Below are 137,729 nucleotides of genomic sequence, written 5' to 3' on the forward strand. Positions count from 1 at the left end.
GGGGGGATGTGCTGTATCCTAGTGAGCATGGGTTGACCTGCATGGAGTTGTATCTGCCAGGGGAACACAGGTCAGGCGCTGGGTAGGAATCTTTAGCCCGTGCCCTCCTGCAATAGCAGAAGAAACCCCTTGGGGGTCTAGCTAGGCACCACTCAGTGCCATCTACCAGCTGCTTTTTGGGAGGCAGGTCCTTGCGCTTCCCGTGGTGTGAAGTTGGGGTGACTGTTGAAATCCTGCACTCGTTCATTTGCAGCTGTGGCTAAGAGCAGACTCCCAGCCACGGCACTTGTCTCTGCAAACAGGCCCCGGGCCTCGCTGCAGTTGGTTGGCGATTTCCCCAGCGGCTGTTCTCTGGAGTCATGGCAGCCCGAGGAAGGGAAATCCCCGCGTGGGTCAGGCTGGAGCCTGTCTGAGGAGTCACTGACGGCTGGTGTCTCGGACTCAGGCACCCAACCCCAGGGAAAAGGGAATCTGGGGAAGGTGGCTGCATTCCTACTAGGCTGAGGGGGAAGAGGTGATTTAAATCAACCAACTCAACCCTGCTGGGGGCAAAACTAACCGTCTGGCCCTGACTTCAATCAGAGATGCTTTGCTGTAGCCCAGCTGCAGGTCTCAAAGCGCCTTAGGAAGGCAGCTGCTCCCATTTCACAGTCAGGCACTGAGTCACAGTGATTCACTTAGTCATGACTGTCTAGACCCCAGCCATCCTCTGTGCTCAAGCCACTTCTTCCCAGCAGGAAGTAGGATGAAGCTAGAACCAGGCAGCTGATATCTGCTGCGAGCTCTTTACAGTTCTAGGTAGAAAAAGCTTCAACCTGTGCTGTAGGGCACTCCCAGTACCAAGCCTTCGCGGCCTGATCTCCACAGCCGAAGCTGCGTTCAAGGCGCTGGGCCTTCCACCACTTCCCTAAGGGGGCTGCTCCAGTCTGGGGGGCCCCCGCAGGTGGATGTAACCAGCTCCCAGTCCAGGCCAGCAGCTGCTGGGACTGCGATTCCTGTCCCATGGCCAGCCCCCACCAACACTCCCAGCTGAGAAACCTTTCAATGGTGTTTTTGTTTTCTTGTCTCTCTTGTGACCAGGCGACCGGCTCCCTCCGCTCCCTCCCGGCCTTTCTTCGGATGAGCCACCTCTTCCGCGAACCATCGCTGCCTCCCACAATCACTTAACCCATTTGAACCTGCTCCTGGGGATTCTGCCGCCTTTATATCTAGACAACAGTCCAGCTCCGGCCAGACGAGAGAACCTAGCGCCATCTCTGTTCCCCCTAAAGCGCCAAGAGGGGCTGCGGCCTGGCTGTTGTGCTGGGAACAAAGCCTGGTGAACGCTACAGTCTGTGCAAGAGATGTAACACCACTGTCAGCCTGCCCCCCAGCAGAATACCCTGTTCCTCTGGAAATCAGAGTCGGGGAAAGGTGGGGAGACGATCCTCTCCTTGAAAACCAAAGATCTCATGGAGTTGGACTGGGCTTGCTCAGGATGAACTCAGGTGCTATTTTTTTCTTCCCTCAGTCATTGCAAATGCTTTGTGATCGAACTGAAGAACTCTGCCAGGCTCCCCTAGCTTGGAAGTGGCCCCAGCTAACAGTGACTTGCCGCAGTTTTTAAGTGGCAGAGTTTCCCTACCACCCTCACCCCAACTTCAGGACACAACGTTGCGTTTATGAAAAGGGCATTTTGTCCCATTATTTCTTCACCTCCTGCGGGCCCTTGGCTGCCCCAACCTGCTCACTACTCCAGATGGGCAGTGTCCTATAGATACAAACTGCTGAGGATTTTCCTCCTCCTTCCCTTCTGTCTTGAGTAAACCTGCCCAGCCAGTCGCTCCCCCATGCCGGGTTCGACAGGGTAGAAACATCAGCCCCAAGCAGTTGTTTACCAGCTGACTTTTATTGAACATCTTGGTTCTGCATTTATTTATAAGCTATAGTTCTCACCCAGCCGTTCCCTGAAAGCAACACTATCTGGAGGACATTTTTAAGCCTATTCTTCCTACATGCCTGTTAATGCTGGGAAGTTGGTGATCTGGTTCTCTGGGTCCACATTGTCACTGAAAGCACCATTTCCTCCCTCCCTGTGAACAGAAACTGGGCAGGAAGCAGCAGAGACAGACAGCTGAACAGTGGGAAACAGGATTCCTAGTCGCACACCCACATGCAGCTCCCTGCGGATTAGTCTAGCACTGGAGCAGGGCTAAAGGAAGGCAGCATTCACCCAGTTCAGTCCTTTCCACTGCATTTAGGTGATTGGGCTTCGGAACCTCCCTGCCCCTCAGCTCTTTCATCTCAGGAAATTCCAACCTCGCCCCAGCTGCAGAACCTTTCAGCCTGGTGGCTATTAAATACCTCAGCAATGGCCCGGTGGGACTCCGGGCCAACGAGGTTGTTGGTTAAACACAGCCAGGGAGCTAGTCTTGTAGACCTTCAGTCAGTGGATGCCAAAGTGTAGAACATGCCCCTGCGGGAGGCCTGATGGAGGAGCTGCAGGAGGGGGCACGGCCCAGCCTTTCATTTCTTCTCCAGTCTGCACTGCCATTTAAAAACCAGCCTCCGCTGCTCTGGTGACAAAGCAAAGCTTCAAGGCATTTGCCTGGGGGTGCAGAGTCTAAACCAAGAGCCCAGAGGTTCAGCGGAGGTGGGCCCTGTGGCCCGTGATGTCAACGGTCCCTGCCCAAAGCTTTGGAACAAAGGAGAGGACGGATCTTCTTAGGAAGAGCTACTCTGAGCCCAGGACTGGGATAGGACCTGCAATAACTCCTGGCAGCAGGGCACCATTGCTTTCATTTTCCTGGAGCAGGGGCCTCAGCATTCACGAGCAGGAGCAAATACTGCCTTAATCCAGCCGTTTAACACGGCCTCCCAGGCAGGCAGCGCTTCCGAAGTGCTCTGGGCAAGGCAGTGGACAGATTGGTGCCATTAGGTGGTTATGAAGTTATCCTCACGCCCATCCTTTGGGGCAGAAGCAACCCCAGACCTTCAGTGAACATCAGAGCAAGGGGCCAGCCCCTCACCCACCCTTTACTCAGTTCTGTTTGTCACACTGGGCCAGCAGTGTGAACTCAATCCACACCCTCCCATGAGTTACAGGACACACCTCTGCTGGCTCAAGGGCGGTAGCAGACTCAAACTACCTGGTGCAGCCACGAGTTCCAGAATCACCCTGCAGTACGGGGTCACTGCTCTGCCTTGCTCTACCCTGCTGTTGGTACCTGCATGGAGCCATCCATCTCCCCTCCAGCCCACTGCCTATCCGACTGGGCACAGCCTTAAGGATGAGGCCAGGCCAGTTGCTCCATGGTGCCCTCTGTACACGATGTGTGAAAAGAGGACAGCATGACCCCCTCTGTATAATAATTCTTCCCCCTCCCCCAATAAAAAATCCTGGATCACAGGACCAGTGTTTCATGAATGTCATTAACAAAGACTGGACTAGGTGCATGGCCCTGTACAGTGCTTGGGGTGCTACCAGAAATCACCAGTGGAGCAGCATAGCCTCATTCCTACACGCTGCCCCCTGGGGAAGGCAGGCTGGTCCCCTGCCTTGCTTTCACTCACCCTGGAGCTGGTCCCAGGGGGAGCAGCTCCCAGCTGTGATGTTGTTCAGAAAAGTGACTAAACAGACCAGCAGGGCATTGCAGAGCCTGGCCCAGATTGGCCAAGAGCAGTGATGTCTAAGCCCCCATCGCTGTTCGGTCTGTAACACAATAAGTGTCGCAGCCTGTCAATTGCAACATTTCAGGGGCATGTTCTAGACTGTGCTGGTCAGAACCCTCTGGATCGTAGTGGAAACTGGAGAAGGAAATGGGGGACAGGAGGGACGTGGAGTCCCTGGCATCTGCTGTGTAGAGAAAGAGGGAGGAGGGATTATGAATGGTGGGGGGGGAATGGGTGCCTGGTGTGTCAGATGGGGAAATACAGCTCCTACAATGTGATGTAGTGAATGGACCAGGGCAGAGCCCTGCCCCATTGCAGAGCAGGCACAGCCCCGGCCAGGGCTGAAGAGGTGGGAGGCTGTAGGGGGCCCCCAACCTAGGGAAGGGAAGGGAAGGGGTTTAAGGGCCAGCTCTGATCCCTGAGTTAGCAGTGTCCCCTCCCCTTCCTCACTGGGCAGCCTTAACCACTGTTGCCAGGCCTGCGGCAGCCAGGGGAGCAAACCCTCCCTGGCACAGGAGTAAATCGCACAGATGCAACCAGAGTTGGTCTCTGCCTCATCCATTCATGGTTTTGCTCCCAGCTGCTGCTGACCACACAGCGGAGGCGTGAGCTGGGGTCTGAGAGCTGCTCTTCCTATGCTGCAGAGACCCCCCCTTCAGGGGGCCCGCCCCACAGCTGACCCTCCTGCCACCACCCCAGGAAGGGCTGGGCTCAGGGACTTAAGCTTTAATGCTCAGATCTCACCCTTTCTAGAACAACTTTGGATTCACCTTGAGACAGACCCACCTCTGAGTGTTCTGTAGGTCTAAGTGCTGCGTTTGCAGAATGACTGAGCAATCACCGCTAAGAGGGACGGGTGCTCAGTGTCTATGAAAACCAGCCCCTTGAGCCTGGGAATTAGTCAGAAGAAAGCTGATCCTTGTGGCACCTTTGCTACAGGCTATTTGGTTTTGACGGGCAGCAGGGCATACCATGTCCTTGCCACGGCTGCAGAGGGTGGGAAGGTAGAAGCCAAGCTGACAAATGCACAGGCCCTTTCACTCACCGTTACCAGCTCTTTCTTCAGCAGAACTTGCTCATGCGTGCATTCGCCATCAGGCCCCACCTAGCGGCTGCTTTTGTACCATATGTGCCCAAGGAGCCATGGCAGGCCCAATCAGAGGCTGTTTCTGCTCCCCCTGGGGCAGGACAAAGCCCAGAGAAAGCAGCCGAATGCTGGCCTGGGACAGCAGAAAGCGAGCTGGTCGGCAGGGCCGGGGACACAGGCTGCTACAGGGAGCAGCAGGAGCAGCAAAGGGGCTCTCACCAATTTGCCATTTGTGTCTAACGAAGCAAGGAGTCAAAACTTAAGAGAGCTCTCCACACAAAGCGTGCTCCAGCCCTCCCCGGTTATTACGGCAGACTTGTGACCTGCTATCAGGAATAAACCGGAGAACTGCTGTCTTAGCACCTCGAGAACAAGTCTTCTGCTCTCCCCAGCCTAAAGGTTCTGCTGGAGGAGAGTCAGGTCCCTGCTACATAATAAGCAGGAATTCAGATTATTTCCGTCTCCGGGACAGTGCACAGAAAGTTACAAACCCGCTCATCCAGTGAGAGTCAGACGGTTCTGACCTTGGGGAATGCAGTGATCTCTAAGAGGCCCCGAATTCTCAGTCCTGCTAGAACACGTGGTGCTGTAGCACTCAGCTCCCGCTGAGATGCGCACTTCCCTGCCCAGTAACAATTCAGCCACTGAAGGCAGGTTTCCCGTGGAAAGATGGATCATGTACACTGCATGGTTCTACGTGCACTTTAGGCTACAGATGATGGGAGTTTGGTTGTCTCAGATGTTAGAACTCACCCTACAATAAGCAGCAGCAGGGGAAGGAGCACAGGCCCAATACAGAGTCACAATGACACATTGTAAACAACTTCATTTAATGTCCTTTCCTTCTTAACGTCAAGAATAAATACTAGATTCCTTTGTAAAAGGCTCAGCAATATGTATTTGCTAGAGAGAATGGCTCCACCGCCCTTTGGTAATTTAAAAAAAAACCATCAAAATCAGCGCCCCACCTACATACATGTCATTTGTTCCTGACTAGCCAGGCTGCGGCTCCACTAGGCAGCAAACAATCCCAGCGCAAGAGTTGGCTCAGAGCTTCACTGGGTTGTCACAATACCGGCAGGGGAAGTCAGAGGAAAAGGGTCCCAAGCGTCAAGTTTAATCAGTCTCAGTTTCGCTGCTCAAAGCTGGAGTCAGCCCTGGTCAAAGTGCAGAGATGGGGCACAAAAGACACAGAACAGAAGTCGTTAGCCCGTGGCAGGTTCCAGGCTGCCATTCATATGCTTCTCTCCAGAGTCTTGGTGAGATCAGCCACTTGTGCTGTGTGCAGCAAGTTAAAAAAAATACCAAGCCAGGTCTGTGTCTACAGGAGACTCTGGAAACACCCACCGCCCAGGCCCCCTAGACATAATGGTGCACGGAGTGGATCAGAACGCCTGCCTGTGACGGGGCAAAGCAGGCCCTGTCATAGAGTCTCTCCAGAGCTGTCTTTAAGGCACCTTGGCTGGCACACAACAGGTGGTGATGGGGAGATCAGGGCTATTTTCCCAGCCAGGGTGAGGGTGGCACTTTGGCACATACCGTGGTAAAGCAACACCACTGGCCTTATCAGGTGGTAGCAGCCCCTCCTCAGTCAGTCTTGAGGAGAGGGGTCGGATCAGCTGCCTGGGGAACCTGGCTGTCCTAGGCAGATCCCACTAACATGTCCTTTCCCGGCAGGGCCTGCTCTCCCCAGCCCTCTCACCCCTACCCCTTTGCTACGGCAGAGAATGGGGCTATTGGCAGCGATGGCTGGCAGTGCAGATCCTTGCCCACAGACCAGCAAATACAGTGAATCCTTAATGACCCTGCATCTCTGGCTCTCAACCACAAAGCGCTCCAGAGTCCATCAGCCCGGAACTACCCACTGATATGGACTCTCGCAAACCCCCCCAGTGCCCTCAGGAGTCACTATCTACAGCTTGTCCTGTTGACTGGAAGCAATTCCCCACACTCCTGCTGCTGCCTCGAGCACCCCCCTCCCCCCAAAAAAGTCTGATCTGAGTCCAGAACTGAAGAGACACCAGCTCAGCCCAGGAAAGGGGCAGCAGGGTATTGGCAGAACTGGGGTCTAAAGCAATGGCAACTCCTGCTCAGCTCCAATCCCGAGGACCAAGCCCATCTCCCTCCTACGCGCAGCAGGAGGCACACACCTTCCCCACTGCCAAGGTGCCCAGTCACTGCCACGGTCTGATCCATCGTCCTGCTGTTCAAGGGGCCAGTGAAGCTAAGATCTCAAACCAGAGGCAAAACGGGACAGTGAGAAAAGGCACCAGAGGCAGGGAAATCGCACAAGGGGAAGAATCCACTGAGCAGAACTGGGTTTTTCTTCCATGATCTGAAGGAAACTGGCCTGTGATCTGATCCAGGAGACCTGAAGCAAGAGGTGCTAATTGGGACAGGGCAGCAAAGGAAGTGACTGTCAAGAACAGTGGCTTCCATTGCTATCCGGAGCAAAGGGGATGCCATGGAAACGGGGGCAAATTACACACAGAGCACTAAGCAAAACCAAGCCACACGGCTGGACCCAAAGCCAAGGCTCTCCCGCCACAGCCGCACTGCAGCAGTAAACAGCGACGAGGTTGCTCTTCCTCCAGGGGTCCGTATGGAGGCCAACTGGAGCCAATTCACTGCGGCACAGGGGGACATGGGGGGACATTCCCCATCTTCTCTACTACAAGACAGCGGAAACAAGGCACTGAAGAGGCAGCAGGACACAGCCAGGCCGTGGCCGAGGCCCAAGCAGGCCAAGAGCTGCTGTTAAGGCACAAAGCAGGTTTCTCCTTTGACACAAATGCACAACAGAGGAGAGAAGCAGAACAAGGAGAAAGTTGGTTGCAGGCCAGGGGATCCTGCCCACCTGCAATTGGCGATGGTCAGAACCAGAGGCTGCTAGGTCAGACCTTGTTTTACTGATGGGACTTGGTACCGAGACCACCTGCTGGTCCTCCCAGCTGCCATCCCCCATGCCCTGCTTTGCTCTGTTCCTTCCTCCTATCCTCAGGGATGTGTATTTTGGCACAGGCTGGTGGCTGTAGAACCCCCTTCCCCCCAGCCAAGGGGTTCAAGTCCACAGAGAAGCAATTTTAACCCATACAGCCCATCCCATCGGTCAAACCTCTGTGATCCACCCCCGACCCGCCCCATGCCCTCTGGCTCCAGTGCCCCTAATGGGAACTCTGGTACAAAGCAGGCCCATTTAATCCCGCTAAAGGATGCCCAGAAGAGAAGCTGCAGCGATTTGAAAGAACGATACACAGTTGATCTATCAGACGCTGGGGTGTTTGGCTTTGAATTCACCAGCCCCAGGACCAGTCCAGCTCTGTACCTGCCCCCCGCAGGAGAGACGGAGTCCGTTTCTCTCCCTTTCCCGCTACGTTCGGACCTGCCTCTTGTCTTCGAAGAGGCTCTTCAGCATGTAGACCTGGAGGAAGGCCACCACCACCAGCACCCCCAGGTTAACAGCTGACCAGAAGTTGACACGGCTCATGTTGCTCTCCTGCAGGTTGCGGTCTCTGGCTTCGAAGGCTCGCAGCAGTGTCTGCATCTGGATGCTGCGCTCCAAACGGTTCTTCATGGTCTCAATGGATTCCTGGAAGACAGAAAGGGGACCAGGTGGGGAGGGGGATATCACCTACTGCGCATGGGTGTGGGAAGTGCTGATGATGCTGGAGTGCAGCTAACAAATACCTCCCCAAGAGGTCAGTTCGCTGGGGCCCAAGGCCTGTAAGAATTCCGACTCCGAGCCACTGGACACCCCACCACCTCAGATCACAGGGACAGATCAGCTATCTCCTGAGATGGTCTTCACAGATTTCAAGGCCAGAAGGGATCAGGAAGATACAGCCTGCCTTCCAGCACCACACGAGACACAGACATCACCCAGTGGTTCCAACCATCAAAGCCCTACTAGCAAAAGGCTCTGCACTGCATTCCCCAATGCCCCCCACCTATCACCCACCTTAATATCTTCTATCTTCATATCCAGCATCTCCTCCGGTTCCACCACCTCAGCCCAGTTATCCCCATCCTCGTCCTCCTGGGGGCTGTCGAAGATGAGCTCGAAGAAAACCAGCTTCTCCGAGATAGTGCTGAAGGAGTTGTCAAAGCAGAGTTTGTAGTCGCCTGCTTCTGTGGGCTCAATGCTGGGGAAAGAGGTAAAAACCGTGAAGATGAGCCAGTCCCGTGCTCACTGCTCAAGGGGCCAAGGCAAACAAGCAGTCCCTGGGGCATGTAGCTCAGATGGAAAACAAGTACAACTGCACAGTTATGCCACCAAGGGCAGTGAAACCACGGCGGCTGAGGGAGAATGGGGGACTCTGGACTGGGGGAAATAATGAGGTCCACAGAACCCCTGGGAAATGGGATCACAGAGAACACCTGGCACAGGGAGGAGGATTGGGGACATAGGAAACCCAAAGAACCCCTAGCTGGGGGAGACCCTGAAAGAGAGGGGGACAGGAGGACAGCATGCAGGGAGCATGAGGAGGACAATGGGGAAAAGCGAGGAGCCCCTGGTGTGTGCAATGAACTCAGCTTACACGGGCTAAGAGCCGTGTGACCCCCCATGACCGGGCTGGCAGAGGAGTCTGGAGGTGCCTGGGGGTTGTAAGAGCCAGAGCCAGCAACACTCACGTGTGCACCCCGTCCGATTTTCGGTACTCGTTGATCAGCAGCACGCCCGAGGGGCTCTCCAGGGAAAAGTCGATGTCCAGGCCCGCACCACCAATAACCTGTAGGGCACAATCGCAGAAGTGAGTGACAGGGTCACGCTGCCCCGCAGTGAACAGGCCCCAGCACAGCCTAGGGCCCACTTGGGGCTCAGTTCTGGCGACCGGCTCATCCCCACCACGGTGGCGATCCCCCACCCAAGACCCAGCCTGGTCCTCTGCTTCTTCACCTCCCCCTACCCCGGCCCCCTGCGGCCCCAGACCCCAATCCACTGACACAGCCCTAGCCCAGCCCTGCCCCACCCCCTCACCAGGCCTGTTCCCCCCTAATAACACTGAGACTCCCTGGTCCTAGCTCCCTTCCTCTTACCCCCCAACCGCACCCCACCCCCCCAATACCCCCTGCCCTCCTCCCCATTGACATACCCCCATTCTCCTCCCCCCAGTCCACCATCAACCCCCAACAGCCCAAAACATCCCCCCCAGCCCAGCATCCCCCCTCCCCCGCCCACATCCCCTCCCCTTTTCCCTGCCCTCCCAGCCAACCGCCCCGCCCCAGCATCCCCCTCCCCAGCCCCCTATCGACCCCCCTTCCCACTCCCAGGCCCCCCAGCATCCCCCCTCCCCCGCCCACATCCCCCTCCCCTTTTCCCTGCCCTCCCCATCCCCCAGCCAACCCCCCAACAGCCCAAAACATCCCCCCCAGCCCAGCATCCCCCCTCCCCCGCCCACATCCCCCTCCCCTTTTCCCTGCCCTCCTCAGCCAACCGCCCCGCCCCAGCATCCCCCTTCCCACCCCCAGGCCCCCCAGCATCCCCCCTCCCCAGCCCCGCCCCCTCAAGAGCCCACATGACCCCCCCAGCCCGCCCCGCCCCGCCCCGCCCCGCCCCCCCGCACCTGGTACTCGGCCTCCATGGAGCCGCCGCCCGGCGCGCCCTGGTAGAAGCACTCGCGCCGCCCGGCCGGCAGCAGGAACGTGAACTCGGCGTCCGGGGGCGGGGCCGGGGCCGGGGGCGGGGCCAGCGCGGCGCGCGAGCCGCCCCAGGGCGCCAGCAGCAGCAGCAGCCGCCACAGCGCGCGCCAGGCGGCCACCATCATCCGGGGACCTGCGCGGAGGGGGCGGAGCCCCGCCCCGAGCGCGCTGATTGGCCGCCCCGGCCGCGCGTGACGTTCGGGGGGCGGGGAGGGCCCCCGCCGGCGGCGGACTGGGGCGGAGGTGGCTGCGCTAAAAGCCTGATCCGGGGGCAAACGGGCGCCGCAGCTCCCACGCGGCAGAAGCCTGCCCCTGGCCAAGGGCCCCGCGGCTGACCCTAAGGAAAGAGCTGAGCGAACAGGCGCAGGCGGCTCTGTCAGGCAGTTGTGTAGTCACCTAAAGGCGGTCAAGCCGGCCTTCGGGGGTCTTTGTGGCTCGGAGGAGCGATTGGCCCAGCCCTGTCTCACGTTCTTCAGTATCGGATTAGCTCATTGGTCCAGCCAGCCTGAACACCATGCAGTATCAGAACAGGCCATTGGTCCAGCCCAGCATCCCAGCCCATTGGTCCATCTGGTTTGGGCTGCCCCACGGCTCCTGCAGTGGCCAGTCTCTGATGATGCTGCAGAGGGAGCCACAGTCCCACAATGCACCTGGCCAAGTGGTCAATGCTCAGGGGCAGGGCAGCAGGGCGGGTGCCCAGGCTGGGCTGGGAGTGCGCTGGGGCCATGGCGGCTGGCCATTGCCTGCCCCTGTGCGGGTGGGGCACACCCAGGGAGCAGAGCTTCCCCCATCACGCCCCCCTCGGAGCATGGGCTCAGCCAGGAAGGGCGGCTTGGCTTGCGGGTTAAGACACTGGGCTGGGACCCAGGAGATTTTGGTTTCAATGCTCCGCTCTGCCACAGACTCCCTTGTGTGAATCACTTCATCAGAGAATGAGCCGTCCCTGCCTCACAGGGCTGCTGGGAAGATGAATATGTTCATGGGGTTCAGAAGCCATAAGGAGTGGGGCCGGATAAGGACCTTGCTAGGCACGGGGAGGAAGTGGTAGTTTTCTATCAGCCCTGCTGCCCTCTCACTGTGCGACGGAATTGGAAGGAGGCGGATGGGACAGAGTCCATCTTGCTGCTGCAATGAACAAGAAGCAGCTGCCGGTATCCCAGGGATGCAGATGAACTTTCAGTCACAATAATGTGGCTTCGTGGGAGTGTGGCAGTGAGAGATTGTCCACAGAATAAGGCTGGTTGGAAACCACGAATGAACTGCCACAGGCACAAGCAAGGCTGATGTCTGCTTAGTAGGGGGCTGGGATGGACACGTGCTCCACACACCGCTTGTGTGTACACATGCTGTCTGCCCATGCACAGACAGCACTCATGCAAACAACACTTGAACACATAAATTTACATGGGATGGCCAACATACCAGGGATTGAACGGAACTTTGTGAGTTTCTGCAATTTAAACTAAAGAGCAAAGCTCTCGGGCTGAGAACTCTAAGAGACACACCCCCCTGGGTTGGGTGCAGAGGGAGAATTCATAACACACATGCACGCACAAGACCACGTGCAGGTACAGATACATGTGCATCATTGCACCTCTGATATTCAGCGACTGCATTTCTACCTGTGCTTCTTCGTTCTTCTTGTCTCCACTACTAACTTTCAACTGGGGCATCTTCCCTTTCAGCTAGTCATGAGGTTATTCATCATTTCCTGTCAAAATGTTGTGCAAGCAGTGCTGTGTCCCACTTCAGTAATGGGGGAAGTGATTCCCATATAACTTGTAAAGTACAGTCAAACCTCGCAATAACGCGCCCCGCCATAACGCGAAATTGCATATAATGCGATCACAGGTTGGCTCCCCTTTAAGGTATAATACAGTATGGTACTGTACCAATGGTCCCCAACACCATGGCAGGGGAGAGAAGCTGCAGCCCCGCACCTGCCGGGGACAGAGAACTCCTGGGCTGCGGGCGCCAGTGCTCTCTGTCCCCGGCAGGCGCAGGGACGCGGCTTCTCTCTGGCTTCAAGAGGAGCTGTGGCTCCCCGCCTGCTGGGGACAGAGAGAATCGGCGTCCGCAGCCCCAGAGTTCTCTATCCCCGGCAGGCGGGGAGCTGCAGCTCCTCTCCCCTGCTGGGCACTAGATGCGCTAGGCAGTGCACATCAATGCACCGCGTTGGGGACCACTGACAAACCCCGCTATACCGCGACCCTGCATTTAGTGCGATTGAAGTTTTTGGACCCCAAACATCGCATTATAGCGGAGTTTCACTGTATTTGGAGATTTAGAGAAATATAAACGGTTCTTAGCTGCAGTCCATTGATGTACGGTAAGATCCCAGGAAACCGTCACAAGATTTAGGGCCTGAGATAGATCTTAGTCAACTCTTGCTGTAAATCTGGAGTAACTCCATTGAATTTACACTTATACAATTGAGATCACTGGCCTTGGCTCTCAGTAACTCTGTTGAAGTCAGTGGAATCACACCACTGTCAGATTAGTGTGAGAAGAGAATTGTGCCCAGAACCTGGCATGTAATTTACACCATGGATGAGGTCAATGTTGGTCTCAGCCCTTTGACTTTAATGTGAGGCTTTAAATTTGCCATAGGAAAAGGAAGAAAAGCCCTTTTACGTTCAGGGACATTCTGTAATTTCCTTCCGAGATGGTGAAATTCCATCTTGGGCAAAACTTCCTTCTCCTTTTCGCGTGCTTCTGACTAGGAACCTTCCATGCATGTTGGGCTCCTACTGTCTAGTCACCAAAGATCCAGGACGCTCAGCGGAAAGATGAGCCTGAGGATTCTTTTTCTCTTAGCTGGTATGTTTTCTTCCCCTCTGTTCAAACTGTATTTGAAGCTTTCCCTCTGAGTGTTCCTCCAGGACGAGGGACCTGAAGAAGCTCATGCTGTATCACATATCTGAGGCCAGTTATAGATGGGAGGTGAGGGGAGTAAGTGACCATAGAAATTGCACAATGATTTGGCAACTGTAGGGCATGGGGGCTGGGCTTTATCTCCAGAAGGGATTTCAGCAGGAAAATGGAGGGAGCGGTCAATGCAGCAGAGTTACGTTGACACCCATTTGAGCCTTTGGGTCAAATTTGCCCCTGGCATAAACTTTGGAGGACTCAAGCCCCAGCCCAAATGTCTACACTGCGACTGTTGCCCCTGCAGGCCAGCACCAGCGAGCCCGAACTAGCTGGCCCAGCACCACAGGGGTTTTACTGCAGTGTGGCCGTGCCCTCTGAGGCCTCTTTCAGAGAGCTGTGGGTCAACTCTTGGGTGTTTCCTGAAGCTCGTGCTGCTGTGCTTCCCTGTGTCCCCAGGGGCAGGCAGGGCAGAAGCTGGCATTGCACAGTCCATGCTGTCCCCAGTGGGCAGGGCAGGAGCCTGTCCTGTGGTGTGCAGGAAGCTGCCAGTCTATGGGCACCTTGTGTCATCACTTCACTCCATCTTCCCCTGGCTATTCCAGGCTCGTTGGCAGGTCCCAGCCTAACTCCCGCCCCACTTCTTTACCTGGACATGTCTTCCGAGCCCCCTGCCCGAGGAGACTCCACCCAGCTCGTCTGCATCGCGCCGAGAGCCTACGTGGACAGCGAGTTCTGGTTGCTGAAGACGGATCTGGTTCAGCCCGTACAGACACTGTTTGCCTCGGAGGCCCAGCATCGCGTCACCTTCATCCTGTGGAACGTCACCGGGAAGGACGCCGGGCAGTACCGGTGCCGGTACCGCAGCTACAATGGGAGTGCCAGGCAGATGTCAGAGTTCAGCAATGTGGTGGAGGTCGCAGTGTCAGGTAAAGGGCTTTTAGATCCGAGGGAAACTGGCTGAGCTGAGGCGAGAGCGGGGAAGTGTGGGCAAGTGTAGTGCAGTTCCCCCCAACTCCCCTACCCACCGAGCTCTGCTGGTGCCCCTCTGTCCTGAGCCGCGGGCCCCAGCTAGCCCAGCCCTGGGCTCTCGACCTCCCGCAGCTCTGTTGATGCCTCTCATCCCTCCAGTGCTCTTCCAATCCTACTCTGCTGGGGCAAAAGGTAGGTGCACCAAGCCAGCTAGTCCAACTCAAAGCTGCTGGCCGAGGCTGAGCTGAAGAGTTTGTGTGGCAGGTGCCTTCCTGGTGGTGAGAGCAGGGAGATGCATGGTGAAAGGTACCAAGGGTGGCTTGGGTGTCAGACTTCTAGGCTCTGATCCTGGTTCTGGGAGATATTTTGGTTTAGGTAGTGCATGAGGCTGAGACAGGACTCCTGAGTTTCCTTCCCAGTACTGGGTGGGAGTGGGGCCTCGTGGGTCGAACAGGAGGGCTGTGTGTCAGGACCCCTGGGTCCCATCCTGGCTGGAGGAGAGAGTGGGGTCTAGTCTTCAGAGCAGGGTGTGGGTTGCCAGGACTCCTGGGGCCTGATCTTGACTCTGCAAACCAGTGTGAATAAAGCAACTTTTCAAACTGTCTCTTCCTTTCTTTTCCATTGAAAATCTGTCAACATTCCCTTCCCCAGCAACTCCGAGTGCCCCTCCCGCAGCTTCCACGGCTGCTCCACAAGGTAAGGATAAGGACAGAGGGAGGCAGGGAATCTGCCAGGGCTTGGGAAACAAGACTAGTGTCCCAAGTGGGGGTTGTGGGGAGACCCACGGGGAAGGCCATGGCTATGACGGAGAATGGGGGGTGCTCACCCTGTTCCAAAGCTGCCCAGTTGCGGATACAGTCTGGTGCTGGGAGTGGGGAGGGTTGTGTGGGGTCCCTTTGGTATCTGAATAGGGCCAGGTAATGCCAGCTGTTTCTCTGCATTGTCCAGGTTCTCCGTGGCTGCTCCCTGTGACCCTCAGCATGGCTGGAGCTTTGCTTCTGACCGTGAGCCTAGTAGTAGCAGTCGTGGCAGTCAGGCGAGGTACGAGGAATGCAGAAACTGGGTCCTGGGCTGCCTGTGATCAGCTGTAGAGGCCGCCTGTAGCTCGGCTGGTGTGGCAAGGTGTAGTTATACCGCGGGGGACTGGGACTCAGGACTCCTCCTGGGTCCTGATCCTGGCTCTGCCACTGGGTGTGTCCTGGCCAAGTTATTGATGACAGTAATTTTCCAAAGGGTCCACGAGACAACTAGATCCCCACTAGCCTGATACACAGAATTACTGAGAACCCACCACTCCCATTCATCTCAACTGGAGACATGGGAGCTGAGCAGCTCTCTCTCCTCTCTCTCTCTCTCTCACTCCCCATCCACCCCCTCTATCTATCAATCTATCCATCCCCATCCACACACCCCCTCTATCTATCTATCTATCCATCCCCATCCACCCCCTCTATCTATCTATCCATCCCCATCCACACCCCCATCTATCTATCTATCTATCTATCTATCTATCTATCTATCTATCTATCCCCATCCACCACCACCCCTCTCTCTCTATCTACCCCCATCAACCCCCTCTATCTATCTATCTATCCATCCCCATCCACACAGCTCATCCATCTATCTATCTAATCTATCTATCTATCTATCTATCTATCTATCTATCCCCATACACCCTGTGACGTTGCACTCCATATGATTTTATGAAAATATATAATGTAACTGGCATATGCTTCATGCGAAAGGTCTCTTGTAAAGTATCATTACAAAGATACAGACTAACAGGGCTGCTACTCTGAAACATTACAAAGCTTATAATCAACTGTGTGTGATCATCCTATTTGTATGTATGTATCATTCTTGTATCTGAAACTAGAAATATGAAATATAACTCTCAGGTCCTATTGTGATTATGCAAAGTGGGGGCCATTAATGGTGGTTTGGAAGCTTGATGGCTCCCATTAATCAGGACAATTGACTGTGGATAGGTCTGTTTTCTTGCAAGCCTTCCTGTGAGTCAGGCCCAGCTTGGGGTCTCCCAGGACATGTGACCATGTCACCTGGTACTGGAATCCATCTTAAACCTGGGGCTTTTCCATGTAGGAGGAAGGGTGGGGCCCAGAGACACAAAAGATTCCCACCTTGTGCCAAAGCTATAAAAGGGGGTGGAACAGAACAAAGGGGGCTGCAGTCATGAGGAATCCCCTAGCTACCACCTGAGCTGGAACAAGGCCTGGACCAGGGGAAAGGATCGGGCCCAGACTAGGAACGTGTCTAGTTTGTGAAAGAAGCTTCTTGGAACATCTCTGAGGGTGAGATTTCCCTGTATTCAGTGTTCTACCGTATTAGGCTTAGACTTGGGTGTTTTGTTTTATTTTGCTTGGTAATTTTATACTTATACTTTTATACTTTATACTTTTTATACTTAATAAAATCACTTTTTGCTTATTAATTGACCCAGAGTAAGTAATTAATTCCTAGGGGAGCAAACAGCTGTGCACATCTCTCTATCAGTGTAATAGAGGGTGAACAGTTTATGAGTTTACCCTGTATACAGAGTAAAACGGATTTATTTGGGATTGGGAGCTGGGTGTCTGGGTGCTGGAGACAGGAGCACTTGCTGAGCTGTTTTCAGTTAAGTCAGCAGTTTTGGGGGGACGTGGTTCAGACCTGGATCTGGGTTGCAGCAGGCTGGCATGTCTGGCTCAACAAGGCAGGGTACTGGAGTCCCAACCTGGCAGGGAAAACGGGCTCAGAGGTAGAGTCAGTACATCAGGTGGCAGTCCCAAGGGGTTTTCTGTGACCCAACCCGTCACACACCTATCTATCTATCTATCTATCTATCTATCTAATCTTACCCCTAGCATTGCTTTTATGACACCATAACATCTGTTTTCTTTTTACCAGTTAACGCCAGAAGACAACAGCTGAAAAGGTGAGAGACGCTCAGGAAATCTAATGTAACTTGGTGACAGTGGCTCATGTGGCCTAAGGAGAAACTCTCCACACTTTCAAAAATCATTAAGGAGCATAATTCTCATTGGCTTTCAATGGGATTTAGGTGCCAAAGTGCCCAGATCCCTTTTGAAAATTTGATTTGGGGTCCTAAGTCACTTGGAAGGTTTTGAAAATGTCTCCTGAGGCTGGGAGAGGCTGGAGCAGGGCAAAGCATCCTCATTAGTTATGGATCTCACTATGTCTGTTTTGCAGGGATCGGGAATCGTGCTGGACAGAAACGAACTTTCCCACAACAGGTCTGTGTTAGAGTCAAATACCAAGTGCTTGTGAGGTCAGGGCGACCCGAGACAGCCTTGACAGCTGCCAGAAGGAGGCTGCGGGTGACGTGTGTATGGAGGTGGAAGGCCCGGGAGCCAGGACTCCTGGATTCCGCTCAAGGCTCTGCGAAGCTTGTGGTCTGCTGGTTCAGTCACTGGGGCCTGGCAGCATAGGCTGCTGGGTTCACTGACTTGCAGATGAAGTAAGTCAATCTCTCCAAGCCTCAGCAGCATTTTCTGGCAGTTCCTGTCCTGTCCTGGTGGGGGGCATTGCTGTGCACTGGGAAATAGTTGCCATGCTCCACCCCAGAGGCAGTTGACATTGGCAGTCGGCAAAGTGATCCCTTTGGGGAGAGAGGGGCTGCAGGTCTGGGAGACCTGGCCCCAGTAACCTCACTCCTCTCTCCTTTTGCAGACATATCGTTCGATAACTGCCTGTTCACCGTCTCGGAGGTAAGTCATCGCCCGAGGGCTTTGCGGAGAGGGCGTGAGCTGCCATGGCTGTTCTCAAGCTGGGTGCGGCTGCTGGGCCCATGGGCAAGTATTTCCCAGGCCAGCAGCTGCCAGACAGCCCCCTAGTCAGGGGCTGAGCTTGCATTGCAGTGGTATGATGCAGCCGTGTCACCCGGAGGGTGTAGTTTGCAAAGGGTTAATGGTTGCTCCCTCATTTCCCCCCCCAAGTTGAGCCCCCCCATAGATCCTTACTTTATCCTCTCTCCCTGTCTCGCCCCCCACCTTGCATTTGGCAAGAAAATGGACCTGGAAGCCACAGGCAGCCAAGATGCCTGCATCTCCCCAGGCTCCAGGAAAAGACTCAGCTCTGCTTCCGCTCTGGGAACCAACAGCTTCAGCACATTCAAGTCCTTGCAGTGACGGCCCGGCTGGAGGCTGGCCCCAGATGCTCCAGCTAGCGACCCCCTGGTCCCAGCCCCGGCCCTTTCCTTAGTCTTCCTTGGGCTTGGAGTCACCCCCAGAACGAGGCGTCTGCCAGAGGGGCCATTACCGGGGTGCGATTATACATCTTCATTGGGAGGAGAATGAGCTTCAGTTAAGCCTTGTGCCCTCTAGGACCACGTGACATAGACACCATGAAAAGATGCCCAGAATCTAGTCTACCTCTCGCATCGTGAGCAGCGTCACCGGCTCAGCCCTGGCAGCTGAATCGATCCCTGGGGCAGATGCTGGAAGCAGGAAGATCCCAGCTGGGGTTGCATATCTTTGGGGCAGGATTTGTGTGGCTGGCAGTGGATTCTTCTCCTGTAGCCAGAATGACATTCACACCAGCCAGGCAACCCTTTCTACCCCTCCACAATCCCCTTCCTCAAGCAGTGCTTCCCCAGGATGACCCGAGATGGGGGGAGAGCCAAAGACTCCATAAAGTCCACTGCCACGAAGGCTGTCGTCAGACTGCTGTACACGGAAGGTGCTCCTGGCTTGCGGTGCCAGGCAGCAGCTCTAAACCTGAGCTGGACAGAGGAAGCACATAGGGATGGATAGATAGAGGGCTGTATCTGGGGATGGACATATGGGGACGGGTGAGGGTGGGGATGGCTGGCTGGATGTGAGGCTGTGTCTGGGGATGGACAGCGGGATTTGCACGCCAAACACATCTCATCTGGGCTCAGCGAGAGCCGGCGCGTGGGAGCCCCGAAGGATCTGCTTCCCACCTGACCCCCCACTCGAACCCTCTCGCCCTCTGCCCGTGCCGGTCCCTGAGGGGCTGTGCACAATGTGCAGACGTTTGCTGCTTCTTTCTGTAGGAAGCGTGAGGCCCGGTGATTAGACCAGGGAGCCAGGGCTCCGGAGGTCTGGCCCCCGCTTGCGATGTGCCCTTGGGAACGGCCCGTCCCCGCGCCGTGCCTCGGTGTCGCTGTGCCGGAGGGGTGACCGTGCCCCCGTTACAGTCTGTCCAGCTGCCGGGCCTGCGGCGCCTGTTCCGGCTCAATAAAGACCCACAGGTGTCCTCGGCGCTGCCCCGGCTGGTCAAGCGGGGGGGGGGACGGGGGAGTCCTGCCCCACGTGTCCGGCCATGGCAGCCGGGGCCCTCCCGCCGGTGGGGGGGCTGTGGGCGGGGCTTGCCGCCAGGGGGCGGGCAGATAGGGTGGGGGCCGAGGGGGGGCGGGGCCGGTAGGGGGCGCTGGGAGCGGGGGCGGGGCAGGCAGGGGGGTGCTGCGGGCGGGGCCTGACCGGCGCTGTGCGCGGGGTGCTGCGTTCGGGGGCGGGGCCGGGCGGGGGCGGCAGGGGGCGCTGCGAGCGGGGGCGGGGCAGGACCGGCACTGTGGGCGGGGCCGGCAGGTGGCGCTGTGGGCGGGGGCGGGGCCGGCAGGGGGCGCTGGGGGCGGGGCCGGCGCGGCGCTGCGGGCGGGGCCGGCAGGGGGCGCTGCCGGCGGGGGCGGGGCCGGGGCCGGCAGGGGGCGCTGTGGGCGGGGCCGGCAGGGGGCGCTGCGAGCAGGGGCGGGGCCGACAGGGGGCGCTGCGAGCGGAGGCGGGGCCGGCAGGGGGCGCTGCGAGCGGAGGCGGGGCCGGCAGGGGGCGCTGTGGGCGGGGCCGGCAGGGGGTGCTGCGGGCGGGGGCGGGGCCGGCAGGGGGCGCTGCGGGCGGGGGCGGGGCCGGACCGGCACTGTGGGCGGGGCCGGCAGGGGGCGCTGCCAGCGGGGGCGGGGCCGGCGCGGCGCTGGGGGCGGGGCCGGCAGGGGGCGCTGCGGGCGGGGGCGGGGCCGGCAGGGGGCGCTGCGGGCGGGGCCGGCGCGGCGCTGGGGGCGGGGCCGGCAGGGGGCGCTGCGGGCGGGGGCGGGGCCGGCAGGGGGCGCTGCCAGCGGGGGCGGGGCCGGCGCGGCGCTGTGGGCGGGGGCGGCAGGGGGCGCTGCGGGCAGGGGCGGGGCCGGCGCGGCGCTGGGGGCGGGCCCGGCAGGGGGCGCTGGGGGCGGGGCCGGCGCGGCGCTGGGGGCGGGCCCGGCAGGGGGCGCTGTGGGCGAGGCCGGCAGGGGGCGCTGCGGGCGGGGGCGGGGCCGGCAGGGGGCGCTGTGGGCGGGGCCGGGGCCGGCGCGGCGCTGGGGGCGGGGCCGGCAGGGGGCGCTGCCAGCGGGGGCGGGGCCGGCAGGGGGCGCTGTGGGCGAGGCCGGCAGGGGGCGCTGCGGGCGGGGGCGGGGCCGGCAGGGGGCGCTGTGGGCGGGGCCCGGCGGGGAGGCGGTGGCGGAGCCAAGATGGCCGCGGCGGTGTCCGTGTTCCCCGGCGTGCGGCTCCTCACCATCGGGGACGCCAACGGGGAGATCCAGCGGCACCAGGAGCAGCAGGCGCTGCGGCTCGAGGCGCGCACGGGGCCCGACAGCGCCGGCCTGGCGCTCTACAGCCGTGAGTGGGGGGGGAGCCGGGGGGTGTCTGGGGGTGGGGCGGGGGGAATGGGGTGTCTGGGGGTTGGGGTACGAGTCTGGGGGTGGGGCAGGGGGAATGGGGTGTCTGGGGGTTGGGGTACGAGTCTGGGGGTGGGGCGGGGGGAATGGGGTGTCTGGGGGTTGGGGTACAAGTCTGGGGGTGGGGCAGGGGGAATGGGGTGTCTGGGGGTGGGGCAGGGGGAATGGGGTGTCTGGGGGTTGGGGTACAAGTCTGGGGGTGGGGCAGGGGGAATGGGGTGTCTGGGGGTTGGGGTACAAGTCTGGGGGTGGGGCAGGGGGAATGGGGTGTCTGGGGGTGGAGCAGGGGGAATGGGGTGTCTGGGGGTTGGGGTACAAGTCTGGGGGTGGGGCGGGGGGAATGGGGTGTCTGGGGGTTGGGGTACAAGTCTGGGGGGGCAGGGGGAATGGGGTGTCTGGGGGTTGGGGTACAAGTCTGGGGGTGGGGTAGGGAGAATGGGGTGTCTGGGGGTGGGGCGGGGAGAATGGGGTGTCTGGGGGTTGGGGTTCGAGTCTGGGGGTGGGGCGGGGGGAATGGGGTGTCTGGGGGGTGGGGTTCGAGTCTGGGGGTGGGGCGGGGGGAATGGGGTGTCTGGGGGGTGGGGTACAAGTCGGGGTGGGGTGGGGAGAATGGGGTGTCTGGGGGTGGGGCAGGGGGAATGGGGTGTCTGGGGGTTGGGGTACGAGTCTGGGGGTGGAGCAGGGGGAATGGGGTGTCTGGGGGTTGGGGTACGAGTCTGGGGGTGGGGCAGGGGGAAGGGCAGTGGCCAGGGCTCGAGGGAGGCTGGGAACGGGACACACCTTGGGGTCAGGAGGCGCCTGGGGCATGGAAGAGGCCTGGCCCGTGTTAAGGGGCTTGCGGCCCCCATAGCCCTTCGGCTCCTGAGCTGGTTGCCTCTCCCCCTCCAGCAGTGGGGCCGCAGCAGCGCCCTGGTGGCTCAGGGGCCTGCAGGGGCCGTGAGTCTCTTCTTGTAGCCGTGCTCATGTTCTCCATGTGTCAGCCTCGTTCTGTCACCTGGGTCTTTGCTCTCCCTTGGGCGGGCGGGCGCCCTCCCTGGGGTTCACGGAGGCTCTTGATTGCTGTGCCAAGCTCGATAATCGTCTCCAAAGTGTGGGCGAGGTCAGATTCCCTGGCAGGAGGCAGCTTGATGTCACTGAGTGTTTGCCCGGGGGAGGCCCTTACCCTGTGGCTGGGCTTGAATTGCATATTTCAGTTCGGATCCTGCACTGTTTAGTCTCATCTTCCTTGTTTTTGTTTGGGGAGCGGAGGAATTGGATGCGGCGGGTGCAGGGTGCAAAGTCTCTGGGACAGGTCGGTGCAGGGGCACGTGTCTGGAAGCTGGGCAGGAGCAGGAACTGCTAGGTGGCGCTCGGGCGAGGCCCTGTTCCCTTTTTATGGGTGCCCATCTCCAGGTTGTTTCCACTGGGCAGGAAAAGCCTCTGCCAGACCTTGGGCTGGATGCTCCAGGCCACATCCCTGTGCCATGCTGCATTTCCTAGAGAAGTCACCCCTCTGGCTACATGGCGTTCCGGATGGCTGGCTAGCAGACCCTTCCCCTTCGGTGGAGTGGCCATCAAGGAAACTCTTGCTTGCCATTTGCAGGGGGTAGTTTGATTTTGTGGAAGGCCGTTAGTCTCTGCTCTCCCTCTGGAGCTGCTGTGCCAAGGGAAGGGGCACTGAGTTCTGTGTTACCGCCGTGTGGCCTGGCATGGTTGGAGCCGCAGTTGAATTTCTTTCACCCCCAAAGCAGCGTTGCTGGGGTTAAAAGCAGGTGCTCCAGGGCTGTTCCTGGATGAAGTTAGCTGCCCACCTTGAGGGTGGTCTGGCCGGGAGTGTCGCCTTGCTCTGCTGAAGATGAAGCACTGCATATCCCTCCCTGGTCCCATCTTCTCTCATCTCCGCTGAGAGCTGTGGAGACCACCACGGCCAGGCTGCCTCTGGGAGAGGAGCTGTCGGGGGCAGGGGGAACGCTGGCTGGGGGCCATGCTGCTGGGCCAGCTCTTCCTTCTGGGGTGTTTCGTTCGCTTTCCTTCTAGAAATCTTCCGAGTGCTCTGATAGCTACCGCTGCCTGTTGTGGGTAGGAGTGCACAGACTGGTTGTAGCTGGGGTTACCCGGGCCCAGCACTGCTCTGTTTCCCACCCTCAGCATCCCTCACCCGGGCATTCCCAGCCCCCAAATTAGGGGTTGGTTTATGTGGCACAAAGCAGATCCAGCACCTGTAGTATAAGAACCTTCCTTCCTGAGCTCGGGGGCTGGAGTGAGGTCCCACACGCTTTAATCTTTATAGCAGGGTTAGTTTATACAGCAAGACCAGATTTATCAGCTGTGCAGATTACGTTAATTAAATACTAATGTGAACTTTCAGTGAAAACTTTCCGTGTGCGCTGCTTGCTGCCCCAGCCCTGGGAGGGCTGGCTAGTGACAGAAGTAATGGGGGCTAATGACTAGGCCAGTGCCATGGTGTTCAGACATTGGTTCTGTTCATGACGCTGATCTTGGGCAAATCACTTCACCTTTGAGTGTCTCTTGCCTGCTTCCCTCTCAGTCCCTGTCCTGAAGAGCTTAGAGACAGCCACTCTCTTGTGACTGGCACGCGGGGACCTAGATCTCACTTGAAGCCTCAACATGCTACTGTAATATAAATAAGTGAAACAGACGAGGTTATTTTCATTGTGTGCCTGAGACCCATGTAACATCCTCTTTATGCGTTCTCTGTTTTGACGCTCACGTGGGGCTAGAAGGAAACTTGCTTTTGAATGTATTTTTTTAAAATCTGATGTTATCCCTTTGTCAATACAGCTCTGAAACAGCTTTTTAGTCAACAGTACGGCACGAATGCTGAGAGCGGAGTTTTCATCAGATTTCAAGATGTTTTATTGACTTTCCGCATTTGATCCCCTTTGGCCCGTGGAATGTTTTTATGGAGTAAATCTGCCATAGTTCAGTTGATTTCCCCATTATTGATTTCCACTTCTCCAGCTGTCCAGCTCTCTGAGTTTGGAGACAAAGCATAGGTAAGCTATTCAGGGAGCTGACCGACATGCTCTCCTTAGGCTACAGGGTAGCCGTGCACAAAGAACTACTCGTGAGCGTTCTTGGGGATGCTGTGAATGCTAGTGTCTGAAGCACCGTCCCGGAGAAAATTCCGTACTGGGGAGAGGCTTTTCACATTTTCAGCAATGTGGCGTTCTTTACCCCGACATCTGGGATGAATCCAATGCAGCTGTTTGGCCTGGACGAGTAGCGAATATGGGGAAAGCAGGTGGCGGTGGAAAGAGACGAGGTAATGGAAAATGCAAATTTGTCCTAATGCTTCATTTAAGTGCAGCGTACATGGCGGAGAGGTGGCCAAGTCCTCCTGTGTGGGGCTTCTTGCTTCTTTCTTAGAAGTCTAACATCCTGCCCCACAGATCGGTGCCAGCTGATCTTGAAGCATTCATGAGTGCATGGGTCTGTGCAATTGTCGACCTCATACTGAGCCTTTGTTTTACAGTTTCTTAAACCAGGAACATTCCTGCCTCAGATTACTGGGGGGGCTTCCTTTCTGTCTGTGATTTGCTAATGCAGCCGCTGCTCTGAGCAGCTGGAAACCTGTCCCAGTGCTTTAGAACAGGAGTGACCTGGCCTTAGCCTCCCCCCATGCGCCGCAAGGAATGTTGCAGTGTTACACCCCAGAAAAGATCGAGGTGGAAGTTGATCCCCTTCCTTTGGTCTGAAATAGCATGAATTTGGTGCTTGTCCAGGCACCCTACAAAAACCCTCTGAGAGACGGCTCTGTGTCCTATAACGATGGAGGGGTGGCAAGAGTTTCTGTGGGTGTCTACCTGGTTGAGTGCCTGTGGAAATGATTTATACGGTGTTACTGGGATTTTCTTGTGCTGATGGTGTGTGTGTTTAGGGCATGTGGGGCCTTGGAAAAGCCTCTTTTTAATATGATTAAAAATCAATAGCTCGGTGTTTGTGAGGGCACATAGAAATTCCTGTGGGTTAGTTTTTCAAAGCAGAGCCTTTTCTTTTTCCTTAGGGTTCATGCAACAATCTGTCGTTTCCCAAAGACACGCTTTTTATGCTCTGCATTCTGTGCGATAGCAAACTGCTCTCGGACAGCAAAGGCGCATAGAAGTGAAGGCTGTTTTAAAACAAGGATTCCCAAGTGCGCACAGGTCTCCAGATAGCACTAGACTTAATTTCTCTTTCCCTTTGTTACTTTAAAGGGACAGCATCAAGTTAAAATTAATCTGTTCAGTGAACAAATTTCCTTTTCTATTACTAACATCTGAAAATGATCAAGACTAATAGTTTTGGGAGTTTTTTAAAGATTCTGATTTAAATGTCTCCATTCAAACTGTTTGCTTTGTTTCACTCAGATTGGACAGTGAAATAAGTTAGTCAATTTCAGCTCTCATTTGTAATCAGTTTCATGTGCAGGTTATGGGGTTGCAAATGGAGATGCTTTAATTCAAACAATCTTTTTTTAAAATCCTAAAAATATTAGTAAAATAACCTCTAAACATTTGGCCTAACCTGTCACATTGTTACCCCTTACACTGACACATGGACGGTTGGTTTTGCTATCTTATCTTAGGAACACAAGAATCTCCGGTCTGGATCAGACCTGAGATCAATCTAGCCCAATATTCTGTCTCTGACGGTGACCAAGGACAGCAAAAAACCCTACAGACAGATATAGGATGATCTGCTTCTCTGAAGGTCTCATCCGAATCCCTAGTAGTCAGAGATTTAAGACCTGAGGCGTGAGGTTTTATATCCCTTCAAAAACTTCTTGTATAATTGCATTCATGTTTATTGCAGTCGTGCCCAGGGACAGCCAAGAACGGGGCCGCGTTATTTCAGGCACTGTAGAAACACGATAGTAAACAGTGTTTGCTATTTTAACTCTGGCTATTCTTGTTATCCAGAGTTATCTTGTTAACTCAGTCTTGCTGAGTTCTGGCCTCAGCAGCATCATGTGGCAGTGAGTTCCACAGGCTACAAAGTATTTCCTTTCATTTGTTTCCTTTTAATGTTATTGACACAATCCCTTGCTCTGTTGTGGTGAAGCGGGGAGAACAGACCTTCCCAATGTCAGTACCATTGTTTATTCTGTACACTTCTATCGTGTCCCCTTTTTTTAAAGTAAACAATCCCTGGCTTTTCAGTCTCTCTTCATCTCACATGCTGACGCTCTCCTGCAACACCTTGACTGTCTGAAGACCTGGCAGTCCAAGCCAGGTGAAAGATTCTCTGCGCCAGTTTTCTCCTAGTAGCATGAGTGTCTCAAACATACTCTGTGTGTGTGTGTGTGTAAGTAAGTAAGTAACCTGGCTCGTGTCAGTTTGAAAGGCTGGTGAATGCAAAGCAGATGCCCAGGGCATCTGTAATCAGAAAACTAAATACAAGGGGAAAAGTCCCTTTAAACCTATGAATATTTGTGTCCTTTTCTAGCATGCTGTAGGTGGCTACCTACATGGGAATACGTGGCAAGCAGGCCTGAGCGCATGGAGTGATCTGTGTGTTTTAGGGTGTCGCTCATTTTTGCTTACTACCAACCAGGTGTCGCATGGCCTGCGACATCACAGCTGGTTGCATGGTCTGGGCCTGTCGTTCAGCACAGGGAGTCCTTGCCGAGTGAGGGTTGCCGGATCTGACCTGTAATCGGCTGCCAATGTATTTTCGTGCCCACAGCATGCCTGGTGCTTTGTGAGGCACAGAAAGGGGCATGGGCCCAGCCCCAAGCAGTTTGACTGCCTAGCTGAGGTGCTTATGCGGCCCTTGTCACTGGAGTCTGGCCTGGATAGAGAACTGGACTGGGTTTGGGGAGACCTTGCTCTACCACTGGCCTTTTGGGGGACCTTGGGCAAGTCCGGGCCTTGCTCCATGCCTCAGTTTCCCTGTCTGTAAAATGGGGGGTGGTGATCCTGGCCAAAGCGCTTTATGACCCATGGCTGACAAGTGCCACATGGGAGCTTCCCTCGCAACCCTCTTGTGAGGCAGGGCGGTGCCCAGAGAGACAGGGACTTGCCCAAGATCACTCAGGGCGTCTGTGTCAGGGCAGAGAATTGAACCTGGGTCTCCAGGCCCCAGGCTGCTGTCCTGAGCCTTGCCCCATCCTTCCTTTTCCCTCTCACAGCGTGAGCTGCGATCGCCATAGGAAAGCTCTGTTCAGAGGGGAACTGCAGGCAGCACCTGCTCCCACTGAAGATGCTCCCTGCCAGCATGGAGGAGAGCGACGTGAACCCTTTGTCAGTGGCATGGTTCATTCTGAGGCCCTGGCCCCGGGAATGCTAGGACGGAGCTGGGCTGAGTGACAATGGCATGGTTCTAACTGCAGCGTATGTGTGGCCAGTCTGCTCTGCCGAGCCCCCTTTGGTGCACCCTCGCTGCTGCTTTTGACAGCTCCCTTATGGGAAATGTTTCCCACCTCAGACCTTCTCTTGGTCAGTTTGCGCACTCCAGCATTTGTGGGGAACGCCCTCTTCTTGGTGTAAAGGAAGATCCCAGAGAAGGGATGTGTGTGTGTTTTGACTTCAGGCTTTTCTCCACGCTAGGTGCATGGATCTAACCTAATGTTGGCTACAGAAGGAGCATCTCTCAGGGTCTGTAATGTCCTAGCTTTGTTTGTGGTCCGAAGAACCGCAAGACACTCGGACTAGGAACCTTGGTTCTTTCCTCTTTGCTGTTGCCTGGGGGATGTGCCGTGGAAATGGACACTTCCTGAAAGCCAAAGAGAAAGTGGGTCCAGTGGCTGAGGCTCAGGAGTTTAGGACTCAGGAAATGCTGCTCTCTGATGCTATTTCTAGCCTGGGAAGTGTCTGTCACCTTCTCTGCCTTAGTTTCCCCATCATACCTTACAGTGAGACTAGGAGAGCTCAGTTGATTTAGCTTAACAAAGAGAAGGTGGAGGGGTGACTTGATCTCAGTCTGTAAGTGCCTACGTGGGGAACAAGGGTTTGACAATGGGCCCTTCAGTCTAGCAGAGGGAGGTCTAACGGGATCCATCTAGTCAAATTCAGATGGGAAATAAGGGGTCAATTTTTACTGAGAGAGTAATTAACCACTGGAGCAATTTCCCAAGGGCAGGGGTGGATTCTCCATCACTGGCCATGTTTAAATCCTGATTGGAGGGTTTTCGGAAAGCTCTGCTCTAGGAGTTCGTTTGGGGCAGTTCTCTGGCCTGGGTTACGCAGGGGGTTGGACTCACTAGATGATCCCTTCTGGCCTGGGGATCTCAGAATCCGGTTTGTCCAAGAGACGATTGAGTCGCTCGACAGACGTGTAGCACGGTCCTTGCCCAGGCCGATCTGACTCCAGAGGCTGAGAGAGGGGAAGTGTCGTCGTCCTTGTTCTTGCAGATCGGGAGCGGGGCCCGGCTATGTTGACTTCCCGGTTCTGCCCCTTCTTTTCAGACAAGAGTCTCCAGGGATTCAATCCTTTAAAGGGACAGAGACAGTGCATGGAGGCACCAATGTGAGGCTGCTTTGTAACTGAAATGGTTGATCTGATCTGACCCTTTAACGTAATCCTCTGCCTGTGATGAGCGGGTCGGTGATGATCTTAATGCACAGGAGTTTCCATCTCTCTCTCTCTCTCTCTCTCCTGGTATTTGAGCTTTCACAATTATTGTCCCCGCTGAGCAGTTTGAATGGGCTAAGTTAGATCTTACGAAGAGTCTCGAGTGTTAACAGAGATCAGGATCTTTTAAAAAATACCTTTTATTTAAGCTGACAGCGCCCATTCAAATCAGACAGAGCCATGGAGAGAGCCCGGGCGGGAACAGCCCTGGGTTGGTTGGAGGCTGGGTCAGGTACAGCAGGTCTTTTTCCGCCTCAGACCTCCATGGCTTAGTGATGAGAGCAGGCTTTGTCAGCTCTACCCTCAGCGAGGCTGGGGAGAGAACCTGGCGCTGTTCAGAGGCCAGCTAAGCCTCAGGGATTCTGTCCGCAATGCTGTTCAGAGACTTCCTTTCTCCGAGGAGTGTTCTGTGGGAGTTGGGGTGTTCCTGGCCTCCTGCTGGCGTGCGTTACTAGCCTGTTCTGTATCTGTCTCAGCTACACAGTTGTCTTCTGGATTTGTCCCGTAAAGCACTGGGAGTTAGATGGAAAAGCAACAGCCTGGAGGAGGTTTACATTTATGATTTCCTCCCAGAGACTTGCGTTGTTACCCAGGGTCACTCGGAGAGTTATGTCTTCTCCGCTTTCAAACTTTGCATCAGCAAGAGAACGATGCATGAGTGTAACCCACTCCAGGTATGGGGCAAGCGGCTTCTCCTAGCCAGAGGGCCTTCGGCGCGCTGACGCGATGCTCACTCTGCCTTGATGCTTCATTCAGTGGCTCGGGGCTTCCCCGGGGTTTGCCGGCCCCCCGTGGCTAGCATTGCTGTGATTGCAGTCGGGGACCTGAACGGGTGTGGACCTGGCGTACGGTGCTTCTCTGTTGACTAGGGTGGCTTGGGCGACCCTAAGGTGGGGAGGGATAGCTCAGTGGTTGGAGCACTGGCCTACTAAACCCGGGATAGTGAGTTCAGTCCTTGAGGGGGACATTTAGGGAACTGGGGTAAAAATCTGTCTGGGGATTGGTCCCTTCCAACTCTGATATCCTGTGGTTAAAGATAACCTCTCTGACATGGGACCTCTGTCTTCCTTGGGTCTAGGGGGTCTTTTTGACCAGGTTTCAGAGCCTCTGTTGGGAGGGACCTGAGGCCAGGCCCGAAGAGACTTGGCAAAGCGCTTTCTGCCCGGGTTGGTTCTGGCTCTGCTGATGGTGTCAGATGTTGGAACAGGGCAGAGTAGGGATCACTCGTTACACAGTTGCTGCTCTGTCACCGTCCACCCTGCCCAGCGCCACGTCTGTAACAGACAAGAGTCCCCTTTGGCTGCTAGAAATGGCGTTTCTCGGGCCAGCCGGGGGGTGGGGGGGTCCTGTGCTGCCGCACTGGGGAGGAGTGTGAGCCCCAGCCGCCCGCTCGCTGGGCCGGCGTGTGTTAACCAACTCCGATGTGGACCCATGTGGGAGCTCTGCTGAGGGAAGTGCCAGGAGAGCCCACGGGGCACGTGGCGGGGGTGTAAAATCGTGGTGCTCCATCTGTCTCTTGGCGAATGTGTTAAAACAAACAGACAAAATTCCTTTGGGCCTGAAAATTCTCTTGGGCCAAACTGTCCTGCAGCTGGTTTTTGCTCCATTTTCTGAGGGAGCCTTGTCTAGTCGGTAAAGCACCGGCACCTCGAAATCCGGGTGCTGTTCCATTGCTGTCTCGCTTTGTGCCTCAGTTTCCCCATCCGCAAAACTCCCCCTTGAAACAGGGTTGTAAGGGGTGGTTACTGGCTGTTTGTAACGTGCTTCAAGATCTGCACAGATTCGATTGGGGGGCGCAGGAGTGTGGGTGCTGGGCCAGCTGATGATGGACACCCAGACACTGGTTCCAGTGACAGCCTTGCTGTCAGTATCCACTGGCTCCCCCCAGGTGAGTCGAGGAGAGTCCATGCCGGCTGGGGCCGTCCTTGGCTAACTCCTCCCTCCCATCAGCAGGGGAGTTCCTGTGATATTCTCCTGCCGCCCCAGAGCACGAGGTCTCGCTCACCTAGCTAAGGCGATGTGGCTGGAGATCGGATCAGCTCCTCAGCAGTCTGGAGCTGTTAGGCCAGGGGTTCTCAAACTGGGGGTCGGGACCCCTCGGGGTCGTTAGGTGGTTGTGGAGGGGGCGGGGTCGCAAGTTGTCAGCCTCCAGCCCAAGCTCTGCTTTGCCTCCAGCATTGATAATGGTGTTATACATTCAAATCACTTTTATATTTAAGGGGGGTCGCACCCAGGCTTGCTGCGTGAAGGGGTCACCAGTACAAACGGCAGAGAACCCCTGGGATCTGCCCTTCCACACCCTGGCTCTTAGTCCCAGTTGGCTGCCTGAGTCGGATCAGGCCAGGAGACCCTCGCCGCCTGGTTTAATTACAGCTCGAGTGTGAATGGCCTCCTGCGTTGTGGGGTTTCGGCAATGCTGCTGTCGTGCTACGTTACTCCAGGAAAGGGGGATTTAGCCTTTGCAGAGAGCTTTTCCTCTTCAAACTGTGCTGCAGGTGCTGCCTGCTTCATCCCCCAAGTGAGGAGGATCCGGATCATTATCCTCTTCAGACAGCAGGGAAACTGAGGCACAGGTGCAGTCTCTTACCCAGAGTCAGTGGCCGATCTGGGACAGCCTAGCTCCCGGGGCTGTGACTGATGGCTCGGCCACGTATCCTCCTTCCTTCCTTGGCCTAAAGGCCCTTCCTAATTCAGCCCTTCCTTCCTCATCTGCTCAGCCAGCCTCGCCAGTGTCTCCACCCCCCCTTGCTCCCCAAGTGGTGAGCTCTGTTGAACTGAACCTCAGTGAGCTGAGCCCAGCTTTGAATCCCTCTTTGCGTGTGTGGCTGTTGCGATCTCAGATCATTTCTCCTTCCTCCCATCAGTGAAAGTGTGAAGTGGTTCTGAAAAATGACTTCCAGGCCCAGCCCCTGTAGAGGAAATGTCTCATGGTCCAGTACGTTGCGGGCCCGCTGTTCTGACCCAGCCTGTCCAGGCTTTGAGGCCCGGCTCCCGAGTCTGCAGTGCCTCCCCAGCCCTGGTTAGGGGAGCTCCCTACAGAGGGTTGCCTGCAGTTAAACAGTCAAAGGAGGAATAAACTCCTCTGTCCAGGGGCTGGCTTTGTGTAAAGGCAGGAGGAGGGACAGGGCCCCCCAGCACATAAATAGGGACCCTCGCTAGGGTCGCCACTCTGTAAATTATTCGCCAGCCTTTCTGTTCTTTCAGCCTGCCAGGAAGCCCAGGGCACATCTGCCGTCCCTTTTATTGCTCACAAAGAAGCCAGGGGCCCTGCTTGACAGGCTGATTAACATGGATGTGAGAAATTTGCATTTAATAGCTTTCAAAAGCAGCACCTTGAGCAGCAGAGCGCTCCTCTGTGGCTGGGATTGTGCTGCTTTCAGGAAACCCGCATGCTTTGGGGTCCTTCCCCTCGCGTTCCTAGCACAAGTCAGTCCCCAGACGATGTCCTAGGTGGCTGCTTCTGCCTTCAGGAGGCAAATCTGTTCGGAAGCCATTGTTCTAATTCTCTGTAAGTGTGGATGTGTTTGGCTGCCGAGCCCGTGGCCTGGTCTCTGACCTCACGCCGTGGCCTGGTCTCTGACCTCACGCCGTGGCCTGGTCTCTGACCTCACGTAGCCCTTGCCTGAATTAGCAGCCGCTGATTTCTGCAACACAGGTTCTTTGCTCCTTCCTCATCTTGTGACTGAGATCCCTTCCTAGCAAGCAGGGGATCTCTGCCACTGGGACACCCAGATTGTCGGCCCAACTTTCTCCTTCTCTCCCAGCTGTGTCTCTGCTCCCTTTGACACCCCCAGTAAGGTGCCAGAGGCACAGGATACAACTGGAGCATTCCAGGAGTGACCGTTGTGTTGCCCCTTCGACAGTGTGCAACATCCTGAGTTTAAAACGAGAAGCTGGGTCTAAACGCCAGAAACATGATTTAATCTCTGCCACGTAAAGCTCCGCTCCTCTGAGCCACCGCTAGCTCCTCCGCCTGCTCTGCAGTAAAGACGTGGGGCTACTCGTGGTTCATTTCCAGCAGGAACTTTCTACCTGGGGTTTTTGCTTAACTTGCAGTGCTTCCCTGCTCCCCAAATTAAGGAAACTCCGTGAAAAGTGGGAGGGGCTTGTAGGAGGCCCCGGGGATGCAACGTGGGGTCCCTCAGCGCGCCTCTGGCCTGCCCTAGGTGGACAGATGAGGGGAATTGGTGTCCCCCAGGCCGGTTCGACCAGTAGCTCCTCTGTTGAGATGGCCAGTTGCTATCCGACTTGTGCCCCCTCCCTGCCGAAGTCAGAGCAATAGCGTACTCCTTAGGATTGAGCTGGATTGTGCTCCGCACAGATCAGAGGGGGGCTTCAGGCAGCAAAGGAGCCCCCCCCACACACCTGGGGAGAAGAAATCCACAGCTCTGAGTCCTAATGAACTTCCCCTTCTCCCTGCCTTTGTGGCACCGCCCCAGGGTTGGCGCATCCAGGGTGGGGAGACAGGAGAGGCTGACTGGCTGCTGCTCCAGGGCCAGAGCACGTGGCCTGGTCACCCCCTCTGCTGGTTTTGCTTTCAGGGTAAGATGTAAGCAGCTGCTGTCAGTTCCTGATCTGACGCCCTCACGCTGATTTTGCCAGTGCCGGGGAAGGGCTGTTTGCACAGAACTGTCCTTGTCCCCACTGTTCACTTCCCTCCCAACCCCCCTCGCCCCTAGGCAAATCTCAGGCTGCAGGCTTGGGGTGGAAAAGGTTTATTTTGGCTGGGGGCAGCAGTTCTGGCTCGGAGTCATGGGCCCATGAATGAGCGGCTCAGAGCCCAGCTGCTGGGCAAATGGATGGCTAGGAATCCACGTTTGCATGGGGCTCGAAGGCAGCGCATCTGAGGTTAAATGAGGTGGAAGATGCTTTTGCTGCTGTCTCCCCCCCCCCCAGCGGTAAGGAAAGGGGGTCGCGCAAGCAAAGAGCAGAGTCAAGGTTGGGGGAGGGGAGGGGTGGGTTGGTGTTGGAGAGAGACTCTGCATCTGGGGATCGGAAATCTCCTCTTGGCTCATCCCTAGTGTGGGTAATGGGCCCCTGGCTCGTTTCTTTCCTTCCCAGCCCCTGCAAGCCGGGAGACTGGGTTGAAAGCTGTCGGGCTGTGTTGGTTTCCCTGTTCTGCGAGTACACTTACAGCGGAGTGTCCCGCAGATGCAGGGCTCTGCGGCCGTTTCCCGGACGGTCTGGTGCAGCGACTCCCTCGGGGAGCGGGTGAGGGTTGAAGAGAGAAAGCCACGTCACGGCCTGCCATCCGCTTGGCGGGACACATTTATCTCCAGGTTTTCTGTTACTGGGCACCATCCCTGTAGATCACACCTTGGGGGAGACGCGAACGGCTGAGACGATGGGTTTTCTAGTGTGTTCGTATTTCAACCCGAACAAAAGCTGCGTTTTCTTGCCTTCAGAGTAAAACGAGTTTGTGAAAGGCACAAAGATGTTTCCAATAAAATGAAGCAGCATTTTCCATTAGCCCTTAAAGGCCCCACCCGAGATCGGGGCTGTACATACAAATAGTGACCAACGGTCCTGCCCCAAAGCGTTCACGCCCTAAATAGAGAAATGGTGGGAGGGGAAACTGAGGCACAGAGCGACTGGGACTTGCCCATGGTCACCTAGCAGGTCAGTTCCAGAGCTGGGAATAAAACCCAGGGAGTCTCAGACTAGTGCTCTATCTGCTAGGCCGTGCTGCCTCTCCATTTGACAAGTAAGCAGCTTCAAATGGACAGCTCCTCTAACGTGTGCTGGGCCAGCCACTGGTGTTCTCCTGGACGTGTGGGGAGGGACTGAGAAGCCATGAGGTCGCTGGGGAGCTCAGGAGAGACAGCCTCTTTGTTCTTCTTGCACAGCACCTTGCCGCTTGGCTCCTGGTCCGTGCCTGCAACAGCAATCGGAAAGGGGCCTGTGGAGATCGAGTCCGGGAGTCCTGATTTCTCCCAGCACAGACTCCGATTGCCCCTGCTAGGGAATGCAGGTCTGGAGCCCCCGAGCCAGCCTGCCGAGCGTGCTGCCAGCGCAGAGCAGGCAGGAGCTGCCTCTGAACGTGGTCAGGCGAAAGCTTCCTGACCTGCGGCTTCGCCTTCGCTGGCAGGGAAAACCCCCTTTGAGTAACGCCTGGGCTGGAGCTCGCAGTTGGGGTTTTTGGCTTGGCGGTGATAGGAGTGAGAATACATTTAATTACAGCATCGCGTGAGAGCCTCTTTGATTCTGGGAGTACGATGGGTGAGAGAACGCAGCATGTGTAGGGAATAATTATACACTCGGCCCTTTCTAGCTTCAAAGCAGCTGGCAACCAGTCCTCTCCGGGCAGCAAGGGCAGCATTAGCCCCGTTCCATCGACCGGGAAACAGGCACGGTGGAGAGGAAGGGTGGTGCAGTGGTTAGAGCACAGCTTGTGACTCGAGGGACCTGGATTCAAGTCATTGTCTTCTGACCTTGGCAAGTCATTTTAGCTCCTCTGTGCCACAGGCCCCATCTGTATGGGGATGGGGGGATCTCGGCTCTCAGAGGGATGTGGGGAGGATAAAGTCATTGGAGACTGAGGCTCAGATGCTCTGATAAAGAGAGCCACGTACGTAACTTAGATGGGATTTGCCCGAAACTCCCCACCAAACCAGCAGCAGGGGTGGGACCCCAGGGCTCTCCATTCTGCACTCGGCCCACGCCTTGGATTTCTGCAGAGCTGGGAGCTTGAAGCCCGTTTCTCCGGAGGAGATCGGCCTATTGCAGCAGAGAGGCTGGGTGGAAATGAAGCCTTTCCACTTTCCACATGACTAAAGGCAGGTGGGGTCGTCTTAATGCCTCTTGATGGATTTCTGGCAGCAGCTAAAGGCTCTCCTGAGTTCGGCTCTGCCCACTAGACAACGCTCCCTCCCCATGGCACGTGGACAGAGCTGAGCGAATGAGCAGAAATGTCTCCTCATGGAAGCTAGCAGGGGTGGCCTGGCTGAGATCTGACCTCGTGGTCCAGTGGCTGTGGAACTCAGAGAGCCCTGGGTTCGAATCCCTGATGCGCCAGACTTCCTGTGTGAGCCAGTCTTCATCTGCAGCCCAGGGAAAACAGCCCCGCCCTGCTCCCAGGGGGGCTCTGAGAGTGAATACACTGGAGATTGTGAGGGGCTAGGGGCTTGGGGCTCCAGTGCTGGAGGCCAGGTGAGTACCAGAGAGAGACACCCCTGGCAGCTTCCGTGTTGCTGGGCCGGAGATGGGACCATCAGCGGCAAGCTGTCAAGGCCTCCAAAGGAGAGTCACTGATTTTTGGGGTCAGCCACCATTGAGCTAGGACATGAGCCAGAGGGGGCCTGTGAGGGAGCAGCTGCTGCTCTGAGGCCCCAGGGAAAACGGGCGCGCTGGTTTTATTAGTGACTTTGGCTTTTTAATGATTTTCCCTCATTGTCTAGAATCTTTTCCCCCTTTCATGGCGACAGCTTGAGTCTTTATTTCCAGAGGGAGGGAAATGTCATAAAACCCTTTGCATTTGGCTGAGTGTGTGGTTGGTTCTTTTTTTTTTTTCTCCCCCATGTGAGTCTGCCGAGATAAAAGCTCTGATTTATATTTTTATACAGGTTCTGTAGCATTAAGCCAGCTAGCGAGAGGAGGGCACGAACTGCGCAGTGCTCAGAGCTTTGCCCTGGCCTCCGGCACCTGGCAGCCAGAATTCTGGATTAAACAGAAAATGCAGGAAGTGGAGATCCAGGCTGGGAGGTTTCACTGTGGGTCCTTCACACCTTTGGCAGCTCCAGGGAGCAGAATTGTGCTCTTTTTGTGCGTTGCGGTGTGGTCTGGTGGGTGTGGTGTCCAGTGGTTAGAGTGGTGGTCAGGACTCCTGGGTTCTTTTCTCTGCTCTGAGGGGAAAGTGGCCCAAGGTCCATCTAGTCCAGTGTATTGTCCCTAACGGCAGCCAGTACCGGCTTCTCTGGGCAGAGTGGTGAGAGCCCTGCAGTGGGTGGATTTGAGATAGTCAGGATAAGTCTGCTCCTGGTCTCTCGTAGCCAGAGATTGGCTAGAGCCTTGAAGCTCAAGGGCTCCTGGTTAAAGCAGTGGTCTGACAGACAGTGCGCCTGGGTTCCCTTCAGGAAGTGGGGTGTAGTGGTTAGAGGAGAAAGGATTGGAAGTCAGGATTCTTGGCTCTGGTCTTGGCTCTCGGAGGAGAACAGGGTCTAGTGGTTAGAGGAGAAGTCTGGGAGTCCACATTTGTGGCATGTTACCAATTTGGCCACCAAGTGAGCTCTTGGGCAAGTCACTAAATCTCTGCCCTGGGGGAACGCGAGGTTTAATTTGTTGTCTGCGTAGTGTTTTGAGGTCATGTGACGAAAGGCTCTGTAGATAGACACAGTGCATTGTCTTCTCTGGGAGCTCAGGGAGGGATCTGGTCTGTGATTCATGCTGGCTTCCCAAGGGTGGCTAACAACTTCTGGATGCTCAGCCTGAGGCTCCTCGGAGAGGGCTTGACTTTTCAGAAAGCTCTGAGCACCCCCTTCTGAAAACCAAGCCCCTGCTAGGTCCTCCAAACCCCCCGGCTTTTGAAAAGCATGATCCGGGGCTCGTCGGATGCATTTGGTTTGTGGGTTAATGTGCATCCTGCATTGCTTCTGAGTGCGTCCAGTTACCAGTCCATGCTGTTAGTGATGAGCTGCTGTCCACGCTAGGCCTGTCCGTGAGACGGCGGGGCCTGATGCCAGGCAGCCCAACGGGGACTCACGTTCAGCATGTGCGATCAGAAGCCCCTGACCTCCAGCTGACCCAGGGTCGAACCCGGGCCAATGAGGCCTGGAAGATGCTCAGCCTGATGGCCGGTTGATAACCTGTCTGAGATGAGTTGCCGGCTCCAGATCCCCAAACCTAGCGGCGTAGTTGTCTCCCCCTTGCTGGCAGGCAGCCCAGGGTCGATGGGCCATGGAGTTAAAGTGGCTGGGGCAGGTGGGGGTTGTGCTGGGATCCTGAGGTGCTGAAGTCAGTCCCTGCTGCCAGTGTCCATGTCCGGCGCCGTCCCTTGGGCCGATGCCGAGTCACTTACAGGCAAACGAAGCAGGAGGATAAACTTCTCTAGAGAGGCTGCAGCCTTTGCACATCCTGCCTCAGGCAAGAAGGATCCTCACCGTTGGCCCCTGCATTTCTCTGCCTTGGGTCCTTATCTGGCCCCTGTCACTGCAGGGTTTGCACACCTCCCAGAGACGGGGAGGGGAGTGCAGCTGTCCCCATCAGGCACAGAGAGCCTTGAACCCAGAGACCCAGACTAGTTCTCCAACCGCTGCCCCGTCCTTCCTCTTCCTGCTCCTCCCCAGCACAGTCTGCAGCATGATCCCCGCTCGGCTTGGGGTGCTGCAGATCCCCATGCTTTGTCTGTTGTCCCTTGCAGCATGGCCAAAGGAAGGCGTTTTGGGGAAGGAAGTGCCTGCAGCTGAGAGCGTCCGTCTGTTGAAGACGGCGTTGGTGTCTCCGTGCCCAGCAGCAGAAAGCGTCTGCCTTTTGCTGTGTAGCAATCTCCGGGGCCAGAGCTGCCAGGTTCCGTGACGGGGGGAGGCGTGGGGGTCGCTTGCCTGATTTCCATGAAGGAGGCTTCTCTCCAGCTCCTTTGCTCTTGCTGCCGCAGATCTCGCTCTGCTGGTAACGGGACAGCTTGGAGGATGGGAATAGGGGATGATGGAGCTTTTAATAGACTCCAAGGCCAGAAGGAACCCTTGTGATCTAGGCTGACCTCCTGTGTCACAGGCCAGAGACCTGCCCGCAGTAATTCCCAGAGCAGAGCTGTTAGAAGCACATCCTGCCTTGATTTAAAAATGGTCAGGGATGGAGAATCCACCAGGACCCCAGGGAAATTGTCCCAGTGGTTAATTACTCCACCCATTAGGCGCTGACAGTCTGAATTTTGTCTAGCTTCAGGTTCCAGCCATGGGAGCGGGTGCCACCTTTCTCTGTTCCCCATGTGATCCAGTCCCCAATGAACCTTCTCTTTGTTCAGCAAAGTAGATGGAGCTCCTGAGTCTTTCGCTCTCCAGCAGTTTTTCGAATCCTTTTGTTATTCTTGGGGCTCTCTGACCCCTGTCTGATTTAGCGGCCGCCTTCTTGGACTGCGGGCCCAGGACTCCCACAGTGATTTGCACCAGTGCCAAATACAGGGGTAAAATAACCTCTCTGCTCCTATGCGAGATTCCCGTCTGTGCATCCCAGGCTGCCGTTAGCCCTTTCAGGCACAGCGTTGCAGTTCGGCACTCGTGTTCAGCTGAGTATCCCCCAGGGCCCCCCACAGATCTCAGGTTCCCGTCCGGTCCAGCTCGGGGGAGATGGAAGTCGTTCCCCGCTCTGTGGAGAGGGGCTGTGTGACATGGGCTGGCCCAGATCCTAGTGGGGTAAGTGGCCCGGAGGCCCATGCTCATGGTTGTAGCTGGATTTTTGGTCCACAGGACTTCCTGCTGCTCAGAGAGCTGGCCCCAGTGCTGCAGAGAAATGGACTACAACTCCCACCATGCACTGAGGCAGACCAGCTTCATGCAGGCAGGTTTGAAATGCCAGGACTGTGGAGCCCGCTGGCCAGCTCCTGCCTGGCGTCCGAGTCTGGAAATTTTTGGGGGTGGGGAGAGCAGGTCGAGCCTCGGCCGGGAGCCAAGCGGTGCAGCTAAGCCCCAGCCAGCGCCCTCCCCAGCTGCGCTATCTGCACAGGCAGGCTGCTTTGCGGGCCGCAGATGGGGGGATTTGCAGAGGGCTTCTCATCCCTGGTTCTGCGTGTGCTGATAACATGTGAGGCCCCCATGGCTAAGTCTCCTGGGAGCTAACGATCCCTCCTCCCTTCCCCCTCCAGCGGCGTCCATTAATCCCACTGTAATAGGCTGAACCCCCTTGAGGCTCTGAGCAGCAGAAAGGGCCTGGGAGGGGCTCTCCTTTGGCGGTGCCAGTGAACAGCAACGACCATGAGGAGCCGGTGGAACCAGCCTAGCCAGACGCCGTGCACAGAATGAGGCGTCCCTGCAAACCGAGCCTGCAAACTCCTCTGTCCGCTGCAGATAGGGCACTGCGTGCGTGGCAGCTGCCTGGCGGCTTGGGCCAGGGTCCCCTCTCCAGCTTGCCCAGGATTCTCCTCGGCAGGTGTTGGGGGGCCACTCGCTGCTGCTGCTGCTCTTCTGGGGGGTGTTGCCCGATGTGAACACTTGCCTTCAAGGGAGCCTTTTTTGTTTGGGCCAAAGGCCATTTTAAGGGGGCTCTTCACCTGCAGATGGGTTATGGGTGCCAAAATCTGGGGCTGTTCCTCCTTAAGAGACCACGCTAGCCAGTGAGAGTAGAACAGTTCGTGAATTGGTGTTTGTCCAAGGGACAGGATGAGGGGGAGGCAGGTTAAAAAACCCCTTTAGAGATCCAAGTTGGCCCCCAAGTGAACTGAGTTTGGGGGCTTCAGCCTCTTTACTGCGGGACCTGGGCCCAACTCACTGGATAAACTCAACCAGATGTCTCCACTCGGGAGGGAATTGGGGCAAGATTGATGCTGCAGGTGATGCTTCAGATGGAGATTGAGGGACATCTGGGAGCCCAGGGCTGGGCTAGCAGGGGGCTGTGGGTCAGGACTGAGGGGCATCGGGCAGGGCTGGGCTAGCAGGGGCCTGCGGGTCAGGACTGGGGGGCATCGGGCAGGGCTGGGCTAGCAGGGGGCTGCGGGTCAGGACTGAGGGGCATCGGGCAGGGCTGGGCTAGCAGGGGGCTGCGGGTCAGGACTGAGGGGCATCGGGCAGGGCTGGGCTAGCAGGGGGCTGCGGGTCAGGACTGAGGGGCGTCGGGCAGGGCTGGGCTAGCAGGGGGCTGCGGGTCAGGACTGAGGGGCGTCGGGCAGGGCTGGGCTAGCAGGGGGCTGCGGGTCAGGACTGAGGGGCGTCGGGCAGGGCTGGGCTAGCAGGGGGCTGCGGGTCAGGACTGAGGGGCGTCGGGCAGGGCTGGGCTAGCAGGGGGCTGCGGGTCAGGACTGAGGGGCGTCGGGCAGGGCTGGGCTAGCAGGGGGCTGCGGGTCAGGACTGAGGGGCGTCGGGCAGGGCTGGGCTAGCAGGGGGCTGCGGGTCAGGACTGAGGGGCGTCGGGCAGGGCTGGGCTAGCAGGGGGCTGCGGGTCAGGACTGAGGGGCGTCGGGCAGGGCTGGGCTAGCAGGGGGCTGCGGGTCAGGACTGAGGGGCACCGACCGGGCTGGGTGGTGGAGCCCAGGGCTGGAGCAATAGGGAGACCTGCAGGTCAGGCCTGAGGGCCGTCGGGAGAGCTGGAAGGATGCTTGCATGGCCCCTGCTGCACGTGACGCCATTGTCTTGTTGCTGGCGGTCCTGTCTATCCCATTGCTGCAGCGTAGCCTTCAGTGTCCATCGCGCTCCTTCGCCGGGTCCATCCTGCTCCCCAGAACTGGTCCCTCCTGGAGCCGGCAGGACGGTGTCCTGGGAGGGGGGGCGTGGCTGTGATCCAGGCTGCACGGCAGCATTGCAGCCGGTTCCCCGTACAGAGCGCACAGGCCGCCTGAGAAAGCTTCATCAGCAAGCGAGGAGACCAGCCCGACCTGTCGGCATTGCTGGTCTCCTCAGAGCGCCCGCCCACGCAGTCAGGAGTGCGGATCCAACCTCTCCTGTTGGAATCTGCTTGAGTCAGCTGGGCACAGCCCAGCCCGCCCTGCCCTCTCACAGCCACGCCCGTTCCCCAGCAGGAAATGCTTCCCAAGGCAGACGGGGAGCGTGGGAGAGAGCCAAAGGGATCCAGCTAGATCCCTCACAGCCACGGGATGGGCTCTCCCCGCTCACGGAGGATACGCTGTGACATTAGAGCAGGGGTGGCCAACCTGAGCCCGAGAAGGAGCCAGAATTTACCCATGTACATTGCCAAAGAGCCACAGGACTAGTCAGCAGCCCCCCATCAGCTCTCCCCTCCCCCAGCGCCTCCCGCCCACCGGCAGCCCTGCCAATCAGTGCCTCCCAATCAGCTGTTTCGTGGGGTGCAGGAGGTTGGGGGGGAGGGGAAGGAGTGAGGGCAGGGCAGTCTCAGGGTCAGGGGTGGGAAGGGGTGGAGTGGGGGCAGGGCAGGCTCAGGGGAGGGGGCAGGAAGGGGTGGAGTGGGGGCAGGGCCTGGCGCAGAGCCAGGGGTTGAGCAGTGAGCCCCCCCCGACCCACTGGAAAGTTTGGCGCCTGTAGCTCCAGCCCCAGAGTCGGTGCCTGAACGAGGAACCACATATTAACCTCTGCAGAGCCGCGTGTGGCTCCGGAGCCACCCCTGGATTAGAGCATCCATCGCAGCAGGACGCAGGGTGTGCCCCCAAGCCTGCATTTCTCAATTAAGACTTAGTCTGCTGGCGCCCAGACAGGAGCATGGCCCTATTGCGGGGGTGTGTGTGTGTATACACCACCTGCCCTGGGACACGTGCAGTAGACAGGAAGCCAGTGCTCTCTGTCCCCCCATCCAGCTGCTGCTGGCTGGCTGGCATCTCCGTAGGCATTACAACAGGGGCGGCTGATGGCCTTATGTCTCAGTCCGGGGAGGACGGATTGTGGGTAAGGGACAGCCGGGAAGAGGGCACAGGGGGGTGCGCGAGCTGTCCAATTGGCATCGAGGCTGGCCCTGAGCGCGGCAGAGGTCAGCAGAGCCCTTCGAGAGTGGTTGGCAGAGGCTGAACGGCCGAGTCGGCGGGGAAAAGAGAACCAAGTGGCTGCGGGGTTCCGGCCTCCCCCGTAGCCTTGGCACTGATCTGAGAGCAGCGCTGGGGCAGGGCCCGAGACCAGCCGAGGAGGAGAGGGTGGAAGCGGGTGGGAGTGGAGGGCTGAGGAAGGCGGTGGAGCATGGGACGGCAGTGAGAGCTCCGTGGAGGAGGAGGAGAACGTGGAGCTGGCTGGAAGTGGCAGAGGAAGCAGACTCCTTCCCCCCACCCCCCAGCATGCTTCTCTGGGGATGAGTCTAGGCGGGCGAGGAGTGCGGCTCCTTTTCATCTCCGTTACTGCTCAGCACTTCGCTAGCACCAAAAACGTGACTCTTCAGATGCATGCCCTGCCCTGCCCATCCCAAACCCACTGAGCCCTTGCCTGCTGATCCCCACTCCTCTCTGATCCCTGCGTGTGGAGGAGTTCGGTCTCGCGACAGCCCCTTTACTGCTATGCCAAAGAAACTGCTATTTCTGAAGCCAGAGCGAGTGAGATCAGAGCTATCTGCCTCTGGGAGGGTGGGACCCAGAGTTTTGGGATGGTCTGTGCGTTGGCTTCTCACTCTAATGCTTCTCAAGACCCCGGTCGCTAAATCTGCATTGGAGCACAAGTGGGGAATTAAAGCAAGGCGGGAATTGGAACGATGGGATTTGAAAGTCTGAGATCTCTGGGAACCCATCCCTACCCCCACCCCACCCCGGTTGGGAGAGCTGGTCCCAGGTCTACCAGGCCTTGTGCCATCCTGTGTGTGCAGCGGGTGATGCCTGGCCCTGCTTGCTGCTGAACTGCGGCCATCTCTGAGGTTGAAAGGTGGCACGTGACCCGTCGTGGGACGCTAACGCCTCGTGTCTCTTCTCTCCCCAGATGAAGACGTGTGCGTGTTTAAGTGTTCGGTGTCCAGGGAGACGGAGTGCAGCCGTGTCGGCAAACAGTCCTTCATCATCACGCTGGGGTGTAATAGTGTCCTTATGCAGTTCGCAACGCCGACCGGTATGTCCCCTTGTCCTTCCTGCTGGCTAGTGGGCTGGGGGCTGCGACGCTCCGGCTATCCCATCCGTCACTCTTCCAGGGCAGGCTTGTTCCCACAAGGTTCACCAGACTCCTGGCTCTGGGCCCTTCTCTTTGGCCATCGGTAATCGAGATCCCGCCCCCGGGACTTGGCCAATGCTGGAGCACTCACCGCAAGGACAAATCCAGTCCCTGTGGTGCTAGGCTAGCGGGGGGATGGGGTGGGGTTCGCTTCCCCCTTCTCAATAGTGTCCCGCTGCCCTGTGAGTACCCCCATTACCAGACCTGGCTGCTTAGCCTCAGTCCCTGCAAGGAACTGCCCCTCCTTATACAACAGCGACCCCAGCTGGCTGCCATGTGGAACAGCACGGAATAGAAATTGGGCTGAGCCCCTCTTGGTCTAGGGGGGAAGGGGTGAGTCCTAGCTGCTGCTCTGTAGCCTAGACCCTGTTCCTAACTCCTGTGCTCGGATCCCTTCCTTAGTGAATCGCGTCCTTCCCCCTCCGCTGGGTTTCACTGGCCTCAGGTCCACCAGCAGAGCTCCATGTACCCCACTGGGGTCCCTGTTAACCCCTTGGGTGCTGATCTCTTCTCCTGTCCGCCCCCCAATCTCAGCCAGCCCCTGTGCTGCTGCTTTACAGGAACCTTCCCCGGAAATGGCTGGACTGTCGAGTCCTGGCCCCTCCCTACAGGCCGTGTGTGCCAGCCATGCCTGCTCCCCTCCCCTGGATTCACGTTCCTTTCAATCCCTGCTCAGGAATGAGCCAGCCAGGTGCTCTGCAGATGCGCCTCTCTCTTGAGCGGCAGCGCCCCCTGCTGTTGCAGTCCTGGCATGTGCACCCGGCTCTGAGTCCTGATCCCAGCTCTTCCAGCCCTGAGCTGCTGCCACTCCTCGCCTCTTAGCGACGCTCGTGCCCCTTCTGCGAGCTGCCCTCTCCTCTCCTCTCCTGCCTGCCCACGGCAGAGTCTCACTGGGATCGGTGTGTTCAGCGGCTTGGGCCCAGTCTGCCCAAGAGGCCCTGGGTGCAGCTGCTGACCGAGCCCCGCGTCTCGCACCTCGTCAGATTCTTGGAAACATTCATCATCCTGGGCCATCAGCTGCGTCTCCACCTCCTGCTAACCTAACCTAACCTTGCCCTGACCGTCTGTCCCTGGCGTCTGTCCAAGGCCTCCTAGACTCCCAGTTTTGGGGCATAAAACACAACTGTGCTTTCCTCCTTTCCCAGCTGCCATCGATCCCAGAGAGATCCGATAACTATGGGTATCGAGTCTCTGGGTAAAGAGAAACGGGGTAAAAAAAAGCTGTGACATCATGGTAGTGGCACTACTAAGGCCACCAATCAGGAAGAAGCAGGGAATGAGGCATATCTAGAACAAATACCAGAAATATCCAACACCCAGGACCTGGGAGTAACGGGACTTGACTGTCCCGGACACCTGTTGGAAGAGTAATACGGCGAAACAAAACCTTTCCCCTAAGTTCTTGGGATGTTGGGGACAACTCTGTTTCAGAAAGTGTAGGCAGTAACTCAAGTCAGCCAGTTCAGGCCTGATTCTGACCAGCTGGGAGAAATCGGTAGCAAATGCGAAAGTGGAAGGCAGTAGGGGTGAAAGTGATCACGCAATGACGGTTTCGTGAGACGGAGTGAGGACGAGGGATTTCAAAGACTTTAACAAACTCCGAGAACTGGTAGGTGAGGTCCCCGGGGAAGAAAATTGAAGGGAAAAGTTGCCCAGGAGAGTTGGCTGTTTCTCAAGGAGATGGTGTTAAAGGCGCAGCTGCAGCGCATTCCGAAGCGAAGGCAAGATGGGAGGAATTGGTGGAGCCATATTGGCCTCTTGCTAGAGCTGTTTGGAATTCCCCAGGAAGTGGAAACGAGGCCGACTTGCTAAGGAGGCGAACAAACAAATCGCATAAGCACTAGGGGCAACATGCGAGGCTCTGACGCACCACGAGTTACTCCTGGCAAGGCAGAGAGGTTCTTTAAATCCCTCAGGAGCAAGAGACAGACACGGGAGAGCAGGGCCTGTACTGAGCAGGGCCGGAGAGCTGATAACTGATGACTTCAAGAAGGCTGAGGTGTTTAATGCCTGTTTCGCTTCAGACTTCACCCAAAAGGTTAACGGCGACCAGCACAATTAATATTAACAAGGAGGAGGGAATGCAGGCCACAATAGGGAAGGAACAGGTTAAGGACTTCGATCAGTTAGCTGTATGCATGGCCGGGCCTGAGCAGATTCATCCGAGGTACCTAAGAAGCTGGCTGAAGGAATCCTGGAACTGGTAGCAATTATCTTTGAGACTCCTGGGGGGTGGGTGAAGTTCCAGAGGGCTGGAGAAGTGCAAATATCGTACAAAGGGACCCGGGAACTATAGACCAGTCGGCCTGATGCCGAGAGCTGGAAAGATACTAGACCAAATGATGAAACAATCAGTCTGCCGGCACCTGGAGGCTGGCGGGGTTAGAAGGAATAGCCAGCATGGCTTTGTCAAGGACAAATCCTGCCAACCCACCCTCATTTGCTCCTTCGACAGGGCTCCTGGCCTGGGCAGGGGAGCGGTAGGCATGATAGATCTTGCTGTTAGTCAGGTTTTTGACATTATCCCATGTGATGTTCTCAGAAGCAAGCTTGGGGAATGTGGGCTAGATGGAATAACTGTCAAGTGGGTGCACAACTGGCTGAAAGAGGGTACTCTGAGTACGCTGCCAAACTGGGCGGGGGTCTCTTTGGGGTCAGTCCTGGGTCTGGTACCAGTCGTTTTCATTAATGACTTGGATCGTGAAGTGGAGGGTGGGCTTATAAAATGTGCAGGTGACACCAAGCTGGGGGGCGGGGTAGGGGGGTGGAAGCACTTTGGAGGCAGGATTAGAATTCAAAACAACCTCGACAAATTAGCGAATTCATCTGAAATCAACAGGATGAAATTCAATCAAGTACTATACTTTGGAAGGAAAAATCCAATGCCCAAGTACAATGGGGAATCATTGGCCAGGTGGTAATATGGCTGAAAAGGGGCTGGGGTTACAGGGGATCACCAACTGAATGAGTGACGTAGTTACCAAAAAGGCTAATATTCTGGCATGTATTAACAGCAGGATTGGAGGTCAGCCCTGAGACATCGGTATCCCACTCTAGTGGTGGAGTCCTGTGTCCACTTACGGGCACTGCACATTGGAATAGAGGTGGACAAACTGGCGAGTCCACATGAGAGAACGTGACTTAAGAATGGCCAGACTGGGTCAGACCAAGGGTCCATCCAGCCCACTGTCCTGTCTGCCGACAGTGGCCAATGCCAGGTGCCCCAGAGTGAATGACCAGAACAGGGAATCACCAAGTGACCCATCCTCTGTGCTAAGCAATCAACATGATCAAAGGTGTAGAAAACCTGAGTTATGAGGAAAGGTTACAAACATCTGAGCACCTTTAGTCTGGAGAAAAGACTGCGGGGGGCAGGGGAGACAGGGAAACGGTCTTCAAATATATCCTAGAGAAGACGCGGGTCAGTTGTTCTCCATGGCCACTGGAGGTAGCAGAAGAAATCAGCCGAGTTTGTAGTTTGGTTTGACACTAGGGAAAACTTTCTAATGTGAAGGACAGTTGAGCTCTAGTACAGCATCCAAGAGCGGCTGGGGAATCCCCGTTGCTGGCGGGTTTCAAGGACAGGTCGGACAAACCCCTGTCCGGGCTGGTCTAGGTTGACTTGGTGCGGCCTCAGCGCTGGGGGCTGGGCTAGGTGACCGCTCAAGGTCTCTCCCAGCCCCACATTTCTGTGATTCTGCCCTGCCCATGGCTGTTCCTTCTCCTTCCTTGCCCCTGCCCCTGTGGTCTCCTTTTCTCCCTAGCGCTCGCTGGCTCCTGTGACCCCAGCCTCAGGGCAGCCCTTAGTGCATCTCAGATGCTTTCCCGCTCATGGTTCTCTGCAGCCAGATTTCCCCTTTGTTCCACTGACCCTCCCCTCCCATTCAGCTTTCATTTCTTGCCTCTTTCCCCCCATGAGGACCCACTGGGGCTGTCCTCAGCCCTGTTGGCCAGAGGGGGGCACTGTTCTTCAGGTGAGGCACTTCCCCCCCGATTGGGTCTCTGCCAGCGATGACCCCTCTAAAGCCCCAGTGCTTGGTTCTGCTTTCAGATTTCTGTTCCTTTTATAATATCCTGAAAACCTGCCGGGGTCACAACATAGAGCGGTCCGTGTTCAGCGAGCGGACGGAGGAGTCTTCCGCAGTGCAGTACTTCCAGGTAGGAGGCCCGCTGCTGCCTCGTCTCCTAGGAGCTGCAGCCGTCCCTGCCCGGGGAGGCCCCCGGCCCGCAGGAAGGACTGTGCGGTGCCCTCAGCAGGCCATGCTCCGGGGCAGCGGGGAAAGGAGGGCAGCTTTGAATTGGCCCAGGATCCTCTCTTGCAAAGTTCCCGGATTCATTAATGACGAATGGGAGGGAGGGTGCAGCAACCCAGCGCCTCCGCCCCATTCGGACAGTAACCGGCGTGGTGGGGAGCTCCATGGCCCCGCTGCCTGCGGGATAGAGCCCCCTAGAGTGATGCTTGAATGTTGGCCTCAGTATTGACCGTGACGGTTGTGTGCCCGGCGCTACTTTCTGCAGTGCCCTGGGTTTTCCTTGGAGATCTTCTATCCCAGGACCAACTGGCACGGCCCCCGCGAGGAAAGCTGACCAGTGCCCTGCCCCTCTCCTGAGCAGTCACCCAGCTGCTCTGGCAGTGTGCCGGCTTTTGGGGTGTGGGGGGTAATTCATCTCCCTGGCGAAATTCCATCCTCCCCCTGGGTGAGACCCACCTCCCTTTCTGGGGCGTAAACGAACTCTCACGTCTCCTTTAGTTCTACGGCTACCTGTCCCAGCAACAGAACATGATGCAGGACTACGTCCGGACGGGCACGTACCAGCGGGCCATCCTGCAGAACCACAGCGACTTCAAAGACAAGGTGAGGAGGAGGAGAAATCCTGCTACTCTCTGTCAGACTCCAGAGGAGGGTGTGGCTGGCACAACATTGGGATCTGCTCCCTTAGGCAATTCTCCCTCCGGACTACAGGGCAGTTTCCCCCGCCTAGGGTGTAGGTCAGGGGTCTATTTGGTGAAGCATGGGTTAGTCTTCACCCAGCCTCTGAGATGCTGTTGCCTCCCCTGCTAGGATCCCTGTTTGGGATCAAGCCAGCGGCATGTGTTCGACCGTGAGCTACTTGCCAGCACGTAGAGAGGGAACGAGTGCGACGGGCTGGCCATGTCGGGCTGCTGAGCTGGGTTTTCTTCTGTCTTGGCCAGGCCCGAAGCATCATTAGGTCCAGTCTGACCTCCTTTGTAACAGAGAATTGCTCCCCATTCTCCTGCACTGAGTGCAGTCCCTGGGGTCTGATTAAAGCATCACGTTCCGAAAGGCTCCTGGTTAGCAGATCTCGAGAGGGGGAAAGTCCCTGTTCGCTGGCAGTTTATTCCCCTGGTTAATCGCCCCTCGCTGGTAAAAGTGGGGCCTCGTTTCCGATGGGACCGTCTGGCTTTAACTCTCAGCCCTTGGTTCTTGTTCTGCTTTTCTCCGCTATGTTAACAAGCCCTCACGCACTCTGCGGCTTCACCCCGGGAAGGTCGCAGACACTGCAAGAAGGGACCCGATTAATCTTCGATGAGTCAAAAAGATTGAGCTGCTTCAGTCTCTCACTCAAAGGTGTTTTTCTAGCCTCTGAATCATGTTTGTGGCTCTTTTCTGCACCCTCCGCAAGGTTTCAAGCTCCTTTTTAAAATGTGGCCCCAGAACTGGCTGCAGTGTGGGCTCCCAGTGGTGCCTAGAGGTGACATCTCCTCCCTGCTCCCCTGTTTTCTATACCAGGGGTCACACCAGGCCTTTTCGCTGTACGGGACACTGGCAGCTCCCTTTGGCTGGCTTGTTCGCCATGACCCCTACGTCCTTTCAGAGTGGCAGCGTTGTAGGGCTGGCCGCCAGGCCTTGTTTCTAGAAGGATAACTTGGCATTTGCCTATGTTGAAACTTGTGTTTGAATGGGCTCAGCCTGCCGAGCGATCCAGATTGCGCTGCAGGTCTGTTCTATTTATCAACCAAACTTGTCATCTCATCAAAATCTGCAGTCAGGTTTGTGTGATGTGACCTATTTTTCTGGGTTGACTGGCATTAATTAGATTCCTCTCCTTTCATTTTTTGAATCTCTTATCAGCTTTTTTACCATTTGCCTGGGATTGACATCTAGCTGGCTTATGGTTAGCTAGGTCATCCTGCTTGTCCTTTTTGAATATGGCCACAAAGTCAGCACTTTTCCAACCTTCGGGAATTTCCTTAATATTCCAGGATTTATTAAAAATTAAGAGATTGGGCCAGAGATCTCCTTGGCCAACTATTTTAAGACTCTTGGGTGCAAGTTATCCGGGCCTGCTAATTTAAGTGTTTCTACCTAGTGAATGTTGTTCAACATCTTCCTTCTTCACGAGTGGACTAGAAAGTCTGAGTAATCATCCTGCTTTGTTCCAAACACAGGACAGAAATGATTATCAGATGCTTCACCTTTTCTGCATCATTCATAATTTGCCCATCTCCATCTGGCGATGGGCCTGTACCATTGGTCGGGGGAGGGTTGGTTCTATGGTGAGTGTAGCAGGAACCAAAGTCATCAGATGTGGATCTGGTCCCAGAGAAGGTGAAAGCATTTCTCATGACACTGCATCTTCCATCCAAGGGTCCTGAGGCTTCCTGGCAGTAACTCCGCCCTTAGGAGTCTGTTATAGAGGAAAGTGAGGCATGGAAATGGGAAACGACTTTCCACGAGGCTGCAGTGGAGTCAGGACTCGAACCCAGGAGCCCTGACTCCCCGTCCACTAGAGGGGACCCTAGTGCTGGGCAGTGGCTGGGATAGCGAGAGGAGGAAGGAAGGGCAAAGGCAGTAAAAATGCAGCCCAGGTTCTCCGTGGCTGCTTTTTGGGGGGTCCTAGTGGTGCTTTAACTTCCAGGTGCCCTGGGAGGGGTGGGAAAATCTGAGGATTGCATCTGCTGGGACAGTTGTCTTCTGAAACAAGAACCTCCCAGGCCCGTGGGTGCTGTGGTGATGGCTACCCAGAGTGCTGGCTCCGTTCAGACTCCTGGCCCCTCCCGGCTGGCTGGATACCGAGCCGCGGGCCACGCTCTGGAGGGCGAGGGAGGGAAGACAGGCGGCTTCGCAGGGTGGGCAATGGGATGAATTATGACAGGGCTTCAGGAGCCTCCTGCCTCTGGAGTGAACTCCCATGGGAGCTCCATTGCCGAGTCAGCTGCGCTAGGAAAGGTTCTGCTGGGAGCTGTGTCTCTGGCCGCAGGGCTAGCGGGGCCTGCTCTCTGGCGAGGCACTGATCGCCTGCTCGTGCCAAAAGGCGGCTGCACCCAGAACGTCCTAAAACAGTCGGAGGAAGGCAGCGGCTGCCCCAGCCTGTGTGGTCTGATGCCTTCCCACCCTGCGGGGGAAGGGCCGGTACCGGAGAGCCCCGTTCTGGTACCGGCAGTGTCGGGCTGAGCCATGCAGATGTTGTTCCCGCCAAGGGCTGTGCCAGGGATCGTGGTGCAGCATCGCTGGGTATGGGAGGGATTTCAAACGCTGGCGCGGCAGGAGCCTGGTTCTCTCCAGCTATGGCCTCAGCCAGGCCTTGGGGGCGTCCGTCCGCCCCCGCCCTCCTGATGAGAGAGGTGGTGTCCCTTCTGGAGGGGGAGTTCAGTGCCTGACCCAGACAGGCCTTTGTCTCGGCTGAGTCTCCCCTTACTGTGACGGGGGCATGGAGCTAGAGTGGGCCCCTGCCCTTCTCACAACCAAGAGCCATCAGAGGGCAGAGACTCCTGGGCCAAATCTCAGCCAGCGACCTGGAAGTGGCCCGCAGGGGGTGCTGCCCCCCCCGCATGGGGTAGTGCTGAAAGTATCATGTATTTTCCGGGCAGGCAGAAGCTTGTGAGTGGCGACAACGCCGAGCCCAGTGGGATCCTGATCTGTGCCGAGGGCGTCTAGACGCTACCACCGAACACCTACTGAATAATACAGCAGCGGCTCCCTTGGCTCGGCTTTTGGCTTGCTTCCTTGGTGCCGGGAGGCGCTGTGCTCCTAGCAGCCGCTCCTCTAATGGACCCACATGATCTGGGCACCAGACTGCCTGCCTGACGGGTGTTGGCATTGATAGCCATACCCACTTCATGCCAACTCGGCCTATGCAGGTGTCCCTCCCAATTCACACGGAGACAGAGTGGCCAAGTGGACAGGGCTGCGAGTGGGACTCTGGAGACCTGGAATCTGTTCCTAGCTCTGCCACTGACCAGCTGAGTGACCTTGGGCAAGTCTTCCACGCTCTGTGCCTCAGTTTCCCCTCCCAGCTTTTGGCTATTTAACTTGAGCTCTTGGGCATGGACCGTCTCTCACACGGTCTGTGTAGTGCCTGGCACGAAGGGGCGCCCGGTCTCGGTCGGGATCTCTAGGTGCTACTGTAATACACGTAATTAATAATTGAGATTAAGACTCACCAATTAGGCCACCCTGTCAGCCTGGGACCAGATGGAGCCAGCTGGCTTCGTATGTGAATATTGTTCCTGGGGGGTCTAATTAGGACTTGCACAGCCGGGGAGCTGTGTGGAACTAGTGTCTGTGCTTGTGTGGATTTCATCTCCTGAGATTTGCAAGGCAGCTGTTGGTATCAAAAGCCATTTCTCTCTCTTTACCCTTCTTACCGTGACCTCAGCCAGGCGATGGTTTGGTGGAAGGGCTGGTCTGCAGTGCACTGTCCAGGTAACACACCTGTGTTGGACTCGCTGGTCCCTGGGGGTGGCAGATGCTCCTCCTGCATCGTTCCTGGATTGCTCGGCCCTTTTGCTGGGAAGATTTGCCTCCGAGGAAAGGGAAGCTCGGCAGTTCTGGCTAGTAGCAGCTGTTGCAGAGTCCCTCCCGTCCTCTGTGGGTGCAACCCGAGTGGTGCCGGGCTCGATAGACTCCAGGGCTTGGCTTTCCTCACTAGCCTCAACAGGGCCCAGGAGGCGCTAGGCCTGAGTTAGAGCCAGTGCTTTCGCCTTCCACAGCCCCTGCCACCTTCAAACCACCCGCTGAGACTTCACTAAGCCGTACCACCGATGGGGCCCGTTTTACAGAGGGAGAAAGCGTGGTGGGATTGAGGTGCCTTGTCAGGTCGCAGCTAGTGGCATATCTGGGAATAGAGCCCGCCCTGTCCTAACCTGCTAGATCCCACTCCTGGGGATAGAACCCAGGAGTCCTGACTCCCAACACCCCCATCCTAACCCACTAGATCCCACTTCCCTCCCAGTGCCAGGGATAGAACCCAGGAGTCCTGACTCCCAGCTTTCTGTGCTCTTCCCGCTAGTCCTCACTCCCCTCCCAGAGCTTGGAACAGAACCCAGGAGTCCTGGCTCCCAGTCCCTTTTTCTACCCTCTCAGCTGTGCTTGCTTTCAACTCAGTATTTGTCCACTGCTTTCAGCTGCTCTGGGAGAGCTCAGGGTTGCTGCTGTGTGATCCAATAGGGTTAATTGAGAGTAAACATTTTTCCTTTTTATTGGGTGGGATTCTCTCTGGAGCTTGGAGGAGGTGACAGCAGTGACTCTGCCAAGGCAGGGGACCCCGTTCTGTAAATCCCCTGACAGATCAGTATCTGGGTGAATCCTTTATTTAGTTATTTATTTTTATGGGGCAAAGTTAGATGCTTGGAGCAATTTTTTCCGCCCTCCTGGCAAGCAGAGCTGTGCCTCCAAACCCACGCGACGGGCAGGCCGAGCTCTGAAAGCAGCATCTTTCTGCCAGGAACAGCTGTCTTGAAAGTCTGCCTTTGTGGATAAGCTTTTTAATTTCAGTAGCTTCTTATCAGAAGCCGGCACAAAGATCTGCACGCGCGTAAGAGCGACTGATGCAGACTGGCGGCTCTATCTTCCGCCCCTGTGTTGCTAATTAAATGATATGCGCTTTGTGCCTTGCGAAACTCCTGCAGCCTCGGTTCTCTTGTATTTGTGAGTTAATGTCTGTAAAAGAAACCCAGTTAAAATTCATCTGATCGGGGCTGAGGCCGTACGAACCCCGAGACCGCCCTGAATGATGGACAATCGCAGACTCTTAGGAGATGCTGAAATGCAGCTCCCTCTGGGGTGGAGCTTAGCAGCCAGTGCATCATCCAGGGGAGAATTGGCCCAAAGACATGGGGACCAGACCTCAACCCTTGTAAAAAGGGCTGTGGGCTCGTTTTGGTCCCTGCTGGTGAGAGCTGGGTTTGAGGTCTCGGGCGGGAGACCTGCCTGGACCACAGGTGGTGGGATCTGTGGAGAGTTCAGAGGTTTCAAAGCGAGGGGGAGGGAGTATCTTAGCTCTGCTTTCTCCAGCCCAAGCAAATATTTGGGAGTGCTCCTTTCCGAGGGGCGGCTCGTTTTTAATCCTCCCATCTCGGTGGAGGGCTTGAAACGGGAGTTCTTCCATCCTGAGCTGCAGTTTCAGCCTGGTCTCTGGCACGTGCAAGCCACCGGGCGAGCGAGGCAGGCCCTTCCCCACGGCACGCGCGTAGGAACCGAAGGGGTTGAACGAGCACGCTGGGTTAAGTGGTAGATTGAGAGCTGGGGGCAGTTAGCAGCAGCTGCTTCTGCTCGCTCACTCTCTCCCTCCTCTCTCCCCAGATCGTCCTAGACGTTGGCTGTGGCTCTGGCATCCTCTCGTTCTTCGCCGCTCAGGCTGGGGCAAGAAAAATCTATGCAGTGGAAGCCAGCACGATGGCCCAGCACGCGGAGGTCAGTACTGCTCTCATGCCAGCTGCCTGCGGGCAAACGCTCTCCTCCTTGCAGGGCCGGCTCCTATGCAAAAGTGTTTTGGGGTGTTCTCCTCAGCCAAGTCCCAGTGCAGCAGGGCGCTGGGTGTGGGAAGATCAGCCTCCAGGTCAAAGAATCACATGGTTGAGGGTGCTGAGCTGCAGCCTTCTGGGGCAGGCTTTGCCAAGCCAGCCCAGGCATTACCTGGTGTGAAATCCCGTCAAGCCTCCAAGCTTCCTTGTGAGGCTCTTAGAACTGGTGCATCTCTCAGCCCTGGGGAGATGAGGACGCCATTTCAGAGCGGTGGCTGAGCCAGCAAACGGGATGCCAACAGAGCGCTGAGGAAAAGCTGCCGTGGATCGACGCGTCCCGAGGACGTGCCCCTGGAGCCCAGCATTGCTGTCAGTCCAGTGAGTTCAGCGTCCCTGTGCTAACTTAAGGAAGCCAGACTGGCATCAGCCCAGGCATCTAGGGAGGCGCTGCTTAGAGCGGCGAAGGCTTTGTTTGATGGTATCTAACCGATGTGCAAATGCAGCAGGTTTCTCTCTGTGCTGCGTCGCCCACGACAAACAGACCTGTGACACAATGCTGCTTTGATACTTGGACTTCAGCAGGAGCTGAGGCCCAGCAGGAAGCTGTGGGGTGACATGGAGGCACTCTCGCTTGCTTCATAATACAGCCATTCTCATCTAGAGAGAGCCCCCCCGCCTCCAGCTGGGTCCTATCCTCTCTTTATAGATGAGGAAACTGAGGCACGGGGAGGGGATGTGATTTGTCCAAGGGCGCCCGCTGCGTTGGTGGCAGAACCAGAAATAGGACGCAGGCACCCTGCACTCTAACTATGAGACGTGCAGGACTCAAGCTAGATTTTTTGCAGGAAATAAGGAGAGAAGCTGAAATAGTCTGAAAAGCGAAGTTTGGAGCTGGTTGATGAAACTGGGCCAGCACCAAGCTCAATTTGTTTATCCAGAGTGTGATTGTCAGGACTTGGACAGTTCACGAGAGTGGAATTCCCAGATTTGGCAGGGTCTGGGGAAGATGGAGTGAGATCAGAGCATCCCTAAGGCCTCTGGGTTTCTGGCTGTCTCGTCTGGGCCCTGGCTGCTGAACCTGACGAATTTAAAAAAGAAAGGGGGTGGGGGCCGGGCACAGAGGAAAATTGACCACGTTGTTTGCAGGCAGAACTGGTGCTAGCAGGGTCCAGTGCAGAGAGGCAGCTGGGACTCACCCCTTCCCCCCCAGGCCAAGGGGTTGTCTTGAAAGGATCCTGGGTGGCTCACCAGGTGTTCTAGCATGTCACATCGGAGAGCTGGGATTACTTGCGCGTCAGGCTGGCAAGGTCTGTGGGGAGGGGAGCTGAGAGCCAGGGTCCAAAGACCATCAGCCCAGAAGTTTCTTATTTCGTAGCCTCTTTCCAGTTCCATGCACTCCTGTCTGTTGCAGTATATTTGCAGCTTAGCCCATCGCGGATCTGCTGATGGGCCTCTGCGTGTCCTGCAGCTTCTCTATTTCAGTTCCCTGCTGCCAGGGAAAGCTGCTTCCCCATCCCACGGGAAGGCACGTGCAGCTTCCCCAGTAAGTCTTGACCGAAGGTCACTGGGAGAGATGCCGGCCAAGTGAGGGTTGGATCTAGCTGCATGGTGATAAATTGCCCCATTCCTCCCTGAAATGTTCTCCCCCAGTCAGTGACCAGACGCCTCCATCCATTTTGTATTGTTCCCTCTCCCAGTAAGGATCACAACCCAAATTTCCAGCATGTACACTCTGAGCTTTGACTGGTGTGCTCTCGACTCAGTGTCTGACCTGGGGCAGGTCACGTCGTCCTCTCCTGCCTTGGTTTACCCATCTGTGTGATGCGGGAGTCGGGAGGCGTTGCCAGTTCACCAGGTGGTTGGAAGATGCCAAGTGCTGGATAGGAGGAGAAAAGGGGGGTGAAAGCACTCTGAATCTGTGGGCTGAAACATAACGCTGTCTTCAGAAGATCCCCTGCTCTTCAAGGCTCTGAGCCAGATTCATCCCTGGTGTCACTGACATCACTGCAGTTGCACCAGGAAGGACTTTGGCCCAGTCTCGCTCAGCTGGATGAAACTGACTGACTTTGCCCTCCTTTGAAGCTGTCTCGCAGTCATTCAGTTACACTAGATCATTTTTGCCCTGATGTTCCTGGGCTGGCGTCAGCAGCAGACGCCCGCAGATTATTCTGGATCATGGGTCTGGCTTAGACCCAGGAAGTGGGGGCCACCTCTCTTTGCCTTTTTCTGACTCATCCTTCTCCTCACCCAGGTTTTAGTAAAAAGCAACAACCTCACGGACCGGATCATCGTCATCCCCGGCAAGGTGGAGGAAATCTCGCTTCCTGAACAGGTGGACATAATTATCTCGGAGCCAATGGGGTACATGCTCTTCAACGAACGCATGCTGGAAAGCTACCTGCATGCCAAGAAGTACTTAAAGCCCAGTGGTAAGTGATGAGCGCTGACCAAATGCCCTGTTCCGCGATGTTCCTTTCTCCGCAGACGTGGGGTGGCGTGTATTCAGGGGCAGGTGAAATCCAACCCCTTGTCAACCAGTGTCTCCATGTTTAAAGGCAAGCTGGTTCAATGTGGGTAGGGGGGATGGTAGGGCAGATAACCAGCTCTGGGATTTCCATTGCTGGGGGAATATCGGCTGTGGAGCCCAAGCGACCAGGGTCCGTGGGGCAGAGCGTTACAAACGAATCGGGCTGGCGAGGGCACGGGAGTTGGGTTTTGTTGGCTGTCTGGCTTTCTCGCTATGGTCCACGTTCGGAAAGGCTGCCCGCTAGTGGGAGCTGCGTGTGCAAGCTCCGGCATCCTACGCTGGGACAGAGACTGGCCGTGGCCTCGCGGGGGTGAGGGATTCATGCGTCACGCTTAGCGTGTTTAGTGCTGGGGGGTGGTTCTCTGGTCTGTTTTGTCCTGGCTCCAGCACGTCGAGTGATACGGTTTATGTACCCCGACGGCGTGAGGAGAGCCACTCAGTGAGCTGCAAACCACACACAGCCCTCAGCGGCCCAGGGTCTCCAAATACAGCCTGCAGGGCCCCTGGATGTGTAGTGGGCCCCTCCAGCAGGGAACCCTGGCTCGCTGCCTGGTGGGGTGGGGCGGAGCGCGGAGCAAAGGCCCCTGCATGGCAGGGCGTTGGGCTCCACCTGCCCGTAGGCTGGGGAACAACCGGGCATTCCAGGCGGGTGCATGGGTCGTGGTTTGACCCCTCCAGGCCAGGAACTGCTCTGCGCCTCCAAGGGGCCTGAGCTGCACCATTGGGCATTTAAGCAGCAAATCAAGCAGTCGGCTGCCTTCCTGGGCCTCAGGGTTGGTGCAAAGAGGGGCCCAATTTCATCTCGTGACCACCAGGCCCCTCCTGACCCCTCAAAACAAAGTTCTCTTCAGCATCTGCAGCCTAGAGGCTGCTGCAAAAATGTGACCACAGCAGAGTGGCTGCAAGAGCTTCCGGGCTGGAGGCTGACTCGCGGCGCCTTCTCCTGGCATGGGAGGGAAGCAACGGGGCTGCCTGCTGTGAAAATGGGAAGACCTGGGCTTGTCTGTGGGCAAGTGCTCCTCACATGGCGTGGTGGGGGCGCAGGGCAATAGAGGGAGAGAAGCTGCTGCTCTTGCCGCTGGAAATGGCTCTCCTACCTCAGGCCTGGTGACGGCCACGCTGCCGAAGCATCATGGGGATAGCTGGGTCCCCTCTGATGTGTTTGCAGCACTGTCTCTTTAAATAAATAAATAAATAAAAAATCCTTTTTTAATATTCCCCCCAAACGGATCGCTTGCCAAAGCCTGTGTGTGCCGCGTGGCCAGGCTCCCAAGCGGAGAGGTGATTTGTAATGCAACGAATCTCGAAATGTAATTAAATTGTGTTCCAGGCAATTTCCCAGAGGAGCAGACACGACTCATCGGCCCTAATGTATTCCGCCCTCCCGAACAGGCCTGACCCCGTCTGTCCCTTCGGCCCTATTTTAGTCACTGCCTTCATCCAAAAGAAACGCTCCTAGAAAAATCAGTAGCCTAGGGTGCATGTAGCTGCCTTCGTAACCGGGGGTGGGCTGGGGGAGGGTGGGACCAGATGACTTTTTAACTTCCTGGAGAAAAGGATCTGGAACAGTCTGTCGCTTCTGGTGGCGAGATAGCAGCATGTGTGTATGTTCTCGTTAGAGGTGTTGGTATTTAATTAAGCTTGGCAAATTAAACTGTTCCAATATGTTGCACAGAGGTGGGAGGTGGACTTTTAGCGTCTCTATTCCCAGACTGTCTTGAAAACCCTGATTTTTAATTTCTCTGCCATCTGTCTGCAAGGAGCAGCCAGCTCTGTACTGACCTCACGCTGCTCAGGTGAGCCTCCGTAACACGGGCCTGGAACCGATTTGTAAGAGATCAGATCTTACCACACGCCCGCTTGAGGCCTGATCCTACAAACTCCTCTTAGCTTCAGACTGAGCGTGGCCACAGGCTTGGGCTCTGGCTCCGGACACAGAATCTCCCTGACTTTGTTCAGAATGATGATTTGTGGGTTTTGTGTTTCAAACACATCATATCCCCTAACCCACCAGGACTTCAGCAATGCTTGGCGACTTGCGAGCAGGGAGCGCTGCCATTTATAAAGAAGAGGGAGGGAGGGAGACATTATGCAGGTGAAGAGCTGTTTTAGGCTGAAATTTAAATGGAAAATCATCCCCCAGCCTGGAAGGGAGACCAAAGGGGGGGAGGGGGTCTTTGGCGTTTAACATGCAGGCAAACTAGAAACATCAACCACTTCGCTATTTCTGTTCTCACCTGAGTCATCTGCCAACAGGCCGTTCTTGGTCGCTGCTTGTGTTCGCGGCAGCAGGGCCTGACCTCCACGCTGATTATCCCCGGAGCACAAGCCTTCAGAATCCCCTGGGAGCTTTTCTGGATATAAATTAGTAGGGAAATGGACGTGGTGAGCGAACGGGGACTTTTAGTCCCTCCACTGAGTTGCTGTGGCCGAGCCACAGATTAAAGGTAGAAATTGGAATCTGACCATGATGGTGCTGCCAGCGACTTTCAGCCTGGGGTCCCTGCAGCGCGAGAGCTGCCGGCCCCGCGGGCTCACCAGCTCCTTTGGAGCCACTTACCAGAGCCGCTGTGAGCACAGCTACAGTTTGGAAATGTTGCAACGTCTCCAAAGCGCAGACTTTCAGCCACTGGCCAGGATTGGGGCCCCCTGTGCCAGGTGCTGCACAGCTCAGCAGGAGGGGAGGCACCGAAAGGGGCAGGAGTTGAAGCTGGGCATAGGAGCCAGGTCTCCTGAGCTCCAGTCTGGTGCCCTGCCCTGTGTCACGCCGGCTCTCCTGGCTACCAGTGCGTCTTTAGTGGGGGTTGGTGGCAAGGTGTGGGGTTTTGTAAGTCCAACTAATCATAGTTCCCACTGTCCACGGGCGCCTGCTTTCGGCCTGCCACTCCCGCCGATGCTGAGGAGATGGTGGGGTCTGTCTGCGCTGCAGGTTGCCACCCACCGCTGGCCCATGCCAGTTGACTCTGCTCGTGGGGCTGTTTCATTGCGGTGTGGATGGGTCCTAGCGCAGGGGCAGCCACAGGATTTGCACTGCAGTGTAGATGCACCCAGAGAGACTCCTCCCTATACCCCCCCTCCGAGCTGCACCCAGCCCCTCTCCCTCCCAGGGCTGGGCATCAGCCAGGAGAAAATGAACCAGCTGTTTGCCGGGAGGGAGGAAACATGACCGGCCCAGCCGTCGTTTTCTCAAGCGGGGCTCGGATCGCTGGCCTGGAGCTGCACTGAGTGAAGAGGTTTAAAGTGGTGCGTAAAGCGAACGGAAGGCTTGGCCAGCCGGAGGGGGAGGAAAGAGTCTAGTCCTGCCTGTGCCACGCTGGGGTGGAGGCAGTGCTTCTCTCTGGCACAGTGGCCCCCATCAGCCCAGGGATAAGCAGGGTCACCAGCTCTCGGGATTTTGAGCCCTAGTCGGGGGATATTTGGGGGATTTTCCTCAAGCCGCGGCTCCTGGAGCCATGTGGGTCGGAGACTCTCGTCTCTAAAGTCAGTTTTGTAACCCTGGAGACTGGAGAAAAGCCTGGAAACGTGAACCTCCCACCCAGCTGTTCTCACACCCATTGGCAATTGAGTTCTCTGGGCGCTCAGGGCTGGCAGATCCGCCAGGGTCCTGGGCCAGCTACGGATCCAACCCAGTTAGCTAATTACGTGTCCGACATGGCCTTAGACACTCCAGCCTTTAATCTTGGAACTTCAACCGCTAAAACCACCGAGCTGTGCTCCGATCCCAAACTCTGTCGCCTGTCCTGGAGAACCACGTGAGGGACGTTCTGGCATTAGCAGGGCTTCAGAGAACGTTACAGGGCATGATCTGGACAAACTGGAGAAATGGTCTGAGGTAAACAGGATGAAGTTCAATAAAGATAAATGCGAAGTGCTCCACTTAGGAAGGAACAATCAGTTTCACACATACAGAATGGGAAGAGACTGTCTAGGAAGGAGCATGGCAGAAAGAGATCTAGAGGTCATAGTAGACCACAAGCTTAATATGAGTCAACAGTGTGATACTGTTGCAAAAAAAGCAAACGTGATTCTGGGATGCATTAACAGGTGTGTTGTAAACAAGACACGAGAAGTCATTCTTCCGCTTTACTCTGCGCTGGTCAGGCCTCAACTGGAGTATTGTGTCCAGTTCTGGGCACCGCATTTCAAGAAAGATGTGGAGAAATTGGAAAGGGTCCAGAGAAGAGCAACAAGAATGATTAAAGGTCTTGAGAACATGACCTATGAAGGAAGGCTGAAGGAATTGGGTTTGTTTAGTTTGGAAAAGAGAAGACTGAGAGGGGACATGATAGCAGTTTTCAGGTATCTAAAAGGGTGTCATCAGGAGGAGGGAGAAAACTTGTTCACCTTAGCCTCCAGTGATAGAACAAGAAGCAATGGGCTTAAACTGCAGCAAGGGAGATTTAGGTTGGACATTAGGAAAAAGTTCCTAACTGTCAGGGTGGTTAAACACTGGAATAGATTGCCTAGGGAAGTTGTGGAATCTCCATCTCTGGAGATATTTAAGAGTAGGTTAGATAAATGTCTATCAGGGAGTGTCTAGACAGTATTTGGTCCTGCCATGAGGGCAGGGGACTGGACTCGATGACCTCTCGAGGTCCCTTCCAGTCCTAGAGTCTATGGGTCTATGATTAGGGGCCTGTGAAGCTCTCCTGTGGGGAGCGATTGCAAAGAGCAATGATTGACCTTAGAGAGGGGACACACATCTCTGGCGAATGGGGGAGAGAATGGGGGGTCGGGGGCTTCTCCTCATCTCATCAACCAGGGACTCAGTGAAGCTGAAAACAGGCAAATTCAAAACCAGTCCAAGGTGATCCTGTTCCACATATCGTGTCCTTACACTGTGGAACTCCCTGCCACTGGATGGCTTTGGGGCCAAGGACTCAGATGGATTCTAAGAGGCTTTGGCCTTTTCTACAGCTCCCCACAAGAGCCTGAGCAGTTGTTAATGGTAGAGTTCTGGAGCTGTAAAGCCATCTGCTTTGGGGTGCAAGTGAGTCAAACTGTTAGAGATCAGGAGCCCTTTGGGGGGCAGATTGTTCCATGTCTGCTACCGCAGGGCTCTTGGACCTTCCTCTCCAGCAGCTGGTGCTGCCTGCTGCCGGAGGCAGGATGGTGAGCCTCAGGGCTGACCCAGCTTGGCGGTTCCTTTTGAGGGCTGGCATAGCCATGGTGGATGGTGAGAGTGATCTTGCTGGAGGAGATGGCGCACTCTGGGAGCTGCCAGGGAAGGGGATAGAGATGGGCAGTGTCAATGTGCCCCACTGTCACAGATCACAGTCAGCAGCTATGGCCCTCTGGCAGAGAGCCCAGATCACAAAGCCGAGTGGAGCCGTCGCTGCCAATGTGTAGCACTGAGCCTGCTGCTGACTTGCCGTAGGCCGCGCTCTCTGAACATTCCTCGGTGCCCTCATTCGGTCGAGGAGGCTGGTTTGTTAGCTGGAGGAGGCAGCTCTGTGCCCCCGTCGGTCTCCGTCCCGCCCAGCCGTAACCCTGGTCAGACTTTGGGGGGTGCGGCTGGTGGGTTCGATGTGCTTTGAGACCTAAGTGAGGCAGCAAATGACTGGCTTAGCTCTGATCTCTGCACTGGGCTGCCAAGGGGGTTTTGTGCCCCTGCCAACTCTGCAGCCCCCACACAGTTCAGTACCTACCGAAATGTACCAGATTGGGTGGCATACGGGCCAGCTGCTGCCTGGGGCGGGGCTTGGCCAGAGACTCGGGCCAGATCCCAAATCAGTCCTCGCCTCCTTTCAAACACAGGTTGCATTGGACCTGTGCTGGGGAAAGCCTTGGAAAGGGGCCAGGCATTGCTGGGGTGGGCCGAGCGCGCCCTGACTTAGCCTGGGCTGGGGGGGGGGGAACACCCTGGGAAATTTTTGAGGGGGGCAAAGAAGAAACATTTTTGGTTCAGGTGAAAGTTTCTGCTGAATACTTGAAAGTTCAGTATCTTTGCTGACAATGAGCGGTGCATGGGAGATGTAGTCCAGCTGGGGATCCCCGCCCATAGAGGAGAATGAGGGGACACGGTGCAAACTACATCTCCCATAGTGCATCGTGGTCTCCCTGGGGGGGGAGGCCCTGGTGTATTGTGGGAGATGTAGTCCTGGGGCTGCTGCCTAGTGAGGACAAAGGGGACCCGGGGACCCAGGGTGCTTCGGGATGTGTGCGCTAAAAGCCCACTCTTTTCCTGACACATTGTTTAGCTGGTGAAGCATTTGGGAGGGAAAACTCCCATCCAAGGCCCCGGTCACCTGGCTGTGGCGTGCAGGGCAGCCTGCGCAGGAGGGGTAGGAAGGGACTTGGCATAACCCTGCGGGGCAGCTGACCCCTCTGCTCCCCTTCCAGGTAACATGTTCCCCACGATCGGCGACGTGCACCTGGCCCCATTCACGGACGAGCAGCTCTACATGGAGCAGTTTACAAAGGCCAATTTCTGGTGAGTCCTTTCCCAGGCGCGAGGCTGGTGCCCTGCCCGCCGGCGCGTGCCCAGCAGCTGGTTCAGGCGCAGCGGGGGCTCTCACTGGGGGACAATAGCGCCCCCGCCCTGGGAATATTGTGGAGGGTGGATCTATGTTTCTGCTCCTCCCCCCAGTATCTCAGGCGAGCGTGTGCTGCAGCAGGTAGGATAGCCCAGTTCTGCCTTCCAGCTGCCTCAGGTCCTGGCAGAGACGCCCAGCCCGGGGCAGGGGCAGGGGCAGGTGTCAGTCGCCAGGACGGGATGAGGACAGTGTTTGTTGGCACTCGGGGGGACACCAGCCACTAAGGAACTACCGGGACTCCCTTTCCCAGCCTGGAGCTGGCGCACTGCTCCCTCCCCCTCATTCACAGGGAGTTTCCACCCCCGGCTTTAGCCCTATAGCCCAGGCGGGCATGGACCCCAAGCCCCTGCGTTTAACCCGTTTGGGTCTCGGTCCAGTTCCCCAGGGATCAGGCGCCCAAAGCACTGTCCGTGTCGGTCCCGTTGTGCTTAGCCTTGGCCGAGGCTAAGCACAGAATGGCCCCTAGAGATAATGCCCTCCCACTGCGTCCCCATCACGCCAGGGGGAGGTGGGTTTTGCTGGCTCTCTGGGGTAACACCCAGGGTACATGGCATATGCTGCTTTGATTTGGCGCCCGCCTATCTCACAAGAAGATGCTGAGCTGTTGTCTGCTAATACTGAGTCCCTTGGGGGTTCCAAGTGACGCCCCGATCTCCTTGGCTTCCCCGGTCAGCCCCAGCTCTGTTCTGATCCTCCTCGTGTCTGCGCCGGAGCCCCAAAGGGACGTGACTGTGTCAGACGCGTAGGCTTGAGCTCTGCTTCTGGGCAGCTGTGCGCCTCCCGCGGGTGTCCACACCTCCTGAGCCGGGTGGGTGGAGTTGGTCCACACAGGCAGGTTTCCATGGGTGTCTCCTCTTGCAGGTATCAGCCGTCCTTTCACGGTGTGGACTTGTCAGCACTTAGAGGAGCCGCGGTAGATGAGTATTTTAGACAGCCTGTTGTGGTGAGTTGTGGGAACCAGCCACCTCCGCCCCGGCTCCTTCCTCTGGACCCAGATCGGGCTGTTTAAATGGGCTGGGAGGGAATAAACGGGACGCGCTGGGCTGCCGCTGGAGTGAGATGTTGGTAACTGGTCACCAGAGCACAGCAGTACTGCACAGCTGCTTAGGGCAGGAAGGGAAGGCTGGGCTAGTGGGCAGAGCACTGGACTGGGGTGCAGGAACCCTGGTTTCTGGTCCCGGCTCTGCTGCTGGGTGAACTTGGGCAAGTCACGTCTCCTCCTGTGCCTCAGTTTCCCCATCCGTCAAATGAGGAGGATGATACTGACCTGTTTTGAGATGAAAGTCATTGGTGAGCCTCCGATTAACTAGCAGTCAGATGCTCAATAGACTCCCAGGCTGCGCAGGGGCCTTCTGCGGGAGGATGCTGCTCTGGGGAAGATTCCTGCCTGTGTGTCTCCCGGGGCGGCGGCTCTGCTCTCGCAGCGCTCGTTAGCCCTGTGCCTGGGTGGGGCAGGGGAGATCACACCCGGCACTGCTAATTGTGAAGCCTGAGCCCATCTGCAGGGGACAGAACGCTCTGAGTGGGACTGGGCTGGGCTGGGCTGTGCCATTCCTGCCCCGGCGCAGCTGGGCAGTGGCGAAGGGGGCACGGCTCCAGCCATGGGCACGCTCGTGCCGGCTTGCCATCATTGGCCTGACTTGCCGAGGGGGTGCTGCGCTGAGAGGTGACCTCTTACCTAAAGAGACAGAGCTGCAATTCTGATCCTTCGGGACCCCGGCACTTCCCATGAGAGTCAGGGCATTAGCTCCAGCATGCTGCCCCGGTCGTTCCATGCCACCTCCCTGCATGCCCCGGGATGAGTTCGGGCTTGGGCTTGACTTCCCGGCGTTAGCTGTAGGGCGTGTTGCTCTGAGCTGTTCAGCTGCTTTCCTCCCCAGAAGTGGCTGCATTTCAGAGGGCGTTTCCGCAGCTTCCCAGTGTTCGTAAACCCGGAGAGAGCTGAGTACGTTCTCCCCAGTTCTCTGTCAGTGGGATCCTGGCCCAACGCGGGATGCCAGCAAGAACGTGACCAGTTTGGGTCACTCAGTAGCAGGGTCTGTCTGGTTCCTCTGGCTGCCTGCTGAGTCCCATTTCCTGTCTTCCCCGCCGCTGCCTCTGCAGCTCCCGACTCGGTTTCCTTCCCAGCAAACGCTCTTGTGTACCGCAGGGTGCGTCCTTACTGCCAGGCTGGAACGAGGCTGTGCTCCGCGTTACCCTTCGGCTGGCGGCCCTCTTGTCGTGGCCAAGACACTGACCAATGTGCCCCTCTCTCCTAGGACACCTTTGATATCAGGATTTTAATGGCGAAGTCTGTTAAATATACAGTCAACTTCTTAGAAGCCAAAGAAGGCGATTTGCACAGGTAGCTGTTTGTTCTTTTCTAGCAGAAGGGTGGGGAGGTGGGAGCTGATCTCTGCTCTCACGGACTGAGCCCAGCCAGCCGAGTGGGTGGCAGTATAGGGTACCTGGACACGCGTGCCTGGCCCCTGACGTTCCGATAGGTCCCCTCCACCCCCAGTGAGGGGTGGCAGGGCAGAGGAACCAACGCTTACCAGCTGCCCCCCCATCGTGCTGTGGGGGAGGGGGGTCATGTCATTAACCCTGCCTCCCTGTCTAATGTGCTTTGGTTTCTGTGGAGGTGCCACTGGCAACCAGGACATTCAGAGCCGCAGCTTCCAGTCACTGTCAGTCATCGCTCTGCGGTTCCTGCCCTGTCTGTGATCGAGGTTCCCGGTCATATGCCCACCCTCCCCTTCGCCCGCACCCAGAGGGGAGACACCCCCATCTACCCTGTGAGCCACTGCAGCATTTAACGCCCCAGAACGCAGTCCCACCTCGCCTGCACCCAGGATTGGTAGGGCTTTGTCCAGCCTAGTCCAGAAATGCCTCCTCCGGGACTAGTGCAGGATTGAACCCTGAACGGAAACCCACCAGCCATCACGAGAGACCAGAGCTCAGTGCTGGGTGCTGTACGGTATTTATTAGGAGAATTACGGTAGTGCCCCGGCGCTGTGGTCACCCCCCAGGCCCCATGTTGTGCCGGGCGCTGCATGGTATTTATTAGGGGAACTACGGTAGCACCCCGGCGCTCCAGTTGCCCCCGGGCCCCGCGTTGTGGACGCTGCTACAAACACAGACCAAAGACGGGCCCCACCCCACAGACCTCCAGTGGCCGGCTAGTGGCCACAAGCCAACGCGCTGGAACGTGGGGGCGCCATAGCGCTTTCTGTCAAGTGCAGGGCCCCCCTCCCCCCCGCTGAGGGACTTGGCCTCATGCCCTGGCTGGGGGGTGTGCCGGAGGTGGGGCGCGTGGGCAGCTGTGATCTGGGAAGGGACGATCCGCTTGGGGGGAGCCGCTGCCTGGCTGTGACTCCCCAGGTGCCCCCACCCCGCGGCTAACTGCTTCTCTTCGGTTTGCAGGATAGAAATCCCATTCAAGTTCCACATGTTGCATTCAGGTCTAGTCCACGGCTTGGCTTTCTGGTTTGATGTAGCCTTCATTGGTTCAATGTAAGTGGTGGAGCCTGCCCCCTCCCACCAGAGCTTGGGGTTTGTAAAACAAATAAGCTGGCTATCGCTCCTAGTCTACATTGCAGTCAACTGGCAAGTTCCAATTCCGTTACCTTCTCACTTGTGTTCCTGTCTCGATAACCGTCCCCGCTTTCACCCACCCCTGCAGTGAGACCTCTTTAGAGAGAAATCTGAGCCCCAGCCCCCCGGTCCGCCACTGTCCCCTGGGATCCTGGATGTGCCACGCGATTGGGGGGGGAGGGTTCTCCCTACAGATTCTTCCTAAAGAGATTTGACTGTAGATGACCGTTTTGGCTGGCCTGAGATGCCGTCTTGTTTTCGATACGTGTATGTTGACTGACGATGCTTTGAAGTTCTCGGTGCTTAACTTGGGTGGGCTCTAGGGTAGGGCGCGGCAGGAGGGGAAAGGAGACGGGTTCCATCCCAACAAACTCTGGCAGCTGTTTCCAAGCCGTAACGAGACACCAAAGTCCTGGTCCCAGCCGTGTTAACTGCATCAGTGCCTCTGGCATAAGTGTGATCCGTGAGATTGCACTAGTGCAACGCACCATCCTGCTGTGTGGGAAAGCAGCTCGTCAGTTACCTGGACTGCTGTGCCACCCTCTCGCTTGTGCCCCGGTGCCCTCGGCAGCAGGGCTGACGCTGCTCCTTCGCTCCGGGGCAGATGAGACCAGGAACCTGAGCTGGAGGCTGGGACCACAGAGATCTTGGTTCAACCCCTCACCTCCCTCCGTGTGGGCTCCACACTAACTGGCCCACTGCCTCTGGTCTGCTGCCCCTGGTGACTGGGCTCTGCTGGGAGGCTGCTGCCACCTCGGGGGGCTTAGCTTCTGAAGCTCGTCCTTAGCGTAACTGAGACTCTGATTTTTTTCCCCCCACAACCCCTGGCTGGACAGGCCCAGTGGAACAATGTGGCTAGCGCTGCCCCATCCCCAGCACTATGGGTGGGAGGCTCCAGGGATCAGCCACGTGGGGCTGCAGTTGGTGGGCCCTGGTGGCGTGGCTGGAGCGGGCCAGGCTGCAGCCAGTCCCCGCGTGGGTTGCTAACCAGGCGCCGTCCCCTGTCCCACAGGATGACCGTGTGGCTCTCAACAGCCCCCACCGAGCCACTGACCCACTGGTACCAGGTCCGGTGCCTGTTTCAGTCTCCGCTTTTCGCCAAAGCCGGGGACACGCTCTCAGGGACGTGCCTGCTCATCGCCAACAAGAGGTGAGAGGGGCTCCTGGGGTGGGGGGGCTACGGCTCCCAGCATGCACTGCTCCGGCAGCCAGGCTGAGCTGTTCTCCGAACAACAGCTCCATGCACTAAGGGGGCGGCAACCTGACCCGCTTCTGGGCTGCTCTGTGGGTCCTGTCACCCGCCAGCCCGGGGCTGGGGGCCACTGGAAATTCCTTCCGTTGACTCGGCCTGGGCACCCCGACAGCCTCCGTCTCGAAGGGATTTCTCTCCGCGGCCGGCAGGGCAGGGCTCTCACCCCCAGGTACCGCTGGGAGCGGAGGCCCAGCATGGCCTAGTGTTGTGCCCAAGGCCACATGGAGTCTGTGGCAAAGCAGGGGGTTGAGCCCTGGCCTTCCAAGGCACTGCTCTAACCACTGGGCAGCCTTCCCCTCTGCCCAGCACTAGCCTGTCCTGCCCCACATGCCTGGCTAGACCAGAAGGCCTGTGAATCGGGGCAGGGGGTCTCAGGCCAGTTCCCCCCCACCCCGCAGCCTGCTTGGGTGTCTCTGCACATCCGAGCCCTCAGCGCCCCCGCACCCTGCCAGAGCTAGAATTCGCCTCGGGGGCCTCTCTGTCCTGAGGTTTCTCCTCTTCCCCGGCTCGGCTCTGCCCATCTCGCCGTGGTTGCTGCCCCCGCCGGGTCAGTCTCTGATGTGCGTCTCCCTCTCCGCAGACAAAGCTACGACATCAGTATTGTCGCCCAGGTGGATCAGACGGGTTCCAAGTCCAGCAACCTCCTCGACTTGAAAAACCCCTTCTTCAGGTACAGCCCCGCCCTGCGAGCCGGCTGCCTCATGGCACCCCTGCTCCGGTGGGGGAGCCACGCGCCGACAGGCTGACCTGGCTGGGCAGCAGCGAGCCAAGGTTTCTCCCGCCGTCCTGCCAGGCCTCGCTGACATGTCGTCACGTGTCTCTCTCAGGTACACGGGCACGACTCCTTCCCCCCCGCCGGGCTCCCACTACACGTCTCCGTCAGAGAACATGTGGAACACGGGCGGCTCCTACAACATGAACACGGGGATGGGCGTGGCCGGTAACGTACCCTGCTGTCCGGGGTCCCGGGGCGGGCGGGCTAGCGGGGAGCAGGGAGCCCCGGGAGCGGGTGGGCAGCGGGCTGGGGGGAGCATGGAGCCCCAGGGGCGGGCGGGCAGTGGGTTGGGGGAGCAGGGAGAGCCTGGGGGCGGGCGGGCAGCAGGAGCAGGGATCCCGGGGGCAGGCGGGCAGTGGGCTGGGGGGAGCAGGGAGCCTTGGGGGGCAAGTAGGCTGGGGGGAGCAGGGAGCCCTGGGGCGGGCAGGCAGTGGGCTGGGGGGAGCAGGGAGCCTTGGGGGCAAGCGGGCAGTGGGCTGGGGGGGCAGTGGACTGGGGGGAGCGGGGCGTGGACTGGGGGAGCAGAGAGCCCCAGGGGTGAGCGGGCAGTGGGCTGGTGGGAGCAGGGAGCCCCGGGGGTGGGCGGGCGGACTGGGGGGGAAGCAGGGAGCCCCGGGGGTGGGCGGGCGGACTGGGGGGGAAGCAGGGAGCCCCGGGGGTGGACGGGCGGTGGGCTGGGGAGAGCAGAGCGCCCCGGGGTTGGGCGGGCAGTGGGCTGGTGGGAGCAGGGAGCCCCGGGGGTGAGTGGGCATTGGGCTGGGGGGAAGCAGGGAGCCCCGGGTGTGGGCGGGCGGACTGGGGGGAAGCAGGGAGCCCTGGGGGTGGGCGGGCGGGCGGGCAGTGGGCTGGGAGAGCAGAGAGCCCCGGGGGTGGGCGGGCAGTGGACTGGTGGGAGCAGGGAGCCCCGGGGGTGGGCGGGCAGTGGGCTGGAGGGGCAGTGGACTAGGGGGAGCAGGGAGCCCCCGGGGCTGGCGGCTGCAGACACACAACCCGCTTTGTGCTGAAGCCGCGTTAATTGGCTGCTGGATCCATGTCCTGCTGAGCTGGCAGCGGTGCCGGCTGGAGCCACGGAAGGTGCCTGGCTCCGGTCGCTGCCCCAGAGCCATGGTGCCTGCAGCCCCTGCCCACTCCCAGCCACGCCCCTCCTGCGCCGGGCACTCCCCTTGGTCTGCGCTTCCCCTTGGGAAATGGGGGTTATCAGTGCCCGGCCGCCCCCAAGCCTGGCCTGTTGCCAGGCTGCAATCGGCTCACCGGCGCTGGGACCTCGGGGAAACTCCCCCGGCACAGGGGTGGACACATCTGTCCGTCCTCCCCTCCCCCCGCCAGTTGGGAGCCACCAGGGCTGCAAGGAGGGTTCCCTGCTGCGGGACACATCCCACCCTGCTGGGCGGGGTGTCCTCTGAGCCCCCGGGAGGCACCCGCAGCCTCTGGCCCAGTGGGGAAACTGAGGCCCCAAGCAGGAGAGTGACTGGCTCCCTGTCTGAGCTTCCAGCCCCTCCCCCCATTTCTTTGCCCTCCTGCCACCCTCCCCTGCATCCCATCATTGGCACAGGGACCCGGCCACTGGGTGGCATGTCCTGGAGCCCCAGATTGGGGCCTCTGGGGCTGATCCGTGGCCGGCTTCTCTCCAGCCCCTTCTTGTGGCAAGCCCTGGAACCAACCCCCAGCCCCCCAGGCGGCCACGCTGCCCTCGCCTTGCCAGCCTGTGCTCAGGAAGAGCTGCTGGCCCGTCCCTGGCCCTGGCCCTGGGATCCAGAGCCCTGCAAGCAGGGGCCTGGGGCTGCTGGGCAAAGCTGCTTCCTCTGGCCTCAGTCCCGTGGTGGCTGAACTCAGCTGGCCAAGCGCCCGGCCCTCCCCCATGGCTGAGAACCCTGAACCCAGCCTCCCCGCCCAGCCCCAGGGACTGTCCCAGGCTGCCCTGGCCACCTCGCCGCTGGCCTGCAGTTCCCCTCAAGCCAGGGCCCCTGGTTCCAGTGCTGGGCGAATCCTGCCCAGCCCCAGGCTGGGGACCCCTCGGCCGCAGCGGGGCAGATGCTGAGGTCCTTGGATAGATTCTCTGGTTTTGGGCTTGGGAGGGGGGGCACATCCCATTGCTGACACTCCCCATCTCTCCCCCTTGGTGCAGGGATGCCCACGGCCTATGACCTCAGCAGTGTTATTACCGGCGGCTCCAACGTCGGCCACAACAACTTGATTCCTCTAGGTGAGTCTCTCCGCATCTGAACGGGAATCCCCTGGCGGGAGGGGTCAGGCTCGGAAGTGGGGGCTGCAGGAGGGCCCTTGATAGGGGGGTCTCTCGGGGACAAGACCCCTGGCAGCTCTGGGCTCGTCATGGCAGAGGGTTTGATGTGTGGCTCTGGGGGAGGCCCCAGCTGCCTGGACCAGCTCACTTCAGCCAGCAGGTGCCGCAGGGTCCCGTTAATTAGGGGTAGTGCCTGGGCCCAGCTGAGGTGGGGGGCTGGCCCCCATCGCACCGGGCGCTGCAAGTTCAGACTGAATGTCACGTCAGAGCCGCGTCCGTAAGGCCCCCGGGTCGCACTGACTCCTGGTCTTGTCTCACTGCTCCAGGCGTTGCACCGGGGGGGTCCGGGGGGCCGGATTTCAGTGAGTGGCGCTGCAGCCCCGGGGCGAAGGCTCAGCTCCACTCTCTCCAATTGGGGGGCGGGGCCAAACCTGAGCGATGCCACTGCCCTGGCGCGGAGGAGCCGGCCAGAGCCCAAACCCCGGGGGGGGGGCAGGGTCTCCACCCCTAGCCCATTTACTGGGTCGCGACAGGCCATGAACAAATGGGTCCTGAGCCCCACAGGACCAGAGCCCACCTGGGAGTCACTTTTCGGGACACAGCAGCGCCTGCTGCTGGCAGGTTGGGGGAGTGCGGCTGTAACCCTCTGATGTTGAGCAGCTGCTAGCCCCCGGGCCAGTGGGAGGCGTAGTGACACGGCCTCCCAGCCCCGAGATGGGGAGGTCCCTGGGCACAGGCCTTTGCTGCCAGGGGGTCGCAGGGAGGCAGGGGCCCCTCCCCTGCTCATGCAGCATCTCCTGTGTCTCCCTGCAGCAGCCAGCGCGGGGATTGTCAATCACACGCACTCCAGGATGGGCTCCATCATGAGCACCGGCATCGTCCCAGGTAATGCACCCCAGGGGTCTCGGCTTTCCCAGGGGTGACCTCCCGACTCCACTGCCACCGGCCCTTTGCCTTGGGCGAGCGGCTGCCAGCGCCTGCAGAATCCCCCCCAGAGCTCTCGTGGGGCGGGCGGATCTAACGGCGACTCCTCTTGTCTCCCCTGCAGGCTCCTCCGGCAGCCAGAGCGGAGGCGGTTCGAGCGCTCACTACCCCGTCAACAGCCAGTTCACCATGGGGGGCCCCGCCATCTCCATGGCCTCCCCCATGTCCATCACCACCAACACAATGCATTATGGGAGCTAAACCACCTCCGCCCGGAGGTCTCTGAACTGACAGTGCCAGGAAACCAAATGAAGACGCCCCCTCCCCCCTGCCAGCTGGCTCGCTGGGGCCGTTTTTACCGGCCCACGAGCCCAACCCGCCCCTCGGCTCCGCCGCTCTTTGATATCGGCCTTGAACAGTTTTTTATGAAATGTCGAACCTCAGATTCTCCGCCCGCGTCGAGCCCCATGCGCTAGCTGCCCCCTGCCACCCGATCATGTAGCAAGTCCTGTTAGTTCACCACCTTCCGTAATAGCCGGGGCTGTGGCGGCCGGGCCGGCTGGTGGCACCACGGCGCCTGCCTGGGCTTTGCACAGAGATGACTCTGGCGGCCCCACGATTCCTCCCTAGCCGCTGCTCGGGGGCTTTCAGGCCTGGCTCCCTGCTGGGGACGGCGCTTGTTCTCCCAGGAGTCCAGCGGCAGAGCCCCTGCCCCCAGCCTCCTTGGGGAGGGTCTTTTATCACCCCAGCCCTGCTCTCTGCTGATGCCCAAGGCAGCTGTGACCAGCAGGCCTGGTACCTGCCTCATGGGAAATGCTGGTGTGCCAGGAGAGCATTCAGCACACCTTGAATGTCCCAAAACCCGGGGCCGCCGGCTCCCGAACTCCCTTGTGCCCTGGGGAGCGGCCGTGCCCATCTGCTGCCAGCTCCACGGCCCCTCTGAGCAGCTGGCTGGAGCCCTCCTCTTGGCAGGGCAGAGCTGAGCCAGCCTGGCCCCTGGAGTGCAGGAGCCCCCGTAGCCCCTCTAGGACAGTGCAGTGTAACCGGCACCCAGGTAGAGCGCGGATTGGTTTTCGTTTTGTTTCCTTTCCAAGAGCCCCCCCACCCCTTGGTGATTTTTGAAAGGATTTTGCAGGGCCCCCTCTGGAGAAAACGAAATAAAGGAAGTGTGTGTTTCCTGGAGGCAGTTTCCTGCAGCACTGGGCTGCCCTGGTACCCAGTAAAGCAGGAGCGGGGCAAAGGGCTGTTGGCACAGGGGTGGTTTGATGCCCCTCGCCAGAAGCTCCTCTGCTGTAGCTTCCCTGCAGGTTCTCCCAGCCTCCTGCCAGCAGGTGGGAGGGGAAGTGATGCCCCAAGCCTCCCTCAACACAAGAACCAGCCCCAGTCCTGGGGGCAGGGGAAGCCCCACTTGTTTATTTCAAACACCTTTGCATAGAAAACAGCTGCCAGCTCCCAGTCCTTGGGCCTTGTGCAGGGAGCAGCCAGCACTGCCCTGCCCTGGGGATGGGGTGGGGTGAGTGCCTGGCTTGTGCTCTGTCCCAGCCTCACCCCAGGAGGGCAGGGCAGGGGCTGCAAGCCAGCCCAGGTGTCCGTCTCCCTGTGCCGCAAGGCCCGGGGTTTGTGCTGGCAGGATGCCTGCTGCTGGCTGGGCACGAGCTCATGCCCCTGCTCCCAGCTGGGACTGAGCCAGACCCGAAGTGCTGATGCAGGGGGAGGGGAAGAATGAGACGTGCCAACTGTCCTGGGCTCAGCTGCTGGCCAAGCTGCGGCCCCCTCCCTGTGCAGTGTGGCTGGGGGAGAGGCCGGAGGAAGGGACCTTCCCAAGGGGGCAGGAGCCCAGGCCCAGCAGCAGCAGCTCTGGGCTCTCGCCTGCGCCCAGTGCTGGGGGATCCACACCTACAAAAGCAGAAGCCCAGCGTGAGAGGGATGAGGTTACAAATCTCCCCCTCCCCACAGCTTCTGGGGGGCCAGAGCTCAGCCCAGGCGGGGTCACCCAGCACCAAGACTTTCCCAGCAACTGCCACTTTGGGCTGGAGGGGGCAGGTGCTAATCTGGCCCCTCAGAAGACCAGATCATTCCCAGCTGCTTGGGCGCCCCAGCCCCCTGCAGGGCACACACAGCTTCCCCGTTCTGAGGACAGAGAGACTGAGGCCAAAGATATTGCTTTTGGGGAAACTGAGGCACAGGGGCCTGCATCAGACCTGCCAGCCCATACCCTGACTCCGAAGAGCAAGTTCTGCCTCTTCCCAGCACCTGTATCGCTCACTTCCCCCGCCTGCATATTTCCCCTGCCCCCCCCCCAACAGTTTTACCTCAGTGGTGGAGGGGGACGGAGGCACTGGCCTGACGAGGGAGCAGCACCGTGGAGTGCTGGGTCGTGACCAGGGGGAGCACCGGAGGGATAGTGCTGGGCAGCGTCTGGAAAAAATAGAGCTACACAAAAACAGCAGGGGCGTATGATCAGCTGGGGTAGAACTGGCTGATTGGGGGGGGGGGGGGGGGGTTGGGTTATCCCCATCTGAGGCTGGACAAAAGCCACCTCTCCCAGAGCTTCCATGCCTCAGTTTCCCCATCTGTACTTGAGGCCAGTACCACAACCCAAGCAGGGCCCCGCAGCTCAGGGCCTGCCTCTCCTGCAGCAGCATCGCTGGGGAGAATAGGAGCCGCCAGGCCCCACAGCTCTCTTCTCCCACCGCCCCCCAGGAGAGCCCCCCGGCAGCACCGTTCCAACCTTGCAGCCCACAGCCAGCAGCACGTGGAGCGAGACGATGGCGGCCAATGTGGCCAGTGTGGCTGGCTTGCTGTCGGAGCGGAGCAGTGGCCAGAAGGCAAGAACCAGAACGGAGCCTGAGAGTGCCGCAGCGAAGGCCAGCAGGAGCCATTGGAGCCAGGCAGCCGGGATCAGCCACAGGATCTGCCGGGGGTGGGAGAGAAGGGGGGTCAGCCACCCTCCCCCCAGGTTTTCTGGGGGCTGATGGACGGGTTTGGCCTGGAGCAGGGGGGCGGCCGCTCACCGAGGTGGGGATGTAGACGAAGAGCGAGTAGCCGTACACGCAGACCGTCTCCAGGAAGCTGTATGAGCCCACGTGGATGCTGAGGCCCTTGCGCCACTGCAGGTAGCCCCAGAGGGCCAGGGGCACCAGCCAGGCGTAGCAGTAGGTTATGAGCCCAGCGATGGTCACTGGGGAGAGGGCAGAGACACTGGTTACCGCCAGGCAGGGGGGAGCCAGAGCTCTGCCACCCGGCCCGGCCCACAGATAACAGCAAAGACAAACCGCAGCACAGAGAGCAGGGGGCTGGGAGCCAGGACTCCTGGGTTCTATCCCGGCTCTGGGAGGGGAGTGGGGTGCTGAGGTCAGAGCAGGGGGCTGGGAGCCAGGACTCCTGGGTTCTATCCCGGCTCTGGGAGGGGAGTGGGGTGCAGTGGTCAGAGCAGGGGGCTGGGAGCCAGGACTCCTGGGTTCTATCCTGGCTCTGGGAGGGGAGTGGGGTGCAGTGGTCAGAGCAGGGGGCTGGGAGCCAGGACTCCTGGGTTCTGTTCACACTTTGCAGGCGCTGCGTGGCCCTGGGAAGTCTCCCTGCTGTGAAGAGCCCTGCCCCTGCTGGCTCTCACCTTTGTGGAACTGGGGGCTGTAGTGGAAGGAGGGGTCACCCCGTTTCTCCAGGGTGTGGGCCACGTTGCTGCTGACGGTGAGCGTGAAGGCCAGCGTGGCGCAGATCCAGAAGGGCCCTGGGGAGGCAGATGCGGGGAGCGGGGTTAGGAGCCGGACACCAGCGCCACGAAGCTGCCCACCCAGCAGCTCAGCCCAGCCTCGCCGTACTCACCATATAGGTCAGGGTTGTTCCGTAAATGGTGCCGTACGAAGTTCTTCCCGGGCAAGGGCAGCAGAGACCCCTTTATCCTGTCCAGCACCTGGCGGATGGGAACAGACCAGGGTTAGTGGGATGTCTCTGGAGCCACCGCTCCCTAAGGTACTTTGCCTGTGAGCTCCGCAGGCCAGCGCCTACCACAACAGGGCCCTGCCCTGGGACGGCACCAGCAAAACTCCCTTTACCCTCCCCATCCCCCGGGCCGCTGCTGCACGCGCTACACCCCGAGTTACAGGCTCCACTGTGGACCGGTGAAAACGTCAGACAGGGAGATTCTGTTACCTGGTAGGTGTCGACATCAAAGAAAGTCTGGTAGTATTCAAAGGTCCAGAAACTGGGCTGCTTCTTCTGGCCGCTCAGGAGCTGTGTGGAGGAAAAGACGCGTGACTGGATGGTCCTCGGCCCACGTGCCAGACACTGGGTCTGCCTTGCAGCAGAGATCTGAGCGGTGGCTAGGGCCCTCTGTAAACCCGGACAAGCCGCCGGCCTTTCTGCTGAACCTGGAGATGGGGGTCGATTTCTGGCAAAGGTTAGTCCCTCCCCCTCTCGTTCCTCGACTGTGGCCATCAGAGCCAGGGTTCTCAGCAGCCAGATAGGGCCCTGATTCAGGGAAGGGTTTTAGCACATGCTTGGGCCCCACCCAGCTCCGTCTGCACTGGTGGCTTTGGCAATGAGGATACTCGGGCAGGGGGCCCCTCCAGGCAGCCTCGACCAGCAAATGGCAACTAGTCACTACTGATGGGGCAGCTGGGGCCCTGGGAAGGGGTGGGGCTGATGCCCCCTAGAAGGGAAAGACCCTGTAGCCCACTCAAGCCAGCCAGTCCCTGTCCCCGCTCAGCTTCTCCTCTCACCTCGGTTTTATCTGTCTCCTCCCCTAGCTCGCCCTCCTCGTAGCTGGCGCTCACGTTCACGGCCACGTGGCTTTGCCGCTCGCTGATACTGGTGGTTGTGGCGTCGGGGTTCACGGCCAGCAAGTCGGCTGCCTCGTCGAATTCTACAGGGAAACCCCCAGTGGTCAGAACAGGTTGGAAATCAGCGTCCACGGCCCTGGGATCTCTTTGGCTGGCAGCCACGTCCCGAGCCCTGCTCCGGAGCTCCCAGGGCAGACTAAAGCTCTGTCCGTTCTCACCTGGGCTGGTTCACATCTGCCCAAGCACGGGTGAAATCCCTTATCAAACCTGCTACCCACCTGCCCTTGTGCAGCCCCGGCCAAGCCTCTAGAGCACATCCAGTATTGTCCCCCTCCAAGGGTTCAGACCCCCAGCTCCTCCCCAGGGAGGCCCACATCAAACCCGGAAAGAGGAAAAGAAGGGATGGGCCAATCGGCTCTTTTCTTACTTGATGAATTTCAGTTAGGCCAGACCAGGGGCCAGGTCAGATTAGGACCACAACTATCACCAGCTGGGGTCAGCTTCCCAGACTGGCCAGGATCAGCTGCTGCAGAGGAAGATGCAAGAAGCCCTGCGGCTGCTAGCGATGGGATAACCTGCCCCCAGCGACAATTCGCTCCTGATCACTGCTGGTCACAATTCAGATGAAGCCCTGAGGCACCTTCCTAAGTTGCTTATTTACTGTTCTGACTCTGGACACTTCTTGTTCCCCATAACAACATCCAGTCCTCTTTTAGACCCTGTTAAGTGTTTGGCTTCAGGATATTCTTGTGGTGGTGAGTTCCGCAGGCTAAGTATGGCCAATCACTGCATGGCTTTGCTTTAATCAAAATAATAATCCCTAGTTCTCACATAGCATTTTTCATCCACTGATCTCACACCTTGCAAAGGAGTCAGTATCATTATTCCCATTTACAGATGGGGAAACTGAGGCAGGGAGCAGGGCAGTAACTTGTCTAAGGGCACCCAGCAGGCTAGTGGCAACCCAGTGCTCTATCCACTAGGTCTTCTTTAGCTGAGCCCTAGGGGGAAATGAGCTCACAGGATGGATTATGGAGGTGAAGGTGGCTCCAGACTGAGATGCAAAGTAGCCTGCTGAAATGCACCAGCCTCTAACACACATTTTCAGGGGGTGACAGCGCAATTAGGGGAGACCCAACTATGTTAGCCGGAGGAGTTTGGAATCCCACTTAGAAACCACAGACAAAAATACCCCTCACCTCCCCCGCTCCCTCCCCCACCCCATCGCCCCCCGAACGCTCACCATGAAACTGGAGCTCATCTGAGGTGGCCATTGCTGCAGGTTATCGCAGGTCAGGACTCCACTGCCGGGGCAAAACAAACAGCGCTTGTGACGGGAATTGGACAGAGCAGCTGGGAACAGCTACGCACTGGGCCCCTATGGGGCACCACATCAGTTCACACTCTGGCCCCACTCTGCAGGTGGGGAACCCGGTCACCAAGACTTGCCCGGGGTTGCAGCAGGACTCAGTCATGGAACCCAGGAGTCCTGAGTCAGCCCAGTTCCACCACCCCAACCCCCCATCCGAGCTGGGGATGGAACCAGGAGTCCTGAGTCAGCCCAGATCCGTCCCCCGCCCTGAGCTGGGGATGGAACCCAGGTGTCCTGAGTCAGCCCAGTTCCACCCCCTCGCCCCCAGCTGGGGATGGAACCCAGGAGTCCTGAGTCAGCCCAGATCCATCCCCCGCCCCGAGCTGGGGATGGAACCCAGGAGTCCTGAGTCAGCCCAGTTCCACCACCCCAACCCCCCATCCGAGCTGGGGATGGAACCAGGAGTCCTGAGTCAGCCCAGATCCGTCCCCCGCCCTGAGCTGGGGATGGAACCCAGGAGTCCTGAGTCAGCCCAGATCCATCCCCCGCCCCGAGCTGGGGATGGAACCCAGGAGTCCTGAGTCAGCCCAGTTCCACCCCAACCCCCCGAGCTGGGGATGGAACCCAGGAGTCCTGACTGCCGCCCCCAGATCCTGGGACTCTGAAGCTCCTCCCCCCCCGCGCCTGCATTTCCTGCCAGGCAGCGGGCGAGGTCCCTTTAACGCCTGGATTCCCCCGACGCCCAGGGCCCCAGCACCGGGTGGGCAGGATGGGGGGAGCAGCGGGGGCTGCAGACTCAGCTGCCTTCCAGCCCTGCCCCTGCGCCTGCCCAGCCCCACGGCCCCGGGGAGCGGCTCCTGCCAGCGCGGCACCGGGCGCTGCCTGGGCGAAAGGGGCGTCCCGCGCCCGGGGCGGGAGCTGGGCTCCGGGCTGCCCCAGGCGGGTGACAGACCCCCCGGGGGGGGCCCAGGCCCTCCCCGCCCCCCGCGATCTCCCAGCGGGGCTCGGGCCCATTGTCCCCACGCTGCAGTGGGGGAAACTGAGGCAGGGGCCCCGCGGGAGCAGCTTGGGGTTGGAGCCGCCGGTTCCTGCCGTGGGGGCACCGGCCGGGTCCGGGGGGGCTTAGACTGACCCCCCCCGAGCTGGGGGAGGGGCTCGTGAAACAGCCCAGCGCCCCTCCCCCCCCGGGGAGGCAGCTCCACCGGCCTGAGCCCCCCGGTACCTGCCGGCTGCCCCGCCCCGCTGCTGCGTGTCGCTCTCCGCGCGGGGGAGCTCGGGATTTCTGTGTCCCCCCCCCGGCCCAGCTGAGATGGTCTCGCCCGGCCCGGGTCCGTCCCTGTCTCCCGGCCGGGTGGAAACCACTTCCGGTCCCGGCAGCCCGCGGCCATGGCGGGGGGCGGGAGCCGCTGGCAGCGGATCGGCACCGGCCGCTTGGGTGAGGGGGCGGCCCGGACGCCTGGGTTCTTTGGGGGGGGGGTTGGAGTGGAGGGGGACCCAGGCCCGGACGCCGGGGTTCTCGGGGGGGGGGCGCAGACCCGGACGCCGGGGTTCTCGGGGGGCGCAGACCCGGACGCCGGGGTTCTCGGGGGGGGGCGCAGACCCAGACGGGGGGGCGCAGACCCGGACGCCGGGGTTCTCGGGGGGGGCGCAGACCCAGACGGGGGGGCGCAGACCCGGACGCCGGGGTTCTCGGGGGGGGGCGCAGACCCGGACGCCGGGGTTCTCGGGGGGGGGGCGCAGACCCAGACGGGGGGCGCAGACCCGGACGCTGGGGTTCTCGGGGGGGGCGCAGACCCAGACGGGGGGGCGCAGACCCGGACGCCGGGGTTCTCGGGGGGGGGGCGCAGACCCGGACGCCGGGGTTCTCGGGGGGGGCGCAGACCCAGACGGGGGGCGCAGACCCGGACGCCGGGGTTCTCGGGGGGGTGCAGACCCGGACGCCGGAGTTCTCGGGGGGGGGCGCAGACCCAGACGGGGGGTGCAGACCCGGACGCTGGGGTTCTCGGGGGGGGCGCAGACCCAGACGGGGGGCGCAGACCCGGACGCCGGGGTTCTCGGGGGGGGCGCAGACCCGGACGCCGGGGTTCTCGGGGGGGCACAGACCCGGACGCCGGGGTTCTCGGGGGGGGCACAGACCCAGACGGGGGGTGCAGACCCGGACGCTGGGGTTCTCAGGGGGGGCGCAGACCCGGACGCCGGGGTTCTCGGGGGCATGCATTAGAGCAGGGCGCTGGCAGCCCGGTTTCCTGGGTTCCGTTCCCAGCTCTGCCCCCCCCCCGCCCCCAGTGATCATCCCTGGAGTCTTCCCCTGCTGGAGCTCCCCCTGGCCTGGTACCCAGAGGCCTGGAGTGTTCTGGCCTCGCTCCCCGGAGCCGGCAGCACCTGAGCTTCCTCTCCCCACACAGGTCTGTGGTGCAGGAGCCTGCTGCAGGATTACGCCGACGCCTGCCGGGATGTGGCCCTTGGCGTCAAGGAGCGGCCTGGGAAAGCCGGACTCTACCTCTCGCTGCTGGCCGGAGCTACCGTCTGCAGCCTCCACGTCCCCTGTGACGCCTCGTTCGAGGCCTCCCTCCTCGAAGCCTCGGGCACCCTCCTCCTGCTCTCCCCCTGGGTCCGGAACGGCAGCTCCGAGGGGCACGTCCAGCGCCTGATGAAGCTCCGGAACCAGGGGCGGCTGCGCTACCAGAGCCTCATCTTCTTCTCCCTCGTCTACCAGGCCCCCTTCGATGCGGAAGTTGCGCTGTACCAGGCTCACTGCAAACACCTGAAGCCGCGCTGGACGGACTTTCCCGCCCAGACCCTGGACGTGGGGTTCTTGGGCCGCTGGTGGGTTTTAAGTTCGAAAATGAAGGATTCCGACATCAATGAAGAGGAATTTAAACATCTCCCTGAGCATCTCAGGACCATCTCCTCCCGGAACCTCCACTCAGCGGCCAACGAAAAACTCTTTGAGGAGAAATACAAACCCGTCATCCTGACAGAGGAGCAGATTGAATGGGCAGAAAAGGAGCAGCAGCAGCAGCCACTTCAGGGAGCCTTAAACCAATAATCTGAACAAAGAGACTTCCGGTTTCTGTGGGCTCCCGGGGACGGTCGGTCTGGGAGCTGGTGCTGTGGGGAGGAGATGAAAAGAATCCTATAATGAAATATAATTGTACTCATGGCCCAACTGTGCTGAGCTCAATAAATCCGTTCTGTGAGCTTTCCAGTCACCAATGAGCTATTCCTGGGATCCATTAGCCACTGGCTCCCCTTAACTCGCGGTCACCGTGCTGGCTCGATGTTGGGCGTTCCAGTCAAAGGCTGGTCCATATAAAGGGGCTGTATTCTGAAAGGAAACCACCTCTTTGTTCACAGTCATTGTTTGGGTGGGGGAGCAGCAGGGCACTAGTGGGAGTTGCAATGGTGCTGCAGTAGGGGACGGGCTGATCGCTGTGCCCCAGTGTGGTGCAAAAGGGTGGTTGCTGCAGGGTGGATGCTCGCCCGAATCAGTTCTGGCCCCACAATGCTAGGAGGTGCTGTTGTGCTGGAGGTGCAGCTTCTCAAAGGAGATGTAAATCCAAGGACCCTGGGCACATCTGGCAGCTTCTCCCCCAAAGGTTGCCCAGGGTGAACACAGGTGTAAGAAAGTTTCACAGTCACAGGCCTGGCTCTAAAGAATGGCCAGACTGGGGCAGACCAATGGTCCATCCAGCCTAATGTCCTGTCTTCCGACAGTGATCGGTGCCAGGTGCCCCAGAGGGAATGAACAGAACAAGGTAATTACTGAGTGATCCAGCCCCTGTCATCCAGTCCCAGCTTCTGACAGTCAGCATCTTAAGGACACCCAGAGCATGGGGTACCTGTCCAGCCTGGCTAACAGCCATTGATGGACCTACCCTCTGAATTTATCTGGTTCTTTTTTAAACCCAAGTATTCTTGTGACCTTCACAACATCCCCTGGCAAGGAGTTCCACAGGTTGACTGTGCCTTGTGTAAAGAAACACTTCCTTGTGTTTGCTTTAAACCTGCTGCCTTTTCATTTCATTGAGTGACCTCTGGTTCTTGTGTTATATGAACAGGTAAATAACACTTCCCTATTAGCTTTCTCACATTGAGTGGATGTTTTCAGAGAACTCGCCACAATGACTCCAAGATCTCTCTTGAGTGGTAACAGCTAATTTAGACCCCATCATTTTATACGTACAGTTGGGATGATGTTTTCCAAGGTGCATTACTTTGCATTTATCAACACTGAATTTCATCTGCCATTTTGTTGCCCAGTCACCTAGTTTTGTGGGTTCCTTTTGTAGCTCTTCGCAGTCTGTCTGGGACTTAACTATCTTGAGTAATTTTGTATCTGCAAATTTTGCCACCTTGCTGTTTACCCCTTTTTGTAGATCTTTTGTACGTCTGTCCCAGTACAGATCCCTGGGGGACCTCGCTGTTTACCTCTGTCCATTCTGAACCCTGAATGGAGATCAGGAGTACATGAAGGTCAGTAGCTGCTGATTCTGCACTCTAGAATCATTGGTTTCATATTACTTATGGCTCCTTAGGCAAAAAGTAAGACGTCCGTGTGTGTGCTGGTCTTCAGGGGGCCTGCCCAGAGCAGCATCGCATCGAATGGGATAGATCCGGTTAGTCGCTAGCAGCCAGGCCTGACTCCAAACGATATTTTTCTCTCTCGAGTGAAAAGAGCTCACATGCGTGGCCCTACGCTGACCTGAGTGAATAGCTGACTTTGGGTCATGGGCCAAACCAAAAAACCTCATGGGTGGAATAAAACGTTCCCTTTGACCCACAACCACCTTTGGTATTTACCTTTTTTCACCCTTTAAAAAAAGCGAAATGAAACTGAAGCCAATTTCTAATCAAAAAGCCTTTTTGACTCAAAATGTTGGGTATTGAAAGCAGTGACCTGAAACACTTCAATTTCTTACAATTTTTTTCCCCAACCAAACTGATTTGTTGAATTTGACACAATTTTAGGGTCCTAGCAACACAAATTAGCAAAATGTTTCCACTGATCCAAACCTGCATTTTTTATTGGTGGTGATTGTGGAAAAAAAAGTCTGTAAAATTTCACCTCGCTTTAGTTTTCAGAACAAGTAGAAACTTTTTCCTGTTGGATCCTAAAGAGACAGCAGAGGGCACTAGAGAATGAAGGGAAAACTCCCATGTGCCGGTTCGGCAGAGCAGTTCTCTTGAGGGCGGACGTTCTCTGTAGCAATGGGCCGTGGCTGGGTTGCCCCCAAGGGGATGGGTCCATGATCAATTTGTGGATGTTGCGGATCTGCCCTGGCTTTGGGGGACCTGCCAGTCCAGGGACTGATAGAATCACCTTGGGGCAACCAGCACTTCTCTCTTCTGGGAAAGGTGATGGGGGAAGGCGGGAAGAGAACATGGCTTCACAGGCCAACCTGACTGTTCGGCGGCTGGGTTGGAATTGCGAGGCAGTGTACAGGTGCACGTCGGGTTCTTACGAATTCTGTCCTAATGATTTATTAACCCATTTACTAAGTGATCAAACAGCTGCAGGGGCTGGGCTCTGATAGGTTTTCACAGCGGAGGGATTCCTCTTTGAGTCGCCAGAGTCTTTGCTCGGCTCAGCCTGCCTTTGAGCGCTGCCTGAGACAATAAATGGCCTCTGGACTGTGCTGACTCTCGGTTCTCTGAAGGCCCCTTTAGGCCAATCTGGGTCCTCTGACAAGCCCTGCTGGGAAGGGGCCTTCCTCCTGGCCAGTGTGGAATTGGCATAAAGGCCCTGCACCCGCCTTGTTTCCAGCCTCTGCTGTGGAGGGGAAAATCAGGAGAGAAACCAGATTTTCCTGCATTACAGCTATTCTCTGCTTCCCAGGGGGTAGAGCTTGAATTAGAGCAGCCCCAACGTTGCTCTAACTTACATCAGGGGTCAGGCAGCCCCAAGAATGCAGGAGCACAAAGGGAACTTAGTTACCAAACTCCTTTCCTTCCCCAAACACAGGGAGAGGGGAGCTGAGAATCAGACCCACAACCGAGCCAGTGCTCGTGAGATGGGGACAGTGTGTTAGACACACACTATGGGTGTGTCTCTGTAAAGCTAGAAAGCCCATGAGCATGTGACCGCATGTGAGGAAAGAGGGAGGGGTGCAAAGGAGACTGGTATGAGGTGGAGAGGAAAAATCTGTGTGTGTGAGAGCCCAGAGAGATACACGGGAGACTGGGGAGTGTTCACAGTGGTAGAACTGGAGGTTCTGGGCGTGAGAGAGAACTGGAGAGGCATGGAGATGCCGTGAGTGGGAGTGTGCTTGGTCTGGGAAAAGAACGACCCATGATCTCACCATTCGCTGTCCAGCAGGCAGGCGTGTGGGACGAGGCCCAGCTGACCGGGAGTGTCAGGAAACCTTGCTGCAGGAACAGCCTGTCTCTGCAAAGCCCTGCCTGGCGGTGGGTGGGAATGGGAGCCCTGCAGTTCTGATCTGTGCATAAACCCTCAGCGCCTGTGGGACCAAACAGCTTTCTTAACCCAAACTGCTCTGAAGGGCTCTGCGCAGCAATCTCTGCTGTGTAAACACAGGGAATCTGGGGTTTAGTACCAAACGGTCCCTGTTCTGTATTTCTTACTCTCCTTTGGCACCAGCTTTATTGCTCCTACCTGGTTAATTTCACACCATAGCTTGTTTGTCCTGCTTCCCCCTTGCTCCTGGGAGCAGGCCGTTTCAGAGAAAACGCTGTTGTCTTTAGCAGAGTCGAGCCCTGCGCACCAGGTAATGCCCCTGGCGCCGATCTCGGCGCTGTTCTACTTTCCAGAGATTTGTTTCTCTGGTTTTAATGCCACAGAGGAGCTAAAGCAAGACGGGCAGCAGACGGGTGTAGTCACGCTGTTGCCAGAGACGGGAGGCGTTTGTGCAGTGTCAGCCTCTTAAAGGTGGCTGAAGGAGTCGGTCTGATGCTATGGACATGCCAGCTCCTCAGCAGACGATAGAGCTTGGAGCATGTCGTGTACTATTGATGTCAAGTGCCCCTCAGGACTGTGCTCACTAGCATCGTACTGGAGTGGGAAAACGGGCTGCAGCAAGCGGTGATGGGGCTTCAGTAGGGGGCGTTCTCCACTCAGAGCTAGTGCTGTGCGAGGGCGGCAGGGGGCTGTTGAAAATACCGTTTTCGCAAACCAAGCTGAGATCCTGGTGGCTCGTGATGAGAAAAGTTACCGTTACATTTTCCGCAGGTCAGGGCATTCGCCTCGGTGGCCAACTCCGTTCCTACGTGGCCACGCTGCTTCTGTCCGTTGTAGAATTTTTCTTTGCACCTGGTATGAAACTGCTGGGAAGTGTTTGATGTGAGCTGTTTAACAAGCCCAGAGGTGGCTGCATTTTAGCAGCGGATGAAATTCTATCTCCATCTTCAAAACTGGAATAATTATACCTCCTTTCGTCCCACCCTTGGTTTATTCAGACTGTGAGCTCTGCAGAAGTGTCTGTGCAGCACCCATTCTCAGTGCTGCAATGGGGTCTCCATTCTCAGTCAGGGGTCTTTGCAGCGGCTGCCCCAACAGGGGCCCTGCTCTTGGTTGTTGGTCTGTGCAGCTCCTGGCACCATGAGGACTCCGATCTCCTTAGCTTATAATAGACACTGAGACCCTTTAAGCTGAAAATCTCACCACATAAGTACTTCACTTAGGAGCATCTGGGAAACTGCAGACTTGATGGCCAATACATGACACCTGTTAGTGAAGATTTCTCTGGGGCAATCTCTATTCTAGGTGGAACCGTGGCTTATTTCCCTGGTTCCAACCATCCTATTCAATGCAGCTCAGTCCACAGGCATCCTTTTCTGTTGATGTAAAAGTCACAGCTTGGGCCATGCCAGGGAGGCTAAATGCAGGTCCCTGGAATTGAGACAGAGACGGGCACCCAGAGACAGGTCAGCGTCACTGTTTCTTTACCACGATTGTGTTTTCTGTTTCCATTTACTGCGCTGCGGTGGTGTTTCCTAGATCCTCAGGCCAGAAGCCATCGTTGCGACCATCCAGTCTGACCTGCTGCATAGCCCAGGTCAGAGGCCTGCCCCCAATTCTTTCCTCACGCGGAGCTTTTCGGGTCACTTCCAAGCAGTGGTGGAGACTCTACTCCCACCCTTGGTATGGTGTTCTGAGGGGCTGGTTCAGAAAGAGGCCCTGGAGCAGATTGGTGGCTGGCTTGAGGAAGCAGCAAGTAATCTTGGGGGCTTTCTCGGGATAAAGGGTATGGATGGAACTTTCTGCCTTTGGCCACATGCTGCTGCTACCTAGGGGCTGTAGGAGCCACAAAACACTACTTGTTACCAGATCAAACCAATGCTGGTTTCTGGTGCCCCAACAGGTCTCCTCCCCCCCCCCCCACCCCCCCGGGAGGAGTTTTCTTTGTTTCAAGCACCAGAGCCCAGGACTCCATAGAGAGGTAAGGCCGAGATCCCTTCAGCAACAGGGCAACTGGGGATCTTGATTTTACGTTCATGTGTTTGGGCGATTTAGGGGGTGGGGGGAAGAGATGTGTTTCCCCACATTGGGAATGTTCAAAGGAAGAAGGAAAGTGACCGACTGAGAAATTGGCCTCCTGGAAGGGAACAGGCTCTGCCACTGGCATGCTGGGTGACCTTCGGCAAGTCCCTTCACCTCTGTGTCTCAGTTTCCCCACCCACCCTTTGTTATTTAGACTATAATCTCTCTGGGGCAGGAACTGCCTCTTAATGTTTGTGCAGGGCCTCTCTCTGGTGCTTATACAGGCCCTATTCGCATAGTCACTGAGTCCCTTGCACTCTTCATTAGGTACTACTGAGGCCCAGAGAAATGGCGCATCTTGCCCAAGGTTGTACGTGAAGTCTGTGGTGGGGCAGAGAATTGAACCTGGGTCTCCAGAGTTGGGCAAATACCCCCCCATGGTGCAGCCTAGGCTCGTGTGTCTAGCGGCGCGAGGGAAGCATTCACACTGCTGTAAAAGACACTGGTATACTGTCAGATTCTGGTCACCGATGAATTCAGACTGGAGCAGGTGCCAGGCGGATTGGGGAATGGGGGACCTGTCTTAGAAGAGGAGACAGAGCGGCTGCCTCAAGGAGCCCAGCAAAGTGAAGGCAGAGAAGGGAGCTGATCGCGCTGTATGAATACATCAAGGGGGAACCCGCCGGGCAGCAGAAGAGCCAGTGGCGCTCAGGACAAGGCTGGCACAAGACTGAATATGGATGAACTGGCCAGGAACAGATCAGGGCTGCCCATGAGAAGCCAAGGACGGAGGGTCTGGGACAGTCTCCAGTGGTGCAGAGAGGGCAGCAAGCCAGCTCGTGTGCCGATGGAGCGGAATGAGATGAGGGAGTCACTGCAATCGCAAGGGCCGGACTCCAGGACCCAGGAGCTCCCTTCCAGCCCTGGGTCCTTTATTCCAATGAGTCCTAGACCCCTGACCCGCCCAGCCTCTCCTCCACAAAGGAACCCCGATCTCCACTGGGGTCTCTAGGCATGGCTGTGTGTGTGTTCTGTGTCGGTGCAGCACCTGCCCTGCTCTGTGACTGACTCCTAGGCACTACGCCTAGTAAAGAACGTACAGCTCCATGCACAGCGGGGTCCTGGTTCATAACTGGGGTGCCTAGGTGTTACCGTAATACACCTCATAAATAACACACCCACAGATGAATAAGTGACTCGGAAAATCTGCCATGGAAAAGCATTCAGCTGTAAGGATGCAAAACAAGTTTTTTGTCTCGTCCCTGGGGTCAGTAAGTTGTTTGTGGCTCCTCCGAGTGGAAGAACAGCAGCAGTTTTGTGAAACAGTTTGAGTTGGAGACTTTAGCTCGGCTCCGGTAACAAGTTCAGTTAAGTCTTTCCATTGGGTGTTTTGTGAAGAGCTGCTGTCTGGCCGTTAAATGCAAATTGATTTGTTAAGAATATAGTCACAGGTTTTAAACCCACTGTGTGTAATGCATGCAAATACGAGCAGCCTCTTAAATAACTCTTAAATAATTAATCCCCGCTAAATGATTAGCTAGTGAATCCTATGAAATGGAAAGTAAATGCACATCGCACACAGCTTTAAAAGTGTTACTAAAGAAACCGATCTGAGCTTTGAAATTCTTCCTGTAGGGAGTCCCTCCGGGTAACAACCTCGTGTCACCTGAACTTTCCCCTCTTGGGCAATGTTAAGGAAGGAATTTTCTAACTAGTTGAATGGACAGTGCCGAGATTAGGGCAGAATTGCAGGGTCCTTGCGAGAGATGTTAGCAGGGGAGTGCGTGTTAGTGGTTGGAGCAGGTTGGACAACTATTTCTGGTTGGCGACCTCTTATTTGAAGTCAGAAATGTTCATGCCCCCCTGGCCTGGCCGATACAAGTGCGAGTAGAAATTGTATCAAGGCTAAGCCAATGGAAGCGACTTGGCGTGGAGTCCTTGACCTTGAAAGCTCAGCATGCATGGGAGGGAGATTTTCTTTGCTTTCAATTGCACTAAAGATATTCGCTGCCTCCTGAGCTCTCGGGCTGGCCTTCAGATCATGACCTCCCTGACGGGCAGTCAGGGCTGAGAGTGAGCCGAACTCTCCTCCCAGTTAAGGTTTCATTAATTAACATCTGTGCAGCTGGTTAAGATCGTTGATGAATGGCTCTGGAGAAGAGCAGGGGATTATTAAGCATCAAGTGCTGAGCTGTTTGGCTAGTGACTGGAGAGGCTTGTCAGGCAGCTGATGTGAAAAGGGCCGAGGCTCTTTTGATGAATGGCGTTTGCTTTCTCCCTGTCTCTCTTCCCCCTGGCCAAGATCTGAGCCTTCCAATCATCTCTGCTCCTGACACAGCCAGGAGAAAGCGCAGAAGGGCCGGGGAAGAATGACTTCAAACAGACCTGCAAAGAGAGAACCTCCGGCAGAGACGAGCTCGCTCAGCGAGGAACTTGCCAAAGAGCACGTGCCTTGGAGCGAGTGAGTAGCGAGTTCTGGAGTCGCGTGCTGCCCTCCGGGGGCAAGATGGTATTTCATGTTCCCGTGACCGTGGAGGAGATGGGCAGGTCCTGGCTTACATGGCAGAGTTACAGTCATTGGGATCGGGGGGGGGGGGTTAATTTAGAAGGGTGCTGCAGAGGGGAAAGGGCGTGAATTGTTTGCATTAGAGGAGCAGTGTGAGCGCAGGATTGGGAGCCAGGACTCCTGGGTTTTATTCCCAGCTCTGCCACTCACTTCCTCTGGGAGCATGGTCAGCTTACCTCTGCTGTCTCGCTTCGTGCCTCAGTTTCCCGATCTGTGAACTGGGGATAGTAACACTGACCGGGGGTTCAATCCTGGCCCCAAGGACTTCAGTGGGAGCAGCCAACAGAAATGCTCAGGAAGGTCTTCCAACGAGCGCTGAGTTCTGCCCAGGTGGAATTATTTGCAAGCTTGCGGCCATTGTTATTACACAGCGACAACGAGGCTAGAAAGCACAGGTTTTCCAGGAGTCCTGACTCCCCAGCCTTGCTCTGTTCAGTAGGCCATGCTCCCTGCTCGCCCAGCACCGCTCTGGGAGGGAGAGATGGTTGATTCAGAGATCAGCACCTTTAAGGTTACATGGGACCATCACAGCCCTCTAGACTGACCTCCTGGGTAACAGGCCAGAGGCTAACACCGAGTGATTCCTCTGTCCGGTCTGTCACTGGTTTGAGCTAGATCGTATCTGTTGGAAAGAGACGTCCAGTCTCCCTTAGTGCTGGAGAATCCACCACCTTCCTAGGGAACCTGTTCCCAGGCCCGCAGCTGTTGAGAGCACAGAGCCCCATCCATGGAGGGAACACCCTCCTCTGAGCGCCCCTCGGTGGCCACCTTGGGAAGCGCACTGGTAAGCTTGTGGGAAGTTGTGCTGAGCTGTTTGCTCGGCCAGAGTGGAATGCAAACCCCTGTCATTTGTCATATGGCAGCTAATATTTTCCTTTGTGATTTTTTTCCCCAGCTCCACCGAATTACAGCATTTTGTTCTCCAGGAACAAGTATTTCATTCTTTTCTGAGCTCGAGTTTAGTCCTGGATTTCCAATGGACAACTTGGGGTTTGGGGCATCGGGTTGGAAATACATGAGCTCCCCCTCGGTGCCAGCGGCAAGAAAGTGAAGCAATTGTAGAGAGTTGGTGCTTCCCATCGCAGGGTGCCAGCTGGGGCAGATCCACCAGCGTCTCCTTTATGCAAATAAGCTGTAAAAATACCTCTGGAGAAACTGCTTGCGGCATTAATGCTCTCCCGGGGCATTCCGCTCGGAGCTGATTAATCACAGCGGCACAGGCCTGCTGGCATTTGGTTTGAAATGGGCCAAGTCGACAGTGCAGCAAGGGAAGAAATGAACCACAGGGAGCAAAGTGGGGAAAATGGGGGGAGGAATTTGAGCAGGGGTAGCAAAGTCCTGTTGATTCAGAAGGAAGCGGATTAGCACAGCTGGGGCCGGGGGCAGCCCAGGGCTGGGAGAGCAGTGAGGCCAGGGGTCGGGACTGAGGGATCCTGGCAGAGCAGGGAGCTCAGGGCTAGGGGACCCTGGCAGAGCGGGGAGCTGACTGAGGGCTGGGGGGCCCTGGCAGAGCGGGGAGCTCAGGGCTGGGATAGCAAGGTGGCCTGCACGTTACAACTGAGATGTTTGGCCCCATGTCCACAACGTTTCCTTTGCAGGCAAATGTTTTCATCGTGGGGGGGGAAGTTTCTAATAAATTCACCGATTAAGCCAAACTCTTCCGACCTTTGATATTCAACTCCTGGAGCTTAAAGCCAGCTGGGCCCATTAGATCCTCTAGTCCGACCTGGACAACACAAGCCGTTGCATTTCGCCCAGCTGCCCTGTGCTCGGCCCAGTTCTCTGTGCTTGTTTTCATGGGGCTCCTGGGAAGACACTGCATTCTCCTAACTACATTCCCCTGGGAAATAACTACCGCACTTGGCTTCTTACCATCCCAGCCTGGATTTTGCACGACTGAAAGCTCCCAAGAGGCGAAAGGCTTAAGGAGCAATTTTTCACAGTTTCGCACATTGACAAAGCAGCGGGGAATTTATTCTGTACGTTGTTGTAGGCGAACAATAGTCACACTGTGCCGGGACACTGGCTTCCCAGTGGCTGTCAGGCACGTGGCACGAAACACGACCTGTTTGCCCTTGCAATGGGCATCAGTCATCGGACTGGAAGGGACCTTGAGAGGTCACCGAGTCCAGTCCCCTGCACTCATCAAAAGGAAGTGAGAGATGCGTTAACATGTACGGGTGTTTGTGGAGAGCTGTGTGGCCAATGGTAAGTACCAGGGTCCTGATTCCAGAGAGTGGGAAGCAATGGTGGGAAGGTGGGAGTCAGGGCTCTCCTGGGTTCTGTCCCCAGCTCTGGGAGAGGGGTGGGAGCTAGTGGATTAGAGCGGGGGAGGGGAGGGAGTCAGGGCTCCTGGGGTTCTGTCTCCAGCTCTCTCCTGATCTGGAGTATGTCCAGGGGAGGTGCCAGCCCTGTCGATGTTTAAAATGCAGCTCTGGAGTCTCAGACTGAAGAACAATCCTGCTTCTTAGGGTCTCACCAGGGCCCCATCCGCTGTGCCTGCCACAATGAGGCTTTCACCCGGCTTCCACATCCACTTTACCTGCACCGGTCCCCCAGCGCAAACAGCGGCTTTGGAGCTCACATCTGCTTGAAGCAGGGAGGCAGGTCACGGCTTATAGCAGCCCCCCACACCCGAGCGCAGTAGCTGCACAGTTGGCCGAAATCAGGGCTGATCAGTGTAGACAAAGCCAGAGTTGGTTGCTGAGCCTCCAAGTGGAGGGCAAATGAGATCTGGAAGAAGTGCTGAATAATTTCTTGTGTGATGGCCAGATGTTGCAATTGGGGCGATACCTGGTTCTGACCCAAGGCTGTCACAGGCTCATGTACCATGTTTGCAGAGCAGCACCGGCTCCAAGATTATCTTGTGTTTTTTGTCGATTTACAGAGCGCACACCGATTCTATAAGCGGATCGCAGGGGTCTCAGGACACAGAAGGGTTTTGACCAGTGTGAGTTGATGCTTCCTGGAGTTTGCTTTGTGTTCGGGGTGTGAAGACACCAAAAATTGAGCCGAAACCATAAATGAGCCTTCCGTTTGATCGCAGCTGGGGGTAGATTCACCCCCAAAAGTCCATGAACCTTTCAAGTCATGCAGGCTGGGTTTTGTAACCCAAGTCACTCATGTCCTGTCTTTCCCCTTCAGTGATGAGTCTCTGCTGTTCCCTTCGCTGCTGGTAATAACAGTCACGATAGCTTGGAGACAGTATAAATTATGTTGTTGCTTTTGCAGGCAGGTCAAAGGCTGTCCTGCCCTATAAAGCCACCAGATTTGTCGCATCTCACTTTCCCTGGCTAGAGGTGTTTCTTTCATGGCTTTAGTGGCCATTTCAAAGCTCAGACTGCGCAGAAGTGTCTGTCTCTGGTGAAACACTTCCTGTTGTCAGCCAGTGGGGCCAACTTTCGTGCTTTTATCGTGAGTCTCGGGATACCCAGCGATCTCATGGGATGATGAGAGCATCTCTGCTTTCACTCTTAAAGTTACTTCCTAGCCCTCCTGCTTGTGGAGAAATGCAAACACCCTGCCCCTGATGGTGCAGAAGCCGGACCCCAAATGGGTATTATTTACAGTCGTATATTTTTAAGCTGATCTCATTGTCCTGGGGGACCTGACTCATGGTTTTTGAACTCTTGGCTTTGGCAATACTGTGTTACTTTGGCCACAATGCATGTTAAGGTTCCATGAATAGTTTCTAAAGGGTTAATGCAGGATGAATGGAGGGACAGTCTTTTTCGGGGGGCTTCTAGGTGCTGCTGCAATAGATATAATCACCCCTAGCTCTTATCTAGGGCTTTTCATTCCTAGCAGTCAATGTGCTTTACAAAGCACGTCAGGATTATACAGGTGGGGAAACTGAGGCATGGTGGTGATGTGACTTGCAGGCCAGTGGTGGGACTAGAACCCGGGTCTCCTGAGTCAAAGTCCTGCGCTCTGTCCACTAGGCAAAACTGCCTCTTTCTAATAATAACGTGATAAACGTAGGACAGACAGGAGAGGTATGTGTTACAGAAGGACAAAAACTCTCCCTCAATCCATAACTATTGATTAACGATGCATTAAAAACATGTCTGAATTGGGTATTCACCTGTTATGAACTATTTAGAAATGGAACCTTCATGTAAAGTGTGATCATGTGATTTTCACAGTAAACCCCAGCTCCGCTGGCCACCGGGAGGTTCTGCATGGCCTCAAACGGGAGGGGCGAGATCTATGAGCCGAGGTTTCGATTTAAACGGGACGCAGGTGTAAGAGCCACTAGCTCTCTCGGAACGTTTGTTGGTTCAGGAAAGAACTGCTCAGCTCTGCCGCCCAGGTAATCCTGCCACTGGCGGACTGAAGATGGGTGGGTGGGCTGGTGGTTAAAGCACTGGGCTAGGACTCAGGAGATCTGGCTTCGATGTCCAGCCTTGTCCTGGGCAAGTCACTTAGGCTCAGATTGGGGCCTAGATACTTTGACTCCCATTGAGGATCTGGCCTGTAACATCTTTGTGCCTCAGTTTCCTTTCTGCAAAATGAGGATAAGAGCCTCCTTTGCCTGTTTGCCTAGACTGCAAACTCTGCTGGGATCCTTCTTGTTACGTGTCTGTGCAGTGCCCGGCACGATGGGGCTCTCACCTCAGTTGTGGCCTCTAGCGCAGAGGTTCTCAGCTGGGATATGTGTACCCCTGGGGGTGAACAAAGGTCTTCCCGGGGGTACTCAACTCATCTTGATCAGCGTTTCTGGATACAGGACTTGCAAGTGCAGGGCTGGCCATAGGGCCTGGCAAGCAGGGCAGCTGCCCAGGGCCTCACGCCACGGGGGTCTCTGTGAAGCTAAGTTACATGCCTCAGCCCCGGGCGGCAGGGCTCGGGCTGCAGGCAAGGCTCACAAGTGGGAAAAACAGGCTCAAGTATCACACTGAAATGTAACTACAATATAATCCAGTCCATTTATTTACTAATGATATGGTAGAAATGAGCAAGTCCGCCATTTGTTAGTACTAGCGGCTGTGTCTGATTTTGTAAGCAAGCAGTTTTTAAGTGAGGTGAAACTTGGGGTGTGCAAGACCAATCAGACCCCTGCAAGGGGTGCAGTTGTCTGGAAAGGTGGAGAGCCGCTGGCCTAGACAGTAGCTGCAGCACCATTCTCCACAGGACTGACGAGCACTTTGCAGAGCTGGGCAGCTGTCATTTCACTCCGGTTTACAGATGAGCAAACCAGGGCATGTGATTTGGCCAAGATCACAAAGTGACTCAGTGGCAGAGCCGCAGGGCTCAGCAGCCGTATTCTCTCGCTGCTGCTTATGAGTAATGGGACAGTTTTCTGACCCCAGGCCTGTCCTCTGGCCACTAGGTAACTGTGTGCACATTGAGAGTGCAAGTTACTAGCATCAAATGACGTATAGTACCGTCTATCCTCTCTGGCCCTAATCATGGGATAGAGCTGCTTTGAATCGTGAGCTGCTTTCGAGATCTAAGCCACAGAAACATTAGATGGTAGCAGAAGTTACTGTTCTAAAATTACATAATGCAGTTATACGCCCTGCACATCTTACTGCAGCAGGGAAAGCAACGAGGAGGCGGATGGCAACCAGAGGCAGAGACACAGAGAGCAAAAGCTGTGCAGACACTTCGTGTGTGCGTAGTGGGGAGATGGCAGGGAAAGGAGACAAGAAGACTGTTCTGGATAACTGGAAACCTTGTGTCACCCGCCTGGCAAACCTGAGTTGAGAGACTGACTCTAAATATGACGCTTCAATGAGCTTAGACCAAAGCAGTCCCAATGGATGCCAGTGACATACAAAGCACCTTTTCCCCACCCCAGCCCATATAATAAAAACCCTCGAGAGCCCAGGGGCTGAAACTGGCAGCATGTGGGTGGACTGGTGACTGGCTGCTCCATCTTCCTCCACAATCTGATCTTAAATTCTGGGGAGCTTTGTTCTGCGTGGCACTGCTCTGGCATGGCAAAGGGGCTTCCAAGTGCGCGTCGGTTACATCTGCGCCCACTGTAACAAGGCCCTTTATGTTGCTGAATGGCTGTAAACAGGCCTGAGTGCACATGAGAACCGGGCCCACGCGGGTCTAAAATCGCAGTTCTCCCCTCGATAGATCGCTCGGAAATAGACCAGAGTCCACTGAGGAGTTTTCTAGGCTTTGGACCAACTTAACGGAGAGATGGGAAACGTTAAAACGAGAGAGAAACATACAAGCCCCAGTATCATTTTTTCCTTTCCCCTCAGTTGTTCCTATTGTCCCTAGGAGACGACTTGCTCGGTAGATGAAGGTGATTTTAATAGGGTCTAATGTTGTCATGGAGACAACCGCTCCGTTGCTATTAACGGCGATCGTGCCAGCTATTATCCTGGTGAAAAGAGTGTGAAGAAATTAATTTGTCAGAGCACCCAGGAATTGTGGAGGCGGCTTCTTTATTTTTTGGTGGAAAGTCTATTACGTTGTCTGGTATCAAGGGATCGGTGCCTGTCTGCCTGCCTGAGTCGGCACGTATCCTGCCAGGCATGGGGTGCACTCAGTGGTGAGCTGGAGCCGGTTCCCACCAGTTCCCAAAATTAGACCTCCGTCGAGAACTGGTTGTTAAAGGGCCAGGGGGTGGGCAAAGAACTCCGGTCCGCGGGCTGGACCATCCTGTTGCTCCCAGGATTCCCAGCTGGGGAGGCTGAGGTTCCCCCAGCCCCTCCCCCGTTTCCCCCCAGCTGCAGCATGGCCAGCCGCTGACATCAGCTGGGCAGCTCAGCTGAGCTCCTGAGTCGTCCTGCTGCTTTGAGCTGCAGGCAAGGTAAGGGGGTGGGGGCTGCAAGCTGTAGGGCCACTGGGAGGGAGCAATTTTCCCCAGGCCCTGCATGGGCCCCCAGCCCGAGTATGTCTCCCCCCGCTTCCACCCCTCCCTTAAATCAGAACTTTTTATAGGGAACCGGTTGTTAAGATTTTGGCATCTCATCATTGGGTGTGGTCCCAAAGGAGGTATTTCAAAGGAGCTTTCTCCTCCGCTGCCTCCTCTGAAGTTCTGTTTGCAATTAACAGGGAAAATAAAGCAGCGGCACTGTTAGATGTGGTAGAAAACTGTTAATGGGAAGGAATCCATTTGGAAACGGCTCACACTTAGACAACAGAAACAGAAAGAAGGGGTGGTGGGGGCAGATAACTGGGAGTCAGGACACCTGGGTTCTATTCCCAGGCCTGGAAGGGAATTGGGGTATTGGGGCTACAGTAGAGGAGGCAGGGAGGGGTGTCAGGACTGCTGGGTTCTGTTCCCAGCTATGGGACAGGAGTGGGGGTCTAGTGGTTAGGACAAGGAAAATAGTAATAATGCCTAACTCCGATACAGTGTTTTTCCTCAGTGGATCTCAAAGCACTTTACAAAGGCGGTCAGTAGTATTATCCCCATTTTACAGATAGGGGAAGCTGAGGCACGGAGCGGGGACGTGATTTGTGTGAGGTAACCCAGTGGCTGAGCTGGGAATAAACTCGGGTGTCACAGGTCCCAGCCCAGTGCTCTGCCCACTAAGCTACACTGTGTTCCTCAAGGTGAGGCTCTGACACTGCCCGGGAGCAAGTCGCCTGCCCTCCATTTCCCCACCTATCCCAGCGCTAACACAGGGATGAGGCTGAGTTTTCAGATCCGCAGACGGAAGCACTAGGGAGAGGCATGTATCCCCTCTAGTGTGCACGACCCTCTCTGTGCTGACTCCGTCTCCGAACAGAGGCCGGGAACCTACAGGACGTACTTTTTTGCCTACAGGAGGAAAAACACCTTTCCCCTTTGTGCCCAGGCACAGCCCCGCATGCTCCCAGCCCAAGCCATTCCCGAGAAACTGGCGCTCGTTCCTCTTCCATAAATAACCAACTCTGGGCCAGGAGGAACTATTGTGCTCATCTAGTCCAACCTCCTACATACCATGATCCAGAGAACTGCCCCAGGATCATTCCCAGAGCAGAGCTTATAAACAAAAACCATGATTGCTCTCTAGAAATATATCAGAGGGATAAATACCAGGGAGGGAGAGGAAATATTTAAGCTCAGTACCGATGTGGACTCAAAAACAAATGGATATAAACTGGCCATCAGGAAGTTCAGACTTGAAATTAGATGAAGGTTTCTAACCATCAGAGGAGTGAAGTTCTGGAACAGCCTTCCAAGGGGAGTAGTAGGGGCAAAAGACATATCTGGCTTCAAGATTAAGCTTGATAAGTTTATGGAGGGGACAGTATGATGCGATAGCCTAATTTTGGCAATTAATTGGTCTTTGACTATTAGCGGTAAATATGCCAAATGGCCTGTGATGGGATGTTAGATGGGATGGGATCTGAGTTACTACAGAGAATTCTTTCCTGGGTGTCCGGCTGGTGAGTCTTGCCCACATGCTCAGGGTTTAACTGATCGCCATATTTGGGATCGGGAAGGAATTTTTCTCCAGGGCAGACTGTCAAAGGCCCTGGGGGGTTTTCACCTTCCTCTGCAGCGTGGGGCACGGGTCACTTGCTGGAGGATTCTCTGCACCTTGAAGTTTTTAAACCACAAGTTGAGGACTTCAATAGCTCCGACCTGGGTCAGGGGTTTGTTCCAGGAGTGAGTGGGTGAGATTCTGTGACCTGTGTTGTGCAGGAGGTCAGACTGGAGGATCATAGTGGTCCCTTCTGACCTTGGAGTCTGTGAGTCTGAGTCTGGCTTACAAATGGCCAAGGATGGAGAATTTATCATCATGCTCAGCGAAGTTTAAGCCTAACAATTCATTTCCAGAGGCCTCCATTTGCCTCTCATCTGAAGGAAAAATTCCAAGTGGCTGCCGTGGAGTGAGACCTCATGGCACACTTGTCCCAGAAACTGAATGGGGTGACCTATGGCTGGGATCCCAGGTGGCCAAAGCAATGAGTGAGGATATTCGAACTTTGGTGAAGTCCCTGGCCCAGGTCCTTAGCACCATCACCCTCAGAAAGAGGAAATGGGAGGATATCTGGACAGCAAGCTGTTCAGCACGACATTCCAGTGCACTGGGAACTCTGCACTAGCAGAGTCTGCGGGCAGCCATGAATGTTGCAACACGTTAGTGTACTTTAGAAATCTCACCTCTGTAGCGTGCGTTGCTGCTCCATGGAGACAAACCCAAAGTCAGTGTTTAAGGGGTGCTCTGCACACAGCTGTTGTACTGGTAGAACTATCTTGGCTAGGGGTGTGATTTGATTTTTTTATTTAACCCGCAAAAATGAAGGTGATTGATTTCGCTGCCAGGAAATGCAGCTGAGCTCTGTGTGCACAATGTGTATGATTTTTTGGAGGGGAAGGGGGGAGTTGGTTTGCGTCCTGTCTCTGTCTGATCCATGCATGCTCGTGGCAGTAATTCGCGCATTTCATCCAACTCACGTAAATAAAACTCAGGAAAGTGAAGGAGGCTTCTCCGTCCAGTGGAACCTGCAGGGGGGGTTCAGGGAGTTACATTAGTGACCCTAGTTAAAATCTGACTCTCTTATTTCTAGATCACAAGAGGCCAGGGCCAGCACAGTGGTGCTTCCCAGGCGCTCTGACTCTGAGCAGCTTACTGGGGGTTTGGGGTTCTGTACAGTGTCTCTTGCCCCCGATGCTTTGTGCGTCTTGTCTATTTCAAATGGCAGCTCTTCAGGGCAGGGACTGTCTCCTGCTCTGTACAGCGCCGAGCACAGTGGAGCTCTTGCCTGGTTCTTGGGCCATACAGTAACCAACAGGATTAATGCTTCCTCCACCCTGCTCCCGACACCGCCGAGCCCTGAGCGCTGCCCTGGGACCTTGACTCAGATGAGGGTGCCATGGAGAGCCCCTGTTTAGTGCTGACGCCCCTGGATCCTGCTGAGTTTCTGAGCACTGTCCTGACTTCAGCGCAAGATGGTGGCGCAAGCAAAGGCCTGTGTACTGCAGGGAAGAGGGGGTTTGGAGGGCTGATAAGACCTGAGACCCTGAGAGTAACTCCATTCAGTTTATAGATGCCGTGCTGCTGGTGGTGTATTTTTCACTGGCAGGTGGCAAAGCTGAGCGACTCTTTTGTCCTTGCACCAAAGTGCAAGTCTTCTCCCAGCAAACCCATCCGCTCAGGAGCTTGAGCGCCTGCCAGGGAAAGTCAGCGGCGAGGGAACTTGCAGTTGCTGGGCTGTTTGCAAGCCTTGCTCCAGTCGGCTGCGCCACGCTTCACAACCCATCGTACAGCGGAGCGGAATTCAACACCCGAGCTTGGCAACTCTTGTAACGAAGCGTCACGGATGGCTGAGAAGCTGAAGTGAGCACCCCAGCTGCAGCTGCTGAAGCACAGCATGGCTGCTGGGTTTTTTCCTCCCCCACTAAAACAACGGCCAGTTTCTCTCTGGGTATGTCTACACTACAGGATTATTCCGATTTTACATAAACCGGTTTTGTAAAACAGATTGTATGAAGTCGAGTGCACGCGGCCACACAAAGCACAATAATTTGGTGGTGTGCGTCCATGTACCGAGGCTAGCGTCGATTTCTGGAGCGTTGCACTGTGGGTAGCTATCCCGTAGCTATCCCATAGTTCCCGCAGTCTCCCCCGCCCATTGGAATTCTGGGTTGAGATCCCAGTGCATGATGGTGCAAAAACAGTGTCGCGGGTGATTCTAGGTAAATGTCGTCACTCAATCCTTCCTCCGTAAAAGCAACGGCAGACAATCATTTTGCGCCCTTTTTCCCTGGATTGCTCTGGCAGACGCCATAGCATGGCAACCATGGAGCCTGTTTTGCCTTTTATCACTGTCACCGTATGCGTACTGGATGCCGCTGACAGAGGTGGTACTGCAGCGCTACACAGCAGCATTCGTCTTCGCAAGGTGGCAGAGACGGTTACCAGTCGTTCTGTACTGTCTGCTGCTGCCATGGGTGCTCCTGGCTGACCTTCGCTGAGGTCGGCCGGGGGCGCAAAGACAAAAATGGGAATGACCCCCCGGGTCATTCCCTCCTTTATGGTTTATCTAAAAATAGTCAGTCCTGCCTAGAATATGGGGCAAGTGTACTAGAGAGCCAGTGTACCAGAGAGCACAGCCGCTCCATGTCAGATCCCGCAGAAATGATGAGCTGCATGCCATTCTAGGGGGTGCCCCTGCAACAACCCCACCCATTGCTTCCTCCTCCCCCAACCCTCCTGGGCTACCATTGCAGGGTCCCCCCATTTGTGTGATGAAGTAATAAAGAGTGCAGGAATAAGAAACACTGACTTGTTAGTGAGATAAAATGAGGGGAGGCAGCCTCCAGCTGCTATGATAGTCCAGGCAGGACATTAAATGGTGGCGGGGAGAGGAGCCCAGCATCCTGCTGCTATGATAGTCCAGGCAGTACAGAATCTTTTCTTTAGACATGAAAGTGGGGGGGCTGATGGAGCTCAGCCCCCAGTTGCTATGATGAGGACGGTTACCAGCCGTTCTGTACCATCTGCCGGGAATAACCAGGAGTCATTCCTATTTTTGTCCAGGTGCCCCCAGCCGACCTCACCTGAGGCCAGCCAGGAGCACTCACGCGATGATGATAAGGACGGCTACCAGTCCTACTGCACTGTACCGTCTGTCACCGGGGAGGGGAGGGGAGAGGATGCTGCTGTTCAGTGCCGCGGCACCGCGTCTACCAGCAGCAAGCAGTAGACATACGGTGACATTGAAAAAAGTCAAGAAATGATTTTTTTCGCTTTTCTTTCACAGGGCGGGAGGGGGTGTAAATTGACGAGGTATACCCTGAACCACTCCGGACAATGTATTTGACCCTACAGGCACTGGGAGCTCAGCCAAGAATGCAAATACTTTTTGGAGACTGCGGGGACTGTGGGATAGCTGGAGTCCTCAGTCCCCCCTCCTTTCCTCCATGAGCGTCCATTTGATTCTTTGGCTTTCCGTTACGCTTGTCACACAGCACTGTGCTGTGGACTCTGTATCATAGCCTGGAGATTTTTTTCAAATGCTTTGGCATTTCATCTTCTGTAACGGAGCTCTGATAGAACAGATTTGTCTCCCCAGACAGCGATCAGATCCAGTATCTCTCGTACGGTCCATGCTGGCGCTCTTTTTTGATTTGGGACTGCATCGCCACCCGTGCTGATCAGAGCTCCACGCTGGGCAAACAGGAAATGAAATTCAAAAGTTTGCGGGGCTTTTCCTGTCTACCTGGCCAGTGCATCCAAGTTCAGATTGCTTTCCAGAGCGGTCACAATGGCGCACTGTGGGATACCACCCGGAACCCAATACCGTTGATTTGCAGCCACACTAACCCTAATCCGATATGGTAATACCGATTTCAGCGCTACTCCTCTCGTCGGGGAGGAGTACAGAAACCGGTTTTAAGAGCCCTTTGTACTGATATAAAGGGCCTCGTTGTGTGGACGGATGCAGGGTTAAATTGGTTTAACGCTACTAAAATCAGTTTAAAAGCGTAGTGTAGACCAGGCTTCTGGCTCCCGGAATGTGCTGGTTGTGGTGACGAACGCCTGCACAGGGCTTTATACTCACAAGAGCAGTGCACAGTAGTTCTGCTGTCCATGCAGAGCTGATGATGCAATGACGGGGTCTCTGTTCTGTGCATGTACAGCGCCAGAGCCAATAGGATGCTGATCCGTGACTCCTAGTTGCCACGGTAATACAAATAATTAATAATCATTGGCTCATACCATCCAGCATATGTGCCCCATCCCCTTTCGCAGGTTCCAAGAATGCGGCTTCTCTTCTCTTTCCCGGTGCCATGCCGTGATCTTTGCTTTATTTGTATTATTACTTAGGCAGTGCTGGGTGCTTTCACCCTATACTGCAGGCAGGTCCTTCTCTCAGGGAGCTTACATTGAGCTCTGACAACAGGAATATATAATTTGAGATATACCTATCTCATAAAGCTGGAACAGACCTTGAAAGGTCATTGAGTCCAGCCCCCTGCCTTCACTAGCAGGACTAAGTACTGATTTTGCCCCAGATCCCTAAGCGGACCCCTCAAGGCGTGAACTCACAACCCTGGGTTTAGCAAGCCAGTGCTCAAACCACTGAGCTATCCCCACCATGGAGGAGTGAGCCATGGAACATGGAGCAGCCGAGTGCTGGAAAGTTGAGCAAGAAGGAATAGGATGGTTAAGGAGTTCCACGAAGCAGGAGAGGGCCGGCTGCCCCTCGGGGCAGGAGGTTGTTCAGGGTCTTTCAAAAGGCAGGAGACAGAGTGACAGCATCAGCACTGGTGTAAGGCCCATGGTGAAATGGCACCGGCATAATTATCTTGATACAGTCAAACAATCCAGCTTGATCTGGGAATTTACCCACATAAGATGCATCTGCATCAACCTCTAGCGACATGGGCTTGTGTTGGTATAACTACAGTGGTGGTGTGAATTGCCTTTGTGGAGACAGCGCCTACAGGAGCAGCTAGGAGACAGGCTATGGGGAAGCATAAGGATCCAGGTTGAGGCCGGTGTGTGTGTGTGTGTATGTATGTAAAAAAAGGAAGAATCAGAGCTTAAAAGTGAGGAAGCCAACGAAAGGATGTTTGAGGAAGCCTGGCCGGAGGACAACAAGGTGGTCATGGGAGAGAGGACTGAAACGTGTGTTCCGGTTTAGCAGCTGGCCCGGACTGTGGCGCAGTCACAGAGAAGAAGCGGGAGCCTCAACGCAGGAGTGGGCCAGAGATGGAATTTGTGGTACAGAAAGGAGTAAGCTTCCAAGTTACAAAGGGCCATCGATGGCTGTGCATCCTGGAACTTCCCAGGGCTGAGATATGGAACAAAAATAGAATCAGAACATCAGCCTGGGTGAGAGTGGAGAGAACCCAGCAATTCTGTCTGCAGAAGAATAGCTGCTGCTTCCCTTGTTCGTTCCTCAGATAGTCTCCAGGCGCTAATTATCACTTGTGTGTTTGGAAGGACGCCCTGCGCTGCGTGCTTTTGCCTCATCGCATGAGGCCTGGTGTTTTGTATCGGCAGGAGGTAGATGTAAGGGAGCCACAACACCATAACACCACCCCTCGCCCCACTACAGTCAGCCTAGAGCTTCATTCTCCTGCTTGGGGGAAAATAAGGATAGTCAGATCCTTTTGCTAGATTACCAGATATCCTATCCATAATTTTAATCCTTGGTCTCCCAGTTTGGGAATTGAAAGGTACACTAAAGACTGACTCCCAAAGGAGGCCAGCTCCCACATGCCATCTCAGTCCATGGGGTGGATGCTCCCAGCTGCCACCAGTTGTAACATGGATTCTAACAAATACGGGCCAGCAAATCTTGATGATTGGCCCAGGGTCTAACCTTGCTCCCGGCCCCAGCAGCTTTACGGTGCTGCAATCGATTCTACGGTCTCTCCCGTGATTTGCTTTAGCCAGGATGGGATTTACGAAACTCTAGTGTAGTAGCATTTAGAGTGGGGCCGCCCTGCACCCTTGGGTAGAAGTAAACACGCTGGCTTTGACTGAGCTCACGTGTTAGGTAATAAAGCAAGTCCTCACTCACCTCTCCAGCACCCGAGTTCGTGCGGAGTTGGTATGGGGCACACAATTCTGTCAGAGACCAGACACCAATGCGTTGATCAACGGGCTCACACTATCCTTAGCTCTAAAAAGCTTTAGATTAAGTGTGGCCCCTTTATTAGGGGTGAGCATCAATATTTATACACAGAAGTAAACAAAGTGATTAACAAAAGATAATGGTCATGCATAATCAATCAAGATTTTACAGGAAAAGCAAGTTTAACAAGTAAATACATAGAGATAAAGGCTAATGGCTACTTAATAAAGGGGGTGTCATGAGTAGTTTGCAGGTCAGTGCTTTGTTCGATAAAGGGTTCAGAAAGGATTATGCAGAGACGGCCAGTCTGGGTGTGTTTTGGCTCCCCAAAGTTCACCAAAAGTTTAGACCCAACATTCCTCCATTTGTAGCTTTGAGATAACTATTAATCAAAAAGCTACACCCTATTTCAAGATCTCAAGGGCCGCTTGGCAATTTCAGCCTGGGCCAATTCGAAGAGAGTAAGGCTTTTAGCTGAAGTGGGAAAAGAATAAACTGACTTACATGAGTTTATGAGGGAGGGGACACACTGAATACAGCAACACAGTATTATAAGGACTACTATGGCCCCAACAACACCCACCAAGAGGTTTTTAACCCACCCAAGTCCGGGCAGCCAATTCCATAAGGCTCCCCACCAATCATAAGGTGGCTGGCCAGAGGAGTAGTTTTTAGCCATTTCCCTTAGGTGTTTGGTACGTTGAAAAGTGTCAGAGTAGGTGTCATTTACAAAAACACAGCATTTTTCATAAGCAGAAAATAAACTAAAAAAGCATAAAAAAAACATACAGTTGTCAGAATAAAGGGTCCTCTCATTTTTTTTTCTCGAGTCAATTTAAGTCTAATGTCTGAGAGAGGTAAGCTGGTCCACTGGTCGAAGGCAGTGTCCTCAGTGGTGACAAGAGCTGCTGGTCCGTCACTGTGGTCCACTACGGCTGGCTTGACGTGGGAGTGGTGGATCCAAGATTTGTGTCCTTCCAGGAACACTGCAGTCTGGGTTGTTAAAAGAACCTGGTGGGGTCCAGTAAACCTTGGCTGGAGGGTGTCGTCACGAACGAACTTTTTGGCCCAGACGAAGTTCCCTGGTTGGAACGGGTGGATCTGTTCCTCCAGCGGCACGGTCTGGGAAAACTGCGAGGCTTTCCAAAGGGTACGGAGGCGAGCCTGTAGGGAGAGAAACTGACACGCGGTCATATGATCCCCTCCCAATAGTGAAACATCAGCACGTGGTATCGCCCCGCCTTTGAAAGGGGGATGTCCATAGAGCAGTTTAAAGGGGGATAATCCCAATGCGTGGGTTGGGCGAGTACGAAGGTGAAACAGGACCAAAGGAAGTACCTGAGGCCACTTTAATCCTGTTTCCTGACAGTATTTAGCCAATGTAACCTTAAGTTCCCTATTCATACGCTCAACTTTTCCGCTAGACTGGGGGTGGTAGGGTGTATGAAAGGAGTGTGAAATGCCCAGTCCTTGTTCTAAACGGCCAAGGACATGACCAGTAAAGTGAGGTCTGCGATCTGAGTCGAGCACAAGAGGGATGCCAAAACGGGGTACAATATCTCTAAGGAGAATCTTTACCACTGTGGCAGCAGTACAATTAGCAGTAGGAAAAGCTTTGACCCAGGAAGTCAGAGGGCAAACCAAAACAAGGAGGTGCTTTTTTCCAAAAGCCTTTGGCATATCTGCAAAGTCAATTTGAAGATGTTGAAATGGAGCAGCAGGCGGAGGTCTTCCACCCTTAATTTTGTTAAGAGGCGGAGCAGGTTCATTACGCTGACATGTGCTGCATGCTTTCACTATTGATAGGCAATAGGGTTGAATGCCTGGAGCATACCAAAAGCGAGCGATAGCGTCCACGAGGGCGTGCGTGCCGTAGTGACCCCCTTTATCATGGTGCCAGCGAACTGCCACGCGGTATGTGGAGCGAGGGAGGCAGGCTCGGCCATCTGGCATAAGCCAGGTCCCTTTGACCAGAGTGGCCCCGAGGCTTTCCCACGATTGTAGTTCAGCAGCGGGTACTGGTACGGGGTGCGGTGGAGTAAAGGAGGAGGTTGCAATAGCCAATGTGGGCATGGCTAAAGGTAAGGTGGCAGCCTTCTTGGCGGAGGCGTCAGCCAGGGCATTCCCACGGGTAACGGGGCTACTATCTTTAGTATGGGCCCGGCAGTGAACTACAGCCAGGACAGAGGGTTTTTGGAGGGCGTCCAAAAGCTTGTGGATGAGGGGGAGGTGCTGAATGGGTTTACCGGCAGCTGTCTGGAAACCTCGAAACTTCCAGAGGTGGATATGACAATGCACAACTCCAAAAGCATATTTGCTATCAGTAAAAATGGTAACGGTCTTACCAGCGGCCAACTGGCAAGCTTGGGCCAGGGCATAGAGTTCAGCGGCTTGGGCTCCCCAGTTGCCTGGCAGTGAGGCGGCCTCTTGAATGTTCCATTCAGAGGTGACAGCATAACCAGTGAAACGCTTGCCATCAACATAGAAGGAGCTTCCGTTCGAGAAGAGGATGCAATCGGGGTTGTCCAGTGGCACGTCAAACAGGTTGTCTCTTATCTGTAAGATGCTGTAAACTACTTCCACACAGTCGTGCTGATCCTGGAGGACTGGCAGGTCAGGAAGCAAGGTAGCTGGATTAAGGGGTCCACACCTTTCAAAAATTAGGTTAGTGTCTTTTAAGAGTTCGGCCTCTAGCTGTTGCTGACGATGGGCCAAAAAGACTTGGGTTGTGCCCCTACGCAGAAGGGCTGACAAGGCATGAGAGGTCCAAACCGTGGTAAAATGACCCAGGGTTAGGCTCTTTGCCTTTGTGATCAGCAGGGCAGCTGCTGCCAGAGTCCGGGTGCAGGATGGGGTTCCCTGAGCGACAGGGTCGATTTGCTGAGAGTAAAAAGCAAGCGGGAAATGGTGGGGCCCGCTCAGCTGGGTAAGGACACCACTAGCAATTCCGCCCCTCTTGTGGACAAAAGGAGAAAGGGTTTGCTGTAATTGGGGGGCGGAGAGACATGGAGGAGGCCACACTGTCCTTGAGTAACTGAAAGGCTTGAATAGTGTCCGGGGACCACTGCAAAGGGTCAGGAGCAAGGTTAGCAGTGAGTCGGTGGAGCGGTTTGCTTAACTCCCCGCAGGATGGCAACCAGGGGCGACAGAAGCCAATTAATCCTAAGAAACCTCGAAGTTGTTTCTTGGTGTTCGGTAGAGGGCAGTTTTGAATAGTCTTTATGCGGGCTGGGTCCATCTGTCTTCCCTCTGGGGTTAACAGGAAGCCCAGATATCGGACCTTCTGTGAGACCCACTGAATCTTTTTAGGGTCCACCTTGTGGCCTCTGGTGTGTAGGTATAATAAAAGTGCCTTACCATCGATGCGGAGGGCAGCTTCTTCGCGATTACCTAATAGGATGTCATCTACGTATAGGACCAATGTGGATCCCTGCGGACTGGTGAAACCTTCCAAGTCGTGGCGGAGGCACTGGCTGAAAATCCTGGGGCTGTCTCTGTAGCCTTGAGGAAGTCGTTGCCAGACATAACTTTGTTCCTCCCAGGTGAAACCAAAGAGATACTGAGAGTCTGGGTGCACAGGAATGCTGAAAAAAGCTGATTTTAAGTCAATAACAGTGAACCACTCAGCATCCCAGGGGATTTGGCTGATGATAGTAGCTGGGTCAGGAACTACTGCATGAAGAGGGACCACATACTGATTAACAACTCGTAGATCCTGTACAAAGCGCCAACGAACAGGGTTTCCGTCCTTTTTAGGAGGCTTTTTGACAGGCAGTATAGGGGTGTTACAGGGAGTGCGCTGAGGGTGGACTAGCTTTTGTGCAATGAATCCCTCGATAATGGGGCGGATGCCCTCCCGGGCTTCCAGCGACAGGGGGTATTGAGGGACTGACGGGGGGGTTAAGGAAGGCTTCACCTGAATCCTTACGGGCTCTGCTGAAAGGAGCAGGCCAACATCAGTGTCAGAAATTCCCCAGAGGGTTGAAGGCAAGTCAGTGAGGTCAGGGGAGAGAGAGGGGGGTGTTTCCCAATTACCCTGAGTAGGGGCCGAATCTCCTAACACTGTCATCAATAATCCTACCCCTTCAGGAGTGCAGGTTAAAGTAGCCTCAAGCTTACAGAGTAAATCCCGGCCATCAAAGGGATCGGACAAGCTGGGGAAAAAGAAAACGGTGAGGAAAACATTTATCAGCATAAATAACATTCAAAGGCAAAGTGAGTCCCAGAGACTGTGGGTTGCCCTCCACCCCAGTCGCAGTTTTAACCTCAGAGGATAGCCAGGGAGAGGGGGCATGATTTAAAAGAGAGAAAGTAGCCCCAGTATCAATGAGGAAAGAGACAGGCAGTCCCTGGACTGAAAGGGTTAAACGAGGCTCTTTGCTGGGAGGGGAGAAAGTGAGAAAGGAGCCGGCTAAAGACATTAAGGAAATAAGACCATCACATTGTTTGTCTTCGCCCCCGGGGTACCGTCATTGAGGAGGCTGAGTTTGCTGCGGCTGCTGCTGTTTCCCGTAGTTGATCCAGGCCTGGGGAATGGGCTGAGCTGGTGGTGCACCTGTAAAGGCATCTCTCTAACTATACTTTTATTACTCGCAAGAGATTTGACGGGGACATCCTCTGGGCTATCCTCGGGGGGGGGCATGCACCCTGCTGTATCTGTTTGGACATTAGCCTAGTAACTACTCCTCCCGAGGTTTGCCCCTCCATTTCCTCCTTATCCTTCTGCAGAAATTCCAATTTGGGATTCTGCAGATTCCCCTCTGCTACATGGAGAGAGTCCCCCTGCGGAGGAATAGGGGCAGGTGCAGAGGGGACCAGCTGACGGGTCAAAACACGCCGTGGTCTACACCCTTCATCGAAATAACCTGGAGGGGGTTCACTCTCGGGAGAGTACCTGACTGCCATAATTTTTAAAGATTTCCACAGCTCTGCTGCTGTGTCCCAACAAAACCAGTAACATAACTGTCCCGGATGGTCTTTTTCGATCTGGCTCTTTACTCCTCTTAAGGCAGCCTGTTCGAAAGAGCCATACGAAGGCCACCTCATCTCCAGGTTGGCCAATACCGCGGTATACCCAGTCCAATTCCTTACACATAGTGTGTACAACTTCTTCCTAGACATTCCTGTCTGTACTGGGAGTTTCCCTTCGTTCCATAACTTATTTACAATCCCCAACGGACTCTCAAGAGGCACGCTAGTCCCTTGACCCATGGTGTCTGACAGGAGCCCTCCAACTGGCGTTTACCCTGCTGTCCAATACACGACCCCTCAATATTGAATTGGCTGGGAGAAATCTCCTGTGGCGCCTTGCCAATTCATATATGAGTGGTCTGACCACTGGACAGAGGTACCGCACCAGAAGGAATCCCGGACGAGCCCCCAAATTGTTAGGTAATAAAGCAAGTCCTCACTCACCTCTCCAGCACCCGAGTTCGTGCGGAGTTGGTATGGGGCACACAATTCTGTCAGAGACCAGACACCAATGCGTTGATCAACGGGCTCACACTATCCTTAGCTCTAAAAAGCTTTAGATTAAGTGTGGCCCCTTTATTAGGGGTGAGCATCAATATTTATACACAGAAGTAAACAAAGTGATTAACAAAAGATAATGGTCATGCATAATCAATCAAGATTTTACAGGAAAAGCAAGTTTAACAAGTAAATACATAGAGATAAAGGCTAATGGCTACTTAATAAAGGGGGTGTCATGAGTAGTTTGCAGGTCAGTGCTTTGTTCGATAAAGGGTTCAGAAAGGATTATGCAGAGACGGCCAGTCTGGGTGTGTTTTGGCTCCCCAAAGTTCACCAAAAGTTTAGACCCAACAACGTGCTAAAAATGCAGTGTAGCTGCGGCAGCAAGGGCTAGCTACCCCTGTACGGTCCTGTCCAATATCCTAGGTACGTACTTGGGCAGGTAGCCTGAGTCGCTGTGGCTACACATTGCTGTTATCACTGCACTGGCTTGATCAGAACTAGCACCTGTATGTCCACACAAGCCCGGAAATTACCCCTCCAAGCTGCAGGGTGGACGTACCTTGAGTTTAGTGAGTCTGGAAGCTGCAGCATCATGTCTGTGTCTGGCATCCTAAATGAAAGAGATCCCTTTTATCTTCATTGCAACTGAGTAATGCCTCTCTTCTACTGCAAAAGACCCTGCATGGGCTCCTTGGACAACACTGTAAGTTCAGGGGCTGCTGTAGTGTCTCACAGAGCAGCAGCTCTCACCTTTCCCAGATGCCTGTACCCCTTTCAGGGGTCTGATTGGTCTTGCGTACCCCAAGTTACTCACTTAAAAACTACTTGCTTACACAATCAGACATAAAAATACAAGAGTCACGGCCCACTGTTATTGAAAAAATGCTGACGTTCTCATTTGTACCTTTATAATTATAAAATAAATCCATTGGACTATAAATATTGTACGTACATTTCAGTGTATGCTCTATAAAGCAGTATAGACAAGTAATTGGCTGTATGAAATTTTAGTGTGTGCCGACTTGGCTAGTGCTTTTTATGTCGCTCATTGTAAAACTAGGCAAATCTCTAGATGAGTTGATCTGCCCCCTGGAAGGCCCCTGCGGCCCCCAGGGGTACGTGAACCCCTGGCTGACAACCACTGTCACAGCGGGTAGTAGAAGCTCTGAGGCCAGACTATGGGAGGCTTTTGTCCCACGGGAGGGTGAGAATTACATGCTGGGCCTAACTGCTTAAACAAAAAGGCCATCTGTGTTGATCTCTCTCCATTTTTAGGACAGGCTGGGGCTGGGGAAGGAGGGAGAGTGCAAGGAGATCAGGTTTAAATAGAAACAGACAACTGACCTGCCCACTTCCTGAGGAAATGAACATGGGAAGCTGACCCCTCTGCTCCCCGCCACCAGCACGTGGAAATGGAAGACAGCCTCTGCCCACCCCTTTTAGAACCGAGTGGGTGGGGATATTGACTCCGTTAATAACATCAGCAGGAGGTGCTAATTGCAGCAGGAGCGGGATCTTTGCCCAAAGAATAATAGGCCTTGGCCTTCAATTTGCTCTTTGGCTTAATTATTTCTCTCAGTCTCTTTCAAAAGTATTATGAGTCTTTTGAGAAATCAGAAGGAAGAATCCAAGCGAAACCTGCAGGCCAAGTCTCCCCCACCCCCGCCTTTCCCTGGCCGGCCGTTAACACGGTAACACGGTTGAGGAATGATGGCAAAGAAAACAGCTCCTTGTATAGAGCTAATCTCTGATCCCTTCTGGACCTCCTACACCACCTCAAACCATTCAAACCAGAAAAGGGGAGGGGGAAAGATTTTGCTTTGTCTCCTCAGAACTGGTGGTGCCTAAACGGGAGGCAGAAAAATCATCACTCCATTTATGAGGGGGGATAGACATGTGAGCTTTGCCTGAGATTTCCAAAGGTATCTAAGCGACTTAGGCTCCTAAATAACTTTTGAAAATAGACTTAGGCAGCTAGGGAGCTAAATCTCATTAAAAGACAAGGTTCCTATGGCCTGAATGGCAGATTGTAAAAGGTATTTTGGTACCTACAGATGGAGATACATGGTTTTGAAAATCCCCCTGGGCTGCTATGTGCCTAACTGACTAGGCCTCCTTGATGCTACAGTAATACAAATAATAGGTGCCGAAGGTCTAGATGCTCAAAGGTATTAGGCGCCTAATTCCCATGGGAGTTGGGTGCCTAAATACCTTTGAGGATCTGGGCCTATGGCCCTGGAACTTGGGCACTTTTGAAAAATTTTACCCTTAGTCTTTAACTTTCTTTTTGTTTGACTTTCTGATAGATACGAATGTTAAATGCATCCAAAGGATTATCAGCGCTGGCTGGAGCACAGGACTGGCAGGTAGGAATTCCTTGTCCCAGCTTGTTAGTTTGCGGCAAGATCTCCAGCAAGTACCCTTTCTCTACGCTTCAGTCTCTCCTCCTGTAAAGTGGGGATAATAGTACTTAACTACCTCGCAGGCTGTTGTGGGGAAGTTGTCAGGTGCCGTGCAGAGGCTTCAATCCACAAATATCACACTTTGCATTTGAGAGTCAGACTGAAAAAAAAACGTGGTAAAAACGCATGCAGAAAAGCAACAAGAATGCTATCAGCAGAACGAGCTTGTTACCACTGTGGGTGCTTAAGTGATTATCTCACTGGGAGATCTGGACATTTTAGTGAGCTACCCGCTTTGTCATTTGTGCAACTCACATGAATCTTTTGTATGTAAACAGAGAAAATCGTTTGCTTTTTCTTTCTCTCCAAACAGCTGTGACCCGTGAGCTGACTGTAAACGTCTGGACACACAGTTTCTTCTTTTCCCACACACTTTGCCCTAACACGTTCCATTTCCTTTCCTTAAACTTGTCTGGTCCACAGCCTCTTCTGCAGTGCTCCTGGGAAGCCAGGAGACGATACTTCTATTTTTCCAACAAGCTCCTCTATCTGTGGTGCCATTAAACTCTTCTCTCAAACCTGTTAGCATTTCTTTCTCATTCATCTTTATTGGAAGGTTCTTTAAGCATCAGCAATCGCAGTATATGCCAGCACAATATGCTGCAAGCTCCAGTAGCTCTTCCTGTAAACACACCCGGAATATGTTGTAATGCCTACACCAGAGGTTCTCAAACTGGGGGTCAGGACCCCTCCAGGGGTCACAAGGCTATTACATGGGGGTCGCGAGCTGATAGCCTCCACCCCATACCCCACTTTGCCTCCAGCATTTATAATGGTGTTAAATATAGTAAAATGTGTTTTTAATGTATACTGAGGGGGGGGGGATTTGCACTTAGAGGCTTGCTATGTGAAAGGGGTCACCAGTAAAAAAGTTTGAGTACCATTGGCCTACACACATGCGTGCGTATCCAAGCTAGAACTAAAACAGACAGGAGACGAATATGAGGGAATACAAGAGGGGGTGTTGCCAACTTGCACATTTAATGCAAGTCTCGTGATATCTGGTGTGTTTCTTAAAGGCCCAGCTGCCAGAGTCATGGTATTTATGTGAAACTCTCAGCTTTCATTGAAAACAAATAAAAGTACATTTCTGGCCTTCATGGCTACAAAGCTTGAAAACGTGACTCCTAAAGGCTCAAAAGTCAGAAGGCAAACCAACAAAAAAACAACAACAAATTAGTACATTTTTAAAATCTAATTATTTTTAAGCCAATTGTGTGTTTTATGGGGAGGGATCACTCATTAATCTTTCATGTTTGGAGCTGGCAGTGCTGCAGGAGTGTACAGGAGAATGAAAGATACAGAGAACGTTAAGTCTGGTGCTCTTTTTTCATAACATAATTTTAACATCCTGTTTCTGTCTTGTTAACTGAACAAGACACAGTCTCTTACTGTAGCTAAATTCATACTGGATGTAATTCCATTGGCTTTACAGCGAGGATGAATTGCGGCCAATATGTTCACAACCTCAGACCATTGTAACAGGCAGCAGAGTTTGCTTGTGCTAGTCTTCTTCCAAGGTCCTAATGTGCTCGCTTGCTAATTTTAAAGCTGCAAACAGAGTGCTAAATAACATCCCTCACGATGTATAATATTCCGCCCTTGATTTATAATTCTAAATTCTGCTGCGAATAAAAATGAAGTTCCCACTTTCTCTGCTTTGAAAGTCCTTTTTGATCTCTCAAGTCCCGCCTCCTAGCTTTGCATCTCTGGGCTCAGAGCAGGGAAAAGAGGAAAACGATTTATGAGTCATGAAATGTAAGTCCTCTTTAAACCCACCTTCTTTGACAATTTGCTCCCACTCCTGTGTACCAGACAAAGCTGCCAGCATGCCTCTGTTTGAAGATTTGGAATGGGCTGCCTTGGAAGAGAGCTGGAAGCATTTTTCCACAGCTATAGGTCATCCTGTATGTTAAGTTTTAGCAAGTTTCCACAAACTATCTATGCAAACTGTACTAGCTCCAGAATTCTGTGCTAGCAGGTACCTCTAATATGCATATAGTTGTGACCCTAACTTAGCATAACTTGTTTGAGGAACAGCGCATCAAACATTTAGTCCTGCCATGAGTGCAGGAGACTGGATTAGATTACCTCTGCTCTCCAGGTCCCTTCCAGTCCTATGTTTCTATGATTTGTATGGGCTGAGTGTCTTTCATCTTTTTTTAAACTATTTTCCAGTTTTTCTGGTCTCTGTCTCACATTCAAAGCATAAATTTTACCATTGATGCATCCTCCAATGAAATCATGCATGCTTTTGATGTATCATTGAAGCCAGATTCTCCAAACATTTCCCCAGCTGAAGAGTTTGTACCTTCTACAGCATCTGAGTTTTCATCTTGAGGATATGGGGGGTGGGAAATTGCTGGTAGCAGCATGCTCACTGGTGATGGGCTGTTTTGAAAGAAGTCAGTTTTCTTTCCTTTGGGGATTCATTTTCTGTATATTCGCATTTTAAGATAGAGAAGGAACTCACCACTCACTGGTGTATGTTTTGTTCTCATTTAATGGGTCCTCATACACATGTTGCTGATTTTGGAAGCATCCACCATGATGGATTGTTGCCTAAATGGCCATCTATCCCCCCCATTAGCATTTCTACTGCACGTCTTTATTACTTGTATGCCAGTAGTGCACAGAGATCCCTAGCAGTATCAGGGCCCCATTTTACTGGGCCCCATACTGCCACACGGTAAGAGACACTCCCTGCCCGGAAGCATTTACAATCTAAAGAGACAAGACAGGGTGGAAGAAAGATAGTAGTAGCCTCCTTTTACAAATGGAGATTTGAAACATGGAGGCTAGATCTACACAGCAAAAAATCCATGGCAGCGAGGCTCAGAGCCTGGGTCAACCAACTCAGGCTCATGCTATGGAAAAATAACCGTGCAGACGTTCGGGCTGGAGTTCTAAGCCCCTCCTGCCTCACCAGGCTTCAGAGCCCAGCCCAAGCTCAAATGTTTATGTTGCAGTTTTTAGCCCCCAGCGTGAGCCCAAGTCAGTTGACCCAGACTCAGCCTCGCTGCCGAGGTTACAGAGGAAGTGCGTGGCACCCCCAGAACTGAACTCTGCTTCCTACTCCCTTCCCCGTAAGACCATCCTGACCCCCCTCATTCCAGGGCTTGCAGACCATTTGTGTTCTGGGCTGCACTTTTGCCAGCGCGTGTCCTTTCTAGTGTGGTTCAGGAAACTTGCATGGTTTTGATTTTAAAAAGCCCACAAAATATTTGGCAAACCATCAGTCTCCACTCTGGTCTTATCTCTTTTGGTACTTAAAAACAAATGTAACAACCAACTGAGATATTTAACTTGGAAATGTGGCAGCTGTGTAGAGGAGCTCAGGAACTATTTTTGAACACAATGTCATGAGATTTTTTTCATAGAACAATTACAATCTGTCTGCTAAATAATAATAATATCTATCATAGACAGCATTGTTCTATCTTGAAAACATTAATTAATTCTCACAACCCCCTCTGAGACTGGATTATCCACATTATAAAGATGGAGAAACTAAAGCCCATATTTTCAGCAGGGCCACTCATTTTGACTAGCTGTTTTTGCATGACTAATTTAATACACTGTAAGCCTGATTTTTATGAACATAGGAACTGCAAGACTGGATCAAACCTGAGATCCATCTTGTCTTGTATACGATCTCCACCGGTGGCCAGCACCAAATCTTCAGAGGAAGGTGTAAGAACTTTGCAGTGGGCTGTAGTGAGATAACCTTCCCCTGGCATTAGGTCTCCTCTTAATCTCTGATCATTAGAGACTGTTTTAAGCCCAGGAACATGAGGGTTAATATCCCTTCCAGAGTTTGTTGGTGATTATAACGCTGCATATTCTTGTTATCCATATCAATGTTCAATCCCCTTTTGAAACTTCCTAGATTCTTGGCCTCAATGACTTCCCGTGGCAGATTTCCAGTCTGATTGTGTGAAAAAATATTTCCTTTTACTGTTTCTGCACTTGCCACCTTCAGCAATACTGAACATGGACAACTCCTAGTGAAGTCACTGGGTGCACAACACCTTTAAAAGTTAGGCCTGCACTCAAGTGGGGCACCCCAAAATTTAAGCACTTAAAATAGTCCCCGATCCTGCTAGTCATTATGCCCACGTAGAGCCCCACTGAGTTCATAGATTCTTAAGGCTAGACAGTTCCATTTTGATCTTCTAGTCTGATTCTCCTAACACAGGCCAAGGAACTGCACCTATTTCTGTATCAAGTCTATAGCTTATTGGTGAGATAGGTTAAATCTTTTAGAAAAACATCCAGTCTTGATTTAGTCATAGAGTTTAAGGCCACAGGGGCCTATTAGATCATCCAGTCTCATCTCACTGACTGTTAACTTTCACCCAGTTATCTCCATACTGAGCCCAGTATCTTGTCTTTGATTAAAGTGTAATTTACATTTGGCAAAAGTATATCTTCCAGAAAGGCATGCAGTCTTGATTTTAAGACATCAAGGGATAGAGAATCCACCATGTGCCTTGGAAGTTTGTTCCAGTGGTAAATCACTGTTTAAAAATATATATATATATATAGTGCCTAACTTCTAATTTTGTTCCAATGATTATTTACCTTCATTGTTAAAAATTTGCACCTTATTTCTAGTCTGAATATGCCTACTCTCAGGTTCCAACCATTGGATCTCATGACTTTTTCTGATAAAGAGCCATCTATCAAAAATCTTTTCCTCACGTAGACATTTGTAGACTGTGCTCAAGTCACCTCTTAACCTTCTCTTGAATAAATCAGGGTGAGCTTCCATAGTCTCTCACTAGAAAGCATGTTTTCCAGTACATAAATCATTCATGTGTCTCTTTTCTGAACTCTTTCCAATTTTTCAATATCCCTTTGAAAGTGTGGACCCCAGCACTGGACATAATATTCGAATAATGGTCTGACTGATGTCACATACAGAGGTAGTACCACCTCTCTACTCCTACTTTACATTCCCCTGCTCATATATCCAAGGATCATAACCTCCCTCTTAGCTACAGCCTCACATGGGCAGCTCAGGTTCAATTGGCATCACTATCTACCATGAACCCTAAGTACTTCTCTGAGTCACAGCTTTCCAGAATACACTCTCATCTCTTACAAGCGTAACCTTCATTCTTATTTCCTGGTTGTGTGAGCTTTGCTGTAATTGGAATAGAGAAAAGAAGTTTTGAATTATACAACAAAAGAAGAATTTCTGCCAGCTACAGCCCAGAAAAATCAAACCCAATTTCACCCGTGAATATCTTTCAGGAAACCATAAATGCCCATTCGCATCATCCCCCCTCCTTCATTTATTCCTACCAATGGAAAGTGTAAGAGAAGGGAGCAGATCAGTGAAGGTATGTCTACATTGCAAGCTGAGATGTGATTGCTGCATGGGTAGACATACCCACACTAATTATCTGCACTAGATGTCTAAAAACAGCAATGTAGATAGATAGGGCAACAGGGGGCTCAGAGCAAGACAAGCGCAGCTGGGACCCTGAGCATACACTCACATTGCTAAGTTATGCCACTATGTTTACCGTCATTTTTAGCTGTAGCTAAGAGGAAGGTATGTCTAGCCATGCTGCAATCACACCTGGGATTACACTGCAGACGAACCCTGAGACTTAGAACTCCTGGGTTCTAGTGTCAGCTCTGCCGCCAACTAGCTGTTTGGCTTTGGGCAAATTACTGACTCAGTTTACACATCTGTCAAGTGTTTTGTAGCTGTAAAGCAGCACATAAGGGCTTATGTATTAATGCTCTGTTTTGCTGTTACTTCTGCTAAAGACTAGGGTAATCGACAGTATTAGCATTCAAACTACACAGTGGTCGTGAAAAGACAGAGGAGGCAAAAAATCAATACGCAATAAGCATGTCGGGCTGACTTGCTCAGGAATTTTGGACCAACAGCATCTGTCTGGCACCAGCAACTACCAGGCAAGAAAATGCAAATCTTCCCATCAGAGTCAGCAGCTCTCCTTGATTTAGACTCGTTTAATAAGAGTAGGATTTACAGATTTTTCTCTTGCTTTTACCTGGAACAAGGACTAAAGTACTTTTGTAAAATAACAAAAGAAAACAATCTTCTGATGTGACAGCAGAATCAATGGGCTCCTTTGCTGCAGTGAAAATTAAATGTTTTTTTTTGGGGGAAAGCGATATGGCATTCTGAGCATGTACTGCTGTAAAGCTCAATTAATAATGTGCATGTTAATTGAAGCTTAATAATATAAATGCTTCTCAAGGAATGAACTTGAGGAGGAAAAGCCTGTACCGGTGCAATCTCTTAAGATGGAACACTCATGCTAGATGGAATAATCAAGTTATACACATCTATCAAACTGGGCTGTGAGGCAGACAACTTTTAAACTAGCTGGTACAGAATAAATAGTGTGTGCTCCTATTTATAGATGCTTTCTTTAGTTTATAGCACCCATCATTCACGATTCCAGCCTGCATTCCAAACTCAATAGAGTGTCCCTTCACCCACCACTGAAAGGCAGCCATCTCTGGGATAGAAGGCAGGCAGTACACAACCCAGGACTGCCAATAAAATGGCCCCTTTTGTAACTCTGCCCTTTGCATTGTACTCAGAGCAGCAGAGGCTGGAAACTTCTGAAAGTGGAGAGACAAATCTAGCATCCATGCTCCAGCAGGGATTGGGAAAAATGCTTCCTTAAGAAACGCTGATTTTTTTGACTGAAATTACACTACTGTATGTGTTCATTTCAGCCACGTTATAAATCTAAGCTTATCTTGACCATTTTAGGTAAGTTTCTACATGCCAGAATGAAGAGGCCTAACATAAGAGAGGGAGCTAAAAGTCTCACAGGTGCCCATACTTCAGTTGTTTCAGCAGAAAGAGGAAGAGGTGGAGAGAGAGAGGAAATACGCAGAAGCAGCAGCGGTTGGGAGAGATGTCCAGATGCAAATATCCCCTTCCCGAATGAAACACACTCATCATGTTTCTGCTGTTTTCTCCTCTAAGCTGTTCCCCCCCTCCCCACCATCTCTCATTGTCTCTCTCTCTTCTTCCTGTTCATATCATTCCCTGCCCAGGACACACACAGGCCTGTTCATATCAGTCCTGGTCTCTCTTTATGCTTCCCTTTCCCATCATGCTTCTCTAGACACAGGAGAGACATGGCAGTGGTAAGAAAAGTTGCTTGTGCTCCTTCCATTCCGAGGGCCATATCTGACAAGGTCACTGGCTAGCCCTTGACCACGAGCTGTAGCAAAGCCCCCCAGCAGCCACAAAGTCTTCTCCACCAACCCATAAGCCCCCACTTCCACTCCATTCCCAACCATCATATGGTTGGAAGGGGAACTCCCTTTCTTTCCACCCCAGCATCCGTTTCCCATCCTCCAGGACTGCCAACACCTGTGCCTCCACCCTTGAAGGATTTAGGAGCCCAGCAGCCTTTGTTGGACTCCACTGCGGCCCACTTCCCTAACTTCCAGTGCACTGTACTGTACATATATTAACAATTCTGCATACACTGGACAGTGCTACATAAACAATCATCATTCTCAAATGTCCATGTCTCCCACAACCAGATTACATTCTGAAAGCTTTTGCCATGGAAAGATCTAGCAGTTTTTGTGTGTGGAATACAGATTCCTAATCTGGGCAAGGAATCCATGTGCCTGGGCACTCATTTTTTAAAAATCTAGAAGGCAAGAGATAGGAGAAAATGGAGACTGGGAAAATCCATCCTACCAAATATCCTGACGTGATTTTTTGCCTCCAGAAGAGCATAAAATTTAGCTGAGGGGGCGAATTCTTCACCCTGCTCAGCTTCCAGATGCCAGCTAGTGCAGATTACAATAGCCCCTTGGGGCTGGGCAAAGAAACAGGGTTCATAACTATCTCTCTGACACCACCTGTTAACTGTAACAGAGAATTAGGGCCTAGATTTTGTGGGAGAGGCAAATTGTCTCCATTTTGGGTGGGGTCCAAAACGTGGTAGTCTTTGCTGGCCATGAAAGAAATACTCAGTAGTGTGTGCATACCTTAGGCAACTTACTCCATTGATCACATCATGTTTCCACTCTGAAACTTGTTGACATCACCTATCTAAGATAACACGTTTGGAGGTACACTATTTCCTCTGACCCTATCAGTTCTCACACAGGAGCGGTGTCAGGCAGGGGCAGTAGTTGGATGAATGATTCAGTAGAGTGCTTTCTCCTCTAAATCAATGCCCCTTAACGGGCGCCGTGTTGCTGCCCATTAAGGTTTAGATGAATCATAAAATGTAGAAGCTAGCCACTAAACACTGGTCATTTTCAGGTGTTCTGGCCCATGATGCTAACCTAAATTCCCCTGCTGTTTCAACTGCATATAGGGCTCCTTATGTCCTGCCCTAAACTATTATGTGACATTTTCCATGCTGCTAAACAGGAGCTACATTTGCCCCCAGATGTAGTTGGAAATGTGGGGATGCTTCATGTATGTTTATAAAGTGCTTTGAGAGCCTTGGAAGAGAGGGTTTGCAGAAGGCCAAAGGATTATTTAGGCCGTTTTTGTCTGTCACTTTACCTAGTGTGCTGACTGAGATGGCCTTTCTCACTAGATGGTGCAAATAACAATGCATAAGCAGGTGACCAGAAATGGAATTTCATCAGAGGAGGCTCACACTGTGGCCTCTTTCATGCTGAAAAAGAATGGGACAGATCAAGAGAATCCCAGATATTAGTGCTGGCAAAGATCGGTTAGATTATCTTGTCCATCTGTTCTACTAATAATTTCACTTGGTAATTGTCCTGTTCTGTTCTTTCCCTCTGAAGCATCTGGTACTGGCCACAGTTCGAAGACAGGATACTGGATTAGATGGATCATTGATCTGATCCAGTATGGCCACATTTACATTCTTATGCAAAAGTTCTCCTTAAAGGTCTCTTTTCAAAGGTTTGGCCAGTCCCAAGCAATAGGGCTTCCACAGTTCCTCAAGGAATCATTCCACAGTCCAACACATTTCATTCCCAGGGAACTCTCCATGAGTTTTACCCTAAAGTTCTCATCTCATTCATCCCATTCCTACTAGCTATTGTCCCCTCAGGCGCCTTCCATCAACACCACTAACCCCGACTGAACAAGATGGTTTGTTTGCACCTAGAAAACAATCCCTTTCACTCCCAGGCTGTGAGAGAGACCCCAGGAGAACCACCAGCTCCTGTCTCCCTATTCCTGCCTCTTTCATCATCCCCCTCCTCACTTTGCCCCCCTCCCATCACCACTCAGCCCATCCTTCCCTCCCCTAGGCACTCCTCCTCATCCGCCCACTCTCCTCCCTGCCTTCTTCCATCATTCCTTAGCCCCAATTCCCTCATCAGCTTCCCCTCACCATCTGTACCCCATTCTCTTCCCTCACTCAGGCCCTTCCCCTCCTGAGCCCCCTCCCCTCAGCCCCTTGCTCGCTCCCCTCCCTGCCCCATCAGCCCCCTCTTCTACTCAGCTCCCTCCCCTCATCCCCCCTCCCTTCCTCTTCCTCGCTCCCCTCCCTGCCCCATCAGCCCCCCTTCTACTCAGCCCCCTCCCCTCAGCCCCCCATTCCCCTCCTGAGCCCCCTCCCCTCAGCCCCTTCCTCGCTCCCCTCCCTGCCCCATCAGCCCCCTCTTCTACTCAGCTCCCTCCCCTCATCCCCCCTCCCTTCCTCGCTCCCCTCCCTGCCTCATCAGCCCCCTCTTCTACTCCTCAGCCCCCTCCCCTCAGCCCCCCATTCCCCTCCTCTCATCCCCCCTCCCTTCCCTTCATCCCTTCCTCTTCCTCGCTCCCCTCCCTGCCCCATCAGCCCCCTCTTCTACTCAGCTCCCTCCCCCCTCCCTTCCTCTTCCTCACTCCCCTCCCTGCCCCATCAGCCCCCTCTTCTACTCCTCAGCCCCCTCCCATCAGCCCCCCATTCCCCTCCTCTCATCCCCCCTCCCTTCCCTTCATCCCTTCCTCTTCCTCGCTCCCCTCCCTGCCCCATCAGCCCCTCTTCTACTCCTCAGCCCCCTCCCGAGCCCCCTCCCCTCAGCCCCTTCCTCACTCCCCTCCCTGCCCCATCAGCCCCCCCTTCTACTCCTCAGCCCCCTCCCGAGCCCCCTCCCCTCAGCCCCTTCCTCACTCCCCTCCCTGCCCCATCAGCCCCCTCTTCTACTCCTCAGCCCCCTCCCCTCCTGAGCCCCCACCGCATCAGCCCCCCATTCACCTCCCTGCCCCCTCAGTCCCCTAGCCTCCTTCCCCTCCCCCATCAGCCTATTCTCCTCCGTCCCCGCCCCCCTCCTGAGGCCCCCATTCCCCTCAGCCCCACCAACCCCCTCCCCTTCGCCGCAGTGGCGCTGGCACTGCGCATGCGTGCCCGCGGCGGCGGCTCCCAACCGGGGGGAGGGGGAGGCCGCTCGCGCCGCCAGCGCGCGCCAGCTAGGAGAGCGAGCACCGCTTGTCCCCTTTGACCCCGCCCACAGCCGCTCGAATGCTCCCCTCTCCTACCTCATTGGCTGAGGCTGGCTGGAAGGCGTTAGCGCGAGTCCCTTTCCTTAGCTCCCATTGGCTGAGAGCGCAAACCCTGAGGCTGCGAGGAGGGGGGGAAGGGAGAGCCCTGCGATACCATTGGTTGCCGCGCCTAAAGGAGTGGGCGCGGTTCCATAGTGACCGTCTCAACTCGTTGGCCGAGGCAGGCGTCAGGTTTCTTCCCATTGGATGAGGGCGCTTGGGGCTCCACCCTCCCTGGCTGACGGAGGGGAGGAGCGCGAACCACCCTCGTTGCTCCGATTGGCTGTGCAACTCAGACACGCACGCGCCGGTGGGGGAGGGGTGGGTCGGTGGAGCGCGAGCCCCGCTACGTCCCTGCCACTGACCAAGGCTGCTGCGAAGCGCGCGCGGCGGAGTCGGATCGCGGGGGCGCGCGCAAGGGGGCGCTCGAGCGTCTCCCTCACACACAGCGGCGGCATCGGCGGTTCCTTTGTCCCCCAGAAGGAGACCCCGGGCTGCCCGCCCGCCCGCTCCCCGGCGGGGATGGAGCCCGCGAGCGGCTCCTCCAGGGACGGGCACGGTAAGTCCGGGCGGCCTGACACGCCGCGTGGGGGGGCGGCCGGCGCCCCCATTGAATGAAGTGGCGGGGAGGAGCGAGGTGCTGAGGGGGCTACGGCGGCCCGGGCGGGTCAAGAGGCCTCCGTGATTCCCTTTGCGAGAGATCGGCCCGCCTATGGGGGGGGTAGGGGAGCAATTAATACCCCCCCCGTACTCTCGCCCCTCCCCCCATCAGCATCTTCCCGTCCCCGGGGCGCTGTCCCCATTAACCCCCATTGACACCCCCATCCCTGGGCCCTGCCCCCCACTAGCATCCTCCCTTCCCCCATCACTGGGCACTGCCCCCTTTAACTCCCGCACCCACATCCCTATTACTCCCCCCCCCCCCTTTACCGGCACTCCCATTCCTGGGGCCCCGCCCCCAGCTAGCATCCTCCCTTCCCCCATCACAGGGGCCCTGCCCCCTTTAACTCCCGCACCCACATCCCTATTACTCCCCCCCGCCCCCCCATTACCGGCACTCCCATTCCTGGGGCCCTGCCCCCAGCTAGCATCCTCCCTTCCCCCATCACTGGGGCCCTGCCCCCTTTAACTCCCGCACCCACATCCCTATTACTCCCCCCCCCTTACCGGCACTCCCATTCCTGGGGCCCTGCCCCCAGCTAGTATCCTCCCTTCCCCCATCACAGGGGCCCTGCCCCCTTTAACTCCCGCACCCACATCCCTATTACTCCCCCCCCCGCCCCCCCATTACCGGCACTCCCATTCCTGGGGCCCTGCCCCCAGCTAGCATCCTCCCTTCCCCCATCACTGGGGCCCTGCCCCCTTTAACTCCCGCACCCACATCCCTATTACTCCCCCCCCCTTACCGGCACTCCCATTCCTGGGGCCCTGCCCCCAGCTAGTATCCTCCCTTCCCCCATCACTGGGGCCCTGCCCCCTTTAACTCCCGCACCCACATCCCTATTACTCCCCCCCCCCCCCCATTACCGGCACTCCCATTCCTGGGGCCCTGCCCCCAGCTAGCATCCTCCCTTCCCCCATCACTGGGGCCCTGCCCCCTTTAACTCCCGCACCCACATCCCTATTACTCCTCCCCCCCCCCCTTACCGGCACTCCCATTCCTGGGGCCCCGCCCCCCACTAGCATCCTCCCTTCCCTCATCACAGGGGCACTGCCCCCTTTAACTCCCGCACCCACATCCCTATTACTCCCCCCCGCCCCCCCCATTACCAGCACTCCCATTCCTGGGGCCCTGCCCCCAGCTAGCATCCTCCCTTCCCCCATCACAGGGGCACTGCCCCCTTTAACTCCTGCACCCACATCCCTATTACTCCCCCACCCTTACCGGCACTCCCATTCCTGGGGCCCTGCCCCCCACTAGCATCCTCCCTTCCCCCATCACTGGGGCCCTGCCCCCTTTAACTCCCGCACCCACATCCCTATTACTCCCCCCCGCCCCCCCATTACCGGCACTCCCATTCCTGGGGCCCTGCCCCCCACTAGCATCCTCCCTTCCCCCATCACTGGGGCCCTGCCCCCTTTAACTCCCGCACCCACATCCCTATTACTCCCCCCCCCCCCTTACCGGCACTCCCATTCCTGGGGCCCTGCCCCCCACTAGCATCCTCCCTTCCCCCATCACAGGGGCCCTGCCCCCTTTAACTCCCGCACCCACATCCCTATTACTCCCCCCCGCCCCCCCATTACCGGCACTCCCATTCCTGGGCCCTGCCCCCCACTAGCATCCTCCCTTCCCCCATCACAGGGGCCCTGCCCCCTTTAACTCCCGCACCCACATCCCTATTACTCCTCCCCCCCCCCTTACCGGCACTCCCATTCCTGGGGCCCTGCCCCCCACTAGCATCCTCCCTTCCCCCATCACTGGGGCCCTGCCCCCTTTAACTCCCGCACCCACATCCCTATTACTCCCCCCGCCCCCCCATTACCGGCACTCCCATTCCTGGGGCCCTGCCCCCGCTAGCATCCTCCCTTCCCCCATCACTGGGGCCCTGCCCCCTTTAACTCCCGCACCCACATCCCTATTACTCCCCCCCCGCCCCCCCATTACCGGCACTCCCATTCCTGGGGCCCTGCCCCCCACTAGCATCCTCCTTTCCCCCATCACAGGGGCCCTGCCCCCTTTAACTCCCGCACCCACATCCCTATTACTCCCCCCCGCCCCCCCATTACCGGCACTCCCATTCCTGGGGCCCTGCCCCCAGCTAGCATCCTCCCTTCCCCCATCACAGGGGCCCTGCCCCCTTTAACTCCCGCACCCACATCCCTATTACTCCTCCCCCCCCCCCTTACCGGCACTCCCATTCCTGGGGCCCTGCCCCCCACTAGCATCCTCCCTTCCCCCATCACTGGGGCCCTGCCCCCTTTAACTCCCGCACCCACATCCCTATTACTCCCCCCGCCCCCCCATTACCGGCACTCCCATTCCTGGGGCCCTGCCCCCAGCTAGCATCCTCCCTTCCCCCATCACTGGGGCCCTGCCCCCTTTAACTCCCGCACCCACATCCCTATTACTCCCCCCCGCCCCCCCATTACCGGCACTCCCATTCCTGGGGCCCTGCCCCCAGCTAGCATCCTCCCTTCCCTCATCACTGGGGCCCTGCCCCCTTTAACTCCCGCACCCACATCCCTATTACTCCCCCCCCCCCTTACCGGCACTCCCATTCCTGGGGCCCTGCCCCCCACTAGCATCCTCCCTTCCCCCATCACTGGGGCCCTGCCCCCTTTAACTCCCGCACCCACATCCCTATTACTCCCCCCCCCCCTTACCGGCACTCCCATTCCTGGGGCCCTGTCCCCAGCTAGCATCCTCCCTTCCCCCATCACAGGGGCACTGCCCCCTTTAACTCCCGCACCCACATCCCTATTACTCCCCCCCCCTTACCGGCACTCCCATTCCTGGGGCCCCGCCCCCCCACTAGCATCCTCCCTTCCCCCATCACTGGGGCCCTGCCCCCTTTAACTCCCGCACCCACATCCCTATTACTCCTCCCCCCCCCCTTACCGGCACTCCCATTCCTGGGGCCCTGCTCCCAGCTAGCATCCTCCCTTCCCCCATCACTGGGGCCCTGCCCCCTTTAACTCCCGCACCCACATCCCTATTACTCCCCCCCCCCCCGCTTACCGGCACTCCTATTCCTGGGGCCCCGCCCCCAGCTAGCATCCTCCCTTCCCCCATCACTGGGGCCCTGCCCCCTTTAACTCCCGCACCCACATCCCTATTACTCCCCCCCCGCCCCCCCATTACCGGCACTCCCATTCCTGGGGCCCTGCCCCCCACTAGCATCCTCCTTTCCCCCATCACAGGGGCCCTGCCCCCTTTAACTCCCGCACCCACATCCCTATTACTCCCCCCCCCCCTTACCGGCACTCCCATTCCTGGGGCCCCACCCCCAGCTAGTATCCTCCCTTCCCCCATCACAGGGGCACTGCCCCCTTTAACTCCTGCACCCACATCCCTATTACTCCCCCACCCTTACCGGTACTCCCATTCCTGGGGCCCTGCCCCCAGCTAGTATCCTCCCTTCCCCCATCACTGGGGCACTGCCCGCATTAACCCCGCCATTCCTTGCTACATTCCCCTCGTCAGCATCTCTCATCCATGAGGCACTGCCCTCCATTAGCATCCTCTCTTCCCCCATCCATTGTCCCTCACCCCATTGATACCCCATATCCGGTACACTTCCCTCTTCCCCCCCCTTATCATCCTTTCTTCCCCCATCAGCATCCCCACCCCGGGGCACTGCCCCCCACTAATATTGTCCCTCCCCCCGTGAGCACCACCATCCCCAGGGCACTGCCCCCATTAACACCAGCATACCTGGTACACTCCCCCTCGTTATCATTTCTCCCCCATTAGCACCCTCATCCTTAGTGCACTGCACCCTGCTCGCATCTCTTCTCTCCCTATCAGCCCCCCCATCTCTGGGGCACTGCCTCCATTAGCATTTCCATTCATTCTGGGGTTCTGCCCCTCCATCAGCATTGGCCTCTCCTCAAGCATACTGTCCATTAGCATCAACCCCTCCTGCCACCCCTATTCATTAACAACCCTCTCCATCCTCCCCCCAATACTGCCCCACCCAGGGGCTGTGTCCCCTCCTTCAGTCAGCCTCTTTCTTGTATCCTTTCTCCTAGTGATACTGTGCCTCCACCTCATTAGCATCCCCCTCCACCCAGGAATACTGTCCTTTCCATGCTCCTCAGTATTTTTAGGCTGGGGTGCTTCCCCACCATCAGTATCTGTTATCCCATCCACTCTACCCCAAGGTTACTGTCCCCCATAAGTATCTCCTACCCTGTGTGAACCAGTTTCTCCCATCAGCATCTCCCCCTCCCCTTGGGGTACTGCCTCTATTTTAGTATCCTTCGTCCTGCCAGGGGACATGCTTCCATTAATTGTTTCCTCACCTCATTCTAGGGATCCCGTCCTCACTACCATCACCTGCCCTGCCCCAAGGAACTGCTTTTCCCCATCTCTCCCCTCTGGCCCTCCAGCTTGCTGTTCTGCCCTCCAGAGCTATGCCCCCCCCTTCTCCTTCATGTGGTGGGAGGGGCTTGGCCTTAGATCATCCAGGCTGGACCTCCTACACATGTGCATGCTTTCCATTCAAGTATATATTGTGGGGAGGGTTCAGATTTGCCACCTGCCTGGGACAGATCCACAGAATCAAGTCCAGTCACTTGTGCTGCAAGAAGGGCTAGAAATCCTCTCCCCTAGCTGTATCCCATTGCCCATGCTCCCACTTCCTGGAGAGACACCCTTGCTCTCATGTGTTGGGGTAGAAGGTTGAAAGGTGCACTGTTAGCAGCAGCAACTGCACCAAATAGGCACATAACCACGGACAAAGCCCATTGTCAGATGTGTTGTGGGAAGGGGTGAAAAAGAATTGCCCCAGTTCCACTCAGCTCATTTACATGAATTTGAGGGCAGGGGCGATTTAAAGAGGATCTGCTCACAAAGCCAATTCATAACCACCCCCTCTGCCTACAGCATTCTCTTCCCCGCCCCCATGGTTTTCTGATACACACAAAGCACATTTAAATATGAATGGGTTCAATATGTAGCACAACTTCCAATTGGAAATAAAGGCAATATTTACAGATGCCCCAGTATTCTAATGGTGGATTTTAACTGTTCTCCTTTCTCTCCTATTTTGGGGGCAAATTTATATCGCCTTTGTTGGTCACACACCAGTTAACAATGTAGTCTATTGTTTTAAGGCAGAGGCTCTTTTGTTACATTTTGTAACATGTAGCAGGTTTTTAATAACTGTCAGATATATTGACTGACCCACTTATTTTTGTGGTGTGTGTTTCTGGTGATCATTCAAATAAAAAGTGTCTTTTAATTCAGCATTCAAAACCTGCAGTATCTTAAAAAATGTAGGGCATTTTGTGATGTGCATAAACTTGACACATACTCACCTACGTTTAAGTCAGAGACATTTAACTGTATATTAAATAATATCTAGTTCTAAATGTTAGATGTTTTTACAAATTTTTTCTCCCTCATTCCCATCTTTGAGAGATAAATTACCCTAAGTGTCTGAATTTCTCTTCTGCATAATTGTTTTAATGTCCAGATATTAGGTACAATATCTTTATTTTAAAGTACAACCCAATTTTCTGCATGTCTCCTTCAGAGATGGAGGAGAGTGACAGAGATTTGACATTTGCTGGAAGGATGTCTTCAGGTTTTTCACTTCCTTTTTGATTGGTAGACTGGATGTATATCTTCATATGTTTTGCATTCATCTTTGCTTTGGTCCCTCAGTGTAATGATGGATAAATGGTATGTAGCGTGTTCAGATCGCTGTGACTGTGCTTTGCTAATCTTCTTGCCATTAAAATATGAAAGGGGATAGGCAAGTTAACTGAGAGAATCAGTTAATTTTCTGTGTTAAAATAATTTATATTTTCCTTTTTCAAAGATCAGAATCTAAAGAGAAGCAGAAGTGGGGATATAATTAAAGGATTTGTGCAGCTGTTTTTTAAAATTCATGAGTTGCATTAAGATCATATAAAATGAGTGGCTTTTAAGTGTCTAGTAGCATATTTGATTACCTTTCTACACAGGTTGGGTTTTCAGCATAGTGGAACATGCTTATTGCAGCAGACAGTTTAAGAAGGAGGTCATCTCCAAGTGAGACTTCTGTGGCATATTTCCTTATTCTTTGCAGCTGGTGTTTTCAAAGCAGTTGGGGGGATTTGGGTGCCTGACTCCTTTGTATCCCATCCTTTGTGTAATTCAGGGATGAACATCAAGAAGAGAAAATGGGCCTTAATTTTATTTTTAGTGCCTGAATAGTTTTCAAAGGTTTTAAACCTTCCCGTGACTTTTATTCCTGTGTAATGAGAATTCTGCTATCATTTTCTCTGTCAAAGAACACTCATAATTTGTGATGTATCAGTTTTATTTATAAAAGATACTTTAGCAAATAACTGTTCAAATTGCAAATGCTTAGTTTGTTAACCAACTAAAACAGTAACATTTTTGAAGCAAGCAAGTTTTTTTTCAGACTAAATAATTAAAAACATAAGAATGGCAGTGTTGGGTCAGAACAATGGTCCATCTAGCCAGTATCATGGCTCTGACAGTGACCAGTGCCAGATGCTTCAGAGGGAATGAACAGAACAGGGCAATTTTGAGTGATTCATCCCCTGTCACCCAGTCCCAGCTTCTGGAGTTGGAAATTTAGGGACATGGGATTGCATCACTGACCATCTTGACTAATAGCCATTGGTGGACTCCTCCTCCATGAACTTAGGTAATTCTCTTTTGAAGCCAGTTATGCTTTTGGTATGCACAACATCCTATGGCAACAAGTTCCACAGGTAGACTGTGCATTTTGTAAAGAAGTACTTCCTATTGTTTGTTTTTAAACCTGCTGGCTATTAATTTAATTGGTTAACTCCTAGTTCTTGTGTTATATGAAGAGGTAAATAGTCACTTTCTCCATACCAGTCATGATTTTACAGACCTCTATCATATCTCCCCTCTTAGTTGTCTCTTTTCTAAGATGGACAGTCTGTCTTTTTTTTAAATCTTTCCTTGTATGGAAGCTGTTCCATATCTTAATTTTGTGTTGCCCTTCTTTCCACCTTTTCCAGTTCTAATGTATCTTTTTTGAAATGGGATGACCAGAACTGCACACAGTATTCAAGGTGGAGACGTACCATGGATTTATATAGCAGCATTATGATATTTTCAGTTTTATTATCTATCCCTTGCCCAATGATTCCTAACGTCCTATTAGCCTTTTTAACTGCTGCTGCACATTGAGTGGATGTTTTCAGAGAACTATCCACAATGACTTCAAGATCTTTCTTGAGTGGTAACAGCTCGTTTAGACCCCATCATTTTGTATAGTTGGGATTATGTTTTCCAATATGCATTACTTTGCATTGATCAACATTTGAATTTCATCTGCCATTTTGTTGCCCAGTCACCAAGTTTTGAGAGATCCTTTTGTATCTCTTTGCAATCAGCTTTGGATTTAACTATTTTTTTTTCTAATTTTGTATTGTCTGAAAATTTTGCCATCTCACTGTTTATCCCTTTTCTATATCATTTGTGGACATGTTGAACAGCATAAGTCCCAGTACAGATCCTTGGAAGACCCTGCTATTTACTTTTCTCCCTTGTGGAAATTGATCATTTATTCCTACCCTTTGTTTCCTATCTTTTAAACAGTTAGTGGTCCATGAGAGGATCAGTGAATTACAACAGTCCCTTCTGGCCTTATAATATGTGAATCTAAAAATGCACCAAAATGCTTTGGAAATAGGAAAAACAATACAAACAAATAAAATGAATTAAGTATAATGTTTTCTGCGATAAAGAGGGAAGTATCAGTTCTCTGGGGTGGTACTATATTAAGTTTTATTTCGATTGAAATTATGGCTATGAAATAAATAAGATGTTTTTGCGTGGAGAGAAGTGTTAGATCTCTGCTGCTTTAACAAACACGTTCACGCAAAGATCATTAGTTTTGATCCTTGAGTCAGTGAATATATAATATTACTTTAGCACTCAGGGTTTTGGTCTAGATCAGGGCTCAGCGATGCACGGCTGTGTACATATACAGAATTGTCCATCAATCCTGTCTATGTGAAAAGATGTTTATTCTGTGAAGGGTTAGGGGAGTTGGAGACAATCACCTATATACATTTTAAACGGAATATATGGATTTTTTATAATCATTTCAATAAATGTTGAATTTACTCAGCTGCACTCATTATGTTAGAATAGCACCTGGGACCTCCAGTCAGGGTCAGAACAAACCATTGGGTCACACTGAACAAATATTTAACATTGTCCTTAGAAAGTGTACTTTACAAACATGCAACAAAAAGACAGTCCCTGCCCTGAAGAGTGTGCAGTGCAAGTATCTGTGTGTAGTGGTTTGGAGCTGGAGAGCATAGAAACCGGAGCAGTGATGATGATCCATGCATAAAGGGCAGCATAGAAGAAAGCAAAAAGGTATTTGTGGGAGGAGTGAACAAGTGGCAGTTGAGGCTGGCATCAGTGTAAGGTATGGGTTGTGAGGAGGTAAGAGTGGATAAGTAGGGGGGCAGAGTTGTAATGGGCCTTGGAAGTTAGACATCTTCACTAATAATAGCTGGTGCTTTTTATCAGTAGATCTCAAAGTGCTTTACAAAAGAGTTCAGTATAATTGTCTCCATTTCACAGATTGTGAAACTGCCACATGCATTGGGGAGTAACTTGTTCAAAGTCACTGAGCAGAACATTGGTAAACCAGGACCAGGACTAGAACTCAGGTCTCTTGAGTCCAAGTCCAGTGCTCTGGCCACTAGCCACATAGCCTCCTAAACTCCCCCATTAGGGTTTCTCTCAGCCAGCTAACACAGGTTAAAACTATAACTGCTTTGTCAATGCTAGGATTACAACATGGGTTTAAAAATGCACTTTTTCTCCTCGTCCAGATGCAGCCAAAGAGGGGAATGATGTGGTCAGTGTTTTGTATGGAATAACTATTTATTATTTGTATTGTGGAGGTGCTTAGCAGCCCCAGTAACAGATCAAGACCCCATTGTGCTAGGTGCTGTACAGATATAAACAAAAATGTAATCTTGGCCCCAAAGAGCTCAGAATCTGAATAGAAGATAGATACAGATAGGGGAGGACAAGGAAACAATGTTATATTCTCAACCCCAGAATGCAAAAGAGTAAACGAGTGACAAAAATCTCATGATACCTAGAAATGGTCATTTCCTTTAGAAGAACTTTTTCTGTATTTTAATGGAAAGACAAATAAGTTAAAATCCATTAAGTGCAGCAATTGTTAGTTTCCCATTTAGAGGCACATAGCACAAATTGTATTAACATTCAGTAGCACACTTGTGTCTGACTCTCCACCAGCAAAACTTGTTTGAGTGAAATGCAGCAGTTCTTATAGCATTAGAAAGTCTGAAAGGAGGTGAGCCAGTCATTTTGCATCTTCACAAAGCAGATCTATTTATTGGATAAACACGAGTTTTAGACAGAATAATAATGATCAGTTTTCTTCTACAGCACTGGATTAAAAACTGGTAATCCTGAGACCTCAATCCCTCCATCATCACCACATGGATTCTGGGCTGTGAGATATCAGAGACCTCAATGTCCACAGGTAAGTTCTGGGCTGCTGACTTGTTCATCTCTGGTCCAATATTGATATTTTCCATGCTACAGAAGTGAGTTTTAATTATTGTTTATTGAAATTTCACTTAGCTAACATTAGAAAATGGAATATCTTTCAATTTCAGTCATGTTAGAATGTATGTTTTGAGGAGCATAGAACGCCGGGAAGAAAGAATCTTAGTGTTGCCGCATTTTCAAATCTGTAGTGAACTGAACTGGGCGTCCTGTTAGAAAAATGAGGCTGTAGTGTCATTTCAAGTCTCTTTGATTCCTTTTTGGTTCTAAGAGCAGACTTTCTTTCTAGCTAGAGCACTTAAATTACATTCATATTCCTTGAAGTACAGTATCATCATTTCATTTCAGTGCATTTGCTTAAAGCAGTATTTTGTCCTTGAAAGCATTTGAAATCCTAGTATGGTGCAACTGGCAGATCACATTATCTGTTGACAGCAAGAGAATGAAATACATAACTTACAACTGTGCCAATAAAGAATATGTCCCTTCATTAATTTCATTGACCATTTGTAAGCTGCAGGTTTGTAGGTTAGCCGTTGCAGGCTTTGAATCTCCTGCAGTGAATTTGGGCTCAGTCTTTTGTAGGTAATTGGGTAGTGTCCTCCTTTTTTGTCAAAATAGATATTTAATTGTTCTTTGTTTTCCATTAGCTATTGGGGGTTGTGGGGAGAAGTTGTGTGGGTTTGTTTTGGGGCTTTATTGTGTGCTTTTTTTTTTTTTGAGGAAAGGGAAGAGGAAAATGTGTAATGACATGTCAGAAATTTGTAAGATTTCTGAGGAATGGAGAGAGACATGAGTGGAAAGACAATAGTCTAAGTACAAATGCCAGAAATCCATCTACAGATGAACAAAAACTATGCTAAATGATGGACTTTGACTTTCTGGCTTTTGTTTGGAATGTCTGTCACTGGACACTAGTCATTTTAAAGATGTAACTTTTAATTAGATAAGTCTCACTGTAATCAGTTGGCTGCTCCGTGCAGCACAAAAGAGATACAGCTATAAAGGTTTAACTTACTTCCACATGACAGTGAAAATAGGTGCAGCTGACAAATGCAGTTTCTGCTTCCAAGGACTTAGCCACTTAAGTGTGTTTACATGTACACACAAGAAATAAACTAAATCCAGAACTTAAAATATCCAAAGGTTTAACTAACATTTTGAGTAGGCTCTTTAATATTGCTTTGCTTTTGTTCTGAATGGGAATATTCTAAACCTTAAGAATCCTAAGGTTTAACCACTAATGTTGCATGCCTTTGCATTGCTTGATAACTGTTCTGTGAGCAGGATCCTAATGAAAGGTATCTTTAGAGTGGAAAAGAATCCATAATGTACTAAAATGTGCATTCTTCTAATGGAGCAAGACTATTTGCACTGAATCAAAATCTTACCAGGAAGAAAATCTAGTTCATGGCTGGCTTAGCCATCAGGAACAGATGTTTTCAGTGTCATCTATACATTCACGTGCAATAACTTTTCCTATCTAACTGAAACCCAGACTTCTTGAATATGGGACAGGGCTAAACACAGTGGCACTGTGTAGCGAGTTTATCGGTACCATTGGTAAATTTGCTCCCAGTGACAGCTGTGACTAAATATCTGTTTCTTTTAAATTCTGACTCATATTTGTGCTCATGTCTGACTGTTTGAAGAGGAAACCTCCACTATGTCCAAGATTGGCAGGATTAGATTCTTATTGGCAAATGTTGGTAAACGTCCATTTCACTCTATATACATAAACCACCAAAAAAATTTCTGTTGAGGGATCATCAAAATGTACAGCTAAAGTAACAAAAGGCCTGCTTGAGAACTTCTTAGAGTTTAGTTGAAGGATATTTACTGTGTGTATTTTACATGTCATTAAATAATTGTCTGACCCCCTCATAATTTTCCACAACTCTGAAAATCCTAAATAGATTAAAAATTAGGGGGGAAAAAGCTTAAAACCTCTAATTTAATGCAACTGTGAAAATTTAAATCATACAATTAGGAACAAATGCTTAAAATAAACTGATATTATTGATAAATTGATATCATTATCAATGTTTAAATGATTTTAAAAAATCAAATTTTGCCAAGCCTCATTATATCAAACCAAAATCTGGACTCTACTTAACTTTCCATTTTCTTTTCTACATTTCCTTAACATATTGGTATCAAAACCATGCATTGCTCCTTTATAGTCTTGTCTGCATTTAATCCCGTGGAGTAATCAAAATCAGATTTGTGACCTCATAATCACTTTTGGTGATGTCAGAGATACAGGCTTATGACTTCACAGCAGAATCAACAGAAGGTGAGGGTGAAAGGATACAGGCAGACTTCCTTTGTGCCTTTTAATAAGTGCTACGCACATCTTTGATTAAAAATGTTGTGTTATAGCAATTCCCTCTTCTTGTGATCAAGAATTATTAATCCAGGAGATTAGTTACTGTGCAGCTCTTTCTTCCATGTCACCTCCTTGCATTGTCTATTTGTCTCTTGCTCTCTCCAAATTCTTCTACTGAGCTGCATTTAGTTGAGGTCTAAGCTTTCAATGAATTTCATTGCTAATGCAAACCTGCCCTAGATTTCTAACCTCAGAGGTCCCAAAGGAATCCTGGAGGCAGAAACCAGACTTGTCACAATTGCCAGTACCTCCGCAGTTGTGATTCAGGAATTTTAAAGTGGACCTGAGATTTACTCAAATACCATAAGGCCTCATGGAACAAACGAATCTGCTCCAAATTCCTTAAACCTTTGGCCTTATGCAGAGAAGCAGTGTCAACTCCCTGAAGAAGAGGTGGTGACGCTGGGAATAGTAAAATGAGGGAGGGCGGAGGGTGGACAAGGCAAGGAATGTGGCATTCTAAAGATCCAGTTTCTTCAAACCCATGTTGCAGCCAATAAGAAACATTTGCCCCCTGGACACTTCATGTCTCAGAGCACAATTTGGTCCAATTTTTACAACATGCAATTACGTCTCTTATCTGAGTGCAAGTAGAAACTGTAATCTGCAGGAAGTTTTAATTGAGGGGAAACCATATCTCAGTGCAGATAACTAATTTGTCTCATTTATCTCAGGGCTTGTCAGATTACCCTTTGATGGAGTTAGCAGCCTTGCTTGATGTTTGACACCTTCACATCTTTCAGGCTTGATTACTGCAAGTAACATCTGAAGTTTGGTAGTAAAATTTGGTAAGGTAACAGCCCTCATGTTAAAGAACCACCTGTCTAGAACAAACTTCCCCAAACTGATGGGAGACAGTTGGGGACGCTTACATTTTTACAGGTCTCTGACAAGCAGAATTTTGAATTTTAGAGCTAAATTGATATATAAACATTAGGGCTGTCAATTAATTGCAGTTAACTCATGCGATTAACTCAAAGTAATCATGATTAAAAAAATTAATCACTGTTAATCGCAGTTTTAATCGCAGTTAATAGAATACCAATTGCAATTTATTAAATATTTTGGATGTTTTTCTACATTTTCGTATATATTGTAGTCTGTGTTGTAATTGAAATCAGTGTGTATTATTTTTTATTACAAATATTTGCACTAAAAATGATAAAAGAAATAGTATTTTTCAATTCACCCCATCCAAGTACTGTAATGCAATCTTTGTCATGAAAGTGCAATTTACAATGTAGATTTTTTTTGTTAGCATAACTGCACTCAAAAACAAAACAGTGTAAAACTTCAGAGCCTACAAGTCCACTCAGTCCTACTTCTTGTTCAGCCAATCGCTAAGACAAACAAGTTTGTTTACATTTACAGGAGACAATGCTGTCCTCCTCTTATTTACAATGTCACCAGAAAGTGAGAACAGGCATTTGCATGGCACTTTTGTAGCCAGTGTTGCAAGGTATTTACGTGCCAGATACACTAAACATTCGTATGCCCCTTCATGCTTTGGCCACCATTCCAGAAGACATGCTGACGCGCTGATGAGGATAGGTGAAAAAAATGTGTTAATTAAATTTGTGACTGAACTCCTTGGAGGAGAATTATGTGTCCCCTGCTATTTTACCTGCAGTCTGCCATATTTCATGTTATAGCAGTCTGGGATGATGACCCCAGCACATATTGTTCATTTTAAGAATACTTTCACTGGAGATTTCACAAAATGCGACGAAGGTACAGTACCCATGTGAGATTTCTAAAGATAGCTACAGCACTTGCCCCAAGATTTAAGAATCTGAAGTGCCTTCCAAAATCTGAGAGGGACAAGGTGTGGAGCATACTTTCAGAAGTCGTGTTTTTTTTGTTTGTTTGTTTTTGTTTTGTTTTTTTTTAAAGAGCAACACTCCAGTGTGGAAAATACAGAACCCGAACCACCAAAAAGAAAATCAACCTTCTGCTGGTGCCATCTGAGTCAGATAATTTAAAATGAACATGTCGGTCCACACTGCTTTGGATTGTTATCAAGCAGAACCCATCATCAGCATGGATGCATGTAACCTGGAATGGTGGTTGAAGCATGAAGGGACATACGAATCTTTAGCACATCTTGTGATGCCAACTACAACAGTGCCATACAAATGCCTGTTCTCACTCCCGGGTGACACTGTAAACAAGAAGCGGGCAGCATTGTCTCCTGCAAATGTAAACAAACTTCTTTGTCCGAGCAATTGGCTGAACAGGAAGTAAGACTGAATGGACTTGCAGGCTCTACAATTTTACATCGTTTTATTTTTGAGTGCAGTTTCTTGTACATAATTCTACATTTATAAGTTCAGCTTTCATGATAAAGAGATTGCACTACAGTACTTGTATTAGGTGAACTGAAAATTACGATTTTGTTTTTTACAGTGCAAATACTTGTAATAAAAAATAAATAGAAGTGAGCACTGTACACTTTTATTGTATTTATTGTGTTGTAATTGAAATCAATATATTTGAAAATGTAGAAAACATCCAAAAATATTTAAATAAATGGTATTCTGTTGTTTAACAATGTGATTAATTTTTGTTAATTTTTTTTAATTGCTTCACAGCACTAATAAAAATATGAAGAATATAGGTCTTGTAAGACTGGATCTGACTCGAGAACCATCTAGCCCAGAATCTGGTTTCTGGCAGCAGTCAGTACCAGATGCTTTGGAGGAAGGTGCAAAGAACTATGCAGTAGCAAATGTGAGATCATCTGCCCCCCATGAGGGTCTCATCCTTGTCTGTAATAGTTAGAGATTGGCTTAAACTCTGAAGCATGTGGTTTCATATCCGTTTCACAATTTTTGTTATGATCACTCTGAATGTTTTTTATCCATATAAATGTCCCTTTTTTTTTTTTTTGGAAGCTTGCTAAATTCTTGAGAAACTTCCTTATTTTCTGTCCCTCCTCTCCCTTCCTTACCTGTAAGCATGACAGAAAATAAGAAAGGGGAAAACACTGGAACCTTACCTGGCAACATTGATTGCCATGTAGTATTGACCAATTGACAGTCTTACAGAGCGAGATCTAGAATAAACATTCTATGTTATCAACACTCTGATCATAAAAGACAAACACAAGTCCTTTGAGTATCAGAGGGGTGGCTGTGTTGGTCTGGATCTGTAAAAAGCAACAGAGTCCTGTGGCACCGTATAGACTAACAGACATATTAGAATAGTATATTTTTGTCCCACAGAACAAGAAGCTCAAGAATTCTCAAATATTTAAGCAATACAGCTTGCAAAGTAATAGAGACTTTGGATTGTTCTTTTCATGAATGTGTCGGAGACATAAATTTAAAAAGCCTCCTTTAACAACCCAAATACAATATTTTAAACACTGAGATTTGTTATCGTTGAGAATA

General features: G+C 54.3%; 6 protein-coding genes and 1 long non-coding RNA gene across 26 annotated transcripts in view; 5 read left to right on the top strand and 2 right to left on the bottom strand.

Moving 5' to 3' along the window:
* Window positions 1–5,551: 5,551 nt before the first annotated feature.
* Window positions 5,552–10,505, bottom strand: TMED1 (transmembrane p24 trafficking protein 1). The gene is made up of 4 exons (XM_050926043.1): window positions 10,303–10,505; window positions 9,371–9,468; window positions 8,697–8,880; window positions 5,552–8,327 (listed from the first exon to the last, which is right to left on the bottom strand). Exons 1-4 carry the CDS (start codon window positions 10,501–10,503, stop codon window positions 8,109–8,111), a joined length of 702 nt encoding a protein of 233 aa, XP_050782000.1. The 5' UTR covers window positions 10,504–10,505; the 3' UTR covers window positions 5,552–8,108.
* Window positions 10,506–12,522: 2,017 nt separating this feature from the next.
* Window positions 12,523–19,287, top strand: C16H19orf38 (chromosome 16 C19orf38 homolog). Of its 2 annotated transcripts, none has more exons than XM_050926041.1 (8): window positions 12,523–13,198; window positions 13,852–14,175; window positions 14,870–14,914; window positions 15,167–15,259; window positions 17,126–17,153; window positions 17,429–17,472; window positions 17,909–17,946; window positions 18,244–19,287. In XM_050926041.1, exons 1-8 carry the CDS (start codon window positions 13,111–13,113, stop codon window positions 18,364–18,366), a joined length of 783 nt encoding a protein of 260 aa, XP_050781998.1. In that variant the 5' UTR covers window positions 12,523–13,110; the 3' UTR covers window positions 18,367–19,287. The 2 variants fall into 2 exon arrangements, with proteins under 2 accessions (XP_050781998.1, XP_050781999.1); XM_050926042.1 differs by having other exon boundaries at window positions 18,562–19,287.
* Window positions 19,288–20,670: 1,383 nt separating this feature from the next.
* Window positions 20,671–72,262, top strand: CARM1 (coactivator associated arginine methyltransferase 1). Of its 5 annotated transcripts, none has more exons than XM_050925486.1 (16): window positions 20,671–20,844; window positions 42,965–43,090; window positions 47,241–47,347; window positions 47,941–48,045; window positions 53,737–53,847; window positions 56,149–56,326; window positions 62,767–62,857; window positions 63,822–63,903; window positions 65,219–65,304; window positions 66,363–66,452; window positions 67,546–67,683; window positions 68,366–68,455; window positions 68,613–68,725; window positions 70,686–70,763; window positions 71,616–71,687; window positions 71,851–72,262. In XM_050925486.1, exons 1-16 carry the CDS (start codon window positions 20,697–20,699, stop codon window positions 71,985–71,987), a joined length of 1,752 nt encoding a protein of 583 aa, XP_050781443.1. In that variant the 5' UTR covers window positions 20,671–20,696; the 3' UTR covers window positions 71,988–72,262. The 5 variants fall into 5 exon arrangements, with proteins under 5 accessions (XP_050781443.1, XP_050781444.1, XP_050781446.1 ...); XM_050925489.1 differs by lacking the exon at window positions 20,671–20,844 and adding an exon at window positions 37,833–37,958; XM_050925488.1 differs by lacking the exon at window positions 20,671–20,844 and adding an exon at window positions 39,245–39,466.
* An 857-nt stretch (window positions 72,263–73,119) lies between these two features.
* On the bottom strand, window positions 73,120–79,139 carry YIPF2 (Yip1 domain family member 2). Of its 3 annotated transcripts, XM_050925492.1 has the most exons (10): window positions 79,042–79,139; window positions 77,751–77,811; window positions 76,448–76,590; window positions 75,879–75,959; window positions 75,552–75,639; window positions 75,340–75,456; window positions 74,741–74,907; window positions 74,458–74,640; window positions 74,039–74,159; window positions 73,120–73,622 (listed from the first exon to the last, which is right to left on the bottom strand). In XM_050925492.1, the coding sequence occupies exons 2-9, from the start codon at window positions 77,779–77,781 to the stop codon at window positions 74,040–74,042; spliced, it is 930 nt and encodes a 309-aa protein (XP_050781449.1). In that variant the 5' UTR covers window positions 77,782–77,811; window positions 79,042–79,139; the 3' UTR covers window positions 73,120–73,622; window position 74,039. The 3 variants fall into 3 exon arrangements, with proteins under 3 accessions (XP_050781449.1, XP_050781448.1, XP_050781450.1); XM_050925491.1 differs by lacking the exon at window positions 79,042–79,139 and having other exon boundaries at window positions 77,751–78,021; XM_050925493.1 differs by lacking the exons at window positions 75,340–75,456; window positions 79,042–79,139 and having other exon boundaries at window positions 77,751–78,021.
* Window positions 77,938–78,421, top strand: LOC127035517 (uncharacterized). Of its 2 annotated transcripts, XR_007769869.1 has the most exons (4): window positions 77,938–78,009; window positions 78,073–78,126; window positions 78,184–78,237; window positions 78,301–78,421. It is a non-coding gene; the product is annotated as an uncharacterized LOC127035517 (long non-coding RNA). The 2 variants fall into 2 exon arrangements; XR_007769868.1 differs by lacking the exon at window positions 78,073–78,126 and having other exon boundaries at window positions 77,945–78,009; window positions 78,128–78,237.
* Window positions 79,140–79,170: 31 nt separating the features above from the next.
* TIMM29 (translocase of inner mitochondrial membrane 29) lies at window positions 79,171–81,031 on the top strand. The gene is made up of 2 exons (XM_050925495.1): window positions 79,171–79,254; window positions 80,225–81,031. The coding sequence occupies exons 1-2, from the start codon at window positions 79,206–79,208 to the stop codon at window positions 80,866–80,868; spliced, it is 693 nt and encodes a 230-aa protein (XP_050781452.1). The 5' UTR covers window positions 79,171–79,205; the 3' UTR covers window positions 80,869–81,031.
* Window positions 81,032–90,716: 9,685 nt separating this feature from the next.
* Window positions 90,717–137,729, top strand: part of SMARCA4 (SWI/SNF related, matrix associated, actin dependent regulator of chromatin, subfamily a, member 4) — a 92,564-nt gene continuing 45,551 nt past the window's right edge. For 9 of the 12 annotated variants that reach the window (XM_050925496.1, XM_050925503.1, XM_050925500.1 and 6 more), the window contains exons 1-2: window positions 122,189–122,288; window positions 131,826–131,922. The gene's annotated coding sequence lies outside the window, so the exon portion shown is untranslated. Of the gene's footprint in view, window positions 91,034–91,175; window positions 91,776–92,056; window positions 92,240–111,099; window positions 111,160–122,188; window positions 122,289–131,825; window positions 131,923–137,729 lie in introns of those variants that run through there. The other 3 variants (XM_050925497.1, XM_050925499.1, XM_050925498.1) reach the window with 3 other exon arrangements.

This window comes from Gopherus flavomarginatus, chromosome 16 (assembly GCF_025201925.1).
Source record: "Gopherus flavomarginatus isolate rGopFla2 chromosome 16, rGopFla2.mat.asm, whole genome shotgun sequence".
NCBI classification, from domain to species: domain Eukaryota; kingdom Metazoa; phylum Chordata; order Testudines; family Testudinidae; genus Gopherus; species Gopherus flavomarginatus.

Bases quoted from the DNA above. Each gene is read 5' to 3' on its own strand.
- TMED1 (XM_050926043.1), bottom strand. From the start codon at position 10,503: ATGATGGTGGCCGCCTGGCGCGCGCTGTGGCGGCTGCTGCTGCTGCTG. The intron at 9,469-10,302 runs GTGCGGGGGGGC...TGTGCCCTACAG, and splicing joins CCATGGAGGCCGAGTACCAG to GTTATTGGTGGTGCGGGCCT. The intron at 8,328-8,696 runs GTGGGTGATAGG...TCTGTCTTCCAG, and splicing joins TGAAGATAGAAGATATTAAG to GAATCCATTGAGACCATGAA.
- C16H19orf38 (XM_050926041.1), top strand. From the start codon at position 13,111: ATGCATGTTGGGCTCCTACTGTCTAGTCACCAAAGATCCAGGACGCTC. The intron at 14,176-14,869 runs GTAAAGGGCTTT...TCCCTTCCCCAG, and splicing joins GGTGGAGGTCGCAGTGTCAG to CAACTCCGAGTGCCCCTCCC. The intron at 14,915-15,166 runs GTAAGGATAAGG...TGCATTGTCCAG, and splicing joins TTCCACGGCTGCTCCACAAG to GTTCTCCGTGGCTGCTCCCT.
- CARM1 (XM_050925486.1), top strand. From the start codon at position 20,697: ATGGCCGCGGCGGTGTCCGTGTTCCCCGGCGTGCGGCTCCTCACCATC. The intron at 47,348-47,940 runs GTAGGAGGCCCG...CGTCTCCTTTAG, and splicing joins CCGCAGTGCAGTACTTCCAG to TTCTACGGCTACCTGTCCCA. The intron at 71,688-71,850 runs GTAATGCACCCC...TCTCCCCTGCAG, and splicing joins GAGCACCGGCATCGTCCCAG to GCTCCTCCGGCAGCCAGAGC.
- YIPF2 (XM_050925492.1), bottom strand. From the start codon at position 77,781: ATGGCCACCTCAGATGAGCTCCAGTTTCATG. The intron at 75,960-76,447 runs GTGAGAGGAGAA...TCCTCCACACAG, and splicing joins AGGAGACAGATAAAACCGAG to CTCCTGAGCGGCCAGAAGAA. The intron at 75,640-75,878 runs GTAACAGAATCT...CCCATCCGCCAG, and splicing joins TTGATGTCGACACCTACCAG to GTGCTGGACAGGATAAAGGG.
- TIMM29 (XM_050925495.1), top strand. From the start codon at position 79,206: ATGGCGGGGGGCGGGAGCCGCTGGCAGCGGATCGGCACCGGCCGCTTG. The intron at 79,255-80,224 runs GTGAGGGGGCGG...CTCCCCACACAG, and splicing joins GATCGGCACCGGCCGCTTGG to GTCTGTGGTGCAGGAGCCTG.